The sequence below is a fragment of the Mixophyes fleayi genome, chromosome 1, assembly GCF_038048845.1.
Source record: "Mixophyes fleayi isolate aMixFle1 chromosome 1, aMixFle1.hap1, whole genome shotgun sequence".
NCBI classification, from domain to species: domain Eukaryota; kingdom Metazoa; phylum Chordata; class Amphibia; order Anura; family Limnodynastidae; genus Mixophyes; species Mixophyes fleayi.
This window is the reverse complement of record NC_134402.1, coordinates 99,251,507-99,395,685: the sequence shown is the minus strand read 5'-3', so window position 1 is coordinate 99,395,685 and position 144,179 is coordinate 99,251,507.

Here is a 144,179-nt window from a genome sequence, read left to right as displayed (position 1 = left end):
AGGGTTACACACATGTACAGCAGTGCACCAAGATTAAAGGTATACAGGAGAAAAACATATGTGGTGGACATGGTGGAGGTGGTTTGAATGTATTTTTCACTACAGCTGACTGGGTGTGTCTACCATGAGATGGATCAAACCGAGTCCCTGAAGAGACCTCTTCTCAAAGGACCTATTGGGAGTGTCAACTGGTAATTAAGCTAGGGGGTGGAGGACTGTAAATAATTTAAACCTATATTGCGTATATTGGCTTTTTTAGATGTTGTTTGCCAAACTTTAATCTGATCTTCCTGTTTTTGTGGCTCACCAATGGTTTACATCTTGTGGTGAACCCTCTATATATACTCTTGTGAAGTCTTTCTCTTGATTGTTGACTTTGACACATATACACCTACCTCCTGGAGAGTGTTCTTGATTTGGCCAACTGTTGTGAAGGAGTTTTTCTTCACCAGGGAAAAAATTCTTCTGTCATCCACCACAGTTGTTTTCCGTGATCTTCCGGGTCTTTTGGTGTTGCTGAGCTCTCCGCTGCGTTCTTTCTTTTTAAGAATGTTCCAAACAGTTGATAGGGCCACACCTAATGTTTTTGCTATCTCTCTGATGGGTTTGTTTTGATTTTTCAGCCTAATGATGGCTTGCTTCACTGATAGTGACAGCTCTTTGGATCTCATATTGAGAGTTGACAGCAACAGATTCCAAATGCAAATGTCACACCTAGAATCAACTCCAGACCTTTTACCTGCTTAATTGATGATGAAATAACGAGGGAATAGCCCACACATGTCCATGAAATAGGTTTTGAGTCGATTGTCCCATTACTTTTGGTCCCTTAAAAAGTGGGAGGCACATATAGAAACCGTTGTAATTCCTACACCGTTCACCTGATTTGGATGTAAATACCCTCAAATTAAAGCTGAAAGTCTGCGGTTAAAGCATATTTTGTTAGTTTAATTTCAAATCCATTGTGGTGCTGTATAGGGCCCAAAATATGAGAATTGTGTCGATATCCCAATATTTATGTACTTGACTGTATATGTGCAGGGCGACCAATGCTAGATAGTGGCCGGTGACTAGGCAGGAGGACTGTGTCCTAGCCAGAGTTAGGCTCTCCTGGTGTCATCCTGATGGAATTTGTGCTTTTTATCTGTGATGTGGACAATAAAAGCACTGTTTATTCGACAAGAAGTTGTTTGTGTCTGATATCTACTGGGTATCAGTGCCACATTTGATAAATGCATAAGGCTTCTGTGACTCCATTTTGTTCATTATAATTTAGCTTGCAGATAAAGTAGGTATTGAAACTGTATTTAATTCATAACATAACTCTACACAAAGGTTAATAGCATAATGTAATATTTTACAACATAGTACTGTTTATGCTAGTGTATAGAGGCATCAGGTGCCATACAACCTTAATCTGTTAATACATTTATAATCATTGAGTTATATTTTATTTGATATTCTAATATTTATATTATACAGTCATGTTTTTGATAGATAGCATAACACTGTATACTGTCAGATACAGTAGGTATAGATAAATCATCATACGCATAGCATAACACTATACTGTACTAGATAGATAGCATACTGTAATATTGTACTATATTGTATTGTGTGTGCAGAGCAATTATGCATAACAACACTACTCTTAGGTAGATCACATTAGGCTAGTCGGGTTTTATTCAGTTTTATGTCACTTAGTAACTAGGCACTTTAAGGGACCTTTGATTATGCTGTGGGAATTCCTTATGCACTACTGAAGGAAGTGGATTCCCTTTGGATTTAGATAAATAAAAGAAGAGAAGGACAAAGGGTGCCTAATAGTGTAATATTGTAGTTTAGGGATCAGTAAATAATTCCTTGATTCCTCAAGGATAGCCATGTTCATGATCGCCGATCATGTATGCCCAAAAAGACAGAAAGAAGGGATACCAAAGATAGAGTAGTATTTTTAGGTGTGAGGAGTGAGTGAAATATGTTACAACAGACTAGAGGTAAATGTGCATACCTAAAATAAATGAAATAGATGCTTATCTGTTATGATTCTTGTTGCAGCAGCAATACACCCGATCTACTCCGTTAAATCTCCAGGAAAGAAGAAAAGATGGAAATACCGTATGGTGTAGTAATTGTTAAAAGCAAGAATTTAATACAGATACACATATAGATTTTACACTCATACAGCATAAAAAGTTTAGAGATTATCTGTAGATCTGACAAGTTGTCACATAATGTCCCAACTCACAAACCCATATTTGCAGGATCAGGAATCACAGATATCCACAAGTACAATACAAATCCAATCAATTTGGAAACAAACCAATCCACTATATCAAGCAGTTTTGAGGGTGTTAAAGAGCAACCTTGATGCGTTTCATCTAAAAAGACTTCCTCAGGAGGGATTTACACAAAACTTTTCTGCTATTTATAATTATGGCGGAAATGCCATGATTTTGCCAGTACCTAAATATTTTAAGAGAAAAGCTGAAATTTATTTTATTGATATGGGTAGTGTTAAAGTGGCAAAAGATTGGACTGTAATATATATTCTTGCATTTTTAAGTTTAGAGGCATCTCTAGAAATGGAAGGTAAGCATAAAGCTAGATGTGTGCTCTGCTGCAAAACTGCCAGTGCACATTGGGTGATCTTTGGAAATGACCTCCTGTATGTGCATAATGATTATTGCACTAGTGTTTTCTTAAACTATAAACCTATGCATAATTCAATGTAATTATGAATGTGCTATATCTGTACCTACTGTGTATTTGGGTATTATTTAGTGTCCTTGTCTGAGGATCATAACATTTCAAGAAGATTGATAGTAGAGCTCACAGTGATGATAAAGGGATTATATGGAATAGAAGTCAAAAATGCATTCTCTTAAACTGGGAGTTCTGCAAGCAGACCTACTAGCACTATCACAGAAACGAGATACAGTTCTATAACATTTTTATTTTATACATCCATCACTTAATATTTAGATTAGAGGGAACACAGGAAAGATAGAATGCTGTTAAATTGGCTAAGACATTATAGAAGTACTGAAAGCTCTGTTTTATGTTTATGGGCACAAGTCTTTTTCTTGATTAAATTGGTGGTAGCCTGGTTGTTGTTAATCACCATATACTGTTACATGCCTTTTTTTTGCCAAATCTTACAAAGCAGAGACCTCTAATCCAATAACAACTACAATTGTCTCCTTTCTACTACAATTCGCAGTGACTGGTAACCATGACCTATACTTATAAGAAAAACAGTTTGTTGTTTTGCTTGTTTTTGCTAAACTGATTGTACAGTAAATTAATGCTAATACAAACCATAATTAGAAATAAAGTTGTCTGTTTTCAGATTTTGGAGGCTCATTTTAAAAGCTAAATGAATAAATAAACTTTCCTGAAGACTATAAAGGAGATTCAGTATATTTTTCCATGATATATAACCTCACTTAAGGACATTTTGTGGGTTGTTGCAAATATTTTGTTATGTTTTCTTTCTATTTTTCAGAAAATTCACAATCCATAGTCACTAGGGACTTTGTCTGCCTAGTGCATATAGAGGGAACAGCCTCCATTCAACCTTTGTTAACTTCCCAAAGAAAAAAATATTTGTGCAACTTTGTAAGGAAATGCACATGATGGAAAAAGTAGAACTGTCACTTCAAAGTCAGTTTATTTTTATCTTTTCATTTTGTCTTACTAATTGTTGTTCCACAATAATCCTTTTAGTAAATCCCTCCAAAGCAAATTTCATTATCTTTGTTTTTATTATTCATATAGCAATGAATGTTTTTTTTTTTTTATTATTATTTGTATTCCTCTCCACCTTACAATTTATTTTAACAATTGAAGGAAAAGATGAATCGCAATATTGTGTAAACAAATGTTAATTTAGAAAACAGGAGAGTGCTCATTTATAAGTGCCAAAGAGCCCACTTAAGTCATTTTATCAGGAGCCAATGGGTCCTATGGCAGTGGTTGAAAAGGAAATTTAGAAGTGGTGGCATGGAAATATATCAATGGTGGTATGGAAATTTATAAAAGGCATGGAAAATGTAATGGAAGATGTGAATGGAATTTGATAGTATTACAATTAAAGCAGCTGGAGAAGTGACGGTATGGCTTACAGTGGCGGATCCAGGGGGGGGGGCGATCGGGGCGATCCCCCCCCCTAGCAGACACTTGCTGCCGACGGCTGCACAGTATGTGCAGGTCCGTCCAGCCGTGACAGGCAGGGACAGTGTGCTGCCCGGCTGCTCTGACTGTGTTTAGAAAGGGACGGGGCCTAAATCACCCCAACCTATCTCGCCCCGGGTACAACATTTTTATAGATCCGCCCCTGATGGCTTACCATCATATTACAGCCAATTTCAACCACTGTCCTATGACAATCCACTAAACCAGCATTACTCAGGTAAATTCTAACTCTTTCTATCCAATAAAGTCCATTTAAAATTACATCCTGCAAAATCTGAGGGACATTCACATGGCAGCCCCATATTAGCTAAGATTAAAGAGTGGATATAACACTGTTGCACTGTGGGTGTAGCATGCTCTGCATATTTAAGTGTTTTCTTCCCATAAACACTGGGGGTCACGTATGTAACACAGTGTAGCTTTATGGGGTTTTGCTCATTGTCCGCAACTAGTCATCATTGACTTTGCTTGGGCCAATTGGCCAAACCAATCAATCACATGTTGTCAGTTGTAAGAGTGTATTCACATCCATCACCAGGCTCCTTCACAGTTCAGCAGTGTTTGGCTGCTGCAGCACCTCTTCACTGGTTACTTTAGCTAAATCCTTCCAGGCTATTTATTGAGAAGCAGAACTGCTGGGTTGCTAGCAGAATGCTGATTGTGCTCTTTAGTCTATTAGAGGAACAAAACAGGGAGAGGAACAAGTGAAATCTTAATAGTAATTATGGTTTTTTTTAAAGAGCTGTTTCATTATGTGAGCACACCCATTACACAAAAGATAGTGCTGTATTACAATTTACATGGGCTACTAGTTCTTATTTTATACCTTTTTTTTTTTTTTTTTTTTTAACACAGGCCTGGTGGTGAGTAAACCAGCCCACAGGCTCTGTCACCAATCCAGACTGACTCGTTTATCGCCACTCTAGTGGCAGAGGTGTGTGTCTGCTCCCCTTTCTACATGTGCCAGCTGCCAGGAGGCCCATCCCCCTCTTGGCACTGGCACCTCTAATTCTGGGCAGTGGGCTGCAATCTCTTTATCTCCCATTCAGACTTGTCTCCAGTGCTTTGTCCCCACAGTCTAATGGCACCTCTGAGCTAAATCTTGCTCCAGAAAATTTTGAGCCATATCCTGAGAGTGTAGTCTAACTGCACTAGATCACCGACCCCCTCTGTGGTGCTTGGCTTTCTGGGACTTTACTTCAACCCTTCCATAGCCTCTGGCACAGTTGTGCCCTGATCCATGGCAACTGACCAGCGCCAGGTCCATTTTTTATGTATAGTCAGTCACATGCATGACAAACAGTTAAAATATTTTCCACAACCTTTTCATCTAATGAGATTGATTTAAGATTTTCCTCAAAGCAAATATCTTGTACAGTAGGAATGTTATCACTCAGTATGGCCTACTTTTACATTTCACCAACCACTTGTTCTCTAAATATACTACTAATAATATAATAGTGTTTTCTTGACTCTCATATATTTCATTTAACTTTTAAAAGTAAAGGGGCATTTGGACCACCTTTTAGATTACATGACAAATATTTTAATTTTTTTCAAATACAACATACTTACAGATATTGTGCTTTATTTGCAGCATATGTAATTGTAACTAGATGGAGCAAAGGACTTCAATCTATTGGTAAGCTATTACTCCTACTAACCCCATAATACAAGTGCAAGTATCCCTGACGCATTGCTAATTGTTTCCTGCACTGCTACCTGGAATACAATAATGCTTAGACTGCACGTCATGTAGTTTGTGCTGCTACCTTACTCATTACACATTCTGTTGTTTCCATGAACCTTTCTGCAGTACAAGCACCAGACTTCATTATCCTATTGGGGATTCGGTATTACTTTTCTTACTTTGTACTCACTCAATAAATATACTATTGCAGTATGATGTGCATAGGGGTGAATGCCATTTGTTGAGAATAAATATTCTCCATCTGAATCTCATCATGTAAAGTAAAATCCTATTTGTGTCAGGGGAAAACACAGGATTTTTAAGGGGGGGTTTCCAAATAGTTGAATTCTGAACAACCGCACATCAAAATAGCATTGATAACACACATTAAAACTAGCAATGATACCGCACATCAAAATAGCATTGATAACACACATTAAAACTAACATTGCTAATGTACATGAAAAAAACATACAAACAAAAAAAAAACAAAAAACATTTAAAACATGACACAAGTTTGGAATATATATATATATATATATATATATATATATATATATATATATATATATATATATATATATATATATTATATTTATATTTATATAGATTTGTTATTGGGTTACAGGGTGAAATCAGATACTGCCCACAATCAATCTGATGCAGTTTTTTTTATTAATAGAACAAAGATTCAGAGCTGTGTGAGTATATATAAATATTGTATTATAGGATTAAAAAAGTAGAGGAATCCTCTACTTTTTTAATCCTATAATACAATATTTATATACAATAACACAGCTCTGCATACCCTGCAGGCTGCCCAGAAATAGAGTCTTTGGTCTTTTAATAAAACAGTAAATCAGATTGATTGTGGCCAGTATCTGACGATATTTTACTATATATTAATTAAAATATTGCTTGAAATATCAAGCCCTACCGTGCCCCAGGGAAGCCAGGATGGGTAATGCTGGGTATTCAAGGGAGGAGCTGCTGTGAGTTATACAGCAGCCGCAGCGCTGTGACAGAAGCGTTGCGACGGTGCTGTAATCGAAAAAATCTTTTGCATGTTTAAAAACATGCTTTTGCCCGACTACGATCCGCGGAGATCGTAGTGGAGACTCAGAAACCCCCCCTGCGTGCGCCCCTGTGTGTAAATGATGCACATTGTATGCCACCTATCCTGCACAGTGAGCAACACTGTTTCTCTCTCTGGGTCTACCCAGTATGTTATATAAAAGTTGCTCAATTCAAATGTTGCCATCAAATCCATGAGTAGCACTGTAAAAGTAGGTGCACTGTGCACAAATACATATTCATGATATGACAAGACACACTGTAAGGCTTTTGTGCTGTGCACTGGTTCGTAAATGACCCTCACATCAAGTAATCTAGTAAACCATGCACTGGACCTCACCATTCTTCCTTCTTTCATTTAAGAGTGCAATAAGTCACTATATTTTACTGTCCAACCAGAGGAGGGCTGGCATATTTTGACCCAGGGGCAAGATTCAATTCAACAGGCTATTTTAAAGGAGAAAAAATGCAGGTGGCCCAGTGACCTATCCAAGGTAGCACGTTATGGGACCGGCCCCTGCCCCCAAGCCCAGCCTGCCCCTGGTCACAACTGGGACTAGATGAGTCCAACATTAGATATTTTCATTTTGTTTTATTTTCCGTGTATCGCTTGGGCCTGTGAACCTTATGCCCTGGAGCTGGCCATAGATCCCTACAATTCATGGATCCCTACAATCCTGCTGAGTGTAACCCTTTACAGAGTTCTTTTTTGCAGAGAGTGAAGGAACTGTGGACACCAGCATGTTGGAAACTATTCGGTAGCTGTTCACATGTATTAAGGACACACTGCTTACTACACAAATAAAAAAAGTGTAATAAAATTTCCAGTTGCAAATGGACCTGTTACCTAGTAATAGAATAATGTTTATTGATATACTCATTGCAACAACTATTGTTCTGCATAGCAACAAATGTGAAAAATTGCCTCTTTAATCAATAATTGCTAATATTATATAACAATAATAGAGAGAGTGCTATGTAAGACCACCAGTAGAAATAAAAACAACCTCTGAAGCTGGGTACACACCTATGAAATCTTACAGGAGATGCAATTCCTGTAATGATTTCACCAACGACTGAAAGTCATGATGATCATGCAGACACATGTGTACACACCTACACAATTTACCTTCAGATCTGCTATCTTCATCTCTTCATTGGATGGACAGTGGTAGAATTAATACAGTCAGCGTCAGACTGGCCCAGTAGGCAACCGGTGAAATCACGGTAGGCCCGGCTACCTTACGGCCACATCCCCTTTTGTACGTGGGCGGAGCTTACCCGGAGGCCCGTTGTCCTCACCAGGGTTCTCTCCGGCGTCCCCGCTACTCAATTGCGATCGCAGCTGCGATCATGTGATCTGCCCCTCCCCCTGTCAGCTGGTTGTATTAAACGTAAATGCTATTAATTTATTGCTGGGGCTGTTTGGAGGGAGAGTAATAGGTTTATTTATTAAATGGGAATGCCATTAATTTAATGTTGGGGTTGGTTGGAGGGAAATAGATCTATTTATCAAATGTGAGCACTATTACTTTAATGTTGAGGCTGGAGAGAGGCCTAATTATTAAATGTGGGTGCTGTTGATTTAATGGCGGGGATGGTTGGCGTTTCTAAATGTACCCATTATTTTTTCCAAATAGGGCCCTCAACATTCCAGGATCCAGACAAGCCACAACTAAAGAAACAAGCAGCCACAGGTGGTAAAAGTGACAAGAACAGGTAGGACAGTCTGTCAAATGTTCTGAATCTAGTGCAGGCTTGACTAACCTGTGGCACTCCAGATGTTGTGAAACTACAAGCCCCAGCATACCCTTCCAGCAATAAGCTGCTATATATTGGCAAAGCATGCTGGGGCTTGTAGTTTCACAACACCGGGAGTGCCACAGGTTAGCCAAGCCTGGTCTAGTGGGACAATCCCGATTTTTGGTGACTGTACTGCCCAATCTAAGGGGCAGGTCAACACTGTGTACTCTTTATACACACACTGTATTCTTTACATACTACACTATTGTGCTAGCTTTCCTTCATGGGCTGACCACTCCCCCTTCTAGTGTCTGGTCTCGCCTCTATTATGGCTGGCCACACCCCCTCTGGTGGGCCCCTAGCGTTGCAGTCTCCTGGTGGGCCCTTCATGCCCCAGTCCGACTCTGAATACAGTTAATTAATACAGTTAATACAGACATTTATAAAACTAAATAGATGAAGGTGTCTTGCACCTTCATCGATTTATGTACTATACACTTATCACTTGGTAGATTATTCAGCGGGAGCCAAGAGTAGAGCTTTTAAACACCATGTTTTATTACTTTTACTAAAGTGCATTTTATGGTATGAGTAAGGTAGACCTGGCTGAAAAGCTCTTCCAAGCTAATTTTTTCTGCACTCTCTGCAAAATTAAATTGGACATTACTATGGGGTTATATCACTATATCTACTGGATAGTCCATATCAATGCTGTCAAAATGAATATCCTCCCCAGGCTTTTATATGCACTTTTCATTGGATAGAGTATTCACCAGGAGCCAAGAGTCGAGCTTTCAAACACCTTGTTTTACTATAAGTGCTTTTTATGGTTTGAGTAATGCTGCCCCTGTGAATCAAACAAGGGGACTCATCACTCATATATATTTGCAAGTATATAAATATGTTATGTGTAATATATGTCATTTATATGTCATTTATATCAATATGGAATGTACTGTATATATAAATATTTTTAGATATTTGTATAGCTTTAAAAGGATGAAACTGCTAGTCTAGGTAATATGTAAATCAGATAATTCAGATTGGGCAATAGTTGGTCTTCTCATAAAAAGTAAGTATGTATATCTTGCATTGATGCAGATTTGGTTGCCAAACATCTGTTCTTTACAAGGCAAAGGTTTTGAATTTGAAAGTCCACATTCTGAGACAGAATTTGGCATATTGGTCACCCAATCAGCAATCAGTTGGCAGCACTGGTAACATTCTGAAAACAGGCATTGCAATGTGTTACAAAAAGCCTCCCCAAAAAGGGAATTTTGCTGCAAGAATGTAATGAAGGCTTCAGAACATTCTTGGGGAAAAGTAGAGGAGCCAAAATTGTGCAAGATGGCACTGTCCTTGGGGCCACCCACCCACCCATATGTTGAAAACAACATGCACAAAGGTTAACAAACCAAGCACTCTTAGCGACGGTCTCTGCAACTTTTGTGGCTTAACAGCTTTATTTGTTTGGACCCCCACAAAAGCCAACATTTTGGTTGTTGCTTGTTCAATTGGATATTAGATAGGGATGTTAACAAATTAATCCTGGGCATTTGGATAACAGTGGTCACCTATCTCAATGATAACCAATCATCACCATCTTTGAAGATGTCTACACCAATTACATTTTCTTTGAATATAAAAGATACACCAAGTACGTTAGGCAGCATGTGTGACACATTGGAAAGGGTCAGCAGCAATACATGGAGAGGGCCAGCAGCAAAATCATTGGAGATGGTCAGCAGCAAATACATTGGAGAGGGTCAACACTGCAACATATATACATTGGAGAGGGTCAGCACTGCAGCAAATACATTGGAGAGGTCAGCAGCAAATACATTGGAGAGGGACAGCAGCAAATACATTGGAGAGGGACATCAGCGGCAGTATCAGAGCTCATTTGACGGACAGCGTCTGCATCAGTAGACATTATTTTACATATGATGAGATAATAAAGGCACAATGTTAAATGGTGCAAGATGTCATTGTACTTGGGGCCACCCATCTTGGTCTGATACATATATGTGCTCGACTGCTACAGGATTGAAATAATATGATTGGTAGGCAGCAGAATAGACAGTGTTATAAAGTCAACAATATAATGACATCAACAATATTATTAGGACACCAATTGAAATATAGACAGTATTTATTAGGTTGACAATTCAAATGTAGACAGTATTATTCCTAAATCTAACCCTGTCCCTAACCCTGTGCCTGTCCCTAGACCTGTCCCCAACCTTGTCGCTAGACCTGTCCCTAGACCTGAGTCCATGCCAGGTGAGCAGTGCAATGATTGGACATTCAGTTTATTATCATTATTTAGAGGGCACGACAAAGGGTCCGCAGCGCCGTACATGACATATACAGAAAGCAGTGATCCTTAACACATAACATGATACATGAAGAACAAAATACAAAGACCAGATATACTGAATGAATAAAAATACAGTTAACATGATAATGTAGATCAAATTATAGGAGGGACAGTGAGTGAGAGTGATGCTAGTAATCAGCGGGAAGTAGGCCTAAGCTTAAGAAAACAGGCTAGAGAAGCAAGCCAAGAGGTACAAAGGGTGATAGGATATTAGAAGGAGAACACAAGGAAAGAGGGCTAGTAAGAGCTTACATCCTAAAGGAAAGGGGGAGACACAAATAGGCTGGTACCAACTGGGGAAGTGGGGGAGAGAGCCAGGACAAGGGAGTGAGGAGGAAGGCTGATAGGCTTCAATAAAGAAATAAGTCCTAAGTGCATGCTTGAAGCCTTTGAGAGTAGAGGCTAACCTGATGGAGGGTGGGAGATCATTCCACAGCTGAGGCGCTGCCCGGGCAAAGTCCTGGAGGCGGGTGTGGGAAGCAGTGATCAGTGAAGTAGTGAGGTGGTGGTCTTTGGCAGAGTGCAGGGGGCAGTGAGGAGTGTAGGTAGAGATGAAGATAGAGACGTGGGAGGGGGGGATGATTGAGAGCTTTACCTAGCTTCTTCTCCAATAAGTGAAATAACTGCTGAGCGGTGTCCATTTCTATGAGTCAAAAATGTCATAATTCAACCACTACCTGTGCTGTGCCAGCAATCCCGATAATGTCTCTTTGTGTACTGTAGTGCTTGACCTTGTTGTATCTCACCTGTATTATGTGATTACCTAGCTTCAAGTACCATGTCATCTGTTACTTAAAACTATCTTCATCCCACTCCTTTTTTTTCCCTTCTCTCAACATGCCACCTTGCTTCCCTTCATTAATTAAAGCAGCACTCCTGGCCTGTAAACAAAAAACAGGCAATAACAATGTGCGAAGCATAATTGCATTTCATCTACTTCTCTACATCACTTGATACAACCCATGATTTCTTCTGTGAACCTGAGATACATTTACTGGCAACTGAGGCCTTAGTGCCCTCTGGATTCCATATTATTGGAGATCTAGTCAGTCTTGTCTGCTGATTTCTTAAGGTGATTTTACACCCTAGACCAGGATTTTCAGTGTCTTTTAATCTCTTTCCTGTTCCAGATCTGCTCATGTCTTGCTTTTTGTTTAATGGGCATCGGTTCTCAGCCCTCTTGAATTTTCTGCTAACCAAGTCCCTGATGTCTCACTGGATGCTGACATTCATTCTTATGGTCACCTTTTCCTATTTTCACTAAGCATCTTTTCCACTTTATCATCCCATACTTTTAACCCTAACTGATTCAAGGTACCTTTAAACAGTTTTAGGATCCCCTCCTCCACTAAAGCCATCAGTTAGCATTGGAAAATGACCCACTTTTGACCCACCCGACTCCCGCAGACCTCGCCATAGCTTATAAATCTCCCATGTACAGCCGTGATAGCAAGCACTTAAGACCATTCTCTTGGGTCTGGCTCTCAGAGCTTCCAAAGATGCCTTCCAGCCTATCTCAGTATTTGTCACCATGTTCTTTTTCCAGCATTAGCAAGCACAATAAATAAAGCAGCTACCAAAAACAAAGACCTATCTGCTGAAGGCTGTTGTTACTTCAATGTGTCTTCCTGCAAGAGAAAGAGGATGTGAGCATGCCTTTTACTTTTATGTGCCACAGAAGATCTGTACATGATGTTCCTCACTCTCCTCTCACCTTCTTTCCTTAACCCGACAATTCCTGACTTCTTAACCCCATATCTTGTTCTAGCTCCCCCTACAGGGGAATCTTGCCTTCCTCCACCTTAACCAATGAGATTTTCCCTGACCAGCGACAGGCTCCCCATATGCGGTCATGACCCATCAGCTGACTCCAATCGAGTGTTTTCTTTAACTTCAACATGCCTGTACTATGTCAGGAACTGTCTGCTGCTAACAGAAAGGAAAGGCGGGATCACTGCACATCATTTAGGAAACACACTGGGGGCCTTATTTAGAGTTAGGAGCAAAGCAAAAAAGGAGAAAATTTGCACCTTGTCAAAACCATGTTTCACTGCAGAGGAGGAAAATTTGAATGTGCAGACAGATTTTGGGTTGGGACAGGGTGTGTTCTAGCTCAGCTAGAAATTGTAGTGTAAAAATAAAGTAGTATTTGTGTGCTGCATGAAAAGTTGCCAATACTTTCTTTGCTAACAAAGAAAAACAAATGCATATACAACACTTGCATGGCAACAAATTTTGTTCAGGAGCAAATTTGCTTCTGATGAGTCATAAAAATCTGAAGAGGCTCATAAGTGTAAATGTCCAGCCTCCTAATCACTTTAGAACCACTACTTTAATTCAGTTCAGCATTTAAGTTTTTCTCCTAATACATTGCTCAATTTAGTCTAATTTATGGCTTAAAATAGTCATTAGAGTAGCTGTCTTTATTGCATGTGCCACTTTTGAGTGTTTATAGATTGTTTTGAAGTGCTCTTACGGATGCACTTTTCAACTGAAATGCAACTGCAGGTTGGAAAAAGTGTCTAATCTCCACTTTGGGCTGATGTAAAAGTCGAGTAATTTTGTTGAGTGAAAATGGCTTTGCAAAGAACGCCCATCAAAATGTGCTTCCTGCACCCCTTTATATAATTTCAACTATCTCACTCCACAAAATGAAATTTTGTTTAGCCATAATGTACCTACTTATACTTCAAACAAATAAAGGCAAATGACAATTAGTGACAGCGAATGTGGATGAGGCAAAGGGTATAGATAATACAAAACAATGAAAATATGATAGTTTTGATTAGAGATGGTCACAGACCCCCGTGTTTTGGTTTTGGTTTTGGATCTGGATTACCTTTGTGTTTTGGTTTTGCCAAAACCTCCCTTGCGTGTTTTGGTTTTTGTTTTGTTTGGTTTTGTTTTGCAATTTTGTTCAAAAATCTACTCTTTTTTGGGCTAAAATAACCTAATTTAGTGCTCCACCTTTTCTTGGATAAGTGAGGTAATTCTAAAGCTAATAAATTAGGAAAAAAACAGTTTAATCCCTGGTAGGCCGTCCTTAATTATACACACAAACCTGATTGTCTTCCTTTCCATCTTAGCCTATTGGCAATGTCGCTAATCGTCTTTGGGTGTATATTACACCCTCCACTTGAATTTAAATAGAAAAAAAGCCAGCCAGCATAGACTGTACATTAAATAGAAATAGACAAAGGCAGTTTGGTGTCTGTCTGTGTATAACACCTTACCCTTATCGCGAAATTGACAAAACAGTAGCCTTTCAAGATTGTACGTGAAATAGAAATGCCCCAAGTCCCTTTCCTGTTTGGGGGTAGATTACACCCTACACTTATATAGAAAGTTTTAAAAAGATGTTGTCGGCATTATCTTCAGCATCATCCTCACCCTCATCAGTGTATACATCATCACAGACTATTAATTCATCTCCGCTTCAATCCGCCATTAGAGAACTGTCAGTGCTTGGATGTCTTTGATGGTAAAGGCCTTCCTCGAGGAGTCCGGGCTGCCAGGTTCCCTAGGATGACCTCGTAGCAGGGAATGATGTTGTGCACCAACACACAATTCTCATCATGTGAGAAGCGCACATTCCTCCCTGTCTTGGTCTTCCTGCCCTGTCCTGTCTCCTCAACCTCTCCCTCTCCCTCCTCTGACCCCTCAACCTCCATCTCCCTCTCCTCAGCCTGTTCTCCCCTCCTATCTCTGGACATTTTTACCCAGAAGACAGAAAAACACAAAACACTGAAGGACTTACAAACACAAAGAACAAACTACACTACCTACAGACACACTCTCCACACAGTCACACACAAGTAACACAGACAGAGGACAAGTCAAATACAAAAAATACAAGACAGAAAATAAATGAGAAAATAAATGTACAAAACAGGAAAAAACCACAGGACTACTCACACTTCAATCAGATATCGCTCCACCAATCCACCAAACTCCAACTCTCACCAACTCTCAGCAAACCACTATCCTCCAAACTCCTCTCACAAAACTCCTCTAAACCCTATCAGAGAAAAAAGTGTCAGGCCAGTGGTTTATATAGGGCTTGTGATGTCAAATCTCCTGAGTTTGAAAATAGCCAATAGTAACAGGCCAGCAGACAGGTGTAATTTTCAAAAAAACCGCCTTTACACAAAAGCGCCGTCATTTAAAGCAAAAGCGCCATGTTCTATTCAAAGCCGGCGGCGGCTTTGAGCATTACATCTCGCCGTTACATCGCCGGCGGCTTCAAATTGAAGCTGAAATGCGCCCATTAGTAAATCCGGCTGTTTGCAATGCAAACACGCCGGAAAACCGCCGCGATGCATGGCGGTTTGAAGCCGCCATGCATCACGCCTGATAGTAAATCTAGCCCTTGGTGTGTGTGTCTGAGGGAACATAATTGAGAAATATGAGACATTTCAGTCTTGATATACCCCCTCTTGAAAATGCACAATGTAATGTCCAAAGCAGAAGATTTTAAACCCTCAGGCTCTTCATCCCCACCTTAGGAATTACATTTTCAATTAAGTCAGATTGATTCCCAAAATGACACAGAGCTTTCCGAAGTAAATTATCTATCACTAAGATATATGTTTGGGCGCCTCAGAGAATTTTTCACCTCTGCTCTGCTTGAGTGGCTAGATGGTTTACAACTTTGGGGCTTCAAATTCCTCCAAAATCCTTATCTATCCTGGGCCTGGCTAGTTTGAAATGATTATTGACACTTGCAAAGGTTCAGACTCATGTCATCTAGCAAAGCATACATTGAGATTACATTACAAGGTTACATACAATATACAGTGTCATACATGAATTCAACAGAAAATAACAATCAGTCATTAGATATACTACATAATCGTCACAAGGAGCTTTCTAAGTATTGAGCTCATTATGTTCTTCACCCTAGTTTCTGACTAATTGGATGTATTCATAGACTGTCTCCAGGACACATATGTACTTAAAGTGACTGAGCCAATTATGTAAACTGTGTCAAGGAAACAGAAGTACTTATCGTGATTAAGAAAATTTTACATTCAGTGTTACATCTACAAACCTTTTCCAGATGAACAGTTACTATCAGCTTCCTATGACATATGCCTATATGTCATAGGACATTTGTCTATGTTATAGAACTGTGCTATAGAGTATGCCACTAGAGACATTAATATAATAAGCTAAGGTATTGCAGAGCTTAATACAAGATGTATTAATATACTAAGAGTAGCTGTGCTACAGAATGTGGTATTAGTGACATTAATGTTTTATAATTTGATTGCATTGCTGAGTTTACTAATAGAGGTTACTAGAGCTATTAATTGATAAAAGAGACATAAAAATACTAGGGTTAACTGTAGTAAAGAGAATGTTACCAGAGTTATTAATGAGCTAAATCAATTGTGCTAGAAAGTATATTAATAGATTAGTACTATTTGTGATACAGAGTGGAGTGAACTCCATAAGAGAAAGCAACTGTTAAGTGCAATATGGCATATGATCCTCAACTACTAGAACCGCTTTGCGAGATGTTCACCTCCAGCAGCCCACTTTCTGAGGAACTATATATGTTCCATAGTACTCAGTTGCCCCCAGGACTTATGCTTGGATAGTAGTAGTTGTTGATCTCACTTTTTCCCAATGGAGTGGACACAACATAGTAGGAGGTAGAGAGCAACCTAGATGGTAACAACAATGGTAAGAGAAAAACCTAGATGGTAAACTGAGAATCAGACTGGCAAGGGCTATTGCAGAGTAATAGACAAGCCAAAGTCAGGAGCAGGTGAAGACAGCAGTTTCTTTAACAAGCATGGGGTCAGGCAGGCAGAGATATATGCAGATCCGTTTAACAAGCCAGGGTCGGGAGCATGAGAAGACAACAGGTCCTTTAAACAAGCCAGGGGTCAGGGCACGTAGAGATATATATGGAGATCCGATAACAGGTTAAGGTCAGGAGCAGGAAAAGATAGAGAATCCTTTAAACAATCCAGGTCAACAACTGAGAACAGAATAGATCAGGATACAAGGCACACTAAGCCAAGCAGGAACTATCACCAGCCCTGGTATGGTAACAGGAAGGGGTTTATACAGCCAGCAGAACCAATTAAATATTTGCAGGATGATTAGCTGTTAGTCCAGAGCGTAGCAGTGGACATCCTGCACATACACAAGACTTAGTACATTATATTGTTGCTTAATAAGGATAAATGCTGTTAACAGATCAGACATGCGGCGGTGACTTAGTAAAAATATCAGGGCACACTCTACTGCCGGTTGACAGGGAAATGATGCCGGTTACAGATCTGAAATGTAACAGTGATCATAAAACTCCTAAACACATGAGAGCGCAATCCACTGTCAAATGACAGGGAAAGGATACTGATTACAGATCTGGTGAGCAACATACACTTGGTACAACAGGGTGCAATCTGCTGTTGCCGGATAGAGAATGGACGCCGGCTACCGAAACTAGTCAACTGATCTGATGTGCTGCAGTGATCACCATATTTCTTAAAAGCAGCTGATTAGCAAATGCAAACCTTTTATGACAATAAGATTAAGAAAAGACAAGTGAGTATGGTTTATTGTCACTGGGCTCAAGTTTGTCTTGTGGTCTTGCCTCCCTTATTGTGTTGCTGTTTGCTTAGCCCCTTCCACTCAGCCATCGACCTAGAAGAACAACACTCATTTGTCAAGGAAGTTGAGGTCTTGGGGCCATTACAACTGTATACTTTGTGAGTTATTGTACTCTAGTAAATGGAAAAAGATGTAAGCTAAAGACAATAAAAAATAAGCCTTATGTATTATATAGAATTTCTGGTCAGTCTAGTGACCATGGGTGACTCAATAATTGGCTAGAGTAACATACAGTATATTGTACTATGTATTTTGAAATATGCAATCTCTAATATTTCTTTAACATTGACCTAATATAAAAAGCAATATTTTCTATTTGTATTGTTGTCACACCTCAGATACCCTCCCACCAATTTATAAGATTTATTTTAAGAAAGTACAACATATCTATTCCATATCCTACTTTTTAAAAGCTGACAGTATGGCTACTAATAAACATTGTTAAAACACCTTTCATCAGAGAGATTTTTTCTTTCGGGTGTAGATGACTAAAGACTTTTCGGCTAAACAGGCTGACTATTTCTTACAAAGGCAAAGAAAATGTTTAATTTTATGTGAATATTAGACGGCACACATACAGTACAATGCACTAAAGTAGATGCTTTTTAGCTGAATTTTAAGTGACGGCTTCCAACTAGGGCTGAAGCAGGGTGTATGTTGATGTTCCCTGAAAAAAATCTGACAGCTACACTGTTCTAAAATGGACTTGCTGTCAAGAAGCACAACCGAAACTGCATGGTTTTCACACAATAGAATTTGACCCAAAATAACCTTTATTCTAGGCTTGGGGCAGCCTTTATTTCCAATTTTCCCTTTAAATTAAACTCTAGGTTTACAGGCTAAAAGGACAGTCAAAATAGGGTTTTTGCTGTTTTAGTATTGTATTTCAGATACCAGCTAAATGAATAAAAGACTGTCTTCCAATAAGCTTTATGATGCTACAGTTTTATAAACTTAGAAATGAAGCAAAATTAATTCCGCATCTTGTTTTGTGTTATAATACTAAGAGCAAATGAACAAGAAACACAGGTACATCATCTCAAACAGTTGGACATGGTTTTGTCCCTCATGAATAATGGTGAGATTACTATATACAGGTCACTCTGATATCACACACATGATACACACTAATCACTATACATTGATCATACTGATAACACACACCTGGTAAACACTGATCTTTATATATATAGGTCACACTGGTATTACATACCTGGCCCACATGGGCTTGTTCCCTCGTGCCCACCAACTTTTCTCACACATGCCCCGCTGCCTAACAGCTTTTTCCTCACATGCCCCTCTGGACACCAGCATTTCTCTCTCACTATTCCTCACACATCCCTCCTTTCACCAATGTTCCCCATATTACACCTTCTTCTTACTTGATTCTCGTCCATTGCTTTCAGCTGCACAGGACCAGTAACATTTGCAGCAGTCCATCTGCACTGTGTACTAAATGACTGCAGCAGTCTCTTGATGTTGGAAGGTGATTTAGCTGAATGGGACTGAGTTACTAAAGGAAGGATCATCCCTGTGAATTGTCTTTATAGCTCCTGGGCTTGTGCCCTTTTATTTACCCTTCATGCGCCAGCCTGGTGGCACAATCATATTCCTGGAAGAGACCATTTAGAGGTCTGATGGCTCTTTCCTGCTCACTAACACAATTAGCTTTAGTGTTATCTAGCTGTATTACATTTAAACTGCTATTAGATCCAGACTCCACTAAACTTAATAGTGTTGGTGGAAGGGGAGGTCTAGTTTGGACCTTCCTACACTTCTAAAGGGTTCCCCAACACTAAAGGAATCCTGATAATGTCATAGTGAGGTCACAGTTTTTATAATGGTCTCTTAGCACTGGGGGGCAGAACTAAATCAATCAGGATGCAATTAATATCATGTTTATCTCTCAGGCACACACCCACCCTGACGTTCGTCACACTTAAAAAGGGCCAGATTTATTAAGGATCTAAAATGAAGAGGTATCTTATTTCAGATGTAGCCCTGTTTGGAAAAAGGAAAGATACATGAAATCTGGAAAGCTTAGCAATGAGTTAATGTTCTCAGCTTCCCTCCCTCTAACCAGCCTCTGCATTAAATAAAATATACCCACATTTAAATATTAGGGGTCTGATTCATTAAGGATCTTAACTTGAGAAACTTCTTATTTCAGTCTCCTGAACAAAACCATGTTACAATACAAGGGGTGCAAACTAGTTTTCTGTTTTGCACATAAGTTAAATACTGGCTGTTTTTTTTCATGCAGCACACAAATACTTGCTAGCTTATTTGTTCACTGAAATTTAAAGTTGATATTTGTGTGCTACATGAAAAAACAGTCAGTATTTTTGGAGACCCCTCTGACTCCTCCCTGTGTGAGCTTCCCTCGGGGAACAAATCCCCCATTTCATCACAGTCACGCTGTCCTTATTTGAAGTATAACTTTGTATTTTATCTTTACTTTATGAAATACCTGCAAAACATACTGTATATTTTGGAGTGATTATCATTTAAGTTACAAACTCTGTAAAATAAGCTCAAATAGTCCCTACCTATGTGAGTCAATATCTTAATGAGGGTACAAATATCTGTTGTCTGGAAAAAATTTGGAAAATTTTGATGTAATGAAGGGGATGTTAAAACAGCTGGCAGTGCTTTAATCTGACTTTTGTTTCTTTGAACTCTGTGCATATGAGAAATACAGCAAACAGAGAACAATCCTCCCCACTGTTTTTATACTATATACCCTTCTGGGATTACAACTGTTCATGAAAACGTTGATAATGATATTTCACTTATACCTTACATGATGAACAGCTATCCTTGCAATGCTTCCAGCTCTCACAGAGAGCTTCCAGTCTGTCTGACATATACTGTTCCTTCTGAGTAGAGACATCAGGTGTGGAGCATGATAACTTAACTGAGACATGATTTCAGCAAGGGCTATATCATCTTCTGACAGTAGCCAATAAAGTTTTGAATTAATCAGATGCACAAAAAAACTACAGTCCCAAGCCATGTATTTACCAAACCGATGTAAAGAACAGAATTTTAGAAGATAATTACACCCAAAACAAAACTCTTACTTCCTGAGTGGAATTGTGTGCGATGTTTTAAGTATGAATATTTCACTCTTCAAATCCAATAGTCCGAGCAGGGGAGATCCTATGTCCTGCGAAATTACTATTAGAGCACACTTGCCAACTTTTCGTCGTTGGCTTCAGGGAGATCCCGTGGGAGGTGGACGGGGCTTGATGAATCGCATCATTTCGGCCCCTCCCTCTAAACGATTGTCACAATTTTGGCCAATTACAGCTGGGGCTAAGATGAAGCGATAATTGCATCATTAAGCCCCCCCCCTCCCGTTACTTATCTATTGCGGGGGTGAGAACCAGGAGTTTGTCCCGCTCTCCCGGGAGCCCTCCCAGAAGTGCGGGAGTCTCCCGGGAGAGTAGGCAACTATGCCTTAAAGAAAAGCAGATAAAGAATCTCTAGAGGCTAAAGTGTCTTTTACATTTCTGTTTCCATTACTGAAGTCATGTTGTCTTACCTGTCAGTCCTTGATTAAATCTTGGTCTCCATGAAAATGGCCACCTCCATAGGCATCAATACATGAACATAGGACACAATTTCTGAACTGTGTCATCATGCCACAGATGGCGAAGCCAGCCACGTCTTGTACTGGCTCAGCATCAGGGAGAATGCAAGACTCTTCAGGGAGTGAGGGAGATTACCCCTATTTCAGGGAGTCTCCCTGACATTCAGGGAGAGTTGGCAAGTATGTATTAGAGGTATCTTGGTCTCCCCTTTATGAACTTCCTGTTTTTCCAAATGAGAACCTCACAGGTAAGAGACCTTGATGACACCACTAGCAGTTTAAAAAAAGGCAACTTGAATACAAGAGACAATCTCCTGCTTGGACCAATAGATGCATTGCAGAACCCAATGAAGTAGAAGTTCAGGGAAGCACATATTTAATGATTTATAATAATTTATTATAAATTAATATTATGCAGCACTGTACAGAGAATATTTAATCATTCACAATAGTCCTGCCCATTAGAGCTTACAATTTAAATGTGCTATCACAGTGCTATCTATGGTCCATTTATGTCAGCAACCAGTGAAGCTACCAGTGTGTTGATGTTTTTTTGGACTGTGGAAAGCTTCACAAGGAGAACATACAAACTTCACACAGATAGTGTCCTAGTTGGAATTTAACTCATGGTCCAACATATTGAGATAGTAATGCTAACCACCGGTCACCCTGCTGCCCAGATAAGTGATTAAGCATTTTTTTTACTTAACATATCTGACCTAATTCTGCCCATAAATATATTTTTAGGTGTTAGCTCCTGTCAATGTGTGTGATCCTGGGGTGCATCGGTTGGTAATGCACCTCCTCATCTGCATTCTTCTCTGCCCTGGCTAGCTCTTGGGGGTGGGCATAAGTGATCAAAGGGTACCTGCACATGTGGTTTTTACCGCAATATTTGTTTAGTGTGGACACAGGTGTTGTTGCGTGGTGGTGAAGTGCAGTAGTTGTTGCAGTAAGTTAGGGTGCAGACCATGTTTATATATGCCAAACATAAACTCTTTATTTACACTCCTTTACTCCAACACATTCTTAAATGGTTGAAATAATAAAGTAAATATGTACAGCTCTGGCCTCCTCCAGCACAGTTCTTAAACAGTTATCATGGATTGGTTACTAAAGTTTCGTCCCGGGTTCCTGGCAGTCACTTTCTCACCACACAGGTTCTGATCAGCTCATACCAGACCTATATTGCTAAGCACCCATTCCTAGGGGTAAATGTATTAAGCAGCAGATCCATCAATTTGCCGAAATACAGTGATTGTGAAAACCATATTTAAAACAACATTTTTATTAAAGGCAAAATGCGCGAGATTTTTCTTTAATAAAATTGCTGTTTAAAGTAGAGATGAGCGCACTCGGATTTCCTGAATCTGAGCCCACCCGAACGTTGCTGATCCGAGTCGGATCCGAGACAGATCCGGGTATTGGCGCCAAATGAAAAATTGAATCCGAGGCTCGGAGTCATAATCCCGCTGTCGGATCTCGCGATACTCGGAACCTATAAATTCCCCGCTAGTCGCCGCCATCTTTACTCGGGCATTGATCAGGGTAGAGGGAGGGTGTGTTAGGTGGTCCTCTGTTCTGGTAGATCTCGTGCTGTGCTGTTTAGTTCTGTGCTGTGCTGTGCTGTGTTCTGCAGTATCAGTCCAGTGGTGTTGTGTGCTGTGCTCTGTCAATTTTGAGTTCAGTGGTGCTGCTGGGTCCTGTGCTGTGTCCTGTTCAGTCCAGTGGTCCTGTGTCCCATGCTCTGTGCTTCTAAGGGCATAGTTATTTCCCCAATAATCCCAAGTGTTTAAAAAATAAAAAAAAAGTTAATAAAAAAAATATACAAAAAACTAATTACATTTTTTTTTAATTACAACAAAATTTGCCAAACCAATCCTGCAGTATAAGCCCATTGGTACTGCAATATTACCAAGTTCACACATTCAGCAGTAAAAGTCCAGTGGTACTGCTGCAATATTACAAAGTTCACACATTCTGCAGTATCAGTCCAGTGGTGCTGTGTGCTGTGCTCTGTCAATTTTGAGTTCAGTGGTGCTGCTGGGTCCTGTGTGCTGTGTCCTGTTCAGTCCAGTGGTCCTGTGTCCCGTGCTCTGTGCTTCTAAGGGCATAGTTATTTCCCCAATATTCCCAAGTGTTTAAAAATTTTAAAAAAAGTTATAAAAAAAAATACAAAAAAAAAATGTAAATTTTTTTTAATTACAACAAAATTTGCAAAACCAATCCTGCAGTATAAGCCCATTGGTACTGCAATATTACCAAGTTCACACATTCTGCAGTATCTTGTGCTACATATAATGGAGAGCAAAAATTTGGAGGATAAAGTCGGGAAAGATCAAGACCCACTTCCTCCTAATGCTGAAGCTGCTGCCACTAGTCATGACATAGACGATGAAATGCCATCAACGTCGTCTTCCAAGCCCGATGCCCAATTTCCTAGTACAGGGCATGTAAGATCCAAAAAGCCCAAGTTCTCAAAAAAAAGCAAAAAGAGAAACTTAAAATCATCTGAGGATAATGGTAAAGTTGGCAATATGCCATTTACGACACGTAGTGGCAAGGAACGGCTTAGGCCCTGGCCCGTGTTCATGACTAGTGGTCCATCTTCACCCAAGGATCTTAGCCCTCCTCCTCCTCCCCCCCCTACAAAAAATTGAAGAGAGTTATGCTGTCAGCAACAAAACAGCAAACACCTCGGCCTTCTAACAAGAAATTATCACAAATCCCCAAGGCGAGTCCAAGGGTGTTGGTGGTTGTCAAGCCTGACCTTCCCATCACTGTACGGGAAGAGGTGGCTCGGGAGGAAGCTATTGATGATGTAGCTGGCGCTGTGGAGGAACTTGATGATGAGGATGGTGAGATGGTTATTGTAAATGAGGCACCAGGGGGGGAAACAGCTGATGTCCATGGGATAAAAAAGCCCATCATCATGCCTGGTCAGAAGACCAAAAAATGCACCTCTTCGGTCTGGAGTTATTTTTATCCAAATCCGGACAACCAATGTATGGCCATATGTAGCTTGTGTAAAGCTCAAATAAGCAGGGGTAAGGATCTTGCCCACCTAGGGACATCCTCCCTTATACGTCACCTGAATAACCTTCATAGTTCAGTGGTTGTTTCAGGAACTGGGGCTAGGACCATCATCGGTACAGGGACACCTAAATCCCGTGGTCCAGTTGGATACACACCAGCAACACCCTCCTCGTCAACTTCCTCTAAGATCTCCATCAGATTCAGTCCTACAGCCCAAGTCAGCAGCCAGACTGAGTCCTCTCCAATACGGGATTCATCCGAGGAATCCTGCAGCGGTACGCCTACTACTGCCACTGCTGCTGTTGCTGCTGTTAGTCGGTCATCTTCCCAGAGGGGAAGTCGTAAGACCGCTAAGTCTTTCACAAAACAATTGACCGTCCAACAGTCGTTTGCCATGACCACAAAATACGATAGTAGTCACCCTATTGCAAAGCGTATAACTGCGGCTGTAACTGCAATGTTGGTGCTAGACATGCGCCCGGTGTCCGCCATCAGTGGAGTGGGATTTAGAGGATTGATGGAGGTGTTGTGTCCCCGGTACCAAATCCTATCGAGATTCCACTTCACTAGGCAGGCGATACCAAAAATGTACAGAGAAGTACGATCAAGTGTCCACAGTACTCTGAAAAATGCGGTTGTACCCACTGTCCACTTAACCACGGACATGTGGACAAGTGGTTCTGGGCAAACGAAGGACTATATGACTGTGACAGCCCACTGGGTAGATGCATCGCCTTCCGCAGCAACAGCAACAGCTGCTTCAGTAGCAGCATCTACAAAATGGCTGCTCGTGCAAAGGCAGGCAACATTGTGTATTACAGGCTTTAATAAGAGGCACAACGCTGACAACATATTAGAGAAACTGAGGGAAATTATCTCCCAGTGGCTTACCCCACTTAGACTCTCATGGGGATTTGTGGTGTCAGACAATGCCAGTAACATTGTGCGGGCATTAAATATGGGCAATTTCCAGCACGTCCCATGTTTTGCCCACACCATTAATTTGGTGGTGCAGCATTACCTCCAGAGTGACAGGGGTGTGCAGGAGATGCTTGCGGTGGCGCGCAAAATTGCTGGACACTTTCGGCATTCAGCCAGTGCCTACCGCAGACTAGAGGCACATCAAAAAAGCATGAACCTGCCCTGCCATCACCTCAAACAAGAGGTTGTGACGCGCTGGAACTCCACCCTCTATATGCTACAGAGGATGGAGGAGCAGCAAAAGGCCATTTAGGCCTACACAGCCACCTACGACATAGGCAAAGGAGTGGGGATGCGCCTGAGTCAAGCGCAGTGGAGACTGATTTCCGTGTTGTGCAAGGTTCTCCAGCCGTTTGAACTTGCCACACGAGAAGTCAGTTCCGACACTGCCAGCTTGAGTCAGGTCATTCCCCTGATCAGGGAGGGAGGAGCTGGTAAACCATTGCGATTACACCAAGCATGTAGCTCTTGTGGATGTAGCCCTTCGTACGCTTTGCCAGGATCCGAGGGTGGTCACTCTTTTAAAGTCAGAGGAATACATTCTGGCCACCGTGCTCGATCCTCGGTTTAAAGCGTATGTTGTGTCCCCACCCTCATTTTCTTCCACATCTATGGCTGCGAGGAAAAAGCTCAGTTTTCCAAAAGAGTCGCTGGCGGGGATGCTGATAACATCTGGTCCGGACTGCAGGACCTGCCAACCATTGCAGACATGTCTACTGTCGCTGCATTGGATGCTGTCACAATTGAAAAAATGGTGGAGGATTATTTTGCTGACACTGTCCAAATAGACATGTCAGACAGTCCATATTGTTACTGGCAGGAAAAAAGGCAGTTTGGAAGCCCCTGTACAAATTGGCTCTTTTTTACCTGAGTTGTCCCCCCTCCAGTGTGTACTCGGAAAGAGTTTTTAGTGCAGCGGGGAACCTGGTCAGTGAGCAGCGAAGGAGGTTGCTTCCTCACAACGTTGAAAAAATGATGTTTATAACAATGAATAATCAATTCCTCAATGAAGTACAGCACTGCCCTCCAGATAGTACAGAGGGACCTGTGGTTGTGGAGTCCAGCGGGGACGAATTGATAATGTGTGAGGAGGAGGAAGTACACACTGTAGGGGGAGAGGAATCAGAGGTTGAGGATGAGGACGACATCTTTCCTCAGTAGAGCCTGTTTAGTTTGTACAGGGAGAGATGAATTGTTTTTTTGGTGTGGGGGCCCAAACAAACCAATCATTTCAGCCACAGTTGTTTGGTAGGCCCTGTCGCTGAAATGATTGGTTTGTTAAAGTGTGCATGTCCTATTTCAACAACATAAGGGTGGGTGGGAGGGCCCAATGACAATTCCATCTTGCAACTATTTTTTTGGCATTATGTGACCATTCAACAGTCGTTTGCCATGTTCAAAAAGTAAAAGAAAATGTCAACAAATTCAAAATATTGAATCAAAAGTTAAATGCCCTGTCATTATTTAAAACAAGAGGGTTTGACGTGCTAGAATTAGTGTAGTGTTAATATGTTATAAACACTACACTTGGAACTTGGAGGAGGTATTGTGGCCCCGGTATCAAATTTAGTACTGGGGCCACCCCACTACGCAGTCCAGATACTTGTTTGGTGGACTTCTGACCAGTTGAGGGTGTAACTATTTATTATATTGTGGCCCCGGGATCAAATTTAGTACAGGGGCCATCCCACTACGCAGTCCAGATTTTTTTTTTGGGGAATTCAGAGCCGTGGAGGTTTTTTTTAATTATTATATTGTGGTGACCCACTCCTCTACGCAGTCCAGATACATTTATTGGTTCGAATCATACAAGTTCAGGGTTTTTAAATTATATTGTGGTGACCTACTCCTCTACGCAGTCCAATTACATTTATTGGTGCGAATCATACAAGTTCAGGGTTTTTAATTTATATTGTGGTGACCACTCCTCTATGCAGTCCAGGTACATTATTCGGTGCGATTCATACCAGTTGATGGTTTTCTTATTATATTGTGGTGACCCACTCCTCTACGCAGTCCAGATACATTTATTGGTGCGAATCATACAAGTTCAGGGTTTTTAATTTATATTGTGGTGACCACTCCTCTATGCAGTCCAGATACATTATTCGGTGCGATTCATACCAGTTGATGGTTTTCTTATTATATTGTGGTGACCCACTCCTCTACGCAGTCCAGATACATTTATTGGTGCGAATCATACAAGTTTAGGGTTTTTAATTTATATTGTGGTGACCACTCCTCTACGCAGTCCAGGTACATTATTCGGTGCGATTCATACCAGTTGATGGTTTTCTTATTATATTGTGGTGACCCACTCCTCTACGCAGTCCAGATACATTTATTGGTGGGAATCATACAAGTTCAGGGTTTTTAATTTATGTTGTGGTGACCACTCCTCTACGCAGTCCAGGTACATTATTCGGTACGATTCCTACCAGTTGATGGTTTTCTTATTATATTGTGGTGACCACTCCTCTACGCAGTCCAGATACATTTATTGGTGCGAATCATACAAGTGCAGGGTTTTTAAATATTATATTATGGGGACCCACTCCTCTTCGCAGTCCAGGTACATTTTTTGGTGCGATTCATACCAGTTGATGGTTTTCTTATTATATTGTGGTGACCCACTCCTCTACGCAGTCCAGATACATTTATTGGTGCGAATCATACAAGCTCAGGGTTTTTAAATTATATTGTGGTGACCCACTCCTCTACGCAGTCCAGGTAATTTTTTTGGTGCGATTAAGACCAGTTGATGGTTTTCTTATTATATTGTGGTGACCCACTCCTCTACGCAGTCCAGGTACATTTTTTGGTGCGATTAAGAGCAGTTGATGGTTTTCTTATTATATTGTGGGGACCACTTCACTACGCAGTCCAGAAAGATACCTCGTTGCAACGTTTTGGACTAATAACTATTAGGGATGTGCACCGGCGACTTTTGAGGTCTCGTGTTTTGTGTTTTGGATCCGGATTTTCGTTATTTTTGAGGTTCGGATTTGTCTCGCAAAACACTTGACGAAAGGTCTCGGTTCGGATTTAAGGTATTGGATTCGGATTTTTTTTGAAAAAAACATAAAAAGTTTAAAAATCAAGTTTTTGGGCTTATTTTCACTCCTAGGCTATTATTAACCTCAATAACATTCAATAACAAGCATTTCCACTAATTTACAGTGTATTCTGAACACCTCACAATATAGTTATTAGTCCAAAACGTTGCAACAAGGTATCTTTCTGGACTGCGTAGAGGAGTGGGTCACCACAATATATATTAAAAACCCTGAACTTTTATGATTCGCACCAATAATTGTACCTGGACTGCGTAGAGGAGTGGGTCACCACAATATATTAAAAACCCTGAACTTTTATGAATCGCACCAATAAATGTACCTGGACTGCGTAGAGGAGTGGGTCACCACAATATATATAATAAGAAAACCATCAACTGGTTTGATTCGCACCAATAAATGTACCTGGACTGCGTAGAGGAGTGGGTCACCACAATATATTAAAAACCCTGAACTTTTATGAATCGCACCAATAAATGTACCTGGACTGCGTAGAGGAGTGGGTCACCACAATATATATAATAAGAAAACCATCAACTTGTTTGATTCGCACCAATAAATGTACCTGGACTGCGTAGAGGAGTGGGTCACCACAATATCTTAAAAACCCTGAACTTTTATGAATCGCACCAATAAATGTACCTGGACTGCGTAGAGGAGTGGGTCACCACAATATATATAATAAGAAAACCATCAACTTGTTTGATTCGCACCAATAAATGTACCTGGACTGCGTAGAGGAGTGGGTCACCACAATATATTAAAAACCCTGAACTTTTATGAATCGCACCAATAAATGTACCTGGACTGCGTAGAGGAGTGGGTCACCACAATATATATAATAAGAAAACCATCAACTGGTTTGATTCGCACCAATAAATGTACCTGGACTGCGTAGAGGAGTGGGTCACCACAATATATTAAAAACCCTGAACTTTTATGAATCGCACCAATAAATGTACCTGGACTGCGTAGAGGAGTGGGTCACCACAATATATATAATAAGAAAACCATCAACTTGTTTGATTCGCACCAATAAATGTACCTGGACTGCGTAGAGGAGTGGGTCACCACAATATCTTAAAAACCCTGAACTTTTATGAATCGCACCAATAAATGTACCTGGACTGCGTAGAGGAGTGGGTCACCACAATATATATAATAAGAAAACCATCAACTGGTTTGATTCGCACCAATAAATGTACCTGGACTGCGTAGAGGAGTGGGTCACCACAATATATTAAAAACCCTGAACTTTTATGAATCGCACCAATAAATGTACCTGGACTGCGTAGAGGAGTGGGTCACCACAATATATATAATAAGAAAACCATCAACTTGTTTGATTCGCACCAATAAATGTACCTGGACTGCGTAGAGGAGTGGGTCACCACAATATCTTAAAAACCCTGAACTTTTATGAATCGCACCAATAAATGTACCTGGACTGCGTAGAGGAGTGGGTCACCACAATATATATAATAAGAAAACCATCAACTTGTTTGATTCGCACCAATAAATGTACCTGGACTGCGTAGAGGAGTGGGTCACCACAATATATTAAAAACCCTGAACTTTTATGAATCGCACCAATAAATGTACCTGGACTGCGTAGAGGAGTGGGTCACCACAATATCTTAAAAACCCTGAACTTTTATGAATCGCACCAATAAATGTACCTGGACTGCGTAGAGGAGTGGGTCACCACAATATATATAATAAGAAAACCATCAACTTGTTTGATTCGCACCAATAAATGTACCTGGACTGCGTAGAGGAGTGGGTCACCACAATATATATAATAAGAAAACCATCAACTTGTTTGATTCGCACCAATAAATGTACCTGGACTGCGTAGAGGAGTGGGCACTGGGCACCACAATAAAATATATAAAAAACCTTCAACAGGTCTGCATTACACTACACATACGGCTGCTCCTCCATCCTCTCCATCATATACATGTTGGAGTTTTAGCATGTGACAACCTCTTGTTTTTGATAATGTCAGTGCATTTTGAATATTTTTCAATTTGCCCCACACCACTGAATGTACTTTATCTATGATACGCATCTATCTATCTTGACTGCGTAGTGTGGTGGCCCCGGTACACAATTTGGTACCGGGGCCACAATAAAATAAATACACCCTCCACGTGTCAGAATTCCACCAAACAAGTATCTGGACTGCGTAGTGGGGTGGCCCCGGTACCCAACTTGATACCGGGGCCACAATAAAATAAATACACCCTCCACGTGTCAGAATTCCACCAAACAAGTATCTGGACTGCGTAGTGGGGTGGCCCCGGTACCCAACTTGATACCGGGGCCACAATAAAATAAATACACCCTCCACGTGTCAGAATTCCACCAAACAAGTATCTGGACTGCGTAGTGGGGTGGCCCCGGTACCCAACTTGATACCGGGGCCACAATAAAATAAATACACCCTCCACGTGTCAGAATTCCACCAAACAAGTATCTGGACTGCGTAGTGGGGTGGCCCCGGTACCCAACTTGATACCGGGGCCACAATAAAATAAATACACCCTCCACGTGTCAGAATTCCACCAAACAAGTATCTGGACTGCGTAGTGGGGTGGCCCCGGTACCCAACTTGATACCGGGGCCACAATAAAATAAATACACCCTCCACGTGTCAGAATTCCACCAAACAAGTATCTGGACTGCATAGTGGGGTGGCCCCGGTACCCAACTTGATACCGGGGCCACAATAAAATAAATACACCCTCCACGTGTCAGAATTCCACCAAACAAGTATCTGGACTGCGTAGTGGGGTGGCCCCGGTACCCAACTTGATACCGGGGCCACAATAAAATAAATACACCCTCCACGTGTCAGAATTCCACCAAACAAGTATCTGGACTGCATAGTGGGGTGGCCCCGGTACCCAATTTGATACCGGGGCCACAATACCTCCTCAAAACATGCTCCAGACAATTCGTCATTGACAGACCCCAGACAGACAGGGTCGTAGTGTTATTGTTTGACTTTGTAAACCCAAAAAAATGTCCCTGTTGCACTTGCACATAGTCGTGCAATCAAGACTGACTTTTTCATTTAAAGGCACGATCTTTCAAGTGTAGTGTTTGTAAGTCTAAGTCATATTATACTTTTGGTAAAATTGGTTTTTTTGGTTCCTCTTTATGGTAATTAATTAGTAATAGAATTAAAGTAGGAAATAGAATTAAATAGAATTAAAGTAGGAAATAGAGTGGTATAGAGTTGTAGTGTGGTATAGATAGAGTGGTCCACACAATATAATAATAAAACCCTCAACTGGTCTGAATTCCACCAAACAAGTATCTTGACTGCGTAGTGTGGTGGCCCCGGTACACAATTTGGTACCGAGGCCACAATATAATTTAAAAACCCTCCACGTGTCGGAATTCCACCAAACAAGTATCTGGACTGCATAGTGGGGTGGCCCCGGTACCCAATTTGATACCGGGGCCACATTACCTCCTCCAATTTCCAAGTGTAGTGTTTATAACATCTTAACACTACACTAATTCTAGCACGTCAAAACCTCTTGTTTTAAATAATGACAGGGCATTTAACTTTTGATTTAATTTATTGAATTTGTTGGCATTTTCTTTTACTTTTTGAACATGGCAAACGACTGTTGAATGGTCACATAATGCCAAAAAAAAAGGTGCAAGATGGAATTGTCCTTGGGCCCTCCCACCCACCCTTATGTTGTTGAAATAGGACATGCACACTTTAACAAACCAATCATTTCAGCGACAGGGCCTACCAAACAACTGTGGCTGAAATGATTGGTTTGTTTGGGCCCCCACACCAATAAAACAATTCATCTCTCCCTGTACAAACTAAACAGGCTCTACTGAGGAAAGATGTCGTCCTTATCCTCAACCTCTGATTCCTCTCCCCCTACAGTGTGTACTTCCTCCTCCTCACACATTATCAATTCGTCCCCGCTGGACTCCACAACCACAGTCCCTCTGTACTGTCTGGAGGGCAGTGCTGTACTTCATTGAGGAATTGATTATTCATTTTTATAAACATCATTTTTTCAACGTTGTGAGGAAGCAACCTCCTTCGCCGCTCACTGACCAGGTTCCCCGCTGCACTAAAAACTCTTTCCGAGTACACACTGGAGGGGGGACAACTCAGTTAAAAAATAGAGCCAGTTTGTACAGGGGCTTCCAAACTGCCTTTTGGAGTTCTACCACGTCACTACCTCTAGTTAATTTAGATTGCAAGGCTTGTAAATATAAATACTTTGAAGATAAAAAAAAGCAGGCTGCACAGACTGTGGAGCTAGAAAGTGAAATTAAATGGACCAAGTTACTTTGGTGGCTATCTATGCCCCCCCCCCGCCCTACACTTGTAGTTGAATATAAATAAAGCAGCCTGCATAGACTGTAGAACTAGCAATTCAAATATACAAAGAAATGGACAAAGGCAGTTTGGTATCTGTCTGCATCAGATCCCCTCTCCACTAGGAGTAAAACAGAAAACTTTTCAGCCGTTATATAATCTAGAATATAAATAGAAATTGAGAAATGCAATTTGGTATCTGTCTGCATCATAATCATCAACATCCTCCTCAGCGCCAGCTACATCAATATCCTCCTCCCAGTGCACAACATTCACACCTTCATTAGCCAAATCTGTAACTGGACTGTGGGTGATCCTTCCAGCATATGCAGAGGGCGTGCTGCAAATGCTGGATGGAGTCACCTCTTCCCGTACAGTGATGGGAAGGTCAGGGTTCACAACCAACAACACCCTTGGACTCGCCTTGGGGATTTGTGATGTCATCTGTTTAGAAGGCAGAGTTCTTTGCTGTTTTGTTGTTGTTGCTGACAGCATAACTCTCTTAAATTTTTTGTAGGGGGGGGGGGAGGAGGGCTTTGATCCTTGGGTGAAGTTGGACCACTAGTCATGAACACGGGACAGGGCCTAAGCCGTTCCTTGCCACTACTTGTCGTAATTGGCATATTGCCAACTTTACGTTTCTCCTCAGATGATTTTAAGTTTCTTTTTTTGCTGTTTTTTGAGAACTTGGGCTTTTTGGATTTTACATGCCCTGTACTAGGAGATTGGGCATCGTGCTTGCCAGACGACGTTGATGGCATTTCATCGTCTATGTCATGACTAGTGGCAGCAGCTTCAGCATTAGGAGGAAGTGGGTCTTGATCTTTCCCTACTTTATCCTCCAAATTTTTGCTCTCCATTATATGTAGCACAAGATACTGCAGAATGTGTGAACTTGGTAATATTGCAGTACCAATGGACTTATAATGCTGGATTGGTTTTGCAAATTTGGTTATAATTATTATATATTTTTTTTTTTTTTAATTTTTTATTATTTTTTACTTTTTTTTTATTTTTTAAAAACTTGGGAATAATGGGGAAATAACTATGCCCTTAGAAGCACAGAGCACAGGACACAGCACCACTGGACTGAACAGGACACGGCACAGGACCCAGCAGCACTACGGAACTCAGCAGGACAGAGCACAGGACACAGCACCACTGGACTGATACTGCAGAATGTGTAAACTTTGTAATATTGCAGTACCACTGGACTTTTACTGCTGAATGTGTGAACTTGGTAATATTGCAGTACCAATGGACTTATAATGCTGGATTGGTTTTGCAAATTTGGTTATAATTATTATATATTTTTTTTTTTTTTAATTTTTTTATTTTTTTTTACTTTTTTTTTATTTTTTACAAACTTGGGAATAATGGGGAAATAACTATGCCCTTAGAAGCACAGAGCACAGGACACAGCACCACTGGACTGAACAGGACACGGCACAGGACCCAGCAGCACTACGGAACTCAGCAGGACAGAGCACAGGACACAGCACCACTGGACTGATACTGCAGAATGTGTAAACTTTGTAATATTGCAGTACCACTGGACTTTTACTGCTGAATGTGTGAACTTGGTAATATTGCAGTACCAATGGGCTTATACTGCAGGATTGGTTGTGAAAATTTTGTGGTAATTAAAAAATATTAAAGTAGTTTTTGGTATTTTATAAAAAAAACTTTTTTTTATTTTTTTAAACACAGGGGAATATTGGGGAAATAACTATGCCCTTAGAAGCACAGAGCACAGGACACAGCACCACTGGACTGAACAGGACACAGCACAGGACCCAGCAGCACCACTGACCTCAGAAGGACAGAGCACAGCACACAGCACCACTGGACTGATACTGCAGAACACAGCACAGCACAGCACAGCACAGCACTAAACAGCACAGCACTAAACAGCACAGAACTAAACAGCACAGAACTAAACAGCACAGAGGACCACCTAACACACCCTCCCTCTACCCTGATCAATGCCCGAGTGAAGATGGCGGCGACTAGCGGGGAATTTATAGGATCCGAGTATCGCGAGATCCGACAACGGGATTATGAGTCAGAGCCTCAGTTTCACTTTTGAATTTGGCGCCAATACCCGGATCTGTCTCGGATCCGACTCGGATCCGCAACGTTCGGGTGGGCTCGGATTTCAGAAATCCGAGCGCGCTCATCCCTAATAACTATATTGTGAGGTGTTCAGAATACACTGTAAATTAGTGGAAATGCTTGTTATTGAATGTTATTGAGGTTAATAATAGCGTAGGAGTGAAAATAAGCCCAAAAACTTGATTTTTAAACTTTTTATGCTTTTTTCAAAAAAAATCTGAATCCAAAACCTTAAATCCGAACCAAAACCTTTCGGCAGGTGTTTTGCGAAACAAATCCGAACCCAAAACATCACGAAAATCCGAATCCAAAACACAAAACACAAGACACCAAAAGTCGCCGGTGCACATCCCTAGTTTAAAGATAGCTATCACAATCACCAAATATCGGCGACTTGACAGTTCCACTGCTTAGTACATTTACCCACTGGTGTGAATTCACTGGGTCCTAGTGCAACATAGTCAGTCACTGGAAGGTGTGAATAACAATGCAAGATGTGGCGTTACATACTCCCACAAATAGCTTGGGCATAGGCATGTGCCTGTGACGGCTAGTATCCAAAGAATGAACTGCTAGAACAAGCAGTAGATATCTTCATCTATAGCAGCCGCCTTTTTTGTAGAACTGATATTGCCTACAGGTACTTAGGTGCCACCAGGTCTTAACTCCAAGTAGTAGGAGCTTATGTTTGGAGACCTTTGCAAGAGTGGTAGGAGGAGTACCAGGACTAACTTGGAATGGTCCAAGATACAAGCCGAAGTACAAGACATCTGGTAAACAGATGAGGTCCGGTAATCAGGCAGAGGTCAGGACAAAACTGAATAAGCAAAGTCCAGTATTCAGGCAGAGGTCAGGGTAACAGGCAAACAGGCCATTTCCAGTGTTCAGGCAGAGGTCAGGGCAACAGGAAAACAGGCAAGGTCCAGTATTCAGGCATAGGTCAGGGCAACAAACAGGCAAGGTCCAGTATTCAGGCAGAGGTCAGGGCAACAGGCAAATAAGCATGGTCCAGTAATCAGGCAGAGGTCAGGGCAACAGGCAAACAGGCAAGGTCCACTATTCAGGCAAAGGTCAGGGCAACAGGGAAACAGGCAAGGTCCAATCTGCAGGCAAAGGTCACAAGAGGAATCAGTCAATGGGAGCAGAAAGTGCACAGGAACAACCTGGAGCTGGTCAGCAAAGTGGTGAACTGAAGCTATAACTTAAACAATGCTGTCAGACAATTGGAAGACAGCCAGAGAGGGCCTAGAATTCGCCACAGGCAGCAATTAATTAATTAACATGCTCCGCTTCCACGCACCCAGCACTCTGCCCTGATGCTGGGACGCAACGAGACTGACAGAAGTATGCCGGCTGTTTCCCAGGGATCACGAGTAGCACGGCGACTCGTGTCAGTGACACTAAAAGGTACATCACAATTCACATGTGATGTACTTGTGATTTCATCATTTATGTGATTTATGTGATTTCATCATTTGCATGTAAAATCACACAAGCAAGTATATACAGCTTGTCAGGACATTAATAGCATAAACACAGAATACTTTTCATGTTACATACTCAACACTCCACCCAATGGGTTTAAACATGTGAGTCATGAGTGTCCTTTAAACAATGCCCTCTATTTGTAAGCAAGCCTACAACACATAACATTTTTGCCAGATCAATGTAGCCCATGCCTGCCCTTGTCATCTGGGATGTGTGAACAACAACACCAGACAAGGCGTTGCATAATTTTTGCTGGAATTGTCTTTTAATGTTCATTAACCAACATAAGATGCACACATAAGGAATCTAAAAACTAAACATATCCCCCTTGGGAATTTGCTGGCTATTCCCTTAAACCTCATAGAGAGTTACAGGAAATCTAGCTTTTTTCTTGTTTTGCACACAACAGTATTGATACTTTTTTTTAATCATGAATTGCAAACAGAAGCCCAGCAAGACTGCCCAGTTAATAAAGGACTAAAGTCTTTTAAAAAATCTTGGAGATAATTATCATTCTGACAGTGTGACATCTAAATAATGATTATTACTGAGCTATATTTCAATGAAAATGACTGTGGCATATTTCAGACAGAGAAGGGGACTTGAAGTAAAGGTTGCCCTTTAAATAACGTGCAGTATAAATACTGCTGAACTTTCAGGCATGCCTTATGTTTTCAATCATTTTTATAATTTTTACATTTTAACCCCAGTTACAATGTTCATAAATCACCTAATTAGCACCCATCTTATGATATTATTCTTGACAGATTTTATTTTTATTTAATGGAATTGTGACCTATAAATTACTTTGTTCATTGCATTTAACAAAGATCTAGCCAAGAAGCATGAAACTGTGTGCTACATATCTTAATGGTGTATACTGAGCTCAGTGAAACAGCAGCATGCAATGTCCTCATTCTGGTGGATGAAGCAACCCCCAATCTGATGTCTAGCATCTAAAGCAAATCCTCAATCTGGAGGCTAGTATATTAATAACACCTCCAATCTATGGGGGTGGCTAGTGTGGATCAGACTTCCAATTTATGGTGGTGGCTAGTGTATATCAGACTTCCAATTTATGGTGGGGGCTAGTGTATATCAGACTTCCAATTTATGGTGGTGACTAGTGTATATCAGACTTCCAATTTATGGTGGTGACTAGTGTATATCAGACTTCCAATTTATGGTGGTGACTAGTGTATATCAGACTTCCAATTTATGGTGGTGGCTAGTGTATATCAGACTTCCAATTTATGGTGGTGGCTAGTGTATATCAGACAATCTATTGTAGTTAAAGCATAGTAAACCTCCAATCTCAGGTGGCTAGTATAGAGCAGACCACCAATCTCTGGTGGTAAGGAGACCTAGGAGTATATCTACTAAGTCTTCCAAAAAGAAAATGTGGAGGTGCTGCCCAAAGCAATTAGATTCTAGCTATCATTTTCTGTAATGTACTAGATAAATTATAGCTAGCAGCTGATTGGTTACTATGGGCAAAACCTCCACTTTTCCTTTTTAGGTTTTGTAAATCTACCGCATAGCCCAGTGCTGGACTACAGATAGCCCTAGGGCAACTTGCGGCCCTCTCCGAGCATTCACATGTGGCACCCAGCTGCTTCCTGCTTTATTGTCAGATGTCTTTGTTGTAGATTGTAACACTTAATTTCAATTGTCTGCTGATATGCTATAACAGCTAGTTGTCTCTTTATCTTATTTTTGACCTTTTGGAGGTTAGAGGGCTGCCCATGTAGCCTCTGCCAGCTTCATTGTACTGGGCCCCACGATTTCTGATGGCGGCCCTGCATCCCATACCTGATATATAAGGTTATCTCATATTTAATATTAACTTATTTAGTGTTTGCGCCTATACAGAACCTTGTCATTAAGCAGCTATTTTAGTTATAGTATTGAGTGAAGAAAAACGTATTTGTTTCAACAAAGTACTGCAAATGTTACCAATAACAAACTGTAATTAAAACAATTTTAGTTGTACATACTGCAGATTGTGCAAATGTCATGAGCAGGAAATACTGTATTATTATATTACATTATCTTGTCTGTTCCTTCTATGTATGTATACTAACTTTGTCTTTATTCCTTATAAATGTCACTTATTATGGGTTATCAATAGTAACATGATAATGAGATTGCCATAGTGTTCAACCAATGTCCAAAATTATGTATGGTCAATGGAATGTGAAACTAAAATGCAATTATTATTGACAAGGTAAACATGATTAAGTGAGAAACTATAGTTAGACCATGAATGTATAAAAGATTCTAAAAATCTACATACTAACAACTGTACATTAAAAAAATATCAAAATATATTGTACAGGATATATTTGTCAGTATTTATGTTTAAATTCTAGGATTCCATAAAAATAATTAACAGTTAAATCCACCCAAATCTAAAAATGTAGTTTTGGGTGTAATTAAAAGAAAACATAAAATACAAAACTTGTTTACTTGCACTCTGCAAATAACACAATGCATTGGTTTCCTCTCTCCTGCGACAGGAGGCTTTTGTTGACATCCCTCCCCTGTGACCTTTCTAATCACATGACCTGGTTATCCAATAGGCTGATGAGTTTGCAGCCCAGGGCGCAAGGTTTTTTTTAAGTGCAACATTATGAGCGAGAGAGGCATAAACTGAAATTAAAATATAATATATAAGAGACTATTGTTGTTCTCCATGGTAAAAAGAAAAAGAAAATAAAATAAAATGAAGTATGGGCTTCATCTTGATGTATTCCCATGGTGAAGGTTGAAGACAAATGATTCATCTTGGGGCTTGAGAATAAACAAGGAGGACAGACAAGGAGGACGACAGCCCCCCCACCTCCACCTTCATGTCTTACCCTCAGTATCGCTCGTTCACACCTTTGTTTGTTCTGATGTTAATGATGAGTGACATTGAGTTGTTGTTGAATATGGACATAAATATTGGTGGGGGGTGAAGCTGGATTTTAAATTAAAGACAAGTGTGCTTTTGTCTACTGTGCCTGGCGTGGAAGTTGAGGGGCCCTGCAAGCATATTAGCCTAGGGTGGCCTGAACCCTTAATAAGGCCCTGTCCATTCACATGAATATAAAGTTCATGCAAGAATGGCATCAACAACATTGTTGCTTATTTAAATCAGGTGAGCAAACGTAAGAGACAGGACTTACTGCATTGGACCAGTACAGTCATCAGTGGACCCGACGATCAGGTATTGCTGGGCTGAAGGTAAGAGTTTTTATTTTTAAAGTTATCTTACTTAATTATCCTTTAATTATTCATAACAAAATAATGATATGATATAATCATTAGATATAGACCTGATGAATACTGTACAATCAGGGGCACCAAGAGGGAGGAACAGGTACAAAGTATCAGGGAACTGGACTGCCTAGGGGCCCTGAACTGCCGGTGTAATGGGACTAAACTGTGTGGACCCTCAGTGGCTATAGAAGGGGCCCTAAAAAGCTGCTGTACTGGGGGCTGAAATTCCTCTTATCGACCCTGAATGAGTGATTAGGGTTACAAAGCCGAGTGTGGTGCATCCATCTCACTTCAGGGTTTACTGGTTAAGGCGCCGAATAACACAAAGCAATGAGCTCCTTCTGCATGTATAACACAGTGTTGTAATAAAGTACATACTGTAATAAGAACATTTGGGGCCCGAATCATTAAGGAACGTAAATGCAGATACATGCCGTATGTTGTGTAAAATTGCACTGCACATGCCCAGAACCAGAACATACGCCAGAAAATGCAGCAACATCAAATTTATCTTTGAGCGCAAAGGATCCATACTAGAGCCTATTATTTCAGGGGCGGATTGGGGAGGGGGATGGGTGTATGCACGTCATAAATGTAAAGTAAGTGCATGTTAATGTTGAGCACACACACAGCATCCGATTCAAGCTTTGAGCATCTCTGAGGTACGTGATGTTCAGTTATATCACTTGCAGCAACTGCAGGTCTGTACTAGTGATGACGGCTGTGTATACATGCTAGAACATGTGTTTGCAATCAGGACCCACTGTAAAAATGCATTTTATGTGCAGTAGGCATTAATAACAGTATAATAAATGTATTTTATGGGGGAAGATAAAAAAAAATATTGCTTGGTCATTAATGACTAGGGGCCTGATTCATTAAGGAACTTAGGCAAGAAATTTCTTACCTAAGTTTCCTGGACAAAACCATGTTACAATGCAAGGGGTGAAAATTAGTTTTCTATTTTGCACATAAGTTAAATACTGTCTATTTTTCATTGTAGCACATAAATATCAACTTTAAATTTCAGTGTACAAATAAGCTATCAAGTATGTGTGAGCTACATGAAAAAACAGCCAGTATTTAACTTATATGCAAAATAGAAAACTCATTTTCACCCCTTGCATTTAACATGGTTTTGTCCAGGAGACTTAAGTAAGAAATTTCTTGCCTAAGTTCCTTAATGAATCAGGCCCTATATTAATAACAAGTGACAATCAATGAATATTTTTTTGCTGTGCATTCTTTTGAACTTGATATTATATATATTTATATTATATACACATATGTATTGGATGTATCCTGCAGTGTATTGACTGTTAGAGCAGGGCAGTCCTACTGCCGAATTCATCAACAGACTTATATTCAGAGTTAGGCCATTCATATGTATCCCCTGCCAGAGCTTACCATGGTTTAATGGTTGCAATGCTTCATTTACAAGATTTTTTTATTTATTAATTTATTCATGAAGCAAAGAACAAAAATATACATATATTACAAGTATAGAAAACTGTCATCATATCATATCCTAAGTAGAGATGAGCGCACTCGGATTTATGAAATCCGAGCCCACCCGAACGTTGCCGATCCGAGTCGGATCCGAGACAGATCCGGGTATTGGCGCCAAATTCAAATCTGAAACTGAGGCTCTGGCTCATAATCCCGTTGTCGGATCTCGCGATACTCGGATCCTATAAATTCCCCGCTAGTCGCCGCCATCTTCACTCGGGCATTGATCAGGGTAGAGGGAGGGTGTGTTAGGTGGTCCTCTGTCCTGCTATAGCTCGTGCTGTTCAGTTCAGTGCTGTGCTGTGCTGTGCTGTGCTGTGCTGTGCTGTGCTCAGTCCAGTGGTGCTGTGTCCTGTGCTCTGTCCTTCTGAGGTCAGTGGTGCTGCTGGGTCCTGTGCTGTGTCCTGTTCAGTCCAGTGGTGCTGTGTCCTGTGCTCTGTGCTTCTAAGGGCATAGTTATTTCCCCAATATTCCCCTGTGTTTAAAAAAATTAAAAAAAGTTATTTAAAAAAATACCAAAAACTAATTTAATTTTTTTTTAATTACAACAAAATTTGCACAACCAATCCTGCAGTATAAGCCCATTGGTACTGCAATATTACCAAGTTCACACATTCAGCAGTAAAAGTCCAGTGGTACTGCAATATTACAAAGTTCACACATTCTGCAGTATCAGTCCAGTGGTGCTGTGTCCTGTGCTCTGTCCTGCTGAGTTCCGTAGTGCTGCTGGGTCCTGTGCTGTGTCCTGTTCAGTCCAGTGGTGCTGTGTCCTGTGCTCTGTGCTTCTAAGGGCATAGTTATTTCCCCATTATTCCCAAGTTTTTAAAAAATAAAAAAAAAGTTATAAAAAATATTAAAATAAAAAATTAAAAAAAAAAAGTAATTATAACCAAATTTGCAAAACCAATCCAGCAGTATAAGTCCATTGGTACTGCAATATTACCAAGCTCACACATTCTGCAGTATCTTGTGCTACATATAATGGAGAGCAAAAATTTGGAGGATAAAGTAGGGAAAGATCAAGACCCACTTCCTCCTAATGCTGAAGCTGCTGCCACTAGTCATGACATAGAGGATGAAATGCCATCAACGTCGTCTTCCAAGCCCGATGCCCAATCTCATAGTACCGGGCATGTAAAATCCAAAAAGCCCAAGTTAAGAAAAAGTAGCAAAAAGAGAAACTTAAAATCATCTGAGGAGAAACGTAAAGTTGCCAATATGCCATTTATGACACGGAGTGGCAAGGAACGGCTTAGGCCCTGGCCCGTGTTCATGACTAGTGGTTCAGTTTCACCCACGGATCTTATCCCTCCTCCTCCTCCCCCCCCTACAAAAAATTGAAGAGAGTTATGCTGTCAGCAACAAAACAGCAAACAACTCTGCCTTCTAAAGAGAAATTATCACAAATCCTCAAGGCGAGTCCAAGGGTGTTGGTGGTTGTCAAGCCTGACCTTCCCATCACTGTACGGGAAGAGGTGGCTCGGGAGGAGCCTATTGATGATGTAGCTGGCGCTGTGGAGGAACTTGATGATGAGGATGGTGATGTGGTTAATGTAAATGAGGCACCAGGGGGGGAAACAGCTGATGTCCATGGGATGAAAAAGCCCATCGTCATGACTGGTCAGAAGACCAAAAAATGCACCTCTTCGGTCTGGAGTTATTTTTATCCAAATCCAGACAACCAATGTATGGCCATATGTAGCTTATGTAAAGCTCAAATAAGCAGGGGTAAGGATCTTGCCCACCTAGGAACATCCTCACTTATACGTCACCTGAATAACCTTCATAGTTCAGTGGTTAGTTCAGGAACTGGGGCTAGGACCCTCATCGGTACAGGGACACCTAAATCCCGTGGTCCAGTTGGATACACACCAGCAACACCCTCCTCATCAACTTCCTTCACAATCTCCCTCAGATTCAGTCCTGCAGCCCAAGTCAGCAGCCAGACTGAGTCCTCCTCAATACGGGATTCATCCGAGGAATCCTGCAGCGGTACGCCTACTACTGCCACTGCTGCTGTTGCTGCTGTTAGTCGGTCATCTTCCCAGAGGGGAAGTCGTAAGACCACTAAGTCTTTCACAAAACAATTGACCATCCAACAGTCGTTTGCCATGACCACAAAATACAATAGTAGTCACCCTATTGCAAAGCGTATAACTGCGGCTGTAACTGCAATGTTGGTGTTAGACGTGCGCCCGATGTCCGCCATCAGTGGAGTGGGATTTAGAGGGTTGATGGAGGTATTGTGTCCCCGGTACCAAATCCCGTCGAGATTCCACTTCACTAGGCAGGCGATACCAAAAATGTACAGAGAAGTACGATCAAGTGTCCTCAGTGCTCTAAAAAATGCGGTTGTACCCACTGTCCACTTAACCACGGACATGTGGACAAGTGGTTCTGGGCAAACGAAGGACTATATGACTGTGACAGCCCACTGGGTAGATGCATCCCCTTCCGCAGCAACAGCAACAGCTGCATCAGTAGCAGCATCTACAAAATGGCTGCTCGTGCAAAGGCAGGCAACATTGTGTATTACAGGCTTTAATAAGAGGAACAACGCTGACAACATATTAGAGAAACTGAGGGAAATTATCTCCCAGTGGCTTACCCCACTTAGACTCTCATGGGGATTTGTGGTGTCAGACAATGCCAGTAACATTGTGCGGGCATTAAATATGGGCAATTTCCAGCACGTCCCATGTTTTGCCCACACCATTAATTTGGTGGTGCAGCATTACCTCAAGAGTGACAGGGGTGTGCAGGAGATGCTTGCGGTGGCGCGCAAAATTGCTGGACACTTTCGGCATTCAGCCAGTGCCTACCGCAGACTAGAGGCACATCAAAAAAGCATGAACCTGCCCTGCCATCACCTCAAACAAGAGGTTGTGACGCGCTGGAACTCCACCCTCTATATGCTGCAGAGGATGGAGGAGCAGCAAAAGGCCATTCAGGCCTACACAGCCACCTACGACATAGGCAAAGGAGTGGGAATGCGCCTCAGTCAAGCGCAGTGGAGACTGATTTCCGTGTTGTGCAAGGTTCTGCAGCCATTTGAACTTGCCACACGAGAAGTCAGTTCCGACACTGCCAGCTTGAGTCAGGTCATTCCCCTGATCAGGCTGTTGCAGAAGCAGCTGGAGAAAGTGAGGGAGGAGATGGTAAGCCATTGCGATTACACCAAGCATGTAGCTCTTGTGGATGTAGCCCTTCGTACGCTTTGCCAGGATCAGAGGGTGGTCACTCTTTTAAAGTCAGAGGAATACATTCTGGCCACCGTGCTCGATCCTCGGTTTAAAGCGTATGTTGTGTCTTTGTTTCCGGCGGACACAAGTCTACAGTGGTGCAAAGACCTGCTGGTCAGGAGATTGTCCTCTGAAGAGGACCGTGACATGCCAACAGCTCCACCCTCATTTTCTTCCACATCTATGGCTGCGAGGAAAAAGCTCAATTTTCCCAAAAGAGGCGCTGGCGGGGATGCTGATAACATCTGGTCCGGACTGAAGGACCTGCCAACCATTGCAGACATGTCTACTCTCGCTGCATTGGATGCTGTCACAATAGAAAAAATTGTGGATGATTACTTTGCTGACACCATCCAAGTAGACATGTCAGACAGTCCATATTGTTACTGGCAGGAAAAAAAGGCAGTTTGGAAGCCCCTGTACAAACTGGCTCTATTTTACCTGAGTTGTCCCCCCTCCAGTGTGTACTCGGAAAGAGTTTTTAGTGCAGCGGGGAACCTGGTCAGTGAGCGGCGAAGGAGGTTGCTTCCTCAGAACCTGGAAAAAATGATGTTTATAAAAATGAATAATCAATTCCTCAATGAAGTACAGCACTGTCCTCCAGATAGTACAGAGGGACCTGTGGTTGTGGAGTCCAGCGGGGACGAATTGATAATGTGTGATGAGGAGGAAGTACACACTGTAGGGGGAGAGGAATCAGAGGTTGAGGATGAGGACGACATCTTGCCTCAGTAGAGCCTGTTTAGTCTGTACAGGGAGAGATGAATAGCTTTTTTGGTGTGGGGGCCCAAACAAACCAATCATTTCAGCCAAAGTTGTTTGGTAGGCCCTGTCGCTGAAATGATTGGTTTGTTAAAGTGTGCATGTCCTATTTCAACAACATAAGGGTGGGTGTGAGGGCCCAAGGACAATTCCATCTTGGAACTTTTTTTTTTGCATTATATGACCAATCAACAGTCGTTTGCCATGTTCAAAAAGTAAAACCAAATTTAAACAAATTCAAGAAATTAAACCAAAAGTAAAATGCCCTGTCATAAATTAAAACAAGAGGTATTGACGTGCTCTAAAACTACTGTATTGTTGTTTATATTTTATAAACACTACACTTGAAAGCTTGAGTCTTTCAATGAAAAAGTAACTGTCCATTACACGAATATTTGCAACAGGGACAATTTTAGGGTTAAGAAAGTCAACTAATAACACTTCGACGCTGTCTGTCTTTATAAACACTACACTTAGAAGTTGGAGGAGGTATTGTGGACCCGGCACCAAATTTACTACCGGGGCCACTCCACTGTGCAGTCCTTATTTAGGTGTATCAGATATTAAACAACGGTGACAGTTGATGCCCAATTTTTTAATTATATTGTTGGCGCTGTAAAAAATTGTGTTCCGGGCACACCACACTACGCAGTCCATACCCTTTTTTGGTGGAATTCTGACCCGTGGAGGGTTTTTTAATTATATTGTGGCCTCGGTACCAAATTGTGTACCGGGGCCACCACACTACGCAGTCAAGATAGATAGGTGCGTATCATAGATAAAGTACATTTAGTGGTGTGGGGCAAATTGAAAAATATTCAAAATGCACTGACATTATCAAAAACAAGAGGTTTTCACACGCTGAAACTCCAACATGTATATGATGGAGAGGATGGAGGAGCAGCCGTATGTGAAGTGTAATGCAGACCTGTTGAAGTTTTTGTTATATATTTTTATTGTGGTGCCCAGTGCCCACTACTCTACGCAGTCCAGATACTATTTTTGGGTGTAATTCTGACCTGTTGAAGGTTTTCTATATATTATATTGTGGTGGCCAGTGGCCAGTCCTCTATGCAGTCCAGATACTTGTTTGGTGGAATTCAGACCAGTTGAGGGTGTATTTATTTTATTGTGGCCCCGGTATCAAATTGGGTATCGGGGCCACCCCACTACGCAGTCCAGATACTTGTTTGGTGGAATTCAGACCAGTTGAGGGTTTTATTATTATATTGTGGGGACCACTCTATACCACACTACCACTCTATACCACTCTATTTAATACTTTAATTCTATTTAATACTTTAATTCTATTACTAATTCCCATAAAGAGGAACTGCCGCTTCTATTTAATACTTTAATTCTATTAGTAGTTACCATAAAGAGGAACAAAATAAACCAATTTTACCAAAAGTATAATATGACTTACAAACACTACACTTGAAAGATGGTGCCTTTGAATGAAAAAGTCAGTCTTCATTGCACGACTATGTGCAACAGGGACAGTTTTTTGGTTTAAAAAGTCAACCAATAACACTTCGATCCTGTCTGTCTTTAACATACTTGATGAGATCTCAATGACGAATGGTCTGTACCATGTTTGGAGGAGGTATTGTGGCCCCGGTACCAAATTGGGTACCGGGGCCACTCCACTATGCAGTCCAGATAGAGGTGTATCAGATATTAAACAACGTTGACTGTTGCTGCAAAAATTTTAAATAATATTGTGGGGAACACTACACTACGCAGTCCATAAACTTTTTGGGTGGAATTCAGACCTGTGTAGGGTTTTTTAATAATATTGTGGTGACCCACTCCTCTACGCAGTCCAGGTACATTATTCGATGCGATTCATACCAGTTGATGGTTTTCTTATTATATATATTGTGGTGACCCACTCCTCTACGCAGTCCAGGTACATTATTCGGTGCGATTCATACCAGTTGATGGTTTTCTTATTATATATATTGTGGTGACCCACTCCTCTACGCAGTCCAGGTACATTATTGGTGCGAATCATGCAAGTACAGGGTTTTTAATTTATATTGTGGTGACCCACTCCTCTACGCAGTCCAGGTACATTATTGGTGTGAATCATACAAGTTCAGGGTTTTTAATTTATATTGTGGTGACCCACTCCTCTATGCAGTCCAGGTACATTATTCGGTGCGATTCATACCAGTTGATGGTTTTCTTATTATATATAGTGTGGTGACCCACTCCTCTACGCAGTCCAGGTACATTATTGGTGCGAATCATACAAGTTGATGGTTTTCTTATTATATATATTGTGGTGACCCACTCCTCTACGCAGTCCAGGTACATTATTGGTGCGAATCATACAAGTTCAGGGTTTTTAATATATATTGTGGTGACCCACTCCTCTACGCAGTCCAGATACATTTAATGGTGCGAATCATACAAGTTCAGGGTTTTTAATATATATTGTGGTGACCCACTCCTCTAAGCAGTCCAGGTACATTTATTGGTGCGAATCATACAAGTTCAGGGTTTTTAATATATATTGTGGTGACCCACTCCTCTACGCAGTCCAGGTATTTTATTCGGTGCGATTTATACCAGTTGATGGTTTTCTTTTTATATTGTGGGGACCACTCCACTACGCAGTCCAGAAAGATACCTCGTTGCAACGTTTTGGACTAATAACTATATTTTGAGGTGTTCAGAATACACTGTAAATTAGTGGAAATGCTTGTTATTGAATGTTATTGAGGTTAATAATAGCGTAGGAGTGAAAATAAGCCCAAAAACTTGATCTTTAAACTTTTTATGTTTTTTTCAAAAAAAATCCGAATCCAAAACCTTAAATCCGAACCGAGACCTTTCGTCAAGTGTTTTGCGAGACAAATCCGAACCCCAAAAATAATGAAAATCCGGATCCAAAACACAAAACACGAGTCCTCAAAAGTCGCCGGTGCACATCCCTAATCCTAAGCCATCATTAGATATTAGGCATTCTAATGGGCTCACACTATAAAAAATGTAAACACTTATGTTCAGTCTGTGCAAACCTGCAAAATTCATGCAAAATCTAAATAGTCCATAATGATTCATTCTTCTCTAGTTCAGTTCTTAAAAGTCTTTAAATCTGCAAAGAAAAACTACACTTTTTGTAGAACTTCAAGAAATATAATTAGGAGGTGTGAAAAGATAATGCAGGTGTTAGTTTTATTCTATTATTATTATAATTAGTAAAGATCCACATGAGAAAACAAGTTCATTTTGCAATATTGCTGCATAATTGCAAAAAAAACCCTATATATTTGATGTATTTTTGCAACCTCTGACACAGTGGTTATAGCGCATGAAAACCTATTTGACCCTCATACCAACATAATGTCATTGCGAAATATGATATGAAATGAATTATATTGCAAATCAGGTCTTTGCAGCTTATCACAGTGCTCCTAATGATTTAGTGAACTAACCCTAGAATAAGGGGTGAAGAGGATATCCAGCCAGCAATTAAAATGTCACTACCGCACACTGATATGTATAATGTTTATTAAAATGCTGCAGAACATTATATCATATTGGTTTATTACAAATATTTACTATTACATACAGAACGCAGCCTATATTCATGTATGTACCTAAAGCCTAAGATATTGCACAGCCTTATGATGTCACAGAGTAGTGTTTTTTCTCTGAGTAGCAGAGCCATTTCAACACATGGGCACGATGGACAGTTGCCCGGTGAACCCACGAGCATAGAGGTCCAATAGGCTTGCCAACTTTTCAGCATATTATTCTGTTAGATTTTTTCATGACCTTCAAACCCTCTTTATTGAAACGTTTAGGTGGACTAATCACCTCAGTAGCAGCTGTTATCTGTATGTGCAGTCTTGCTGTTGCGAATACATATCTTGACGTAAACAATGTACACGTACTAATTGTACATAAGCAATGTCACGCCTGAGGATCTGTTTGTACCCAGACTGGGTGGTGTCTCTGGAGTTAGGCTGGTGACTAGATACACAAAGCTGGGTGGCCAGATTATGTTCCTTAACATATAGATGAAAGGAAAGGTACAGGTGGTGATAGATTAGGAGAGGAAACCAGGCAGGAACTGGATTGCTGAACCGGAATGCTGGAAGTCGGAATGCTGGTAGCCGGAATGGAACCGGAATGCAGACTTCACTGTCCGAGCTGGAACAATAGAAAGTATAGCAGATTTCTCGGAACCAGGTTGGCATTTGCAATTACAACGTTGCACTGGCAACAAGTAAGGGCTCCAGGAAGTCCTTTTATAGTAGTTGTTGTTTCCTGATTGAACACTGCGGTCAGCTGATCTAAAGCAGCACTCTGAGTTGCTGAGATGGATCAGGTGACTCGATCCAAGATGGCAGTTTCGGGGGCCTATAATGCTGTTAAGATGGCCCTGCCGAGAAGCTCACAATTATGTATCTATTAGTGCAAGTGATGACCCAGTACTGGGAGCTGAGTAACTTTAACCCACAACAACTATATTAAACGCAGGGTGGAATATTGACTGATGCTGTGCAGATTTAATCACACATTTGTTAACATTTCAGCTCATCTAAAAAAATGCCAGAGTTGCCAGATTCAGTTACATGCACGCTAATGCGCTAAGTTTATGTGGGACATAAACACACTTATAAACACACATACATATATTCACTTATGTGTTTATTTTTTTTATATTCCTATAACGATATCACTTAGAATTTATTGCTATTTTCTTCCATGCTCATTATACCTATGTTCAAATTTTACAAACATCCTATTGTTAACACCCCTTCAAATTCTCACTTCTTTGCAATACTCTCCTTACTACCACACACATTTCAAACCAGGTATAAACTTCCTGCCTTCATCACTCTAAACACTTCCATTTATTCCCCCTATATACGCACACATAGAGATGTTTGCCAATATCTTCAACCTATTTCACACTATATAGTTCCCTAATATACTTTTAAACACTCTTTCACCTTATGTCCTTTTTTACTCTTTCTTTTTTTCCCCTTAACCTTTTGAGGATTTCTCCTATTCACACCCACCACACTACCACAACCACACCCCTTTCATGAACACACTTATAATTCATCACGTTCACTATAGTCCTATATCTTCCCTTATTTATGCACTCATTCATCTAATAATCCATAAATCCTTCCTACTCATACGTTTACGCCTACATTATTGACAGTCCTATTCCAATCATTCACCCAGGATCTATGTACTCATGTACAAAAATACCATAGTCATCCAGAACCAGTACTTGCAAGCAGCGCTCCAGTTCTGTCTACAGACAGCTAAGTTCCACAAGCATACCTAACAGTAACAAAAAATACAGACACAAATTATGTTTTATACTTTTTATTTGAATTAAATACCCAAGTCCCTTGTTATCCACTTACTAATCATCTAAATAGATATAAAATCTTATTTTCTTCCATCCTCAAGCAATCTGTTAGAAAAAAAACAAAAAACCCTTAACGAGTGATGAGAGCTTACTCCTGGCATACCTGTATGTGAATGAATAAGAAGGGGCCTCTGATCGGCTGATGCATGGGAAAGTCACTTTGATTGGTTGATCATGTATTGACCCCTCATGGTAAACTTCATTGTAAGTCAGGTCATGCATTTCTGGCTTCTCTAAAAAAATGTATTAGATTTTGTTTATATGATTCGTCGCAGTTTTGAAAAACCGCTTTGAAGAAACAGAAAAGCTTTAAAGCTTGAAGACCTATGTTTAATCAATATTTTTTTTTTTGCAGGGGTATTTTTTTGCTTATATAAAATAATATACTAAGAAAAACGAAGGAAAGATACGTGAACATGAAACTAGAATATCAATTTATTTAAATTTCTAACAGCAAGTAAAAAAATATCGTATTGCAATTACTTGGTTATTAAAATGTAGGCTATAATTGTCTACAAGTATATAAAACATTGCCATTTAAAATAAATAATATCGTTAAACAAAATAACTATAATGAAAATTCTTTCTAATTTTGTTTGCAGCTTTTAGAATAGACTTTGAAATATTTAGCAAAATACAATTACTCAATACAGATACTTTAAAATGCAATAAGGAAATGCGGGTTTATGAAGATAACCATTCATTTATAATTAACCCTATTAATGACAAGAAGAACTGAGCAAACAATTTATTTTCATAATAAGGGTTTTACAGTAGTAATAGGTCACAGCACATAATTATTGTTGCATAAACAAGCAAGGCGACCAGCAGATAGCGGAGAGTGAGTAAGTAATGTTTACTTGTTTTTCAGTAAAAGTTTTATAGGCATAATGTATATTTAGGTCATTTTAATGTTTCTATTGTCTCTTCTATTTCAAGAAGTGTGTCTTACTTACAGTGCAAAAGGATCAGTTTTTCTAATCTGCTTTCTTCACTGGAAACCAGCTACTTCCCAGCATGTTATTATAGAATTAAAATATATGTAGTGTTGAACAAATACAGAAAGTGTATAGAATAAATATTTTTTTAAGTTCAAATTCTGAAATGCTTAATAAAATAATGAGAGCTTATGTTATACTGATGTTGTAAATGTAAGAAAAAGGGAATTCTGCAGATAGAGTATATTACTCTGATACTGACAGGTCACTATAGAGAAACTAGTTAGATATACTGTATGTTGTCATACTCTGGGAGGGTACTGATTCAGTTATATATTTTACTGTGGAACACTTTCAAAAAGAATAATCTAAAAATGATCATTATCTATTTATATAATGCTACCAATTCCACAGTGTGATACACTCTGTATTTGTCATTCACATCCATCCCTGCCCCATTGGAGCTTACAGTCTAAATTCCCTAACAAACACAGGGTCTAGGGTAAAATTTGTTAGCAACCATTTAACCTACTAGTATGTTTTTGGAGTGAAACCCATGCAAACATAGGAAGAACATACCAACTCCACATAGATAAGGCCCTCCTACCGCCACTGTTATTGAGTGGCTACATCTGAGTTGCGCTGGGGAGCGTGGTGCAGTAAAGGAGGAAGTGCTCAGAGGCTCCATTAGAATGAATGGTTCTTTGATGTGTGTATGGTCCACCCCTGACTATTTCCTTTACTCCACGGTCGCCTGTCTGTCTTACCTTCTGTTTGTATCAACCCCCCCACGTTCCATCCTCAATTTGGTTTCTCTATCCCCACCTGTCTCCCCTTTGTTTCTCTAACAATGTCTTGATATGCTCTGTATAAGCAGCATTTATATAGAAATGTTCAAATGTGTCTTCTAATATATACACACAGGGTGCTGGGCATATATAGATCAGGCAGTGTTATTTTGGTATTTTATGCATTATAGTATGTCCACAACAGGTCAATTAACTGTTATAGAATACTCTTTATCCAACAATAAATATGGCTATATACCTGACAAATGTTTATATCTGTAAAGGACACTACACATGCACTGCTTCACTTTGAAATCTGCTGCATTTATAACTGCTTAGCTGCTTAAAGTCTCTCAGTTCCAGCAGTCAAATCCCTCCATGGTTGTCTGTCCTACCCTGTTTGTTTCTACACCTCTCTTTGTTTTGCTATGTGTGTCTCTGGCCCTCTCTCCACCTCTGTCTCCTTTCTATGTGCTCCATGTTTTTGTATGTGTACCAATGCCCGTCTGTCTGTGTCCCTATGTGTATTTCTCTCTTTGTGAGTTCTCGGTACAGCTCTGCGGAATTAGTGGCGCTATATAAATAAATGGTGATGATGATATATATATATATATATATATATATATATATATATATATATGTGTGTGTGTGTATGTATATATACATATATATGTGTATGTATATATACATATATATATATATATATATATATATATATATATATATATATATATATATATAAAAGAGGTAGATTCAAATAGTTATTTGCACTATGACAGTTGCCATCTTGTCAAGTGGAAAAATAATATTCCCAAATCTCAGTTTAATCGTATTAAACGTAATTGCTCAGATGAAATGATGTATAAAGAACAATCATGCATTTACATTGAAAGATTTAAAGACAGGTGTTACCCGGATCAGGTTATTTCAGAGGCTCTAAGTAAAACTGATGACAAGGAAAGGAAAGATATGCTAACTCATAAAAATAATAATAGGAAGGAAAGAAAAGATATTGTCCCATTTATCACTGAGTTTAGCAGGGACGAAAAAAAGGTAAAATCCGTCCTGAATAAGCATTGGAAACTTATCCTTATGGATTCAATTTTGGGATCGGTAGTTCCAAAAATACCTGATATTGTTTTTAAGAAAACAAAAAATCTGAAATCATTTTTAGCACCAAGCCTTCTTAAAAAGAATAAGGATACCAATGTAACTTTTTTAGATACTATGGGAAAAGGTTCTTTTAGATGCAATAATTGCAATATGTGTAGATTATTATCCCCTACAAATAGAACATTTATGGACTCCTCACATCAAAAGGAATTTAAAATTAAAGATAGAATTGATTGTAAAACAACCTCAGTTATATATCTATTAGAGTGCCCTTGTGGAAAGATGTATATAGGGGAAACTAAAAGGGCCCTTAAATTACGTCTCCAGGAGCATGTGAGGGCCATTAAAAATAAGTCTGAGTTGCATACTGTATCTAGACACTTTTTGTCGTGTCATAATGCCGATCCAGGTGGTCTAAGTTTTAAGGGTATTGAGCACGTGGTGTTGGGTGCACGAGGGGGAGATTTGGCTAAGAAACTCAGTAATAGAGAGATGTATTGGGTTTATCATCTTGACACTTTGGCCCTAAGAGGCCTAAATGAAGCTTTTGAAATGACTTCATTTCTGATTTAATCTGATGTATGATGTGTCATTAACTATATTTCCTTTTGTTGTAGGCCCCATTTGCAATCTAGTCAGTTGGTGCATTGTATGATTTCGCAATAAGTGTTCCATTCCAATCGAGCACCATTTGTATTAGGGAGGTGTCTCACCTTTGTGGTTAGGTGGTGAGATTTTGTTATGTAGGGAGTTGATCTCTGTATTAGTTAGAATGAGGATGTTTCATATATGGACTCTGCATTATCAAGATATTATGATGTTTCATGGTGTTCACTTATGCTCCTATGAGGAGTAATTAGAAGTTAGGTGGTGAGAATTTGACATTCTCTAGAGTCAATCCGTTCATGTGCTATATAGGGAGAAGATCTCTGTATTAGTTAGATTTATTCTATAAACTGTATGGATTTTAAGATATTATACGGAGCTCACCTGTGGATTCATGGGGTGGAGCTACTGTGACATATTTCTATATTCCATTTTCAGCTAGGTTCCAGTGTTTTTATATATTTATTTATCTATACTTTTGATGACATGCATGTACTTAAAAAAAAAATTTTCACGGCATTTCTGACTGGAAATGAGAAACCGGAAGTGAGGTATCGGAACTCCTGTTAGTCTCCGCCCACTTTCCGGAGATGCACCGAGTGAGATCTTTTCAGCTAGGTTTCAGTGCTTTTATATATCTACATTTCTGATGACATGTATGTACTTATAAATAAAACTCTTTCACGGCATTTCTGACCGGAAGTGAGGTATCGTAACTTCCGTTAGTCTCCGCCCACTTTCCGGAGATGCACCGAGCGGGACTGTATCTAAGACCTGAGCACTTGCACTTTAGATGTGACCCCTTGAGAAAGTCTTACATTGGAGGACGAAACGCGTTGGGGATTTGTGTGCTTGCTGTCTAGGACCTGTGTCATCAGTTTGGGCTTACTGGCCAGGATTGCCCCACCTGATGCTATCAACACACGAGGAAAAGGACAGATAAGCTGTTTTTTATTTGGATTAATGTACGAGCATTTTATATTTGGAGCTGCAGTGTGAGGCTTGTGCCTCTTCTTAATAAATATTCCTTTGTATGTAGTCCTGCTTAGCGGTATCACACTATTGTGCTTATTTATGAGTTCTAGCTACCCTGGAGTTACACTGTTGGGAAGATCCAAAATTGAATCATTGGTTCCAGATGTCCATCTTAGACGGTACCTAGAGGAGATCATCACATGTATTCATTGAAGCTGATATTATCTGGATCTCTGGTACGGGAATTATACACATGTGGAAAATTCACTAAGAGTCACATTTAATACACTATGTTTGGCGCCCTTTCTTGTGTTTTGGTCTAATAGGTTGACATCTGCAGATAGGTGTCGTATGTTGGGAGCTGCCATCCTATTCGAAATTAAGTATACACTTCCATTACTTTGGTGTGTTCGCACTGTTAAGCGCCTGTCAGCTTAAAATTTATTTGGGAATATATATTTATATATTTTTATATACACAGTATATAGGAAAAATATATAAGACAAAGGCTTTTCATTGTTTATTAAAACATATGCATATAAAACATTATATAATGAAAAGGGTACTCTACCAAAAGAACTTGGACAAAAATAAATCTGTAAACATTATGTCACAAAGTTGTGTTCAAGATCATATTATGCCTCAAAACTGGCCCCCCGGTTTATGCCTCATAGTCGTACCCCCAACTCACATTTTCCCTCATAGTTGTTCCCCCAATTCACATTTTCCCTTATAGTTGTTCCCACTGTTCATGTTATGCCTCATAGTTCTGGACACTGCCAAACATACTCTCAATCTCTTATCTCTGCTCAGGCTTCTAACCCCACTCACCTTTTTAATACATTTAAATGTCTTCTAACCCTCCCACCTCAAACCCTCTGATTACAATCCATGTCCAAGATCTTGCTTCATTCTTCAAGGACAAGATTTATAGGATCTCACATGAAATTGTTTCCTCTTCCTCACAGTTCAGTAGATTCCTGTTTTATTTAAGCACACAGAGCTAATGCCTATTTTAAAAAAACAAAATTGTGACCCAAACTCATATTACAGTCCTATCTCTCAGATCCCATTCCTCTTCAAGCTCCTTGAGAGAATTGACTACACTAGCCCCACAAGCTTTCTTTCCTCACACAACCTATTGGACTCTATTTGGTCAGGCTTTCATTCTCACCAACACTCCACAGAGACTGCACTGACTAAAGTGGTCAATGATTTGATCACAGTAAAATCTAAGGGTATTTAATCACCTCTTATTCTGCTGCATTGGACACTGTTGACCACTCTATTCTCATACAAATACTACAATCCTTAGGTCTTCAAGACACTGTTGTATCGTGGTTCTCAACCGACATATCTAATTGCTCTTTCAGGGATTGTTTCTCTGTATCCACTTTTTTTCAGTTGGAGTACCACAAGGCTCAGCCATAGGTCTTCTGCTCTTTTCCATCTATATCACTTCTATTGGAAATCTAATAAGCTCCTTTGAATTTTACTATCATCTCTATTAATTTTATCATCGTTTATTTATAGGTCATTACAAATGGCTTGCAGCACTGTACAGAGGGCAAACAACAAAACAGTACATGGTATTACAGGAGGATACAGTAAAAAATAATAACAATACAAATCTAAACACCACTTATAATAGCCAAAGTGGGCAATGGAGTGCAAGAGATTCATAGTAAGCTGAAATCTGTGCCCATGAGCGTGGGTGCTACTAACAAGATCAGGGCCACTTATAAAGGTGTGAAGACAATGGAGGAGTGGAGTCAAGGGACAGAGAGCCCAAGGAGCTGTTGCAAATGACAATAAGTGCAGGAGTGACAGCCCTTCCACATCTTCACCCTCAGTAATGCTCATTCATGCCTCTGTTTTTCTATACAGTTCTGATTTTCATGAAAATGTAAAGAGTGCCAAAGGTTAACATGACCCTTTTAAAAGCCAAGTTGAGTTGAGTTTCAAAAACACAGGTACAAAAACATTGACAGGGGGTGAAGGAAGAGGACAAGTTTGTTTTAGCCTACTAGCCTGGCTTTTAAGGCGAAGGGGGTGTTACAAGCTTATTATCCTAGGGTGGACTAAACCCTTAATCAGACGCTGCACATAGCCCTGTCTTAAGACATCTTATATCCGAACCCACATTTCACAACTTTATTTGAATAGAACCCCCCACTACATTGCACAGACTCCTTGTCACAATGCATAGATTCCTGACACATTGTGCAACCCCTTATAGCCTTACAAAGACCCCTTGTCACATTTAAAAATCTCCTGTGAACATTCTGAAATGGCTACAAGCAGAGAAGTGGCATAAAGGATCAAACCCTTAGAGCTTCCTAAATATCTAAGCTAAGCCCTAACTCTGAGACTTTTATATGCCTGACAATAATGTTTAAAGATCAAGAGCTGGATTTCAGTAGTTTAAACTCTTGGCACATCGTTCAGACTCCTAGGTATACGGCACAGATTTGGCATATAGCACAGGCATGGTTTTGTAAATCAAAAGATGTACAGTATTGCACATTTTGTATGCTTATATCAAAAGTATTTTAAAGTTTTTACCAGATACAACAACTGCACATAAATCACCATAGCCTGAATAGAATGAGAATGTGTGTAATAGATCTGACAATTAAACTTAATTTCTGCTAGCTGTATAGTTCATAATATTCTAGGAGGACACAATTTATAAATGTTAAGGTGCATAAATACATGGAAATAACATTCAGTAACCTTTGATTAATATTTGACAAGCCATGTTTCACAAAGATGAAGCAGTTAAATTGGCTATATCTATTATCATTCATTTTAAGTTCTTGAGAAATTTTACAGAGCAAGATAGCATCCATTTAACTTTCTTCTGTACTAATGATTAATCATAGTTACATAGTTAGTGGGGTTGAAATGGGGCACAAATCTGCCACTATTTGTAAGTTTACATTTCGACCACTGTGTCTACTGTTAATTATTAGTAATTATTGCTAAAATGTTTGATATAATTTAGGTTGTTATAAGTGGGTAATTACTAAACAGTCACCTTACAGTCAAGGAATATTTGTGCATGCATTCTATTCTATTTATTAACACCATATTAAACAGTTTTCTTAAATAATGAAATGATGTAGTGGCCGGAAGTGTATTATGTTTTTTTTGGTGTAGTGTACTGCAAATTAATATGTCATTAAGTTAGATGTTTTTCAGCAGATAATAAAATGTTATTAATTAAGTGCAATATATTATATAGTATATATCACTGTATGGATTTTGTAGTTGTGTTTTTAACATAGCAGGGATATTTTTATTTCTGACACTGTATATGATGACGTGAGGGAGAGTATTATAAATGGGACTTATCTTTCAAACATTAGGTGTATACATTTATACTATTCTTTTACTGTATAAGCAATAAAAAACAGCAGCAGTAACTTGAAAATGAGTCCAAACATTGGACACAGCACCTTGGAGAGCTGCCTACTGTTCTTTATGGCTGACAGAGTTTCAGTGTATTTATGCATGCTTCCAGCTGCCCTAAAGGGAAGAGTATATAAATAATCAGTTTATTTTGGTTATATTTTATTTTTTTCTCCTTTCCCTTAATTTAAGGTTTTGTCTCTGGGTATATTTTTTATAGACTTATATAATAATCTTTCTATATAAAGGATATCCTGTGTGTGAAGCCTTTTGAACAGTGGATCTTAAAGTATCAGGGAGGGAATTGATGCTCTGAAGTATGACATGCAAGGTTTTGCCTCAATAGTTACTGCATGTGAAAACTACAGCATGTCCTTTATTCAGTGTGCATTATGATTGATGTAGGTTGACTGCTACATAAACAGTCATCATATAAAAACATTTATACATTGCTTAATAAACTATCAAAATTGACTCTTCAAATGACCAAGTTCTCAGTGAGCTTTATCTGTGGTTTCTTGCAGGATCACTAAAGAGTCCGAAGAGTATCTTCTGCTTATCACTAAAATGAGTTCTAAACCATTCAATGGCAAATTCTAATTTAATGGAGTCTTGACTTGAAATTAACATTAAATCATAAGAATAAAGGCAAAACTTTTTCCTTGAACTGACATAATTCACATGGTAAACAAAGCAAAAACATATAAAAACCTCCATAAAAATGATTCTCCCTAACTTATTAGAGCCAACCAGTCCTATATCAGTAATGTCGGGAGTGCCCCTAAATGCCTGTAACTAATTATAAGGGGAACAGAGGTATGGGGATTCTCAACTTTGGCCATTTGAACTACATTAGATCAAGAAAGAAGTTGTTATTCATTTCATACATGTGAGTGTGAGTACCTGCATTTTCATGTTATTCAGATTCTGGTACTGTAATATCTTCAATATTTTTAATGCTACTGTCAGTCCCGAAATTACCCTCTACTCAGTGGTCAAAGTTGAAGTTTGGAAGTGACAGTATGAAAAATGTAATGGGAATGTAGGTGAATGGAATTTCATAGTTTTACAATGAAGGCAGTAGAAGATATGGTGGTATGGCATACCACTGTATACACCCCCACTTTGACCACTGCCTCTACTACTATATGAGTACGATCTGGGGGCAAACAAGTATTGTTGACCCCAACCAACTCAAATGGAAAGGGAGCTGCTACAAACCAAGACCACAACTGACCTATATCTAAAGGTTCATTCTGGGAATTTAGCATTTGGTATCACATTAACATAATAAACATATCATACTGAACAGCATAAATCAAATAGCCATATAATAGTCTTATGAAGCTGAACAAAATGGAATCAGTAGTTCAAGAGAAAGGCCATATTAACTATACAATCTGGGGTCCTAGACCACATAAAATATGTATGATAAACCTTTTGATGTGGCAAAGCTATTACACATTTTGTTTAAGGGTGTCTGCACACCAGCATTTTGTAAATTGGTCTTAATTGCTTTCCAATTTTGACACAATAACAGAAAAGAGATGGAAGCTGTAAAAAATGTGCTAATTGAATTTTATAGCTAGTACCGAGGCAAATACGATAATGACCATTTAATAACTGATCTCATTAATTACCCACTCATAATAGGCTATTAACAGGGCAGACGGAATGCAGGGAAAGCAAGGCGGGGGTGGGTGCCATGCCGTAGAAAGGCACTTCCCCCGCCTGCCTTCCCCACTGTCCACTGGTCCTTCTACAAAAAAAATAAAAAAATTAATTCCCTTGCTGCCGTGTCCGGCACCCTCCTCTGTGCTCCCTGCTCACTGGTGATGCTGCAGGGGTGAAACAGTGTGGGGGAGTGAAACAGTGACGGGGGGATGATACTGCAGGGGTGAAACAGTGAGTGAGGGTGATGCCGCATGGGTGAAACCAGGGGCGGATTGGCCATAGACCTTACAGGGAATTTTCCTGGTGGCCGATGGCCTAATGAGGCCGTCCATAGGCTGCTTCTTTTTTTTTTTTTTTTTGTCCATTAATTTTTTTTCTTTGAATCACTAGGCACCCGGATCTGCTTAGTCCTGGCAACCGGAAACTATGCCAAATGGGGTGGGGGACAGGGGAGGGAGCAACCCCAACCAGTCCGAGATGCTGACCCCGTAGTATAGTTGGTGGCTGATCCTTCCCTGGGACCAGCCACCTTCCCCCTAGTAGCTGTGAATGCCCACTCCTCTATGTGTGGCTGCAGAGGTCACATGGGACGCGCAATACATGACAGGTGCCGTACCATGTGTGCTGAGAAGCGCGGCTGGAAGTTAAGTGTGTGTGTGTGTGTGTGTAAATGTAATTCATTTTTGTGTGTAGGGGCCTCTAAATGTAATATAATGTGTAAATGTAATGTAATGTGTTTGTAGGGGCACTCTAAATGTAATGTAATATTTGTCTAGAGGGGCCTCTAAAAGTAATGTAATGTTTGTGTAGGGGGGCCTATAAATGTAATGTGTGAGCGCAGGGGGGCATATGGCTATATAATGTGTGTGTGTGTGTGTGTGTGTGTGTGTGTGTGTGTGTGATGGCAGGGGGAAATATGGCTATGTAATGTGTGGATTCGATGGCAGGGGGGCATGTGGCTATGTAATGTGTGGATGTGACGGCATTGGGGCGGGGAGATCGGGAGGTATGTCCCACTTCACATGAAGGCAGAGCTGCGTGCAACTAACAGTAGTGCACACAGCTTTGCTTGCATATTTGTCTAAAATGTATCCAATATGATAACCCCCCTGTTTTAAGTGCCCCAGGCCCCCCCAAGAGCCTTATTCTAGCTTGGTCATACTTTAGTGGTTTCCATTCCTGCCTTTTACCTTGCACTGATCCCATTCACAGATCACATGAACATATGGCCAGCCCCCATTGCACTGCTAATATCATTAATCCTGCCTCCTTTGCATTTAGTATATCACCAGATTTTACTGGTAGTTTGCAGCTCATGATGTCAGGTGAAGATGCATCAGCGTGTGAGGTGCTCATATGCTACTCTTGCAAACTGATCAGATATGATTGTGCCAACATGTTTCATAATAGATAAACTTATTAAACAAAGTAAAATATGTTTCTATGAAAGGAATATTGGAAGGATGTGTTGGTAGGCAATAAACAAGTTTGAACACAGAGGTATAAACCAGTCGCAGATAATGCAAAAGGATTCATGTATTTGTATAACACAGGACAGGCAGTCTTTCCCCTGCATTGCCTTAGTAATGACCCAATGTTTATTAAATCATCACATCTATTTTTTCCTAAATGTAACTACAACCATATTCTAGTAATTCTAAATCCCGCCTACCTTTGTGTTGGCCCACCTACAGTTGATTTGGTCCCGCCCACACAAGGCCACTTCAAGAATTTTTTCCAGGGCCACTTTAAGTTCCCAATCCGCCCCTGGGTTAACAGTGGGGGGGAAGTATTGCTGGAGGACACAGTGGGGAGGGGGTGATGCTGGAGGGTACAATGGGGAGGGGGTGATGCTGCAGGGGTGAAACACTGAGCAGTAGGGGATGCTGCAAAGGTGAAACAGTTTGGAGGGGGTGATGCTGCAGGGGTGAAACAGTGAGCAGTAGGGGATGTTGCAAAGGTGAAACAGTGAGGAGGGGGGATGCTGCAGGGGTAAAACAGTGAGGGGGTGATGCTGGAAGGTACATTGGGGGGTATGCTGGAGGGCACAGTGGGGAGGGATGCTGCAGGGGTGAAACAGTGTGGGGGTGATGCTGGAGGGCACATTGGGTGGGCAATGGAGGAGGGCACAGTGGGGGTAGGGGTGATGGTGGAGGGCACAGTGGGGTGATGAAGGAGGTCACAGTGTCTCTACTATACTTCTCACCAAATTAATTTGCTAAAAATGGAAAATTTTATTGCAAAGAATACATATTCTTCATTTAGATTATTCATAGAACAATAAATGTTTAATGTACTTTCTTGTATTACTCTCTTTATGGAAGTTTATAATATGATTTGCATTAAAAGAAGAAAAGCATTGTTGAATGAACAAATAATTTATAAAAGAGGAAGGCGCAAATTTATTGTTTGCAGGGAGCGCCAGACATGCTAGCACCGGCCCTGGCTATTATCCCAAAAATACTATTCCTTTTCTGCTGTAAATAAACTCTGTTTTAGGCAATTATATTATTATGTATCATTGAAACACATAACTTAGCAGATAACTTAGACGTGTAACTTCAATCAATATTTAAATCCTATTTCACACAGCACTACCACAATTACTCTGTGCAACGGTTTCAGCGGTAGGATTCTTTGGGTTAACCTAGATTGGCGCTTGCCGACCAAAGGTGCGGAATTCACGGATTCCCCAGTTTTCACCAAGAACCGCTGCCAGGCGGGATGGACTTAGCTGCCGAAAACCCGCAAGTCGCGGTTCCCTGACATGCCACAAGGTGTGCCACACAATACTAAATACAGTAGGAGAGGGCAGAAGCAACTGTCAGCAATCAGAGAAACTGATTATGAATAGGTACATGAATGGTTAATAATAGGTTCTGATGGCAGATGGAGTACCAGAACAAGCCGAGGTCTGGTACACACGAGGGCAATGTGGAAGCAGAATCAGGAGGCAGATAGAGTGTCAGAATGGAACCAGGGTCTGGTTTACAAGCGGTCAATGAACAGGATAGAACTCGGGGTGCGAGAACACAGGAACCAAACAAGCACTGGGAGTCAGACAAGCTGAGACACTTGTTGCTCTGACACTGCTACAGTCTCAGAGTGAGGTTTATATACTCTGCAGAAAGACTATGCCACCTTCAAGCCACAATCACGTGACCGTCCGAACCAGGAAGTGTTGAGTTATACGCAGAGGGAGAGTAAATCAGCAACACAGGAGTGTGGAGCTGGTAAGTTTGTGACACTGTGATTTTAATACAATTCTCATTCCAATTAACTACAACTCACAACATAAACCATATGCTTTCACAAGTATCTCACAAACGCCATATACTATATGCTCCAAGTACATCACTATTATTTTATGCACAAGACCATTACAGTTCTAATTACTAATAACTGCACTAATTACAACTGCTACTTTCATGCATAATAGTAACTGCTCAGATTCATTACACAAATATAAATATCTATATCATTAGAAATATCACTCCTGTATATAAACAGTCTCCAAATCACAATATGCATCAGTGTCCTATATATAGCAGTCATCACAGTGTCCAATATGTATATCTCATATCCTCCCTAAAGTAAACTTCTGTTGCTTAAGGAGACAGTTGGCTGCACAGGGAGCTGCCATTCTGTGTGCATTTAAATCATCTTAGGATCAATTCTGTCATCCATTCTGTCATTTTATAAGTACTGACAAACTATTCAATCATCCTTTCTCTCAGTGATCATGAAATAACTATCAGATAAATTCGAGATCATGCAAAAGTACAGCAATGGAGATGAGTATGTCCCTGACCCTTCAGATCAGAGTGGTTCAGACAACAGCAATGGCAATATTGATGCACTAGTGCTAGGTAGCGAAACAAAATGAAGAAACACAGAGACTCGTCCTACGCTTAATGGTTCTTAACCTGATGGTAGCAGTGTTGTAAACACAGAAAGCCAAAAAGCTGATATGGTTTTCATCAAAATACTTTCCAAAAAAAGTGAGGGCACCAGGGAGTATAACAAAAATAAATCTCTCTAAAAAATAGCAAGGAATATCAAGCATGTTCACCATAGTGAGACTGAAATTTCCTGGGCTGTGAAATTTCCCAAGCATTCGAAGGAAAGGCGCATGGAATTTGAACATTTTCAGGATAGAAGCAACTTTACATACAACTCTGAGGTAATAAGGACGTGGTGTTCTGACTCCATGCAAACTACCAGACAAAGACATGGTTCCCAAAGGTTTCATGCACTGTGCTGTGTGCAAAGGCCTGTTTGAAAGAAAATACATGTGGCGACACATGAAGACATGTAAGCTAAACCAGAGGAGTGTGACAAACCCAGTCACTGTGTGCCTTTTCTCAGCCTGTTTGACCTGATATCAATGGTGTCTTTTGGAAGCACATGACCCAATCCTTTTGACATTAGATATTCAAAGAGCAATGGAATTTCTTGCAGTGAAGCAAGAAGAATGTGGATTAACTGGAAAATTTCTGCAAAATATCTACAAAATACTCTCCCTCCCGCCCTATTAGTTCTATCTCTGACCTGCATTTTGTCTCGTGTCTGGTAACCACTTCTCACTCCCGCGCTGCTCCCCACTTATGGAATTCCTACCATGCTCAATCAGTGCCAGACGCCATCCCCACACGTCCAATATGTGCTAGGAACGGCCGCCTTTTCCTACTGCGCAGTCATGTCCCATTAGCGAGGCAACGGGACTCTTCTTCCTTTCCGGGCCCGGAATCCAGTGGGCGCATGTGCAGATCACTCGCGTCTCAGTTACTAGGCAATGGGACACCTTCTCTTGTTGGCAATCGACAAGCTGTTTCCTGACTGCCGATTCCACTGCCACCAATCAGGGGCTTCCATACGCTACTTAAGTGAGGCTCTGGCACCATTAGGGTGCCAGAGTATCAGGGTCCACTTAGGCTAGTTCTTCTGCCTGTTTTGCTGCATTCTGTCTGACCTCCTGGCTTCTGACCTGGCTTTACCTGACCCTACATCTGGATTCTCTTTTGGCTTGTTTAGATCTCCTGGTTTGACCCATGGCTTCCTGACACTGCAATTGTCTGATCCTTTTGTACTTTGTTTGCTTGCACGGTCTGATTTTGGATTGCATGATTATGCCTGTTCAACAGCTGCTTCGCTGGAGGCTAACTTGGAGGGCCGCGACCTGTGCATCTCCTGCAGCAAACTCCAAACTCCCTTGTAGGAGTCCCTAGCTTAGCAGCGTCAATACCAGCAAGTAGACTTCAGTTCAAGCAAATCCATGACAATCAGACTTTCCTACAGCCTTCAAATCTTTAGAAGCTCTTTGAAAACTCATCTCTTTTTTAGAGGTGACCTTATCCCAATAACATTATTCACACTAATGCACCCTCATAATTGTCTCCACTCTGAGCCATATTTGCTTCTCTTGTTTCAGCTGTGCCCTCTTACACTTAGAATGTAACCTCTCTGATGAATAGGGTCTTTCATACCCTTTGTTTTCATGTCTGAATTTATTTTATCTACTTTGTATGTCATCTTTTTTTTTTTTCATAACTTTATTTATATAGCAACAACACACAATGTACAAATACAATGTAGAAAGCCAAAGTAGGCCAAAATAGTTGATAAAATATACATCTGGAGGTGGCAATTTAACAGCCCCAACCTTAACACTGAGAAACGTACAAAAAAGGTAACAAAAAGGCAAATAATGTACACGTTTCATTTGAAGGCCTGAACTATAACAAAATATTCAATACCAAACGATTAAATGATCCAAGTGTGAGATCTTTTTTCTGTAATCTAATAAGGGAGGGAGGGAGAGGTGGGGGGAAGGGGGGTAGACTGAAACAAGACACAGGGCCCCTGTGGCCAGTATTCCTCTATTTGAGGAAAACAGAGTCAACATAAAACATCAAATTAGACAGATTATAAAAAGAGGGATGAAGTATCCCAAGTGTGAGCAATGGTGTCGTGTAAACTGGAGGGGTTATTATACATAAACCAATCGCACCAGATTTGGGAGAATTTGTGGGATTTAGTGCTTAGGCAGGCGCGGGCTAGGAGAGGGAAGCCCGGGGGGCACACAAGCGGCCGCATCACATTGATGATGCGGCCGCATCCCCTGTCATGTGATGCGGCCATCTGTGCGCTGACGCGGCCGCATCTCATGTCATCAGATGCGGCCTACCCCCCGGCCCTAATAGCAGTCAGACTGAGCGGCCCGGGGGTGCGCTGCCCCCTTGCCCCCCGGGCCAGCCCGTCCCTGTGCTTAAGTATGCTGAATTTGTTTCCATTGATGCCAGGAACCAAATTTTATTTATGAGGTGCTGCCCATATGGGGGGGGGGGTCTGATTTTTCCAGTACTTAGTCACTAAGCATATGGATGCGTTAAGGATTTGTGTGGACAGCTTCTCTGTATACTTATCAAAGCCTCTAATGGGGAGCTCAAGATGGAGGACCAGGGACATTTGAGTCTTTGTAACATCATTTAGTAGAGCAGCCACATCATCCCAAAACAGAGCAATCTATGGGCAGGACCACCAGATGTGAAGGAACGATCCCCATTCGCCACATCCCCGCCAACATAGATCAGATGTGGTCCCGTACATTGTTTTCTACCTAGTCGGGAAAAGGTATCCCCCTGAAATATATTTTATAAGCATTTTCTTTCACAAGAGAGGATATAGAGATTTTCGAGACCTGCTCTCTAATTGTTGTTGACCAGGTGTCCTCATCTGGTGACCTGCCCAAGTCAGCTTCCCACTTAAGTTTGTGGATTGGGCAGTTGGTCTGTTTAGAGGTAACAAGTTGATTATATACATTTTAAACAATACCTCTCTGAAGGGGATCTCTGACCCAAATAGATTCCAGAGGGATCAGCCTTCTTGCAATGTCAGGTTTTGAGAGGGATTCAACATAGTGTTTTTCCTGAAGATACCCAAAAGGGTTGATCAACGGGAAATTGAACTTTTCTTTTAAGGACGCCAGTGGAATACAATGACCAGACTCAAGTGCATCACTAATCAACTTTATGCCTTTCACGTGCCAGGTTTGCAAACTAGAGTGGCATTGCCCTGGTGAGAAAGCAGGATTATAACAGAGAACCTCTACGGGGTAGGGTATTGTGGTGGTCTTAAAATGCAGTTTACAATAGTCCCAATTGTGAGACATAAAGGAAATAACAGAATGAGCTTTCATAGTTCTAGATCTATCGCTCGCTGGCATCCCCAATGTCAATTCCAGATCTATCCACCATGGGCCAAGACCCTCTGAGAACCATACCACAGCCTGGCCCAGGTGGGTAGCATTATAATAAAGGTTAACATCTGGAAATCCTCTGCCTCCATTGTGTGCAACACTACACAGAGACGCAAATCTGGTATGTGGGGGTTTGTGACGCCAGATAAATTGTGAGAACCAGCAGTGCAGCTATAGCAGGGTAGATTTGGGTACCTTCACTGGGAGTGTTTGAAATAGGTAGAGTAAACAGAGAGTTATGTTAATTTTAAGTGAGAATCCTACCCAGCCAGGAAATAATATTTTTTTTCCATCTGAGTAGATCCAGCTTAATTATGTTAATAACACATGGGAAGTTCGTTGAGTACAAGGTCTCATAGTTGAAAGTAATATAGACTCCTAAGTATTCGCCAGTGCCTTTGCGTATATTTTAACGACTGTGTTCAAGAGTGAGATGGGTCTGTAGTTGGCACAGTCTGATGGATCGTTTGTAGAGTAATAATTACGGATTGCATTAGCTATTTGTGATTTTAAGTGGGGATTAAGCAGGCTCCTGTCATTTAGGCGCTAGGTGAATTGCCATTGCCCAGACTGAGGGCCCGCAACGTCCACCAAAGGCGGGCCATGGTCCAACCAAGTGCTCAGGAATATATCAACACTGAGAATATGTTGAGTTAGTTCAACACACAGAAAAACCATGTCCAGGCGGGTGTACATCCTGTGAACTGGGGAAAAAAGATGTAATTCCTAGCAGTAGGTTCTTTAATCCTCCATGCATCAAACAAGAGCTGCTGGGAGAGAAGAGCTCTCAAAGCTTTTGAGTTGGTGGCCACATTTTGATTGGTGGATCTAGGAGGTGGCTGAGATCTGTTCAGATGATTATCTAGTGTGGTATTAAAATCTCCTGATAATCTCTGCGATGAAAAGATAGGAGGTCACCTAAAGTTTAAAAAAAGTGGGACTGGTTTGAGTTGGGGGCATACATATTAAGGAAAGTAAGAGGGACATTATCAAGTTCTCCTACGAGAAATAGGTAGCACCCCCTCCCCCCTGGGTCCCTTATCTCCGTGGATGGTTTAAATAGAAGTTGTTTTGCAAAGAGTATTGCCACGGGATAACAAGCGTGATAAGAACATGGGATGTACTTAGATTTGACTTCAGGGTGGCGTGAGCCAGAGAAGTGAGTTTCCTGTAAGGCCACTATGTCACCCTTTACTTGTCGAATAGTATGAAACAGGGTAGTTATTTTACGGGGACAGTTCAGTCCCTTTACATTTAAGGTCATAATTTGAATTGCCATAAGAGGTAGATGGAGATAATATGCAGAAGCAAGGTAGATATGTAGGTTTTGGATCACCGGGCGCCCATGAGGTTGGTCTCAGAGGGAGGGGGGTAGGCTATTGTGGGGTTGGAAACAGAGAGCAGAGTCTGGTCAGCAGGATGTACACCGCCCTTCTGTGTCGAACCGGGCCTCCATGAATAAAGCTGCCCATAAGGTGGTCTACGAAATCAGCTGCTCTCTGTTGTGTACTCTGCCACATTCCTCCGCTGTGTTGGTGATCCCAGGATGCCAGGAGAGCTTCGGAGACACAGTGCCTCTGTCTAATGATGAGTTATGGACCCCAGCGTTTTCGCACCAAAAGCACGGAGGAAGCCCCAGTCAGAGGGTATCTCAGATCCGGCACCAGGTATCTTGGAAATTTTACCCTCAGTATGTAGCTGAGCTGTTCAACAGCCCGGGGTTTTGTTTGATATGGAATACCAGTAAATATAAGTGTGAAAGCAGCATGGATAGCAAAATCTCTGATGGAGCTCTTGTAGAACTAAACCAGCAATCTTGACCACCAAACCACGCCCCCAGGGGGCACCTCTTTAATTATTCTTCCTTCTGTGGTTGATTACAGGGCTGCTGCCCTGACAGTTATAGCTTCTGTGCACCACACTTGCTGTGCAACTCCAGGTTTTTCTGTGGATAGTCTGCCCAAATTATTTTTACTGATCTCTGTTCTGACCCCTGGCTAGTTTTGGACCCTGCTTGTTTTCTGATTTCTGATTGCCCCTGACCTCTGCCTGTTTACTGGATTCTCCTTTCTTGCAACCTGCCCTGACCTTTGGCCTGTCTCTGTTATCCTGTTCATTACTGGCCCACAACCTTTAAACTGTTCCTGGTATTGACTTCTGTTTTCTGGTTGATCCTAAACCACTGCGCTACGGTTGCCATAGATAAACTTAACTATGCTAGAGTGAAGTCATGGGGCCATACGAGTACCTGTGAGCATTACAAGCTTTACGGGAAAGGTGGCTGCTATAGGTAAAGACCTCTATCCATCTGTTCTAGAAGTTTATCTCGGTAGCCCTCTGCCATAATACTACCACAATTACTCCATTTTTTTTTTTTTATAAATTCTTTATTTATTAGAAAGAGGATGTACAACAATGCACAATATCGATGAAGCAGTGTAAATATGCATAGAGTTACATATAATACAATGACATATTGTCAGAGAAAAATATGCAAGGTCTATATGGTAGAAGACTATCGGTTGTTAATTAAAATAAAGCAAACAAACCAACTTACTGTTTCCTCTATCTCTTTTTTTGTTTTTTTTAAATCACAATGATTACAATTTGTCACAGGTGTGGGGAAGAGAAAAAAAAAAGGAAAAAGGGGGCTGACAAACGATAGGAATAAGGAAAAAAACAAGAGGAAAGAAGGTAAGGAGCAGGAAAGGGGGGAAGAATGTAAGAAGCTCTTCATACAATCTTAAATTATTCCCATAGTGAATGTTGGTAATTGTCAAATCATATAACTAGTTAGGAGAAAGGTGTACCTATTTAAATTACCTTATGTAGGAATTAAAAGGGTAATTTTTAAATGTGTAGCCCTCAATCGATCGAAGCTGGAGTGCAAAGAAGGGTCTTAAATTCTTCTGTTTCTTTCAACTCCAACCAGCTAAACCAGATGGCCGTGAAATGTCAGTATTTGTCGTTTACAGAAGAAATAATATCATCCATTGACATGTAAAACTCCACTCTGGCGAACCAATCCTTAATTGAGGGGGGGGATCGAGATCTCCAGTGCATTGGAATAACCGCTCTAGCTGCATTGTTTAAATGTTTTAAAAGTGAATTCTTATATTTAGATGAGGGAATTTTAGAAAGAGATAGTAGCCAAAAACCCGGGTCTTCAGGGACCTCATGACCAACAATGATCTTAGAGAGCCTAATAACTTCATCCCAAAAGGGAGTAATTCGAGGACATTCCCACCATATATGCACCAAAGAGCCAAAAGCCCCATTACATCTCCAGCATAATGAGGACATCTGAGGGTGGAATTTATGTAGTGTGGAGGGGCATCTATACCATTTTGTCAGAAGTTTATAATGAGTTTCCACAACCGAGGCACTCAAAGAACAACTGTGTGTATTTTGATAGATCTTGGGCCATGAGGTTTGTGATATATAAGGTGCTAGGTCTCGCTCCCATGGACCTGTATAGGATGGAACCGCTTGAAATATATCTATCATTCATTAGGATTTTGTAGATCCCTGATATGGTATGAGAGGGTGTATTTTTGGATAGACACAAAGTCTCAAGCCAGAGATATGCAACCTCCCACTGACTTGACATAGTGCAACACCTGAAAGTATCTACAATACTCATTTGAGGGTATCGAGTATATAGACTGGAATTCCCGAAAGGAGCAGAGTTTCCCATTGACCACCAGCTGGCCGAAGCTGACAATCCCAGCTTTAGACCATCTATCAAATGAAATTCTGGACAAGCCAGGAGGAAAATCTGGATTGTACAGGATAGGGGTGAGAGGAAAGGGGAAGGCCGCCACACTACTCCAGGTACAAAGTTTATTCCACACCGACAGGGTGGGCCCGACTGTAGGGTGATTTATCTTAGGGATCTTAGACAACCAGGGTAAAGCACTCAGGCATTTTTCATTGGAACTACCCTCCAACTCTACCTATTGCTTATCATTTCCCCCTCTGGTCAACTCCAGGATTCTATTCAAATATACTGCCTGGAGATAGCTTTGAAACATAGGCAACTGAACTCCTCCTTGGTGCTTCCGTCTATATTAAAGTTTGAATCTAGGTTTCCTGCTCCCCCAGACAAATCTACTAATTAGTTTTTGGAGATTATCATTAAATACCTTCGGAATCTTAATCGGTAGTGCTTGCATAATATATAATACCTTGGGTAATATGTTCATTTTTACGATACTCATTTTGCCAAACCAAGAAAACTTTGGAAGAGACCATGATCCTAGTTCTTTTTTAACTTTATACAATAACGGAGAGTAATTCAGGTGGAAAAGATGTTCATTATTTTTTGCAATGGAAACCCCTAGGAAGCGTATATGTGATGCTTGCCATTTAAATGGGAACGCCCCCTTGAGACCTGCAATCATTTGTTCTGGAGCGGAAATGTTGAGTGCGTTTGATTTGGAATAACTAATTTTAAAGTTAGAAAGATGGCCAAACTTTAAAAATTCAGACATCAAATTCGGGGGAGAAATAACTGGATTGGTGACTATTGCTAATAAATCATCAGCAAATAGAGCTAAACGATATTCCTCCATGCATAAAACAAAAATTAGAGGTGATAATGGGCAGCCCTGACAAGTTCCATTAGAAATAGAAAAGGAGTCAGATAACATAACGTTTATTCTCACTTTAGCTGAGGGAGAGCTGTATAAAGCCAGAATTCTACTTAGACAAGAGGGACCTATTCCCATGTGTTCCAGAATCCCCCTCATAAAACACCAATCCACCCTGTCAAATGCTTTTTCGGCATCTGTTGACAGTAGGACCGTTGGGACTGAGGAGATGGAGACTGCGTGTATAAGATCAATTATTTTGGTTGTATTATCTCTCGCCTCTCTTACAGGAATAAATCCCACCTGGTCGTTAGAAATCAGATTAGGTAGTAGTGTTTTTAACCTATTAGAGATTAATTTGGCAAACAGTTTGACATCTATGTTGGGCGATAACTGGGGCATAAAGCTGGATTTTCCCCTTCCTTAGGCATGACCGTGATGTGAATTACTCCATTTTTAATGGAACTTTCATTCTGACTAACTACATCTCATAAAATAAACTAATATACTCTCGCATGTATCTTACAAACACCACCAACTAAACACTCCAAGTACACTACTACCATTAAAGCACAGTACTACTATCAATTATCATTATTACTAATAGTACTAATTACACTTCCATTACCACTCACAGCATTACATATACTGACTCACTATTCAAACACCACTTCTGTTCCTGTATTCAAACACACACTATATGCTACAATACCCTTATATACCTACTGTCCTCTATAAACATGCACATCACATAACTCATTTAACCCAATGTGCAGCCAAGGGACTTCTTGTACTGCCATGTGTCACCTTGTGCAGTCAAGTGTCCCCTTATGCAGCCAAGAATCCCCTTATGCAATATGCAGTGAGGGAGAGAGGAGAAATGGGGGGAGAGAAAGAACTTAGACAATCACACCTTAAAGCTGGCTGCTTGGTTGTTTGAGCACAAAGAATGATGTCTGTCTCAGTTCCTTGATTTAAATTCTCATGGCTTTTGGTTGGTAAATGTGACAGGCATGGGTTATGCTCTGATGCATTGTACTAATTCCCAATATATCTTGGGCTCATCTTCATTCTTTTAGACTGTAAGCCCCAATGATGATGTGAGCTCTCTGTATAGTGCTGTAGAATTAGTGGCGCTATATAAATAGCTGCTGCTGCTGATTGTATGCATTTACCATGTAGCAACATCATACATGTCTTTATAGTATGAAATGATATCCCATCAAATAGATGGCCTTATTACTCATAAAATAAAATGTGACATTTATTAAGCCAATGCCTTGTTAGCATGTACTTTTCACAAAACATGTATATTCTGGTTACGTGCACACATTGACTTTGATATGTGCACCTCTGACATTGGTGATTTTGTAGGTTTTTTAATTGATCTTTCAAAACTATTGTTAGACTTTCCATTTTGGTTTTCCATATGCTGCATAACATACAGTATTAGGTGCCCTTGTACGACAGCATTGTGAGCTAGCAATATTAATTATTAATAACACGGCACACTAATTTGTTTCTCTGTGAGAATATACATCTGTGTCAAATGTGTTACACAGCATATATCTATAAAGCAAGGTTCATCCGTGGTACACAATAGTGGTATGACAGATGTATAAGGAGACCATTAGGGTGATGGTGGCCAACATATTGCATTAAACTTTGGAAAGAAATATAGCCTGAAACAATGGACTTTTCCACTGAGGTTCTGCTAATAAACAGGACCATTTGTGATCAGATGTTGTTGCTCTTAAATGAGAAAGTTATTTTGTACTTGAGTCATCATGCAAAGTTTATACACTGTATCAGCTGTAGCTACTGTTTTCCTCATGTAAATGTTTCATGCTAACTCACACAGTACAATCAAATTAATCACCATTTTTCTTTTATTTTTCTTTTAAATTTTTATGAGATCCTATCATAAATGAATTGGATTTGTTCAAAAGACAACCCCACAAATATTTTTCTGTTTACCTTGACAAAACGTGCAATGCAGTGATGAATTGTATAACATGCAAATATAATGCCTGCGGCGAACAGGACAGATGCACACAGATGAACTTATCTTACAAACAACGGTCACCTCCGGTCCGCTTCCGATGCACCCCAGCCGCTGTCCTATGCCAGCAGACCAGCAACCAGACCTCTGTCACCTCCAATGGCTTCCCTCTGAGGAAGAAACAGAATGTAAGGCCGTGCCTACCAGGAAAGGGCTGTCCGAGACCACAGCAATGAGCAGAGACACTCTAGTCAATCTCACTTGCCGCCACCTCGTTTTACTCTTGCCAAGGGCGCCAGACTACGAGTACTTGAGACCAGGAACAGTCCCGCCTCAAGTACCCCACTCACCTCTCGGTGAGGGCCTAACCGAAAGAAGGAACAGAGCGTTATACTCACCGGGCACTCCAACTTCCAGTCCCTGCTCTCCTGCTCTTTTCCGTCACCTGTGGACAACAGGCACAACACAGGCTCTACTCTACCAGTGAGGCTAGTATGTACACCCACGGAATCTGCACTAACAAAAGGCGACCCGACCCTAACAACTAACTAATGGTTGGGAACGCAACTTGACTATAAACTGGGTGTAGCGTACTGCCTAAACCTCCTCCCTTTACTTTACGGGGAACACCAGCCAGTGTTCACGGTTTACACCGGAGGGCTGTTCCTAACACCCTCACCCAGGTCGTACTGAGAAGACTATCTTCTCGCTATGGGGTCACCCACGGAATCCTAAGGACCAGTCGCACAGGGCACAAAAGAGGCTCACTGGAGCAACGCCCCACTGGAGTGTCAACTAATGCACGGAACTGTCAGTCGTCACTACCATAATGCGAAACAACTGCCTCCACTCAAGCGGAACACCTGTCCCAGTACGGAACTGCCAGAGAACCTGCCATAACTGAGGACTGGAACACCCAAATAGAACCACGGGCCGCCCCTGAAACACAAATGAGCTGTGCTGCACTGCCAGTGAGATACTGCCAGTCAGTCACCACCTCTGGAAACCAACGTAACCCCAGGGACCTACGGGAAAGGAAAACTACTGTGTGTTCTTCCCTAGCTATGTGTATGCTCTTAATTACACCTTGTCCCCACAGTACAGGTTATTGCAGGAAAACAGCAAGGAACAAGAGCCTACCTTTAATGGGGGCCTGACGGCTTGCACCTGTAAACACACACAGCACACCAAAATACAAAGCACAGTTCAGTATTCGCCACACAGGCGGAATAAGAACCTGCTTCTGTACCTGGAAGCTGGCACGTAGTACACACACCTGCTATCCAACCAGACGGTTTGGTATAGCACTAACAGGAGCCGTCTGCTCTACTGTTGCCTAGGCCTCTCACCTAGAATACTCACCACACACGGGACCGCACCCTACTCTCTCAGGGCTCTCATGCCACTGCATACAGGGTCTTATGCCCTTCGTACCATGGGCCTTATGCACTACACCAGGGGCCTCTCTGCCGAGCTGACTACAGGGCCTTGTGCCCTGACTATGGGCCTTAGCCCCCTCTCTGCTTTGGGCTCTGAGCCCACTAACTAGGGCCTTGCGCCCTTCTAACTATGGGCTTTGAGCCCCTACCTAGGGCCTTATGCCCTTATACCCTATGGGTACTATGCTCCCTGAATAGGCCCTGTGGCCTCTCCTGACTATGGCCTTTAGGCCACTAACTAGGGCCTTGCGCCCTTAACTGTGGCCACGGGCCTTGTGCCCGACTTTGCCCACGGGCCTTGTGCCTGACCTAAGTTAAGTATACTTACCTGCTCTGCGCAGGATACTGAACTTGCCCCGTAGTCTTCTTTCTCCGGGTCTTCCAGACCCTCCAGCCGGCGGCGCCTCTTCTCCGCTTCGGCATGGCGTTTTTGGCGATATTCTGGGCGGGGGCACTCTTATCCCTTACAAGGGCTCCCAGCCGATGTCTCCACTGGTGATTTTCAGTGGCAGGGTAGCTCCTTGCCCTGACAAGGGCACCCTGCCACTTCCGCCGTCTTGATCTTGATCCGGCGCACCGGACGTCACACAATGTCCTCTCTTCTCTAACTGTTCTCTCATCACTGGGCGCCACCGCGAGTGCTCATTGGCTCGCCATGGCGCCACTCCTTTGAGCAGCCGGAGGTGAGCCAGCATTGGCTCACTCATCCGGCCGCCGATTGTTTAGCGGGGGAAAACGAGCCCTGATTGGCACATCCTCCCTCCGCTGTCAACCCCTGCAGGAAGGAAAAAATACTCATCGCTGGAGCGCTGGATCGGTGAGTAGATTTTATTAAGTTCTTTCTTCACCCTCTTCGTGGGCACAGCGGCAGCCTCCATCTTCGCCCTCTTCAGGGGCCCAGCGGCAGCCTCCGGATCCATCTTCGCCCTCTTTACGGGCACAGCATCCGGAGCCAGGGGGCACATCTCTACACAATTACAACATGAAACAATTTGATTGTATTAACAACAACAACAAAATGCAGTAAATCCATTCTGAACTATAGCTAAACTGAATGTATACTGTTAATGTTATTGATTTACATATCTTCTACATTGAAAGATTTGGGCACAATTCATTGAACCTGTATGACCAAATTGTATTGTTTGTGGGAATGTGTTCACTACACGTGCACTTTGCAAGGTAGTCACTCCCTGTCATGATTGGTAATCAGGATAAAAAGTTGGCAATTAGGCAGATAACTAGTAAATCTAGTGATCAATTTGCAGTATCAGTCTATTTGGATTTACATTTGTGCTGTTCATCATTTTCTCAAACTAACACACACACACACCCTCATACACATGCACACATCTAATATAATGATTAAACAGATACAAATCACAATTCTATTTCTCTGGCATTAGCATCTGAAAAGCAATTATGTGCTTGTAACTCTGTTAATTAGAATGTGCATTCCATTAAAGGAAATTAAAAACACATTATCAATGTGCTGTTTACATTATTCATAAATTCATTTATCAGTTTTGCAAAACAGGTGTCAAGGCAATACGCTGTCCTTTTTATGTGCAGATATGAAACACTAATACGTCTTTGCTAGTTTTAGGCCTTGGCTGCGTTAACAACTCACCATTACAATTTGAGCTAAAATTAATAAAACTTGTAAACTATTATAAATGGCTCAAATGGATTTTAATTGAATGAAACCAATATAAATGTACCAGAAAAAGTGCCTGTATTGGAAATTGCTTTAATAAAGCAATATTGAAGTTCCAATGAATTCAATTTCTATTGCTAATCATTTTGTTTGCAATACTCAGACATTCATTCAACACAGGATTTAAGCTAAGTATTAAAAATGTATTTCTGCCTGGAGTGTAATGTTAGGATCATTGCACATCTTAGTGACTTTGATGTTTGGGAAGTTAATGGAGCGTAACGCTACAGAACTGCAAATTGTAGGATGGTCAGCAAAGCCTTAAATAATCAATAATCCAACCTGTCAAATTGAAAAAGGTATTTTTATTTTATTATAAGTTACATAAGTTCCATTATTGTTACATTAGTGATTATTCTGTAACAATGACTTCAGTACAAAAAAAGATCACTTTTCCTTAAATGTTATGAATGCCAGGATTGCTTAGTTTTCTTTTTTAAAGAAAGCCAAATAGTGTAATCAACAAGTCTTTTTGTTTGAAAGCCTGTAATTTTAGACTTCCCACCAGATGCCTGCTTTCCAATAGCTCCTCAAGTAAACCTGTCACTTCTTTATAGACATGTTTGCATTATGTGCATTGCATTTAAGATACTAATGGCAGAATTTAGGCAGTTTGGGATCCTGCATCTCGACACATATCTCTGCTGAAAATAAATGCTGTCAGTCTTTACGGAAGCTGAAATAAATTATGACATGACTAAACACATCACAGAATCTAATGTCTGTTGAAACCACAGAAAATCCAGATCCTGGGATCCCTACTGCAGTAAAGGATCAAGGAAAATTTCCTTTTTGGTCCGCATGAGGCTTTCGTGTTTTTGGCATAACTGAGACCACATAAAATATAGAGTTTTTTATGTATTTGTTTAGGTAATAAAGTCCCATCAGAAGTATAGAAATATAGCTGAAATCCACTGTTATCTCTGCTATTTCTTATGATAGACTGAATCCTAATCATCTCTGGTTTCCTTTGCAAGGCTATAGATATGTACGACTAAGCAACCTCAGCTACCTGACTATATATTAGTAATTTCAGGAAGTTCTTCTCTTTGGATAAACCTAATATACCATTATCATACAAACTCTTAACCCCCAAAAAATATTTTGTGTAATATTACACACAGTTAACTTTCTGAGCTTCTTGGATTGTTTGTAAGCAAAGTATGAAACCGAGAAATTCTATTAAAAACAAGGCTGTTATATGAAAATTGGTATCCATTGTATCATTCCTACGTGTAACTGCCAGAACCCACTCTTTATTCTGTCAGCCAATCAGGAGCTGTCTCTTAATCATGATTGACTGAGTGGTGTAAGCAGGGGCGGATTGGCCATTGGGCTTACCGGGAATTTTACCGGTAGGTCGGGGACATGATGAGGCCGACTGTCGGCTGCTTGAAGTTCTTGTTTTATTACATCTTACTTTTTTATCTGTTTTTTTTGTTTTTTTTTTATTATGGATGCCGGCCGACAATCAGTGCCAGCCTAATATGGGGACGGATTGGGGGGGAGAGAGGGGGCAGCGGAGGCCCCCTGAGTCAGAGGTGCCAGCAGGGGGAACATTGTTGTGGTCGCGGAACTCATCATAAACCCCGCCCCCATGCGTGGCCGCGTCCTTGTCCTATCCATTAATAGACAAAGGTCACATGGGACGCGCACCATGTGACTGGTGCTGTCCCATGTGTACTGTGCAGGAAGCGCCACTGGAATAAGGTAAGTGTGAGGGTGTTTTATGTCAATGTAGCGTGTGCTAGTGTTATGGAAATGTAATGAGGGTCAGAACAGGAGACGTTATGTCAATGTAGTGTGTGTTAATGTAGTGTGTGTGGGCAGGGGGCTAATGTCAGTATATTGTGTGTGGGCAGGGGGGCTAATGTAAGAATATTGTGTGTGGGCAGGGGGGCTAATGTCAGTATATTGTGTGTGGGCAGGGGGCTAATGTCAGTATATTGTGTGTGGGCAGGGGGGCTAATGTCAGTATATTGTGTGTGGGCAGGGGGGCTAATGTCAGTATATTGTGTGTGGGCAGGGGGGCTAATGTCAGTATAGTGTGTGTAGGCAGGGAGGCTTATGTCACTGTAATGGGGGTGAGGGGGGCTTATGTCACTGTAGTGTGTGGGCAGGGGTTCTTATGGCAATGAAATGGGGGTGAGGACTGGGGTCATACGACAATGAAAAGGGGTGAGGGCAGGAGGGCATATGACAATGAAATGGGTGTGAGGGCATATGACAATGAAATGGGGGTGAGGGCAGGAGGGCATATGACAATGAAATGGGGGTGAGGGCAGGGGGTCTTATGGCAATGAAATGGGGGTGTGAGTTAGGTGGTGACTAATGGGTGATGGTGGGCCAATTTAGTTTAATCTAGTTTAACAATTTAAGATGAGTAGGCAGGACTTTTAATTTAATGCTAGTTTGGGGCTATTAATTCAATGTGGGGCTGATTTTGGGGAGGAGGGCTATTTATTAAATGTGAATATGAATAAATTAAGGCAAGGGATGATTTTGGGAAATGGTTATATTTATTAAACGTAAATGCTATTTATTGCTGGTCCTGTTTGGACGTAGGGAAATAGGTTAATTTATTAAATGCGGATACTATTAATTTAATGTTTGGGTTGGTTGGAGGGAAATAGATCTATTGATTAAATGTGAATACTTTTATTTTAATGGAGCTAGAGGGAGGCCTAATTATTAAACGTGTGTGCTATTGATTTAACGCCGGGGCTCATTGGAGTTTTCTTAATTTAATGTACCCATTTTTTTTCCAGATATTACTCTCAACATTCCAGGATCCAGATGAGCAACAACTAAGCTAAAGACACCAGCAGCCACAGGTAGGGAAAGCCACAAGAACAGGACACATATACTCTGGTACATACAGTAGGCGCACAGACACAGTGAGCGCACACACATACGGGGACAGACACAGTGGGTACACACGCATACTGGGCCCCGCCTACCATTTATTTGACCCCGCCCGCATGAGGCCACTTTCAGACTTTTTTCCAGGGCCACTTTAAGTTCCCAATCCGCCCCTGGGTGTAAGAGACCACTCCTGATGGGCTGCCCAGCTAGTTAGTAGGCGGGCTTAATGGAACTTAATTAAATTTACAGCGGAAGAGATTGTGACCAGTTCATCGATCAAATAGGGTTTTCTATGGTATTCTACATACGGATTACATTAGCTCAAAAACAGAAGTCGATTATAGGTAAGTATTTATTAGGGAAACATCGTCTTTTTTGTTAATGACGGCAGCAATAATAATTTATTTATTTACACAAGGGGGCACTACAATTTGTTACAAGAATAATAGGGCACAATACATTTATTTATATAATTGGAGAACTATATATTATTTCTTTATGTAAGAGAGGCTCTATACATTATTTATGTACCTAAAAGGGGTTATATTATTTATTTATTCAATAAGAGTGGGAATACATGTAATGGCTGCTCTTGTGGCCACTATATTTGAACATTTTTACCCTATTACCCACTGACCATAGGCTCCAAGAAGGGCCCAGTGCTATTCTGCATTGGGACAGGCCTCTCTGTGTGTTTATCAATTGCATGAATATTGACCATTTGCACAATGACTGCGAATTGATAGAAACCAAGTTAGCAATTCTTTTGAAACTCTTTCCAAACTCATATGCATTGACAAGTCTTTTTTTACCGGCCGTTAGTTAACTGTTTTGATCAATCCATGACAAGTAGACTATGGTGGTGACAGTAAAATTTTACTTTTGATCAACATCTCATTGATTATAATATCTGACTCAAATTGTCCCCTTAATCGTAATCTTTTACCTAGAGACTGTAGTTGTCGGCCAAATTCATCCAATGAAAACATGAAATTATGACAAAAGGGTGGTTATTTGTTTAATTCGATCCTCTTTATAGACCAATCTAGGGCTGCTTGTTGGTCACATTTTAGCCTGTGGGTCAAGCACGCAGCAATGGCTCATGAGCAGTGGCCCATCCTTAAAAGGTGGTTTTAGGAATATCACAAAGTGGACGATTTACCAAAGGAACAAAGCCCTTTGCTGGAGAAAATTTGTGTTTTCTCCAGCAAATGGGTTTCTTTTCACCTCGTCCTATACATTATTGGAGTTACTGCCAGAAGTAACTCTACATTTGGAGAGACTATATATTAAGCATCTAGGCATTATTCCCTGCTCTTAGTAATTAGAACAGAAGCATTTGAAATGCTTTATTCTTGGAATAAATAATTTTATTTAAAGCGGTACTGTTTAAATAATTTTATTTAATTATAAAAGTAGAAAGGTTCTTGTTTAATTATATGGACAAGTCTAGCTCACCAGCCAATGCAGATTCTTACACCTGATCTGCTATGTTAAAAACTCCCACTGCTTGACTGAAGTCAGTGAAGAAATCACCACATCAGATAGGTGGCAGAAGATTTGAAAAGAGCGGTGAGCTAGAATAGCGTCCGAATATTTAAGTACCAAAAGAAGAAAATAAACTTTATTCATTCTAGTAAGTTTAAATTTTTTATTGATAATAACTTAAAAAATAAGTTAATAAGTTTATTATATGGGTATTTTAAATTTTCTGCAGCTGAAAGCTATCAGCCACCATAACAATATTGGTCTTAAAGGACTCCTGTAGGCTACTGGAGCCCCACAGGACCAAAACTGTGTCAATGAATGATGAGGCTTGTTAGGCGGTACATAGTCTGCGCACACCAATACCATCCCTCGCCCAGACTGCTCCTGCTTGTACTAGGACTGAAGATCAGATAATTCCTTAGGGCAGATTAGAGCATGAAAATAAATGATTCTAAAGGGTTTGTAAACTATCTCTTACCACAATTTTTTCTTTTATAGTAACCTTAATGGGATCGTTAATTTATAGTCCGCTTTCAAGCATCCCACTTGAGCTTCTCATAAGAACTTATTTAATGTTTTCTTTCTTTGGGACTCACAGTCTCACAGTTACCATTCCTTGTATAAGATACCATTATGAAATGTAAAGGAACTAGGAGCCTGATTCATAAAGGCACGCATACTGGGTGCAACCTGCGTTTAGTATTAAACGCACGTATTTTGGCTTTGCGCACCCCCAAATTCATCAAGGCACAGATCTTAAGATATGTGTGTGTTGAAATCGGGTGTAGGTCTGCTGTGCGGTACTACATAAGACGCTGCCAGATACCTATGTGGATTATAAATTCGCTAAAGAACGCACAGAAAAAAAAAAAATTGAATTAATGTCACCTGATAATAATATAGGCATTCATGGCAAAACAGTTATTAAACTTAATTTTTTTTTTCCATGAAATAAATTTATTAAGATGTTTTCAATGTCTACTGAGCATAAAATAAATTTTTACAGTTGCTGGTAATTTCTAACACATATTATACGAGACTGTCATCATTACTGATCAGGGGGTAAATGTATCAAGGTCCGATTTTTTCAGAGTGTTAAAATTGCGGCAAAGATTTTAGTCCAAAATTTCTCAAATCTATTAAGCTGCGATTTTTACCCTGATCTTCAAAATCGCTGGTCATCTCTGGCGCGTTGCTGCGATGTCAAACACTCCCGTGTTTAGCTAACTCTCCTGTGTTGTAGCAGCGTGATTACTAAAACATCACTGTTACACTGTTCTGCTATACAACCGAAGGTCCCGGCAGCTGTCAAAACTGTAAAAAATAGATCAAAGTTAAAAAAAAAAAGCGTGGGGTCCCCCATCTATTCACTATTAACCCTAGTGTTGGCAGGGGTGTAGAAAGAGCCCTAGTGCTTTCAGCACTGGGCTGATTGTCCCTAGAGGGGGGGGCTGGCTCATTTTTTCAGCGGACTCCACTCCCTAGGGAATACAGCCCAGTGCTGAACAGCCTGGGGTTGGTTTGTCATTATGGCAGGGAGACCCCTGCCGCATGTCCCCCTGCTATAGAGCCACCAACCCTGTCTGGTTTGCCTAGTGCTGGTTCAGTGAAAATGGGGGGGGACCCCACGCAAATTTTTTCCCCGATTTTAACAGAAGCAGCAGTAGTCTAGCAGCACTAGGGTTAGTAGTGAATAGAGGGGGGGCCCCATGATTTTTTTTAACGCTGATCGATTTTTTACAGTTTTGACAGCTGCCGGGACCTCTGGCTATATGACAGGCAGTGGAACAGTGATGTGTTTACTAAACACGCTGCTAGGATGCAGCGTGTTGTATCTAGCGTGTTTTAAAGCAAACTCTCCTAAGTTTGCTTAATAGCAGCTTCATACATTTACCCCGAGGACTAAGATTAGCCCTGTAGTTGGAGCAAGATATACGGCAGGAAAACAAGTAAACTTGAGAATGGCCAGAGCTGGATTTGAATGTGGCTGCATGTGCTTGAGTTTCGCATGCCCTTACAGGGCTGTGTTCCTGGCCATATGTCCCGGATCTGGGCATGTGCAGTGTGATTTAGCGTACGATATGTGCAAAATCGGCACATATCGATACATGTTGTGATGAATCAGGCCTTACATGTTTAATAATGTGGGTCAGTATTAACACTATGGACTTATTCACAGGTGTGGTTTCATAGACAGTGGAAGATTAGTGCTGCCCACATGACCATCTAATGATATGCTGAGAAATCAAAACACCTAGTGTATACCTCTTGTATGGTTGTATGGTCTGCCCAACGCACATCCAGGTACGTGTAGATGCACATTACTTTGAGGATAGAAATAAATGAAATTGTGGCATATTTTGCAGTAATAGAGTTATGTGGTGAATTGGGTTGCTTTGTGTGAAGCTCAGACGATACTCTTAATTTTGCTGTTTACTATTCCGCTGAATGCTGCTCCACATTGTATTTGTAATGGCAAAATTTGTGGCATTTATTCTCTATTGTCCAGATAAGAACCTTCTTTTAAATAATCTTTAATGATAGTTTACCTCTTTTGCAAATTGATAATATGGTTTGTATTAGCAATTTCTCTTTTGTCATGAAACTGTTTATACAACATTATTCTACATAAAGTATGGTCTTAAAAGACATAAGACAATAACACGTTGAACTATCCAAACCAAATACTTAAATATTGCACAATCATGCTTTTATTTATTATGAACTTTGTATTTAATTATTGCTGTCTGTGAAATACGTAAGAAAAGACATGAACTACAATACAGAAAAACATGTTGTGAAATTAGGTTCTTGGTGATTATGTTGTAATAGAGAGATTTTATTGTAGTCTATCAACAATAGCTGGGAATGATGATAATGGTCAATTCCTTCTGCTGTGTGTTGGATAGGAGTAGGACTGGAAACACTTAAGGACAATGTATGCACGAGAAACATGCAACATTTTCTGTCCAAGGTGTAGATTTACTTAAAATCATGTTTGGTGGTGGTTTTAAACAGCCATCCATCGCCATCAAAAGCCGCCAGAAAAAAACCCAGTTTTTTTCTATACCTGCTTGTGATTGGCTTGATAGCTCAAACATGTTGTTTTGAGCTACTTTGTCATTCAGAACATAATAGGAGGCACTACTGACATATAAATTATGGGGGCATTCACTATTTATTGATTAATTGGAGGAAATAATTTATAATTAACTTGTTTGTGCTTATTTTAGTTTTCATTATATTACGGGGACAATATTATTCTATTTTTATATCATGTGGGCACTATGTAGTGCTACATGTGTGCACCATAAATAATATTAGCCCCCATTATCAATCAAATAGTATTAACATGTTAATATAATTAGATACACAATGATTCTAAGCCAAAAAGCGCTTCAGTGCAAGTGAAGATAGTGATAACAAGTTTTATACTTATATCAAATAGGCAGCACCCCAGTCATTCGACACCTGTCTGCAAGTGTCAGACCTGATAGAAGAAAAACAAAAGACAGGGGGCGCCAAACATAGTGCAATTAAACGTGATATACAATAATATTCTCCAGAATATTATTGTATATCACGTTTAATTGCACTATGTTTGGCGCCCCCTGTCTTTTGTTTTTCTAATATAATTAGATATTCATATTTCCCCCATAACAGAATACAATAATAAATGCATCAATAGCGTTTTAAGATATGACTATTCCAGTGGTCCCTTCATAACATCTGATAGTAGGGGATGAAGGAACAGTCTGAAGCAATAATAAAGTATTCAACTGAAAGCTTACTTTAATGTAATTTTGCTTATCCCGAATTGGCATGGGGATAGACTTGAAAACTAAAACCATCGTTAATGCTTGAAGCCATTAACCCACTGTTGTTCAAATACTGCAGCTGACTAGTAGAAGTACAGATTCAATTGGCCGCGATGTTCTTAAGGAACAGAACAATCAATCCCGTGCCGTGCATTTTTTACTGGCAGTACGGTAAAAATCAACACTCATTGCTGCTCGCACCTCTATGGTGCGCAAGCAAAAATGAGTGAGATTTCTGCGGAAAAAATTAGCGTGCAGTGTCTCGTGGCCATTCCGGAGATACCTTGCATGGATTTTTTTCTCAATTGAAGGCAACTATATAATGGCTAGCATGGGAAAATGCTGGTGATTGGCTGAGTAGCTAAATGGAGTTACAATCAATTGATTCTTCTTTCATTCTGAGGCAGGGTTTTTAACAGAGCACATTGCTTTGTCTTAATTTTTTTTTTTCTTCTTTGCAGTGGATTACAAAAAAAACATTTTGGGCCTGAGTCTTTAAGGAGAGCAAGGCAAAACAAGGAGTATATTTGATCCTGGACAAACCATGTTACAATGCAAGGGGTGCAAATTAGTAGATTATTTTGCATATAAATTAAATACTGTCTGTTTTATCATGTAGCACACAAATATTTCATAGCTTTATCTTTACCCTGAAATTTATAGTTGATCTAGGACTTGACCTTCCCTAACTATAAATCTGTCCACACATTTTAAATTTACCTCCCCTCTCCAATGCAACACTGTTTTGCCAAAATGCAAAGTTACTCCTTTTATTTGCTTTACTCTTCTTAATGACTCAGGCCCATTGTGTGACTTTTCGATTAAAAGAAGACAATCTTGGATTTGCTTTTAAATTACAAGGACAATTTCCATTGCATTACACAATTGCCATAGGAATAAAAGACTATGGGGCATATTCAATTGTTTACTTTTTCCGCCGTGGAAAAAGTAAACAGGTTATTGCGGTAATTCTACTCAATCCAGCAAGAAAACTACCGTAATAACGGTATTTACGCGCACTATTACCGTAATGATGGTAATAGTGCGCGCGCCGTGAGATCTTTGCCGTTTTCGCCAACAATTGGATATGCCCCTATATGCCTTGTATTTCAGTTGGATTACCAATTAAGGACATGTACTACATAATTTTCCTTTGGATTGCGTGAAGTTCTGTTTTAGATTTTCCCCTAAACTGCAATTTAGGACATTTTCATTTGGATTAAAAATGCAAGAATTGTATCAGGTTAAAATCTCCAAGAATTCCAATTAGATTACTGTGGGACAAGAAGTAACATAGAAGATTTTTTTGGGTAATGAACAAAGGTATCAAGGAGGGTTTTATTTAATCAGTAACATTTACTTGTATTTTTACAAGTAAATGTTAGTGTGTTACTTACTGTATTTTTATAGTATATTTGCCTAACAAATAGGGATCTTTTGTGTCCTTTACTATTATAGTGAAACCCCTTGGGGTGCAAAGGTTGTCATTCCAGTTTTCCCAATATTCCTCACTACCTAGGTACCCACAGCCCAGAGGTCTCGGGAAAATTCCCAGAATGTTTTAGTACAAGGCTGGTAGTCTCTGGGAGGGATGGAGGAAGCTGCACTAATTTCTGCACTCACCCTAGAGAGAGACTCCAGCTCTGTGATAACCAACTTGGATCTGGTTCTACTCCTAAATGCATAGGCAAATGCATAGCGTTTATATGCATTTGCACATGCTGCTTGCACTTAATTTAACTGATATTATTATTATTATTATTTATTTATTTATTTATTTATTTATATATATATAGAGCCATTCTACTCTGCAGTGGGTTTTTTTGCAATCTTGTAATCTAATCTCCTACTTTATTTTTAGTATTTCGAATGAACACATCTAAAATATGCTTTGTTGCTTTGAGCAACAAAATAGAGCATGTAGTGGATTGTAAAGGTTTTCTATTGTATTACTATGTATGAATTTCATGTTGTTCCTCATTAGTATGTCATATAATCTGTAAGGTCCTGCTACCAATGTCTGACATTGTATAAATAAAGTTATAATCATTGTTTCTATTTCCCATATAAGAACATACTTCTAAATAATCTCTTTATTTTTTGTAAGTTGATAATATGATTTAGATTAACAATTTCTCTTTTAATATCAAGCTGTTTATACAACATTGTTTTACATAAAACAGGGCTCTAGAAAGTTATAAAAATAGTGACAACTTTTAGGCAACTATCCAAACTAAATGCTTAAGTATTTCACAACGATGCAATTGTCTATTGTCAAATCTATATTTAAATATTGATGTCCAGGGCCAGACTGGCTATCTGGCACTTCTGGCAAATGCCAGAAGGGCCGATGGTCAGATGGGCTGGGTCCCAAGCAGTCAGTGCACGGTGAGTTCTCTGACAGCGACAGCTTGTCAGTGACAGGCTTCCTGGTGGCCGGCTTCTCCCCAGGAACCAGCCACCAGAACACATGTGCCACACGCAGCACTGCGTCACACCCTCTCCAGCTGCTATTAGCTGGGCTCCTTACATTGGTTCTGACCCTGATTGCAGCGATTATTGATTTTCTATCTCTGCGATAAACGACAACAGAAAATCAACCTTATTGCCGCAGAATGATAAAGGCTATATATGAGGCCATTTGTCTTTGCTCAAATTGTATCAAACAATTGCTCCTTATCTGCTAATTTGCTGGTGTTATGTGGTCTCATCCCGCTTGATATTACTGTTATTGCCTAGAATGTGTTATAATTGTACTAGAAAAAAAAAACGCACTAGGTGATCATACATCCCGTGTTATATGGACATGTTAATCAATTCACATTCAGGATAATGATGTTATTCACTGCCTGAAGGGTGCACCTAAACAGGGGCAAACGCAGGATTTGTAGAGGGTTTTCTATGCCACACTGCAAGTGGGCGTGGCCAGTATGCTTTGGGGTGTGGCTATAATTTTAGACAGTGCTTGCCTGCTCTCCAACTCTTCCTATCCCCATCATATACACGGGCAATGCTGCGTGCACTACTGTTAGGGGCTCACATCTCTCTCTTTTCGAGCAGACGCGAGATATACCTCCAAACTGTCCCTACAATTAGGACAAAGTCCTGATTGAGTGTGTTAGAACAGTTGACAGTCTCTCCTCCTCTCTCCTACGTGTTCTTACTGCTTTCAATACTTGTTGGGGAGAGATGGCTGTGAACAGTGCAGACAGAAACGATCTGCACACAATCTGCAAAGTGACTGTTCCCAGGGCAGGGTACAGCCACCTCAAGCATACAGTACCCCAGGCTGGGAGGGGGGTTTCCAGGCACTAGGAACCCCACCCCCCTCAGTTTGCCTATGCTAAACACATATAAATTGCAGAGTAATATTGCAATTTTAAATCACTTTTTGTATACACTACACACAGACATTTTGTTAGATCCATTGCCTAGAATGTGCCAAGGCATGCAAAATGGAGGCACAAAAAGGTTCCCATTAAAAGTATAGGACAAGACCCAAAGACTACCAGTGGAGATGAAATGCTGTGTGCCCCTCTACACAGCAAAGACACCTGCCCAAAATGCGCAGCATTGGGCACATTGGTACACCTACTCTGTAAGGAATGCCCTCACTCAGCCCAACTCCTCTCCCCGGCCAGTGCAAACTTCTGCTGCTCCGACAATAATTGTGATGATAATTCATATTAGCAATTTCTATTTTTGTAGCAACCATTTTATGCAACATTATTTTATTTAAAGCAAGGATCTCAAAATACTGACAACCTTTAGGCAGTTATCCAAACTGAATACTCAAGTATTGCACAGTTATGCATTTGTCTATTGTGAACTTTATACATTGCTCTCTGTGAAATATGTAACAAAGGACATCCATGACAAAAAAGAAAAACATGACATGTAATTAGGTTCCTGGTGATTAGAATGTAATAAAGAAAGGTTTTATTAGGAAGTATTATGCTTGTTACAAAAAATTTAATTATAGTCATTTCCAATGAGATTATATTACAATTATTCCTCTATTTGACTTCAAATCAAGTCTTTATTCCAAAGTAGATGTTCACAGATAAAGATGTTTTAGATTTCCTAAATGGATCTCACATTAAATCGTAACTTAAACAATTTCTAACTGGTATTGACATTGTTACAGGAAAAAACTGCAATATGAAAACATTGTTCTCTCATTTTAATAATATTCTATATCTGTAATACAAAGTCGCCTTACAGAACTGTATCCCATCTGCTCTGTTTCAGTAATTCGTAACCATTACGGGGTTTGTTATATCCTGAAGTCTATGAAAATCTCTGTGGAACTGCAAGAAAATATATATATTTTTTAAAATAAGGAATAAAAAAAAATAAAGAGATAAAACAATATTACAAGGCATTATACTATTAGATCTTCAGAGCCTTGGAATACAACATACAGTAAATGTACAGCTATGGGCATAAACTAGTGAATCACTTTCTTGCGGTTTCCTCTTAGTCGCGCACTTAGTTTCCAGCTGCTTAGAAACCCCCCTCCAGGCCCGACAATGCAGTGTTTGAGGACCCAGTTTGGAGCATAATATAATTCCTGGGGGGAGGTAGCAGTCACCTTACAGCAGGCAACTGCTATTATCCAAATCCTTTCCTCCACTCTCTCCACCTATGTGTGTGCTCGCCCATCTCTCCCCGCTAACAGCATGTGTGAAGAATGCACTGACAGCAAAATTCAGCCTTCGCAGCAAGACTCAGTGCCACAAGAAAGAAGGGAAGTGTGGGGGGAATGGGCTTCTAATGCATTGAGGTTGGGGGCCTGAGCTATTACTTTAATGATAGGCTGAGGGTGGGAATTAATCTTTTAATGGTGGGTAGGAGCTGTTGGTGGGGACTTTATTTTTGATGATGGGGATTATTTAATTTAATTTAATACTGGCGTTATGACATGGTGATGGAACTATTAATCTAATGCTGGGGTTGTTTGGGGGCTATTAACTGAACATGAGGCTGTGTGGTGAAGGAGGGGCATTTATTAAAAAGTGAATGACAATTATTTAAATTCTGGGCTGTTTGGGAGGAAATAGGTTTCTTTATTACATGTGATTACTGTTTATATAATATTAAGGCAGCCCCGGAGAAATAAGTATACCTATTAAATGTGAATATTCATAGTTTAATGTTGGGGTTGGTTGGGGTGATATAGGCTCACTTATTAAATGTGAATGCTATTGATTTAATATTGGGGCTGGGATGGAGACCTAATTATTGAATGTGGGCATATTTTGTTTAATGCAGAGGCTGGTTAGAGGGAGGGAGGCTGAGAACATTAACTCATTGCTAAGCTTTCCAGATTTCATGTATCTTTCCTTTTTCCAAACAGAGCTACATCATTGTAGGATCTAGAGAAGCAGCTGAGTTTAAGAAGTGCAACATTTAGTGAAAACTTCATGAATGTTCAGCAGAGAGCAGGACAGTCTGCCTACTGTCCATCTACTGTCCATCTATCAGCTATTGTTATGCTCATGGGGGTTCTTCCAGTCAGTGTTGACAGGCTTAGCAAGGCACAAAGTCTAACGGACCCCTTGGTCTTCACCAAGAACTTCCGCAAGGCGGAATGGACTTAGTGGCCGGGAGCCCGCAGGTCACTGCTCTTGGAACAGCCCACTGACATGAAAGACTGGAAAGAGGAAGCGGCCACAGGGGGCCAATGTACATTATGGCTGAGCCTGTATGAAGTTCAGGAAAATGAGCCAGAGAAAGAGGCAAGCCAGGATCTGGTACACATATCTGGTAAGCACAGTACACAGGGATGATCCTCGAGCGTAGTCAAAGTGCAAGGCTGAGGTCTGGTTCATGTATCTGAAAAACTAAGTACACATGGAAGATCCGGAGGCACAGTCAAGATACATGCCAAGGTCTGGTACACTCATCTGGTATGAAAAAGTTCACAGAGATGATCTGGAAGCATAGTCAGAAGCAAGTTGGGTTGGTAACATAGGAAAGAAAACTGGCAGACTAGAGAACTCACTGGTAGTTAGACGCGGAGTCAGATGCGCAGTGTAACCTGTAACACTTGCCTAGTGTCAGAGCAGATCTTAAACAGACAGGGGAAGTTCAAATTCCCCACTAGTGATCACATGACCGCACAGGGAAAGGAGACCACATACCTGGAAGTAACCGCGCGGCATAAAGCACCAGAGCAGGAGGATGGACAGATAAGTTTCTTTCAACTATGAACTGAAAATCAACTATGATATGTAAAATGAGCCCAATAGATTTAGCCTTATTCAAGCCATTACCCCCTAAATGAATCACTATATGGAGCTTGACCTCTGGCAATCATATTAAGCACTAAATCTATGAAACTGGACCAACACATCCACCTCCTACCATACCACTTGATGTCCCCCGGGACGATAAACATGGACAAGTCCCATGCTAAGGAATATCTGGCAGCCCAGAAGATAAAAGATGACCAACCACCCAAACTTGAAGGGGTTTTGTTAAACAATCTATAATTCAGAATACAGTCCAGAGTGTCATTTGTATAAATAGTGGAAAATTCAACACCATGAAACAATCACAAGAACATGAATAAAACTTGAGAAGCATCCAGTGGTCGAAGTGGGCTGGTATACAGAGATATGTCACACTGCCACTTCTCCTACTGCTTTGATCATAAGACTTTCAAATCCCGTTCACTTACATTTTCCATACCGCCACTTCTAAATTTCCACTTCGACCACATGATGCAACCATGTAAGCAAGGCAGGCCTTAACTAGCATGTAAGCAGTGGGAGGGGATAGGCAACATATGTGGGTAAAAACCTATAAAACCACGAAGGTGCACAGTGGCCTAGTGGTTAGCACTTCTGCCTCACATCACTGTCCTTATCTGTGTGCAATTTGTATGTTCTCCGTGTGTTTGCGTGGGTTTCCTCCGGGTGCTCCGAATTCCTCCCACACGCCTGGTAGGTTAAATGGCTGCTATCAAAATTGACCCTAGTCTCTCTCTGTCTATCTGTCTCCCTCTCTGTCTGTCTGTGTCTGTGAGTGTGTGTCTATATTAGGGAATTTAGACTGTAAGCTCCAATGGGGCAGGGACTGATGTGAGTTCTCTGTACAGTGCTGTGGAATTAGTGGCGCTATATAAATAGCTGATGATGATGATGATGATGATGATGAAGGTGCTTATGCTATGAGGTCCATTTCTCACACTCACTAGACCTTCTGTTTGTTATTCTTTGCGGACATGTGCCAGCTCCGTGCATCAGCACAGTGTTCTCATCGGGTGGCCACCGAAATGCTGATAGGGAGCCAGCGCCTGTCCACAAGGGCAGGTGTAAGTGCTGAATGATAATGGGGACGTTGCATATGCATTCTAGAACAAACGCATTTGCATTGAAGCACAATTGTAAAAATGCATTTTTTGTACAGTAGGCATTAATATCATCCAGATACATGTAGTTGTATTTTTTATTAATGATTATATTAAGAAGTAGGGGTGTGCACCGGCCCCTTTTGGTGTTTTGGGTTTTGGGTTCTGATTAGCTTGAGGTTTTGGGTTCTGATTTGTTTTGCCAAAACACCCCACGAAAGGTTTTGGTTCTGATTTTGGGTTTTGGGTTCTGATTTTTTTTTAAAAAAGCATAAAAAGTGCTAAAATCCATATTTTTATTTTTTTTTACTCCTACACTATTATTAACCTCAATAACATTCATTTCCACTAATTTCCAGTCTATTCTGAACACCTCACAATATTGTTTTTAGTCCAAAAGGTTGCACTGAGGTAGCTGGATGTCTAAGCTAAGTGACACAAGTGGGCGGCACAAACACGTGGCCCATCTAGGAGTGGCACTGCAGTGGCAGACAGGATGGCAGTTTGCAAGAGTTTGCTAGAGGTGCAAGATGGAATTGTCCTTGGGCCCTCCCACCCACCCTGATGTTGTTGAAATAGGACATTCGCACTTTAACAAACCAATCAGGAACAGTGAACGTAGTTTAATCTCTGGTACTAATATTTCTGGACTGCAGGAACAGTGAACGTATTTATATATTGCAGTACTAATATTTCTTGACTGCAGGAACGGTGAACGTATTTATATATTGCAGTACTAGTATTTCTTGACTGCAGGAACAGTGAACGTATTTAGATATTGCAGTACTAATATTTCTTGACTGCAGCAACAGTGAACGTAGTAAAATATTGCAGTACTAATATTTCTTGACTGCAGGAACAGTGAACGTATTTAGATCATGCAGTACTAATATTTCTGGACTGCAGGAACAGTGAACGTAGTAAAATATTGCAGTACTAATATTTCTTGACTGCAGGAACAGTGAACGTATTTAGATATTGCAGTACTAATATTTCTGGACTGCAGGAACAGTGAACGTAGTAAAATATTGCAGTAGACATTTTTATAGACTTTTTTAAAAAAATATATATATTTTTTAAAATTATTTTTGTATACTTTTTTTAAAAAATTTTTTTAATTATTTTTGTATAATTTTTGTATAATTTTTTTTTATTTTTTTTATAACTTTTTAATAATTTTAAAATAACAATGGCCTTAGCAGAACAGAGCACAGGACACAGGCAGCACCACTGGACTCAGCAGGACAGAGCACAGGACACAGCACCACTGGACTCAGCAGGACAGAGCACTGGACAAAGCACCACTGGACTCAGCAGGACAGAGCACTGGACAAAGCACCACTAAACTGATCAGCAGGACAGAGCACAGGACTAAGTAACCACTTCAATAAGCAGGACAGAGTGACAGGGGCTCCCAAACTACAACCTCCCTCTTCAGTGATCTGAGCCCGAATGAAGATGGCGGCCGCGAGCGGGGAATTTATGACATCCGAGTCTCACGAGATCCGACGCGAGACTTGGATGTCATAGCCTCGTTTTCGATTCATTTCGCCGCCGGAAGTACCCGAACAGTGCTCGGATCCCGTCGGATCCGCACTGTTCGGGTGGGCTCGGATTAGCGCAATCCGAGCCCGCTCATCTATATTAAGAAGAGGAGTTAATGTTTTACTTTTTTTTTTTAATCTGTTCTAATGGGACTTTAAATTTACGTATATATTGTGTGTATCCTGCAGCGTGTTTTGTCTGTCTGCATGTGACAAGTGGCGTATAGGCAGAGCGTACTTAAACCTGATTCAACTAGAAACATTTCTTGAGATCCTCTTGTTGACTATGGGTGTACTTGCGTGCAATTTCCGTCTAATTTAAAACAATTGCAAATTGCAATCTGTGATGAATTATGCACTTAGGGAGGAATTTAATTGGCCACATTACTGTAAAAAGTAACGCGGCATGCGCACTGTTACCGGTATTACGGTAATAGTGCGCTTGGATACCGTTATTACAGTAGTTTCTTTTTGCTCGCAGCTCCCTGATAACGGTAATAGATTTAACCCTGCGCTACTTCGGGTGAATTGAATTCCCCCCTTAATGTACAATAATAATAATAATAATAATAATAATAATAATAATAGTAATAATAATAATAAGAATGAAAAAATTATGAAAAAAAATTATGAAAATGATCTGTAAAACTGGAGTAGATGGATAAAAACAATAAAGGATATGAGAACAAATATCATAATATAAAATTACAACATTAAAACCTTAAGCTTACAATAGTTAAACAAATATAGTATGTAGGAAAAAGGACCCAAAAAAGCACACCTCTCTATATAAGTCCTTCCCAGAATCTCTTTAAGTTGCAGCTTTAGTCCGTAGAATCCAACTATCTAAATCATTACATAAAACACAAATAAGACCATAGAGCGCACACCTAACACATTTTTAATAAGAAAACGACAAAACTACCGTATATACTCGAGTATAAGTCGACCCGAATATAAGCCGAGGCACCTAATTTTACTACATAAAACTGGGAAAACTTATTGACTCGAGTATAAGCCTAGGGTGGAAAAGAGCGCTAATTTAAAAACCTAAATAAAAATGATAGGTTCAATCTATGAAATCATTTTTAGCTAGATGACAAGGAACATTCATAAATGATTATAAAATCATTGGGTACAACCTAACCTAAATAAAGGGGTATATAAGGGGTAGGGATATAAATGTATGAACATGGTGGCTGTATTGTTTGTTTCTTTATGTAATTGCACTGTAAATTAAACAAAACAAAAAGGGGAGAGAGAGAGAGAGAGAGAGTGCGAGGATGAGAGAGAGAGAGGGACAGAAAAAGAAAGGGGTAAAAAGGGAGGGGGAGAGAGAGCGCATGGGGGTGAGAAAATAGAGATGGTGTAAGGAATGAGGGAGTGAGAGAGAAAAAAATGAAGAAAGAGAATGGGGTGGAGGGTTGTATTTGTAACTTGAAAGTCTTATCCTAACTCAGCCCACAGTTTTATTTCAATGTCAATCAAACTGACTTAAGAAATGAACATATTTTAAGTATGGTACTTTTTTTTACTGAACACAGAAATTGCTATTTGCATTTGAAAACCTTTTGAAACCTGACAACCTATATATCTTTCAGGAACTTGCCTTACAGTTTCCCTTTCAGAGCAGGTACTGTAGATCTTCATTGTACTGACATATCTAGAACTATCGAACCAACCCGAGTAAGATACTGAGTGAGATCATCAGACCTATGTTGAGAGGTGATAGAACTTCTTACGCACATATTAATAGCTAACACGATAGGAAATAAACGTCACCATGTTCTGGTAGAAGATGGGAGATGGCTGGGTGGGTCCTTCCGGGAAGCACAGATATTGATTCTGGAAGACGCTAATGCTGGAGTCTGTGACAGTGACAGGTTCAAGAGTGGCATCCAACAACAGCTGATTCAAATAACTTTCCTCCTGAGCTTCATAGACTGGAAACTATCTGGTCTGTTGGTAGCTGGGTACAGATGGTGCAGGTTCACATGCTCTATACATTTCTAAGGATTAAGAAAAGGCCACTTACCCAGCAGTGGAACGCATATGCGTTCCAACAACAGGAAGTTCGGCATTTGGAACGCAAGTTTGCGTTCCAAATGCCGAACTTCCTGTTGTTGCAACGCATATGCAGAGGTTGACAGCCGACGGACTGGACACCAGGTAAGTTCACCCGTGTATAAGCCGAGTGCCCTTTTTCAGCATACAAAAGTATGCTGAAAAACTCGGCTTATACACGAGTATATACGGTAAATCTGGTTTCCTAAAAATGAATCATGTACAATTTCAAGCAGTGTGTTCTACTGGCTTATAGTGACATGAGGGAAAGTTAAGATTAATGATCTCATTAGTTGCAATTCACAGATAATACTATGATTACTGAAATGCAACAGTGGAACTCCATACTAGAATAAAACCATGAAGGAGATGTATGAAATGATTAAAGTTATTCAAATCAGAGCTTTTAATACATTCCCCTTGTTAATTTTAGAAAGAAACCAGATTAAACTGTTGGAATTTTACATTAACAGCAGGTGATACTTTAGTGAATGCACTGTGGGTGTTCCCAAAGAAATGTCATCGGGTCTAAATACTAAAAGAATTGCATGAAAGGTAGAAAGCTGCATCAATATGCTCATTGGTACATGCTTTGCACCTAATTTGATACCATGTAGTGTGTATTGTGCTATTATATGTGCAAAAAACATGTCCAATTGGCATTCAGGGAATCACTGTTGCCATCATACGCCACACAATCTTGTGCCATTTTCTGTACAAATTGACCCTGCTGATTTTCCCATGTCTATTAACAGCATCCAAATGTGATATTTGTTTTCAGCTAGACTTTCCTAATTTTTTTAAATTATATAACAGCTATGTCATTTTAAAATAAGTAGAGGAGACTAAGGGAACAATCATGAAAATCTAATTATTTTCCTAATTTTCCTGCTTTTTCTTAGGTAACTGTTATAAAGATGTTGCAGTTTGTTAACAAAAACCCTGTTTATCCCAGAAAATAAGCCATATTAAATGTATGTGGGAAGAACAAAAAGTTAAATTCCCGTTTAAACTGGCAAGTACCAAAAAGTAAAATTTGGTGTGGTCATGAAGGGGTAAAAATCTCTAATCATTAATTGGCTAATCGGAAAAGGAGGATACGTCATCTAGGAGGGGGCAGCAGCAATGCCCAAGAGCCGGTGGGGGGCATTGGAGGGCAGGGCAAGGGACCAGGGGAGAGGTAGTCGAAGGCCCCATGGACCAGGGTCATGGGGAGTGGGAGGCTGGAGGCTGTGACCAGCGACAGTGGGGAGTAACACCAAAGGGGGCCGGAGAGCACCTGCAAAAGGGTGGGGGGATAGTGGCCAACTGGGCAGCTTGTAATGAAAGTGGGGGCAGGGTGGGGAAATGGGGGGTTGGGAGAGCAAGGTCTGCTTTGAAGGGAGGGAAGTGATATAAGGAGGACCAACAGCTTCTGTCATATGGATATTGCCTGCAGGGGTCAGCTGCTCTGACAGTGGGGGGAGGGGGGCATATGAAGGAAAGGACAGAGGGGAGGGGAAACAACTTTATTAAGATTTGGGGGAAGAGTGGGGGGTACTGAGCGGTGGGAGGGATAGAAGATCCCACCATGGGCGATCTGACAGGGCAGGCAGGGCAGCAGGGGTGAAAGGTCGCAGGGCTGCGATCATGTAGCCAAGCTGGAGGGGGTTAGGAAAGGGCAACTATATGGTGGGCGTTGGTCATGTCAATGGGATGAAAGTGGAGAAAGGATGCACTGGTGAAAAGGGGAGGAGTGGGGGGGAGAGGCTATAGGGGAGAGTTGAGTAAAGAAAAGGTGGAAAGAAAAGCAGACGAAAAAAGCACAGGACAAAGAGATGTAAAGGAGAGGATTTGAATGAAGACAAGAAGACAGAAATTAGTCAAAGTAAGAGACAGGAATAGCGTCAGGAAAACAACAAAATACAGTAGCTATCACAGAGACAGATACTTAGCCTTGGATTCCTGAATCAAAAAGGGAGAACTTCCTGTTCTTGGATGCTATATAAGTCTATTTTACTACTCCCCTTGGAGCCTATAAAATTCAAAATAAGCGGGAGAAAACTTTAACCCCTTAAGGTAAGTGGAATGTAAACCTACAAGCCTGGCATTTAAGTGCATTCCTCAATATGCAGGTCTTCATTTATCATACAGCTCCTTAACTCACTCCTATTATCTCATGGAATATCTATATTGATTTAGAAAAAAACACTGAGCTACAGCAAATATTAGGGTTTAGCCAAGAATCAAATGGATGCTGAGGAGCTTCTGGTGTGACAGGTGAACCACACCTTCCAGATGTCCTGATTTGGTGGGAAATTTCCGATCTCATGGGGCTGACCTGCTGTACTAAGTGTGAAGGCCATTGTGCTTACTGATGGTAATGTTGGGAAGTATATCCGGACCATTCCAACAACATCTAGTGACCATGCCCTATTTTTGTATGCAGAAAGGCGGCTCGCACTTTTTTCAATGTCGACAGGTATAGGCAAAATGAGATTTGCTTTCACTGCTGAGTGCTACAGTGGAAACTTCAGAACATGCGGTGTTCTAAAATATCTTCCTGACACTACTCTTAATTAATTTGTATGCTGTTTCTGGGAGAGTTACCAAAGGCAAATTCGCATCATCCAAAAGTCCAATGTTCCTCTTTTGAACAGTGTCTCATTTATTTGTTATGCCACATTACGCTAGAATAATTATGTATATTTCCAGATTACACTCCTTAGGAATATTATGCAAATAATACTCTCCAAAATGCAATTTCTGTATATGGCTGCCCTTCCAGTTAATGCCACTATGGTGGTCGAGTACTGATGGGAAATCCTTCCCTTACCTTGTCCTCCAGACACGAGTCAGGTTCTTTTCTGTTCGGATATCCGGTGGTCAGGAGATAAATACTTCAATGAAAGGGACAAGGATTGGTCAAACAACTTGGGTTTATTGAGAATGCGGTAAGGATAGTTTTGGTAAGCCACCGCACCACTGACCCCTTCAGCTCAATAGTAATGACAAAATAATGCGTCTGATCAGCATAGAGCACAATAGCATTTAACATATAACATACACCTGGTGAGTATAAGGCACAATAGCGATAACATCTTCAATGCACATTGTCTAATAAGGCACACTGGTAATCACAGTTACTACTTTCAAGTTAACAATATCTGACTGGTGATGATGCATGAACCATCAATAATAACCCATCAAGACTCTTACGGTCACTACCGCGCCCACTAGAGGGCTCCTTCTTATTCAGGTGTTTGCGGTTCCGTGCTATACTGGGTTAACTTGAATCGCAGCGGTATCGCTAACGCTGAATGTCACACCTTCAACATCAATAAATCAACTCTTAGGTAAATCACATAACACTAACATCATCTAAAACATTTGGTGCACCAATATTATCCCCGGTAACGTTACCATATTTTACACTCAGCCCTGGGCTGACCTGTGCACAGGAATTTGGTAGTGTTCCAATGTCCTGCAGAGGTTTCCAGAAGGGTTAAGTATTATAGTAGAAAGCAGGGCTGTTGCTAAGTTCAGCCACAAGATGGCGCTGTTCTCTCAACAGTCAATGAATCTTTATTAGCACATTTGCTCTGCAACAGGGGATAGTGTCCAGATATCAGCAACACATAGGATATAGCTGAAATGACAGTCTTAATTGTTCCCTGCAGCCTGTGTAAAGGTATGATCTGGGGGAAAAACTCACAATCCTTCCTTGTACAAGAATGCAATGGCACTTTTGGGTAGATTCTCTCATCACTCTTCCCTCTGACACTGGGGTGTGTGCAATAAACTGCAGGCTAGGGTTTTACCTTGGGAGGGTTCTGCAGTTAGTGGAGACTGTCTTTGGCGCCCCACTGCGTGTCCCCAGCTGTTCTCCGTCCGCTTTGCTGTCACCAGTTCTGGCAGCAGCTCAGTCTTCTCTCTGCTCGGCTGCACGTCCTCCCCCTTGTTCCTTCTACCATGCTGCTCTCTCTTTCTCCTCCTTCCTGCACATCCTCTTCCTGTTACTCCCCCAGCCAATCAGGGCCTTCATCCTCCTCCTGTCAATCACTCCTGGGCACAAGTTTTCAGGAGCACAATTAACCCCTTGTAGCCCTGCGTTTTAAAAGCGTTTATGCACTCCTCTGTGCTGTTCAACAGGGCTTTGGGGCACCACACCACAACCATTGGGGTTTTAAATAATGAAACAGGCTTGTGCTAACACAGAACATCCACCTACAGAAAGTTTCAGCCTTTTTCAGCCTCATCAGTGCATGTAGGTTGTTTTGGTCAGTATGTGATTAGCAGCCATTTCCTACAAACAAGAAAAATAATTACATTGACAATAAATTATAGCGACAAAAAAAAGAGACAAAAACATGGGAAAAATGCAAAAGAGGCCTGTGAATGGAAAGTCTTTCCTTTGTAGGCACTATGATTATAGATAATATTAAAAGTTTACTAGTATGTCATTAATATAATTGAACAGATTTTCAATATGCATTATAATGATTCACAGTCATCAATTTGTTACTCACTTAAATATCTCCAAATCTCTATTAATGGGATTAAATGTCAATGAAGCACTGCTGTCGACTCCAGGCACACAGAAACCCATCCATCCCATCAATTTTCACCAGCGACGTTTAAATATCTCGGAGAAGATCCCATTAGTGTCAATGGAGTTTATACATGTAGCACATAGATTGAAATGAATGGTAGCTTCTCCAAGATATTTAAAAGTCACTGGTAAACATTGATAGGAATCACTAGAACTCACAGCTTCAAATATTAAAGAGTTGGGACAAATAATTCTCATTTATTCGTTTATTCTTAGTTTAATAAATTTTGAAAATAATGGAAATTGACCTTAAGTAAATTCCCCCCAAATTTTATATGTATCAGACACTTACTTATACTAACATCTGAAGCCATACCAGATAAACAGAGTTTTCATGAAAGATACAGTTCCTCTTGACACATGCTAAATGACTTTCAAGATGGTGAGAAAATACAACTATAGAAAACTGCTCAGCAGTAATTGCTGGACACAATAGTTGTAATATTTTTTTATATAAACTGAATGTTTGGAAATTATAAAAGTAAAGAGCAAAACTGAAATGAAATATAAAGAATAAGTGATTCTGCGGTTGTATTTCTTTACAGACTGGGACTGATAAATACAGAGCACATAATCTCACCAATCTTATTGCACAGGGATAAATTGTGTGCTTGGTAATGGCAAATGTCAAGAGAAAATCTGGTTGAAAGCAATCTGATTACTGCAGTTAAAATTGCACTATTTTTCAAAATGATTGTGATTGAACTATATTGGACTCTAGCATTGACCCTTGGACCACTGGAGTCCTTGAAAGGCTATCAGTTTTATGTTATGCAAATTAGGTTTAAATTTACAATGAGTGATAATACAATTCACAGTATTTATGCATTCTGTGCTAAAACATAGTAATCTTATCTAAGGCTATAGCATGAATGAAAAGCATATATGTGCTAAGTCATATGTTTCATGTGTTGCTATATACGTATGTATTGTCTCAAAGTCTATCTATCTATTTATCTATAGATGGTTTGGGGACGTAAGTAAGCATATCATAGGAAACTTACAAAACTGATATTGCAGATGTGTATGTTTAAATGAACAAAAATGGGAGTTGTCCAAACAAACAAGCAGGTAAAGGAGTGACAGAGCTTTTCAGAAACGGAAGGGGTTCACTTTTTCAGCTTATTCAACTCTGAGCTGACATGAAATCGTGACCTTTGGCACAGAGCAAAAGCTTTGCATCAATAAGAGCTAGCGAATTCAGTCTCCACCACTTGCAGTTTATTTTCATCTATTGCATAAATAGACAAAATCAAGTGTTATGATTTAGAGTTAGTTCTATAGTAGCGGTATGGAAATTTAGAGGTGGGGATGTGTAAAATGTTAGTGAATGGAATTTGATAGTTTTACAATGAAGGCAGTAGGGGCACTGAACTAGATCTTTGTACATACAGAACACCCCAATCTCTCTATCATCCAGACCAATCTTGTGAGCACGGCCAGACTTTAAAAAAATGTGAGGCCTGGTGTGATATCAACTGCGCACCCCCCAATCCCATGGGAGGAGTTGTGGCTATGATCACATATGTAGGGTTAGAGCATACTTGCCAACTCTCCCGGATTGTCCGGGAGACTCCCGCATTTTGCGAGAGTCTCCCGGACGAGTGTGGAAATCTCCCTGATAGGAAGTGGGAAAAATTCAGTTTAAACGCCGCGATTCACCCCTGGTAACTAAAGGAAAATAGCGCTGCGCATGCGCATGCGCGTCCTAAGCTCGCGCACGTACATTAAAGACCCAGGGTTAGTTATTGTAAAAGTAAAGTCATCGTCCGGACAGCCTCTTATAGAATGCACTGTCCTGGGATGATTTTTGAATAAATGGCCGCTTTTAACATCCCTTATCGTTGTGATGAGGGATGATAATTGACGGGGGAAAATGCAGCCGTTAATAAATTGGCCCTTTATAGTTTATTTTTTTTATTATTATATTTATTTTGGTTATTACTAACATATCATAACAATAATAATAGGCTAAATTAAGATTGTAATTAATTAATTTATACAGATAGACTGTAGGTGGGATTAGGCCATGAGAGTTGTGGCACTGGAAACAAGAGCCGTTTGGCCATAAAACCTACCGGACAATGCCCACAGGAGTCCGGCAAATGTTTTTTTGTGGGGTTTAAAAAAATATAAAATTAATGTTGGCTCGATTAAGGGGCCAGGGTAGGTGCTGGGCGCAGGCCACTTCCTCCCCGGACCAGGTCCGGCGGGGGATCAGTGTGGCAGTGAGGGCTGGCCCTCCTCAGGGACCAGCCACCTACCCTAATGTGGCCACAGATCCATTGATCCGTCCCTCCTTCCTTCCCTCCCTCATTCCTCAGCCCAATTTGGCTTCCCACGTGACAGGTGCCATCTCATGTGTGCACGGTGCGGCGAAAAGAGGAGGCTCCAGCGCTGCAGTAACGGGTTGGTAACGTTTTCCCGAATTAGAAAACCCAGACAACCAGGATCCCTATAAAAAAAATGGTTACAACAAAAGCGACAGGAAAATAACACAAGCTTACCTAAAAACTGAAGCAGCACATTTCCGATTAGAGCGGCATGCTGACAGGTACAAAATTCCGAGCACACAGCTTTCCGGCACTTCACTTTGACATAACTTAACACAGCGACATAGATAAATGTGAGTTTTAAGTGGCAATGTTGTAAGGGCTAACTGTATTAGTAAGGTTAAGTGTTTGATTAAAGTGTGTAGTTGCGGGGTCAAGACATTGCTGCTTTAAATTCACATTTATCTATGTCACTGTGTTAAGTTACGTCAAAGCTGTGTGCTTGGAATTAGTTCCTGCTGCAATATTGTGTGAGGAACGGGGGATATATGTTTTTATAATGTGTGAGGAAAGGGGGAATATGTTTACTGCTATAATGTGTGAGGAAAGTGGGGGCATGATACTATAATGTGCTAGAGAAGAGAGGGGTATGTTGCTATATTATGTGAGGAAAGGGGGGCTGTATGCTGCTTATGTGTGAGGAAAGGGGGGAGTATGCTGGTATATTGTGTGAGGAAAGGGGGGGAGTATGCTGGTATAATGTGTGAGGGAAAGGAGGCGAGTTGGACTGCTGTAATTTGTGAAGGAAAGGAGGGGGTGTATGTTGCTATAATGTGTGAAGAAATGGTGGGGTTCTTAATATAATGTGAGGGGGCTGTCTTAGTATATGGGTGGAAGGTAGGCTATTAATTTAATGGTGAAGTTTAGGTGGGGGCTAATTATTTAATGGGTGCTATTTTATTTGTGGGGTGATGATAAGGCAATTTAATTTTAATACACAGTGGACTATTTAATTTAAGTGGGGGGCTTATTTAACTAAGATCAGGTGATGGGACCTTTAATTTAATGGTGGGGTGGTTTGGGGGTTGTTAATTTAATGCGGGGCTGAGTTTGGAGAGGTGGGCTATTTAATAAATGTGAATATGAATTATTTAATGCTAGGATGGTTGTGGGAAATGGTAATGTTCATCATCAATCATCATCATCAACATGTTAAACGTAAATGCGATTAATTGTTTTCTGGGGATAGTTAGAGTGAAATAGGTCTGTTTATTAAATGTGTACACTATTAATTTAATGTCAGGGCTGGTTGGAGGGAAATAGATCTATTTATCAAATGTGAGTACTATTATTTTAATGTTGGGCTGGAGTGAGGGCTAATTATTAAACGTGGGTGCTATTGATTTAATGCCAGGGCTGGTTAGCGTTTTTTAAATTTCATGTACCCATTATTTTTTCCAAATAGGGCCTCCAACATTCCAGGATCCAGACAGACACCAGCAGCCACAGGTGGTGAAAGTGACAAGAACAGGTAGGAGAGAGCAGGACAGTCTACCAACTGTACTGAACCTGGTGACTGTTTCGCTTAGTCAGGATTTGGTCCGACTACAAGGACAGTTGGGAAGTTTGTCCCACTGCACACAGTTCTGCTCATGATGTCAGGGCTGTGTGCACCTAACAGTAGTGCACATATTTTTTCCCCAGGCCCCCCAGCACCTTATTCCAGCTCTGATGATACTTTAGTGGTTCTTGCATTGATTCCATTGCGTTGCCTTCTACCTTACACTAGTTCCATTCTCAGATCACTTTGTTGAACATATGGCCCCCTATTGCACTGACAACATCATTAATGCTCCCTCCTTTACACTTTCTATATTACCAACAACCCCTTGAAATAGCTCCCTGCACTGTTATTAATTCAAATCATCCCAGTCACGGGGCACATTTAGGGCTCATACCCAATTGTTACAAAAATGTTTTCTTGCAGATCCTTGAAGCATTTCACCTTTGCGGTGCTTGCACCTGGACAACCATTAATTATAAGAATTATTTTTAATGCATTTTGTGAAACACACAGTACACATATTTATATATTATATATATAGAGAGAGAGAGAGAGATTTGACTTGTAGTTTGCACCTCATGACATCAGGGAAAGATGCAACACTGCGTTAGGTGCTCATATGCTGCTCTGCCAGACTGATCAAATACGATTGTGCCAACATGTTTCATAATAGTTAAACTTATTAAACAAAGTCAGATATGTTTCTATGAAGGGAATTTTGTACGAATGTGTTAGTAGACAATAGTTAGAGCATAGAGGCATAAACCAGTTGCAGATAATGCAAAAGGATTCGTGTAATTTTATAACACAGGAATGCAGCGTTTGCCCTGCATTGCGTTAGAGACGACCCATTGTGTCTTAAGTCATCACATCTAGGCTTTCCTAAATGTTACTACAACCAAATTCTAGAAGTTCTAAGCCTGCTTTTGTGTTTGCCACACCTACAGTTGATTTGGTCCTGCCCACATGAGACCACTTCAATAGTTTATTCTAGGCCACTTTAAGTTCCCAATCTGCCCCTGATTGGAGGGAAAGGGATAAAGGGCAAAGTGGTATGGAGGTGGGGTGGAAAAAACAGGTCTGGCTATGCAAAGGTCAAAACAGGGGGGTTGCAACTGCTTAAAGCAGCAACACTAAGCTGGATGTTTTATTTTCACTGCACTATACTCCTTTCTGGCAGTTTAACAAAATGATACAAACAAATGCTTATTTGATGTTTTAAGGATATAAACATGGATTTTTGCAGGGTTGACAGGTCCACTTTAATCAGAGATAAGCATACATGTTTGCATAGAATTTCTTTAAAACTTTAAATATTACAGACAACAAAATTATGTTTATTACATTTGGGCATCATGAGTTTCAGAAACATGCTTTAAAAACTAATGAAAATAATAAGCTACCAACAGATTTAAAATCATGTTTACAACAAAGGAAATAACAAGTCAACCAAAGCACAAAATAAATAAATAAGATAAATAAATTTGTGGAATTAGTGGCAGAACTACTGCCACTACAGGAGCGTGGCCGCAACAGGGCCCGGCCCGGTAATGCTGGTACACCCTCACAAGGCCCCATTTTTGCTCTTCTGAGTGTGGTGCCCCAAAGCCCAGTTGAACAGCACAGAGGAGTGCATAAGCGCTCTTAAAATGCAGGGCTACAAGGGGTTAATTTTGCTCCTGGAGACTTGTGACCAGGAGTGATTGACAGGAGGAGGATGAAGGCCCTGATTGGCTGGGGGAGTAACAGGAAGAGGATGTGCAGGAAGGAGGAGTGTGTGGCATTGTAGAAGAAAGGGGAAGCTGACATGCAGCTGGGCAGAGAGACTGATCTGCTGCTGAAACAGGTGACATTGCCAGCACACACGGCTGGAGAACGGCTGGGGACACGCAGTGGGACGTTCCAAGACAGTCTCCAAGAACTGCAGAACCTTCTCAAGGTAAAATCCTAGCCTGCAGTGTACTGCACACACCCCAGCGTCAGAGGGAAGAGTGATGAGGGAATCTGTCCAAACTGACATTGCATTCCTGTACAAGGAAGAATATTGTGCCCTCCTTGAGAGCTTTTCCCTCAGATCATACCCTCACACAGGCTGCAGGGAACCATTAAGACTGTCGTTTGAGCTAAATCCTGTGTGGGCTGATATCTGAACTCTATTCCCCGTGCACAGTACATGTGCTATTTGAAACGCATTGATTTATGAGAGAACAGCGCCATCTTGTGACTGAATTGAGCAACAGTCCTGTGTTTTGCTATAATCTTTACCCAGCCTACAGTTTAACATCTACCCTTTTGAGAGAAAGTACAGGGACTTAATCGGGATTGTTAACTCTTCTGGAAACCTCTGCAGGACATTTGAACACTACAAAATTCCTGTGCACAGGTCAGCCCAGGACTGAGTGGAAAATATGGTAACGTTACCGGGGATAATATTGGTGCACCAAATGTTTTAGATGGATGTTAATGTTATGTGATTTACCTAAGAATTGATTTATTAATATTGAAGGTGTGACATTCCGTGTTAGTGGTACCGCTGCGATTCAAGTTAACTCAGCAGTAGATTCTAAAAGTGGGGCGCCTGACCCATAGGGAATAGCACGGTACCTCAAACACCTGAATAAGAAGGAGCCCTCTAGTGGGCGCGGTAATGACCGTAAGAGTCTTGATGGGTTATTATTGATGGTTCTTGCATCATCACCAGTCAGATAGTGTTAACTTGAAAGTAGTAACTGTGATTACCAGTGTGCCTTATTAGACCATGTGCATGGAAGATGTTATCGCTATTGTGCCTTATACTCACCAGGTGTATGTGATATGTTAAATGCTATTGTGCTCTATGCTGATCAGACGCATTATTTTGTCATTACTATTGAGCTGAAGGGGTCAGTGGTGCGGTGGCTTACCAAAACTATCCTTACCGCATTCTCAATAAACCCAAATTGTTTGACCAATCCTTGTCCCTTTCATTGAAGTATTTATCTCCTGACCACTGGATATCCGAACAGAAAAGAACCTGACTCGTGTCTGGAGGACAAGGTAAGGGAAGGATTTCCCATCAGTACTCGACCACCACATAAACTTTGTCGTCAAACCGAACAGGATCCGAGTGCATCAGGAGAGTAATACTCTCAGTGAAAAATGGATCAGCAACAAGGCGGGGGAGCAGCGCAACCGGCAGGGCCACAAAACCCAGAACAGGACGCCCCAGCAGCAACACCAAATGGGCCCATAACCCTATGGTACTATTTTGGGGCCCCATGGCTCCCGAAGTACAGCGGAGACGACGACAAGCTACAGGCGACTTCATTCACAGAATTTAAGAACAAACTGGAATCCATGTTCCGGCTATACACATTGAATGAACAGCAGAAAGTGGAGATCTTAATAGAGCAACTCACAGGGTCGGCGCTCTGAGAAGTAATCTCATGGCCAAGTATTTATCTCCTGACCACCGGATATCCGAACAGAAAAGAACCTGACTCGTGTCTGGAGGACAAGGTAAGGGAAGGATTTCCCATCAGTACTCGACCACCACATGAGTCTATGCAGGGATTGGTGCATGAGCATGGAAGACCTGAAGTACGCTCCCCAAAATGTTGCCATGTGGTCCAGTGATGCCATGTTCTGATCCTGGGTGCAATCAATTGAAAATCCCCAGAGGTTTACAGAGAAAATTGTGAAATGGTAATACACCTAAGAAAAAGAAAGATAGAAGAAACATAATTCAATACTGTATGTGCTAGCATAATTTCAAACAATTTCATACTTGAGATGCACTTTACAAGAGCTTATGTTTTGTATACAGGAACACACTGGTAATACACTGAGCAGAAAAGAAGGTAGCCAGACTTAGCAATAGTAGCACTGTAAGCACACTGTAGTCACAGGAGCTTAAGGATTGCACACAGGAACACAATGGGAATACTTGCAAATACAATGTGCAGAGTAGGAAAGACAAATGTAATAGCTGGCTTGCACACCAAAGTCCAAATGACAAACCAAGGTTAGGGATAATGGAAGTCCATAACATCAGGGGTTTTACCAGCCAAATTAGATATCCAGATATAAGTCAGGGTGTGCAGCAGCAAGGCTCAGAGTTTGCAAACAAGGCCTCTATTTAAAGGGCAACAATCATCAATGGCAGCTGGAGAGTAGTGAAAACCAGGAATACCTACTGAGCACGCCATAGAGAATTTATTTCTACTTCACACAAATGCAGCTTAGTGACAGTAAGTATTGCCATTGTAAAACCTTTGATTCTCTGATCATAATTTGTTCTTCAGCAGATATCCACACAATAACCATCGGAGCCCAGGAGTATAAAGCAGTAGTGTTTAATGATAACATGCCTTTCCTCGTTACACAGCTAGTATTTTTTCCATGTGATGTGTTACCTCTCAAAACACACGCTCTGGGAACCTTCCTTCCCCCTTGTGGAGGCAACTAGGAGTTGTGGAACTTCATTGTTACAAGGAGCACATCTATTCATTCACACTGTGCCCTCCCTCTCTTTCTCCTTCTTTGAAGTTCATTCTATCCGTCTCTTCCCAGGGCCATCTTAACAACATTATGGGCCCCTGGGCAAAGCAGTGCACCGGGGCCCCTAGATATAGATATATAGATGTATACAGATACAGATATAGATATAGATATAGAGAGATAGAGATAGATAGATGTACTTGCTCCTTGTAGGTTTTTTTTGCAGGTTTTTTTTCTTTTGCAGGATTATTTATTCTCATTAAGAGCCGTGCCTATGGGGCCCCCTTGCCCGTGGGGCCCCCGGGCAGCTGCTAATCGTGCCCAATGGAAAAGATGGCCCTGTCTCTTCCCCGGTAAGAGGAGACTGTATTGAGTAGGTTTGAAGAGGACACTGAAAGATTACAATCCTTAAGAGGGCTCCTTTCACGGATGTAGCTGCAGCTTGCCGCGAGAAGGACTGGTATAGATATAGGGAAAGAGCAGGGTAAGAATTTATTTTACTGCTGAGTGACTGATGCCCTACATCTATTTGCAAAGGAGTATAAACATTACCTTTCCAGGTAACCCACTATTTATATATATACACACAGAAGTATCCTGTGGCTGAATTTTAGCTTTGTTTCGGTCTCTTCTCCCCTATCCACCTTCGGGTCTCAGTCATTTACCACCCTCATGGCCCCACCTCCCTCATTCTCAATAACTTTGCAGCCTGGCTTCCGCATTACCTTTCCTCTGACCTCCCCTCCATCATACTTGGTGACTTTAATATCCCCATTGACAAGCCCACTGACCCCGCCTCGATCAAACTACTCACTCTTTCTTCCCTCTCTGGACTCAATCAGTGGACCTCTTCCCCCACCCACTGTCTTGGTCACTCTCTTGACCTTGTTTTTTGTCATCGCTGTGATCTCTCTGACTTCTCTAACTCTCCCTTCCCACTCTCTGACCATCATCTCCTCTCCTCCCTCTCCTTCTCCCCTACAACACACCCACCTAAAACCACCCTCACCAGGTGCAATCTTGATGCTCTTGACCCTGTTTCATTCTCCTCCTCCCTTGAATCCCTCCTCTCCCCTCTTTCCTCCCTGGCCTGCCCTGACCAAGCTACCTCCCTCTACAACCATTCCCTCACCACTGCCCTGGATGCTGTAGATCCTGCCTCTTCTGTCTGCCGCTGCCTCTTGATACCCCAACCCTGTCACTCCAAATTCACCCGCTTCCTCCAGAAGTGTACTCGTGTTGCTGAGCACCTCTGGAGGAAATCACGCTCCCTAGCCGACTTTCTTCACTTCAAATTGATCCTCTCCTCTTACAGCTCTGTCCTCTCCCTCACTAAACAATCTTTCTTTAAGTCTCTCATTTCTTCTCAGTCCTCTAATCCCCGCCGCTTCTTCGCCATGTTCAATTGTCTCCTCTCTCCCCCACACCCCCCTATCCCGCTCTCCCTCTCTGCCTCCAACTTTGCCTCCTTTATCTCCTCTAAACTTGATGCTATCAGACTTGACATCTCCCCCTTGCACCATCTTCCTGTCCCCCTTATTGCTCCACCTTCCTCTATCAACCATCTCTGGTGCTCCTTCCTCCCTACCTTGGGCGAAGAAATCCACTCCCCCATCCTTTCCTCTCCTCCTTGTACATGTAACCTTGATCCCATCCCCTCTCACCTCCTTCACTCCCTCTTACTGCCTGCTCCTACATTGCACACCTCTTCAATCTGTCACTCTCCACTGGCATCGTCCCCTCTTCCTTTAAACATGCCCTTATCTCTCCCATCCTCAAAAAACCCAATCTTGACACCTCTTCTCTTGCTAATTACTGCCCTATCTCACTTATTAACCTTCTCTCAGCCAAACCTAAGGGTCACCTTTCCTTGCTCATCCTCTTGGACCTCTCCGCAGCCTTTGACACTGACGAACACCCCCTTCTTTTGCAAACCCTCCTCCCTCTCGATGTCTCTGGCTCTGTCCTTGCTTGATTCTCCTCTTACCTCACCAACCGCTCCTTCTCTGTATTCATTTCTGGTTCATCCTTTCCTCCTGCCGCCCTCCCTGTAGGAGTTCCTCAGGGCTCGGTTCTTGGCCCTCTACTCTTTTCGCTGTACGCTACCTCCCTGGGTGATCTCATCACCTCCTTCGGTTCCCAATACCATCTGTATGCTGACGACATTCAACTCTACATTTCCTCTACGAATCTCTCCCCCTTCTCTCTCGTGTATCTGACTGCCTTTCTGTCATATACTCTTGGATGTTTTCACGTTTTCTCAAAATCAACATTGCCAAAACTGAACTCATTGTCTTCCCTCCTTTTAGATCTTTATCCCATCTCGACCTCTCTATCACTGTAAACAACACCACCATCTCATCTGTTCCCCAACTCCACTGTCTGGGCGTCACCCTTGACTCGTCCCTCTCTTTAACCCCCCACATTCAGTCTATCGTTCAATCCTTCCTTTCCCATGATGCCACCAAAACCATCATCAATCCTCTCATCATCTCCCGTATTGACTACTGTAACCTTCTTCTCACTGGTCTTCCCCCTTCCCACCTCGCCCCCCCTCAGATCTATACTCAACGCGGCTGTGAGACTCATCTTTATCTCCCATTGCTCCTTATCTGCCTCTCAGCTTTGCCTCGCCCTTCACTGGCGCCCCTTCCCCTACAGAATCCTTTTCAAACTCCTCACACTCACCTACAAGGCCCTCTCCCACTCCACTGCCCCTTACATTTCTAACCTCCTCTCCATTCGCAATCCTTCCCATTCCCTGAGGTCGGCCAATTACCGTAGCCTCTCCTCCACCCTGATCACCTCATCCCACTCCAGAATCCAAGACTTCTCCCGGGCTGCCCCTCTTCATCGGAATAACCTCCCTCGCTCTATCCAACTGTCCCCTAATTTGGGCTCCTTTAAATGGGCACTCAAAACTCATCTTTTCCTTAAAGCCTACCAGCAATTCACATAATCTTCTATCCATACATGATTACCTTACCCTCTCTCTCCCCTCTCTTGCTCTTGATCCCCTCCTCCAACTCCCTTTGGGCCTCCTGTCTGTTTACCCTCCCTCTAGAATTTAAGCTCTTATGTGGAGGGCCCACCTCCTTCTTGTTTCTCTCCCTATTCTTCTGCTCTTATGTCCCTATGTAAGCTATGTTTAGAGTGTTTGAATTCCTGGTAGTATTTGTTTAATGTCCGGTACTGTATCTACCCTGTTTGGTCTTATGTCTGTCTTTGTGGCGCCCTATAAATAAAGGCTAATACTAATAATAATAATAATTCATTGACACTGGTTAAAAAGCAATATAATTTAAAAGATACTGCACTACTATGGAATTTTAGTATGTTCCTTTTGTACCTGAAGATCATTTATATATGTCTCCATGGGGTCCATGCATCAAGCATATTTGACACATGAAAGATGAGGAAACTACGGTTTCCGCATGTTTTATGTATGTTTGCTATGCATTACATGCCTAAAGGAGACTTCACAGAAATCTCTTCCGTTAAGGCAAATATCGTGCAGCATCGCAGTCCCCATAGATTACTATGGGGACTGCGATGTTCTGCAATGCATCAAGCTTTGATAAGCTTTGCATTGCACAGACAGGATGGCGTAACCTGTCAGTTTCTATGGGATTCTGCTGAAGCCTCTCTGGCTTCGCAGAATCCGATACAGTGTTAGTGCAGTGCGCACTGTTAGTGCTGTTTACCGGCAGCTTAGCACTGTCGGTAAACAGGAAATAAAGTTTGCAGCACTGGGGTCGCTTCGCCGGGGCTCCATGAGAGAAGCCTTTCCATCTGGGATTGACTATCTGACAAAGTTTAGCACTATGTTGAAATATTGTGTTTCCCTGACAGATGTATATTCCACCTAGGACAGGGAAGACCCTCTACATTTGGCAATTTGATAGGCTAATATTAAGCACCTAATATGGTATGTGCTATGGCTGCAATTAATCTATTTATCTATTTCACTGTTGAGTGCCTCCAATCTCTCTATTTCTCTACATGTTGAATAAAGTCTGACTAGCAACAGGGTCTTGAAAGGCTGCCACCCGCTCCAATTTCTGATGTAGTGAATAATATGGACATTTATTACTGAATTGTCATTTACAATTTTACACAAAGTTAATCTCCCTGATGTGTTTGTGACAGCTTAAGTGATTTACTATTTTCTTGTGGCTCTGCTTTGAGCAAATAAAAAACAGCACCTATTAATCCCTAACCTCAAACTCTATATACATGAGTAAAAAAAGTTAAAATAAAATTGTATATATATATATATATATATATATATATATATATATATATATACACACACACATATATAGATATATACACAAATATATATTATATACATACACACACACACACACACACACACAGACACACACAGGTTTTTTTTCCTATTGGTATATACTTGTGTGCACTCTGAACATATCAATAATGTCAATATCATGTATGTGGTATGAAAGAGGAATGCCATCCATGAAGATTCCATTTGCCCTGTGATATCCTCCATTTACCAATGACTGTTTGTGTCAGTACTGTTAGGAAGAGAGAATTTCCATCAGGCCAGATCTGATCTTTATTAGAAAATATGTATGCATTAATTCCATTTGCTTTGATTTCATTATATTCAATTTATTTAGATTTAGGTCACAATTTATGGATTACGTCTTCTTATTCTCATGGATTATTGCAGGGCATACTATGTTACAATACTATATATCTTGCTGATAAATGTTTTTCTTACGTATTGCAAATAAATGTAATGTAAAGCAAATAGACTACCTGTCTCCTTTTTTACACCTGTGTTTGGAAACAGTAAATGTAAAACTGTGCTGCTGGCAAATAAAGCTATAAAAAATGAACCAGCCATTGATGTTTTTATGATTTCGTCTATGGCCAGGCTGATGCATAGGGTATTCATCTAAATGTTTTTGTTTAAAATACTAGATGCAGCTCTCTATTCAAGTCAATAGATTTGTCTAGGTAAAGTAGTGTACAATGCAACTGTAGGAATCCTTACTTCACTTTTACCTAATAAGTAGCATTGTGTTATTTTATAGGCAGCATGAAAGCTTAGGAGTCTATTTATGAAAAGGCGTCAAGCCAGGGCTTCTCCCTATACATCAAGGGTTACCACCGGCGACAGCAGTTCTAGCGGTGATCCCCGGCAGCCTCTCCAGTGATTTTCCCCTCGCAGAATCATTGTCCTGTTATCTCAGGATGGCAATAGCAGCTTTTGATAAAGCAGGTTTTCAGGATTCTGCGATCCTTCCTTCAGCAGTTACTATATTGTGTATTCCGGCAGGTCAGGAGTTAAAGCACTTTCAACACTTCTGCTACTGGTCTGCAATCAAGGACACTATACTGTATAATCAGGCTGAGCATGACACTCCGGGTCAGATCATTTCGCTTAGCCTGCCTGGAAAGTGCTTCATCCTCATTTCCCCCCCTTCCAGGTTAGTCCCAGCATTTGTAGTGGATTTACTGATCTTGTCCCTTGCATCTTGGATTTTTGCCTAGCACTGTTGTTAATCTCTTGCATGTATTATTGTTTTGGTCTGGCTTATTTTTTTAGTTTCTACTTGCTCCTATATTTTTCAGCAAGTACAGTCATTAGTTCATTTATTTTTTGCACACTTCTCTTGCCTTGTCTTTTGCTGCATGCTCCCTCCCTCCTTTGCATTTTGACTCCTTTATTTTTGTGTTTGTTTTGTCACATTTAATAAACATCTTAAATCACATGTTGCAGTGACAGACAGTTACACATTTCTTTTATGTGTAAACATTTAAAATTTATTTTTGTTTGTGAAATTACAATATAGCAAGTTTATTACCGGAAAGTGAAGGGATAATATATCGGGTATCATTTGGGCTTCAAATAAAGCGGGTAATAGTAAAAAATAAATTGTTTGGTATGGGAACAGGATAAACATGTACAAAGTTCAGGGTAATGTTAATTCTCACAATCTATTGTGCAAATTATGAAACAAATAATCCTCTACTTTAGTATATGTGTGTCACGGGCACTAGGAGTCTTTACCCAGGGATCACCAGGTGGTAAGCTTACCAGAGCAATGTAGATGGTAATAGTGTACTCTGGTAGCAGGGTGATCACGGAACAGGCAATAGTAGATGATGAGATGCTCAGGAAAGTCTATGACTAGCAGCACTGGTAATATGGAGGTAATAATACACGAGGAACTGTATGGACAAGGGCAAGTGGAGGTAGGCAGTGGTCTGCGTTAGCAAGTTGTACCACTGCTATAGTGAGAAGGAATGTCCAACAGAAACGAGGAGGTGATGAGAGTCAGCGGTCTGCGGATAGCAAGTGGTACCGCTGTCTGAGTGAAGGAATGGAATCCAAGTGGAGGTATCCGGGAAGTCAGTGGTCTGCGGTAGCAAGTTGTACCACTGCTATGTGAGAGGAATGGAACAGGTGATACCGGAACAGGAATCAGTGGTCTGCCTTCAGCAAGTTGTACCACTGAAAATATATGTGAGGAGGTGTACGGGGAGAGACTGCAACACAGGATGTACACGGGCACATTAAACACGATCCACAGTAATATGCACAATATATATAAATGACTGAACAGGTCTGCAAATGTAGGAAGTCTCTGAAGTAATCCAGCACAAGGTAACACAGTCAATGATGGCAAAAGACTCAGCGGATTGCAGACTCCAGAGGAGAACCAACACAGTCCAGCAAGATATGCAATACACCAGCACAGTCAATGAGAAGTATGCATACCGTGGTTCAGAAGGCAGTCAGACAGGAGTGCAGTGATACCTGGGCGGCAGGAGGCCGACAGGATGAGAAGTCCCTGGATGTAAGAAGCAGGAGTCTAGTAGGTGCAGCGCACAGGTAAGTAGACCAACAGGGACACGAATCCAATGCTGACAGGAGGGTAGCGACCAGGGGAACCAGGAAGGCGTGGAGAGCGGATCAGCAGTAGATGGACGATAGGACTGGCAGCGGCAGCAGGACTCTGCGGACCCACGGGAGAGATGAGATGAGGCTGAGGTGCACAGGAGCAGCGGATAGGAATCAGCTAGCAGTCACGATGATGAACACAGGCGAGTTGCCAGCTGGAGGCTGTAGTGCACGGAGGCAGCGGATAGAAATCAGCTAACAGTCACTATGGAATATAATAGCGTTGAAGTGGTATAGCAGACTGTAGTGCACGGAGGCAGCGGATAGGAATCAGCAAACAGTCACAATGGAATATAATAGCGTTGAAGTGGTATAGGAGACTGTAGTGCACGGAGGCAGCGGATAGGAATCAGCAAACAGTCACGATGATACAGTTGATGGTAGAAGTGGTATAGGAGACTGTAGTGCACGGAGGCAGCGGATAGGAATCAGCAAACAGTCACGATGATACAGTTGATGGTAGAAGTGGTATAGGAGACTGTAGTGCACGGAGGCAGCGGATAGGAATCAGCAAACAGTCACAATGGAATATAATAGCGTTGAAGTGGTATAGGAGACTGTAGTGCACGGAGGCAGCGGATAGGAATCAGCAAACAGTCACGATGATACAGTTGATGGTAGAAGTGGTATAGGAGACTGTAGTGCACGGAGGCAGCGGATAGGAATCAGCAAACAGTCACGATGATACAGTTGATGGTAGAAGTGGTATAGGAGACTGTAGTGCACGGAGGCAGCGGATAGGAATCAGCAAACAGTCACGATGATACAGTTGATGGTAGAAGTGGTATGGGAACCACAGTAGGAGAAGTGGTTAGGAAACCACAGAGGTAGAAGTGGTTTGGAAACCACAGGAATCAGCAGCGCTGAATACACGAGGAAACACAGGAACACCTTCAGAGGCTCATGGGGAATGAGACTCCAAGATCAGGCCACGTGGTGTTGACCACAGGTGCTTAATATAGGGAGTGTTGCCTGATCTGCCAATTGAGTTAAAGGGACATACACTAAAGTATAGGAGAGGGCTGCGCATGCGCAGACCCTCAGGATGGAGGACGGCCACGGTTCCTAAATGTCCGGGAAGAGGCACTCACGGTCCGGTGAGTGACAGTACCCCCCCTTTTAAAGGTGGGCACAGAACGCCTGGAACCGGGCTTGTCCGGATTTTTGAAATAAAACTTCTTCAAAAGGGCAGGAGCATTAAGATCTTCAGCTTTGATCCAAGAGCGCTCCTCAGGACCAAAGCCCTTCCAATGAACGAGGAAACGGAGTACTCCTCGCGAAATTTTTGCGTCTAATACCTCAGTAATTTCAAAATCTTCCTCCTGATGAACTTGAACTGGCTGCGGAGCTGAGGGAGGTTTTGAAAAACGGTTGATAATAAGAGGCTTGAGTAAGGACACATGGAAGGCATTAGAAATCCGAAGATTCTTAGGAAGAAGAAGTTTCACACATACTGGATTGATTACTTGAATGATCCTATATGGACCAATAAAACGAGGAGCGAATTTCATAGATGGGACCTTCAAACGAATGTTTTTAGTAGATAACCAGACACGATCTCCAATTTTTAGTGGTGGAATAGCCCGCCTCTTCTTATCTGCGAAAGATTTATATTTGATAGATGTTTTCTTCAAACAGGTTTTGACCTGAGACCAGATATTTTTAAAGGTCTGACAGGCCGTCTCCACCGCTGGAACTTGGGTGGGCGGGAGGGCAGGAAATTCCGGGAAAGACGGATGGTGACCGTAGACCACAAAAAATGGAGTTTTGGATGATGACTCATGGTACATGTTGTTATGGGCGAATTCGGCCCAAGGAAGCAACTCTACCCAGTTGTCTTGATTGGCTGAAGAGAACATCCTTATAAAAGTCTCAAGATCTTGATTGACACGCTCAGTCTGTCCGTTAGATTGCGGATGGTAAGAAGATGAGAGTGCTAATCGTATGCCCAAGGTTTTACAAAGGGCTCGCCAGAATCTGGAAACGAATTGTACTCCTCTATCTGACACAATCTCAGACGGACATCCATGGATGCGGAAGATCTCTTTAATGAAATGTTCGGCCAGGATAGACGAGGAAGGCAAACCAGACAGAGGGACGAAATGAGCCATCTTCGAAAATCTGTCCACCACCACCCAAATAGTGTTATGATTCTTACTAGGTGGTAAGTCAGTAACGAAATCCATACTAATATGGGTCCACGGCTTGGACGGAATGGGTAGTGGTCGCAGCAACCCTGCTGGAGTTCTGCGGGAAGATTTGAATTGGGAACATAATTCACAGGAAGCAATGAACTCTTTGACGTCTCTCCTCATTGAAGGCCACCAGTAACTTCGAGAGAGCATCTCAAAGGTCTTGTGTTCACCGGCGTGTCCAGAAAAACGAGAGGCATGGAACCACGAAAGGATTTTCCTCCTTAGAGTAGGAGGCACGAGAGTCTTCCCAAATGGTAGCGTTTTGATGGATGAAACAGCCAGTGAGACACATTTGGGGTCTAGAATGGTATGGTTGGAAACCTCTTCTATATCAGAGGACGTCACAAAAGCTCTAGATAAAGCGTCAGCTTTTTTGTTCTTGGCAGCTGGTTTGAAGGTTATTATTAATTCGAAACGGGAAAAGAAAAGAGACCATCTTGCTTGGCGAGGGTTCAAGCATTGGGCAGACTGAAGATATGACAAGTTCTTATGATCCGTGAAGATCGTCACCGGATGGCGAGCTCCTTCCAATAGGTATCTCCACTCCTCTAATGCAGCTTTGATAGCTAGTAACTCCTTGTCCCCGATAGTATAATTCTTCTCTGCGGGCAGAAGACCCCGAGAATAGAAGGCACAAGGATGGAATTTTTGCTGTTCAGAGCGTTGGGAGAGAATAGCTCCCAAGCCCACATTAGAGGCATCTACTTCTAGAAAGAAGGGGAGTGTCACATCAGGCTGTCGAAGGATTGGAGCCGAAGAGAAGGACTCTTTGAGTGTTTGAAAGGCTTGAAAAGCCTCAGGCAACCATTGCTTAGGATTAGCCCCTTTTCGAGTCAGGGCCACAATAGGAGATGCAATGGAAGAAAAGTCTTGAATGAAGCGTCTATAGTAATTGGCAAAACCTAAAAAACGCTGAATAGCACGAAGAGTAGTTGGCTGGGGCCAATGTAGTACAGCATTCACCTTGTCTGGATCCATCTTCAGGCCAACTCCGGAAACTATATACCCCAAGAATGGAATCTGGGGCAATTCGAATGAACATTTTTCTAATTTACAGAACAATGAATTTTTTCGTAGCCTGGAGAGGACTTCTGCCACATGTTGGTGGTGAGAAGGCAGGTCCTGAGAAAAGATCAATATGTCGTCCAGATAGACGACGACACATACATATAATAAGTCCCGAAAGATCTCATTGATGAAGCCTTGAAAAACAGCGGGGGCATTACACAGCCCGAAAGGCATTACCAGATATTCGTAATGCCCGTCTCTGGTGTTAAACGCTGTCTTCCATTCGTCACTAGAACGGATTCTGATTAAATTGTAGGCACCACGAGGATCCAGCTTAGTAAAAATACGGGCTCCCTTGATGCGATCGAATAGCTCAGTAATCAGCGGAATGGGGTACCGATTCTTGATAGTAATGGCATTGAGTCCACGAAAATCTATGCAAGGGCGTAATGATCCATCCTTCTTTTTGACGAAGAAGAACCCAGCTCCAGCGGGAGAGGTGGAAGGTCTAATAAACCCACGCTGGAGGTTCTCCTGTATGTACTCAGATGTGGCTTGAATTTCAGGTAACGAAAGTGGATAGACCCGGCCCCTGGGGGGAGTCTTGCCAGGTAGAAGGTCGATCGGACAATCCCAAGAACGATGAGGAGGAAGACGTTCAGACTGAGCTTTATCAAACACATCAGTAAATGAAGCATATTGAGGAGGGAGTCCCGGTGAGGTAGATGAGATGGAAGATTGCTGTACTTTAAGAGGAATAACTTGGGAAAGGCAACGATGGTGACATTCAGGCCCCCAAGACGTGACTTGAGGGGTGCGCCAGTCAATCTGGGGAGAGTGACACTGAAGCCATGGAAGGCCTAAGACAATCGGACTTGTCGTAACAGGAAGGATTAAAAACGATATTACTTCATGATGCAGGGCACCAATCTGAAGTGTTACTGGAGACGTACTCTGAGTGATGAGACCGATGATGAGACGTGATCCATCTATAGCCGTCACAGTAATGGGTGTTTTTAAGGTAATCACTGGTAGAGACCATTGATTTACTAATGATTTGGAACTAAAATTTCCTGCTGCTCCGGAATCAATTAATGCCTGTGACTCAAAGGTTTTGGTAGCAGAGGAAATCGTAACATCAAAAGCGCAGACTTTAGATTTCATGGAAGATGGAGAGGACTCCAGGGACCCTAACTTCACCTCTCCAGAACTAGTTAGGGCCTGGCATTTCCCGATCTCTTAGGGCAGGAGCTGAGAATATGAGTGGAATCAGCACAATAGATACAGAGTCTATTCTTTACTCTTCGTTTTCTCTCCTCGGAAGATAATTTGGAACGTCCTATCTCCATGGGAATCACAGAGGGTGAAACTGGACGAAATTGAGGGTTAGAACGAAGAGGTGCTTTAGCAGAAGTTGTTCTCTCAGCCTCCCTTTCACGAAATCTCATATCAACACGATGGCAAAGAGAGATCAAATCTTCAAGTGACGAAGGAAGCTCTTGAGTAGTCAGTGCATCTTTAATTTTATCGGAGAGCCCCTGCCAGAAGGCGGCAACTAGGGCTTCAGTGTTCCACTGAAGTTCAGAGGCTAAGATCCTAAATTGAATGACGTACTGGCCTACTGTATGAGGTCCTTGTCGTAGGCGGAGGATGCTGGAAGCAGCGGAGGTCACACGACCTGGTTCATCGAACACACTTCGAAATGTAGAAATGAATTTGGCACTATCTTGCAATATAGGGTCATTTCTCTCCCACAGAGGGGAGGCCCAAGCCAGGGCTTGTCCTGAAAACAAAGAGATAAGATAGGCCACTCTGGAACGATGGGTAGAAAAATTTTGAGGTTGGAGCTCAAAATGGACTGAACATTGGTTAAGGAAACCCCTACAAGTTTTGGGGTCTCCATCGTACTTTGACGGAGTAGGCAGGTGAAGCGTGGAAGCTGTAGACACCTGGGATGGCACTGGGGAAACGGAGGAAAGCACAGAAGCCTCAGGAGTAGCTGTCACAGTCTGTCCAGATGTTCCTTGGGAGGTTAATGACTGATAACACTGAAGTAACAGCTGTTGGCGGGCATCCTGTTGCTCCACACGGCTGACCAGATGCTGCAGCATCTCTTTGGCGGTAGGTTCCGTATCTGGGTCTGTCATGGCCTGATCTTACTGTCACGGGCACTAGGAGTCTTTACCCAGGGATCACCAGGTGGTAAGCTTACCAGAGCAATGTAGATGGTAATAGTGTACTCTGGTAGCAGGGTGATCACGGAACAGGCAATAGTAGATGATGAGATGCTCAGGAAAGTCTATGACTAGCAGCACTGGTAATATGGAGGTAATAATACACGAGGAACTGTATGGACAAGGGCAAGTGGAGGTAGGCAGTGGTCTGCGTTAGCAAGTTGTACCACTGCTATAGTGAGAAGGAATGTCCAACAGAAACGAGGAGGTGATGAGAGTCAGCGGTCTGCGGATAGCAAGTGGTACCGCTGTCTGAGTGAAGGAATGGAATCCAAGTGGAGGTATCCGGGAAGTCAGTGGTCTGCGGTAGCAAGTTGTACCACTGCTATGTGAGAGGAATGGAACAGGTGATACCGGAACAGGAATCAGTGGTCTGCCTTCAGCAAGTTGTACCACTGAAAATATATGTGAGGAGGTGTACGGGGAGAGACTGCAACACAGGATGTACACGGGCACATTAAACACGATCCACAGTAATATGCACAATATATATAAATGACTGAACAGGTCTGCAAATGTAGGAAGTCTCTGAAGTAATCCAGCACAAGGTAACACAGTCAATGATGGCAAAAGACTCAGCGGATTGCAGACTCCAGAGGAGAACCAACACAGTCCAGCAAGATATGCAATACACCAGCACAGTCAATGAGAAGTATGCATACCGTGGTTCAGAAGGCAGTCAGACAGGAGTGCAGTGATACCTGGGCGGCAGGAGGCCGACAGGATGAGAAGTCCCTGGATGTAAGAAGCAGGAGTCTAGTAGGTGCAGCGCACAGGTAAGTAGACCAACAGGGACACGAATCCAATGCTGACAGGAGGGTAGCGACCAGGGGAACCAGGAAGGCGTGGAGAGCGGATCAGCAGTAGATGGACGATAGGACTGGCAGCGGCAGCAGGACTCTGCGGACCCACGGGAGAGATGAGATGAGGCTGAGGTGCACAGGAGCAGCGGATAGGAATCAGCTAGCAGTCACGATGATGAACACAGGCGAGTTGCCAGCTGGAGGCTGTAGTGCACGGAGGCAGCGGATAGAAATCAGCTAACAGTCACTATGGAATATAATAGCGTTGAAGTGGTATAGCAGACTGTAGTGCACGGAGGCAGCGGATAGGAATCAGCAAACAGTCACAATGGAATATAATAGCGTTGAAGTGGTATAGGAGACTGTAGTGCACGGAGGCAGCGGATAGGAATCAGCAAACAGTCACGATGATACAGTTGATGGTAGAAGTGGTATAGGAGACTGTAGTGCACGGAGGCAGCGGATAGGAATCAGCAAACAGTCACGATGATACAGTTGATGGTAGAAGTGGTATAGGAGACTGTAGTGCACGGAGGCAGCGGATAGGAATCAGCAAACAGTCACAATGGAATATAATAGCGTTGAAGTGGTATAGGAGACTGTAGTGCACGGAGGCAGCGGATAGGAATCAGCAAACAGTCACGATGATACAGTTGATGGTAGAAGTGGTATAGGAGACTGTAGTGCACGGAGGCAGCGGATAGGAATCAGCAAACAGTCACGATGATACAGTTGATGGTAGAAGTGGTATGGGAACCACAGTAGGAGAAGTGGTTAGGAAACCACAGAGGTAGAAGTGGTTTGGAAACCACAGGAATCAGCAGCGCTGAATACACGAGGAAACACAGGAACACCTTCAGAGGCTCATGGGGAATGAGACTCCAAGATCAGGCCACGTGGTGTTGACCACAGGTGCTTAATATAGGGAGTGTTGCCTGATCTGCCAATTGAGTTAAAGGGACATACACTGAAGTATAGGAGAGGGCTGCGCATGCGCAGACCCTCAGGATGGAGGACGGCCATGGTTCCTAAATGTCCGGGAAGAGGCACTCACGGTCCGGTGAGTGACAATGTGATTATATGTAATGTTACTGGTGTTAGGGACTTACCTGGATGGGAGACATCCGGGTGGTGCCTCGCGGCGTTCCTACAGCACATTCGGGGATGGCTGGGACGTTGATTCAATCAGGGCTCGCAATGTCGTCATGGTGCCGTCACCTTTCATTAGAGAGTCCGCGGCTATTTAAGCCAGCGCCATTTTGTTCAGTCGGCGTCGGAGACAGACGTCGTGGATCACCGGGAAGGAAGAAAGAAAGACGACGGCTCGCGCAACAGGAAGACGAGAAGACGCCGAAGAGAGAAGACAAAAGACTGCAGACAAGTGAGTGAGCGGAGGACAGACTGTGGAGGCAGGGGCGAGCTACTCTGCCTCCTGAAGAATCGTCGGGGTCCAGCCCCGAAGGGCCGTCCTCAATGTGGTGCATTGAGGACGGCGGCCGATTAGGGGTGTCCTTGGAGAAGACCCCCGAAGATGCTGAAAGAAGGTAGGGTCCTGTTGGGCAACACATCTACCGGGCCCATGCCCGCATTTCTATTCACCCCCCCTCTAATAAAGTATTCCTTCCTTTTCTCCTTCACTGGGCAATAGGCCCGAGCGCAATTTCAGGCAGTATGCCTGATCCACAGGTAATGGGGGCCTCAGTAGGAACCACAAGGCCCTATAGAGAAAGGGGCACAAGGCCTCTGAGTTAGTAAAGGGCACTAGGCCTTATAGGGTAAGGCGGCACTAGTCCCAATAGTTTGTTGAGTTGGGCATTTAGCCCTGTTAGGAGGGACAGACAGTAGGTCCCTGTTGTTAGGAGGGACAGACAGTAGGTCCCTGTTGTGAGGAGGGACAGACAGTAGGTCCCTGTTGTTAGAAGGGACAGACAGTAGGTCCCTGTTGTTAGGAGGGAAAGTAGGTCCCTGTTGTTAGAAGGGACAGGCAGTAGGTCCCTGTTGTTAGGAGGGACAGTAGGTCCTGTTGGAAAGGGTAGTAGGCCTTTACAGTTTATGGTAGGGCAATAAACCCTTGTGGTTAGAAGGGTATTGGGCCCTTGGTAGTGAAGAGGACATTAGGTCCTGGTAGTCTTCAGGAGGGCCCTTGATGTAGAGAGGCACTTGGCACCCTCTGAGGTGTAGTGTAAGGCTAAGAGTGGCATACAGTGTCCCTCCATCCAGTCTGAAAGGTCACCTAAAGTCCTGAGCCCCAAGACAAGGAGGGCTTATCAGCCAGGGTTCAGGCCACAGGTGGAGGCCTGTGGAGTGGCTGAGTAACGGAGGAGATGGGTGGCCCAGAGCAGGTAAGTAGGAGCGATATCAGTCCGTTCCAAGGTAAGTAGCTGGTGCCCATTGGTGAGGTGGTCACTGGTAGGTCACAAACGAATGGTTCATTGTTTGCAGATAGCCTGTGTCTTTCAACTTTCCTCCCCCCTGTAGGTACCCAAGTCCCAGTTCAGTAAAGGAGGTTGCACAGGAGAGAGTGGAGGTGAGGTTTTACTTATGGTTTGGTGAGGTTTGAAGAGTGGTGTGTTCCATAGTGGTCCCTTGGGATCGGGTGAGTACCTGGGGTGTCGGCAATGGGATTGTAGTTTGTGTGACTTTGTTTCCCCCTGCCCCAGTTACACTGGTGCTAAGAATCAGAGTGCTTAAGTATATATTGTTCTGACTTACACTTACACTTCTTTAAACTGCAAATTCTCACTAACAGTGCTTTATTTCTGTATCTGAATTAGCTCAGTTCTAGGGGTTACACCTACATACCAAAAAGAAAATCCATCAAATAAAAATACACAGATTGCTCATAGATACCATAAGTGTATATGCTTACATACGTGTGTGTGCATAGAAAAATGTGAGAAATGTGAATGGCATGTATAGGTGCTCTCCAGTAACCTAGAGACAGTCTCTCAGAGCAGTGTCATTGCATTATAGTTAGTATTGTTTGTTATGAGGTGTTCATTGTATATGGTAGGGTGGAATTGGGAAGTTGGGATTAGCAGAAAGATTACTTCATTGCTTCGTGGGAAAGTTATGATATTTGGTACCAGTCTTTGATGTTTTGAACACCTTTCAGATTATGATGGTAACAATAATTGCTACTAGGGAATTGGTCATTATTTATATGTTTATTATTTTTCACACTTAAAATTAATTTCCTGCTGTCACCCACGTCCAATATACTGGTTATTACTAATCTTTAATATTGGTAGATTGCTGCTGCTATGTGAAAGCTGCACATCTGTTTCCAGCTTTCCCTTACAGAAACTACTCAGATCTTAGGGGAAAACTCTCATACCTATTTCATAGTTGCCTACTATACCGGAATTTCCTGAAATTCTGCCCGCTTTGTTGGCGAAGCGGGGGCGGGGCTAATTGTGTCATCTGCCCCAGCGCCCTGCTACAATAGGCCAAAATTAGCATTGTATAGAAGGGATGGGCCTAATAATGCGATTAGTGTGGTCATGTCCCCAAGACACGGCCAACTTGGAGATCTCCTGGAGGGGTGATATCCAAAGTTGGCAAGTATGATCTATTTTCTAATGTTGCTATAAACTACATAGTAACTGGTGATTTAGAGATCGCAGGGAGGGGGATTGGAATTATTGTATAGTGCTGGCAGAGATAGGAGAGACCGTCTGTGGTACTCAGGAATGCAGGGTGGCATTCGGAATACAGCGATGTAATAGCCCCAGGACAGTATGACATTGCAGACTCAGACTTGTAGCAGGCTTTTTCTCTGGTTCAGTGCAGGCTGCTGCAGAGTCTCACCATCACAGAGAGGCAAGGGTCACCCTGACAGAAACAGGACACAGGCAAAAGTGGTGATTTATACCAAGCAACAATTTACTTGTCAGATTGTGACCTTTGCAAATTACTTGCATAAATACAATTGAAGGCCGTGAATTGATTTAGATAACATTTACATTGATCACATAAACAGCAATACAAGGTGGTGGAGTCACTTACTTTAAAGACAGCGGCAAACCAATAATCTAAGAACAAAATCTCTCCAACTATTAACAAACGCTGCCAGACTTAACTGTAAGCCCCTGTCAAGGATAGTATTCCCTTTGGCTCTTTTTTATATTTCTCTTTTTTATTTTTTCTCCGGCGCCAATTCATATCACACTGCTGCATCTTCCACGCCACACTCCTCCTTTTTTAACAAGATAGCTAATGACCTGGGGCTATCACACGATTCTCACCTTAAACATACATGCCCTCACACTTGGAATGTTCATTGCATAATATCACCAATTAATATAACCTTATCACTCTAAAGGGTACAGGTTCATATCTAAATATCAATTTAACCTGTCATATTATGACATATATCTGTACATATTTGCTGTTGGTGCGTCTTTCAGACCTCCTTACGGGTTGTTTGTCAATGAGATTTACCCCTTCATATACTGGCAGTGAGGCTCTGTCTGATTCTAGGTTCAGGGGATATTGCAAAACCCCAACTCCCCAGCCAGTTTGGGGCAATGTATTCTTGTCAATAGGGTGCAGCAGGGCCTTTAGATGATGCTCATTGAACAGGCTGTACATTTCCGTCACCGTCTCTTAATGACTTCTCTTATACTGACCCAAAAGAACCTCCGCCTGATGCTCGCCTCAGTCTTCTGATGCTCAAAGTTACTGGTTTGGTCATGATATGCCTCTTTACAATGCTGACAACTTGTCTCAGGGTTACAATTTGGACAACCCTACAACAAGTATTGGGACCCATGCTGCATAAGATCAATTGTCCTTTTTCTATAAACAGCCACTCTCTTTGTCTTAACAAATTCACAAGCTCTAGCTTGGCTTCCTACTTTGCCACCTGATCAGACTTCATCCAGTCTTCAGTAGCGCCTTCAGATGTCTTAAAGTCTGAATCTCATGCTATAAGTCCACATCTGCAACCTGGTTCTGAAGAGGAAGTTGTGTCTATCACCAACTCATTGTGCCTGATGGTTGGTGTATGGAAAACGTGCACCTCTACAGCTTCCTGGATGGTTGAATCTTGTTCATCTTCCCCTCTGGTGTCTAGTAGGAACAATGTGTCTGCATTCTCATTGGCTTTCCAGTGTTGAAGGGCTTGTTTCTCCAGGAGTGGGTCTTTCTCTAATTCTCCCTTGAGCACAGCACATTTATGCTGACTATTATCGGAGGCAATCCATCATCTTGTACAATGGTGATTATAAAGCCTTGCTAAGGCAGCACTGTTTTCCCTATCCTTATGCCAACCTCCCAGTACCCTTTGCAAAGGCCATGCTGTCAATTGCTGACAATTGGATTAATCAAAGGGGGAGATAGCAGAACCTTATGTTCCTCGGTCAGTGGGTTTAGGGGATAAATGTCTAGTAGAGAGACAGACCTGTTCTCCAGCCACAAATTGTGAATGATGATGACAAACGACGGTTAGCAAATTATTCCTACATAGAGGCTGAATCCGCAAGAGTACTTCACAACTGTCTGTGCAAGGTTTGAAGATGCTAAATGTAAGCATCAACATATGCAACGTTGGAGGCAACTTCCTGGCTTGGAATAATATGAAGATGAAACCCGTAAGATTTATAGAATGAAAATAAACATATACATTGGCGCTGAGCATTATTGTGGGTAAATTCAGCTAATTGCAATAAAAAAAAACTTATCTTGCTGATAAGCAATGCAGATACTGTTCTAAAGCTGAATTAACTTCGTTTTTCGTGGCTATTGGACTGTGTATAACAAAAGGAGGTTAAGTGAAGCTGTATCCTGAGGAACTTACAGAATACTGCCTAGAAATGTGATGTAAATTGGGAACCTCTGTATGAGGTGACAAAATCAGGGCATCCATGTAGCTTAAATACAGAAGAAAGAAAAACAGAGGTAGTTTTTTGGGCAGTGGGAATTGCATAAAGTATCATGTGCAGTTTTCATAAATTGATGGCCAGTGAATAGGGTGACCGTTTTTCCTTCAGATGGAGGTAATTCAACAATAAAATCCATAGATATTGTCATATTATTGTACTAGAGTCAGGAAGTGGTAGATTCTTAGCGTCAACCAAGATTGGCGCTGCCAGACTAATGAACCCCCTGGCAAGGAAGTTTGGCTTAACTGCAGGAGTCGACAGTTCCAGCCCTGCCTCTTGTGTTGAGCTGCTAATAGCAGGCTGGATGGTAAAGGAAGCATGAGACTAAATCTAATAGCAGAAAAATGTTCAATCTAGTCGAATTCAATAACAAATCAAAAACCATAACGCTGGCGCAAAGATGAAGTCTTAAACTCTGGTACTGAAAAATGCTCACTGTGCTTATAAAATACAAGTGCCTGGTTTGCATTTTGGTGTGCAGATGAAGTCAGTGGTCACCACACCAAAACTACAGGGAAATAAAACTCAACTGAGTTTGATAACAGTGCTAAAGAACTAAATGATTGAACAAGTATAATACTAAAGTATGCATAATGTATAATAAAATACATAGAAAATTAACTGTAGCTCAAGGATCACCAGATGTATTAATAATAACCAAATTTAATAAGCAGCACACATAAGTAACATGATCTCGGCTAAAACAGTAAATGATATGCAAACATGATATATTGCCCAATGAGAAAGAACAGCCTATGAATATTTTATAATAGCAATAACTGCTTAGTTCTCATGAACCTGCTTGTAATCCAAAGGGCCTGGTATGGTTGGTATCTCTAGAGCTCTTCGTTCTGTGCATATTCAACCTACAAGCTTGTGTATTTAGTTATATTTTGGTGGGCTGTGTGCTGTCTGTTCAGATTACTATCTCATTATTCCATCACAGAATTAGTTATTGTTCACAGCTATCAATCTAAAAGAAATATCTTCCATTGATATCTATATATACTGTTTTTAGAGGACCAATCTTCCTACAAAAAGGCCCTTTGGATTACAAGCAGGTTCATGAGAACTAAGCAGTTATTACTATTATAAAATATTCATAGGGTCTTCTATCTCACTGGGCAATATATCATGTTTGCATTTTATTTACTGTTTTTAGCAAAGATCATGTTAGTTATGTGTATTTGTTATTAAATTTGGTTATTATTAATACATCTGGTGATCTGTGAGCTACGGTTATTTTTATATATATTTTATTATACATTATGCATATTTTAGTATTATACTTGTTCAATCATTTAGGTCTTTAGTGCTGTTATCAAACTTAGGTTTGAGTTTTATTTCCTTTTGTATCAAACTCGCTGTTTCAGCAGCTTGACAGCTGTGTTTTTTACAGATTGAAGCGATTGTGACTATTTTTAAGCGCCATTATCAAAGGTTTTTGTTTTTTCTTGTGTACAGGAAAATAATAAAATGAAGGGAATAAAAAGTGAAAGAGATGCGCACCTGCACCCACATAGGAGCAGCGGCACCGCTGTGTCAGGTGAGTGAGAGATATAGACTCTCCTGTTCGATTGTTTGATTAGTTTCTTTGTTCATTAAAACAATTCATAACCCTCATGCCATGAGTCATGATGAGACTGCATGATTTGCAATCATAATTCCTCATGGTAAACATATCATTTATTAAGTTTAAACAGGCAGTCATTACTACTCAAATAGGTATATTTATATTTGGTAAGGACGAATGCAACAGCTGGGTCTGTGGAAGAGGCCTCTTGAATACGAACCAATAAATGAGAAAGCTTTAGGCAAGTAAAATATTGTCAGGAAGAAGTATCGTGGAACAGGCTTCTCATTGAAACTTGGCTTTAATGAGAAACAAGCTGAAAGGAGATTTTGGAACAGTATCCATTTTTTATTACAACACTATCATGCTTTTAGGCAATTGTAAGTGCATAACTTTACCAGATATGCAATTCATGCATTGTATTCATGGTATTGCTCCATTTTTTAAAAAAAAAGTATTGCAGAATTAAAAAAGAACCTTTATTTGAAACAGGGACCTCTGAAGCTGCATGATTAAGTAAGGCAGTTTAGACACCATTGTTTGGTAAGTGTAACAAGTTTTTAGTACATGATTCACATTTGATCACAGATTGCACTATGCAATTTTATTTTTATTTTCTATTGAGCACTACAAGATCCCAACCACATTGGATTGCTGAAATTTGACACATACCGTATGTAGTTTACATTCCTAATTCACCTTTTAAAATGAAAGGTTAGTGCAATCCTTTTATTTATTTGTAGTTTGCAAACCCACATTACACTATTGTATTTTCCTTATTTTATTTCCGCATGATAATTGTTATATCGTACCAGCTGGTCATTTTAGGGTTAATGTGATATCTGTTTTTCACACATGCCTAATAAATGTTATTTTATCATTAAATCCATGTGTTATTGGTGAGGGGTTGCCGAATCACACTCAGCGCTGAATATTTATTCTAGTTTGCATTGTACCTTTGAGACTCCACGGGTCTTTTCAGCAGCGGGTGTGTTTTGGCTGTTTCCTCATCAAGTGTTAATTGGTTGGTTGTTGGAGATCATTTCCATTGCGCCAGGACAATTTGTGAGATAACTAGCTTAAACTATTTTTTGTTCTTCGTGGAAATAACCTTACATAGGATTATGCTTCTAGAAAAATTCCCTTCTTGTTGCTAAATAAGAGAAGCTCCTTAAGATAAAGTCTGTTCATAGGAGAAGAATGTAGAAGTTAAATTATTTCAGAGTTCCTCACAATGTCTTCTGTTTCAGTCCTGAGACACTGAGACATTTAGGTCCTGCCCAATGCTCAAACCACACCAACAGGCTGTTACACAAATGTCACAAGGGAGTCACTCTTTCCCCCTAGCAATCAATGGGGTGTCACATAGAAAAGCTGCTATTTTGCCTTGTTTGTCATTGTTTTCATTTTTTACATTTTATTTATTTGTATATTATTTTTGTAATACTTTTTTGTAAACTTGTATTTTTTGCGTTATCTTGCTATATCATAGGCTGGGATGTCATGTAAAACATGTTTTAAAACTATGTGTGCTGTGGCTGAGTGTAACTCAGTGGTTCCCTCACTGTGATGGACCCCTAAAAGGAAATAACAGCTGAATATTTGCCCAGTTTAGAGGTGATATCTCGCACTGAAATTGTTAAGCAATACTGAATTTAATAACACTCAAAATACTTGGTATCCGCGACTTGGACCTTCGGAACTCTGTCAAAAGTCCTTCTGATATGGCCTTCTTTCAACATCGCTGTACTGTGGCAAGTAGTAGGTCACAGAACCTACAACTTAGATGGGTTGATCATGGATATATTAACATTCTGTCATGGTGTAACTGCCAACAATGCTACTGGTACTGGAGGAATGTCCACAACCTTACCAGGAAAATGATCCTTGGATGGTGGGGATATGGGTAGGGAATAAGCTGAGTGACCTTTTATAAATCAAATTCTCCAATAACCTAATCAGTGTAGGACAATTTGCTGAGGGAGTTTGTACAACCTGATTACATAATAACATTATCAGTTTTAGCGCTTGATAGAATAACATCAATATTTCCTTGCGGGGAAGATCTCAAAGTAGAGGGGTCAAGCACATGGCATGTCTGCATAACCTAATTAAGCAGACGGTGCTTAGTGGAAAAGAGGAAACCAGGTAGTTGTGACCATTATTACATATCCCAGGAAGCCTTTTTGTCTCTTTTCAGTGTTGCTATTCAAATTAATGAATGGATATACACAATATTTTTTGTAGCTTTCAATTATTGACATTAAGCCGCTAACAGAAAATGAGAATGAAGCAGTGATAAAACAAGTATATTATCTGTTAATTAGGTTTGTGGTTATCTTCTTATCCAGGTAAATGGTAATAATCTAGGATTTCTCCTGAACAATATACTTTCATCAAAGAATGTCAGCAATGAAGCATTCATTATAAATAAGTTTATAATGCAGCAATGGCAGAAGAGTGTATTGCTAGGTGAGTGTGGGCCTCAGAGGAGGGGAACAAACATTGCCGGGCCCCCCTTACCTTCGGGCCCCCCTTACCTCCGGGCCCCTTGCCGCCACATTTCTGACACCCCGCATTGTTAAGCTCCTATTCTCCAGTTTCAGCATCTTACAAACCTAAGACAACTGAACAGCAAATAATTTAGTATTATTTATAGATAAAATCACTAGAAATATGTTATTTTATATGAGACAAATAATTATGAGTTTAATATGTCTAATGAAAGATAGTCATTCCCTTTCTTTGATATACACTACTAATAATCAAGGCAGGTTTTTATTTATGTTGTATGTAGCCACTTTGTCACTGGAATTTGCCATGTAGGTGTCTGTAACATTTACACTTACCTCTTGCTCCAGATTTCTCCAGCTAGTTCATTTCCAGGAACAGGTGTAAACTAGGGAATGATGATGATGACACACTAGTGAACTGCTTGTGATTGGCTGTTTGCAATTGCACTACTGAAGCTGATTGGTGCTTTCTTTGTTTCTTAGGCATATTTTCTACTTTTCTGTGAATGTTTAAGCAAAAAAAAAAATGTTTGTCATACACAAGACAGGGATCTGGTTTTGATTAGATTTTGGGATGCTTAATAGCGAATGTGTTTGTTGCACATAATACAAATGGATAAGAATTTAGTAGCAAGTACGAAATAAGTACCTGTTAAATGTTAAATATGCCTGGGCACATGTGCTACTGATGTCGAAGGATAAAGATGTATAGAGTGTAGCAAGTGTGCGTAAACCTCTATTTTTAGGTTTGGTTATTTTAGCGTAACTTAAAGTCTGCATCAGGCCCAATGTCTGTAAAGCTTTGCATGGCTCATCTTACCTCTGGGCTAAGGTTAAGTCTTTCACAATGGGCTAGAACTTGGGCCCAGCCTTATGATCTCTTTTGATCAACCTTTAAAAAGAAGAAACTTGCTGTATTAAAGAGGGCCTTTTGATATCCTCCAATTCTGACATTTACTTACCAGGGACATTGCCATCAATACATCTCAGTGGGTCTACTAAATCCTGTCGACTAAAAGTTGCTTAGCCTAAGTGGTGTTACATGTATTTAATATTCTATCTAGAGTTAAAGATTGAAGTCATCCTGCATCTCAGTGTGTCATAAATTGGCACTGATTTGGGATGATATCTCTTTCTGTAATTAAAATAATGGACCTGATTCAAGTTCAGATGTAAGTCTTCTTGCGTGCCGTATAATGCATGAAATAGCTCTGTGCGTCTCAAACAGACCTTATGTCAATTAACGCAATTGCATGCAATTCATGTCTCAATGCAAATGACACTTACGACAATCTACAACTTGAAGAGGGGAATGGGAGTGAAAAGGTGCGGATGGGCGTACGCAATATTCAGTAAGGCGTAACGATGCAGATGCAGCCGATTCAAGACCTGAGTTAATCTTAAATACTCTTGTTTTCAGTCATTTCATTTTCACCAACAACCAGACAGGTGTCAGTACCAACTGATAGGGATGACTGGCACGGCATAGTCTTACTAGACATTTAGACACCTAACTGGACACTGGATACTTGTTGGCACCAGTCTTCCCACCCACAGTACAAACCAGCTATTTAAGCATCATTCAAAGTATTGTACTAGCTGTTCCTCTAAATAATTACACCCAGGTGCTCCACCTGTTCCCCTGTGCTGTGTGTGTGTGTGTGTGTGTGGGGTAGAGTGTGCAGACTTAACCCTGTCTGTATCCTCAACCTACAGACTCTCAGGGAAACTATTAGTCTTTCCTTTACTAGTGTGTGGCAAACTGCCTCTATTGCCACAATATATATATATATATATATATATATATATATATATATATATATATAGATAGATAGATAGATATACACATAGTGGGGTATGGGTATTAAAATGTTGCGTTTCGCCGAGCTCAGCTCCCACATGCCCCCCTCCTCCCCGGATCTCCTGGAAGCTAGTTTTATGAAGTTGGTAAGTATGCCTTTAATCTGTAAACTCAATTTCTTCCCACAAGTGCAAGGTTAGTTCTTTAATATTGATAGCATTATGTCTTGTGAAACACACTTGTCATATCACATTATAGGCATGCAATTATAGATGAGTCATGCATTCTGATTTATTTACAACAGTAAAATATTGTTATCAAGTATACTTGGAGGCAAGCAATAGGATGTGACAGTTTGGTTATGCACTCATGTCAATTACTGTGCTCTTCCTTGCTTTTGAAAGGGCCTTATTATCTTCTTACTACAAGCAGCAGAATCAGTTAATTAACTATATATTACTATTTGACAAATGTAACATGCAAAGATATGCAAATTCTTTGCTGAATGCCATCAAAGACACCTCAGGGCTAGGTAGGATATTCTAACTGACATTACATGCACACAATACAAAAAAACAACTTATTTTCAAAGCAGCAAGATAAGCTTTACGCAAAGCTCTCTCACACACTCTACAACACAATCACTACATGAATACAAAATCAGAGATAGGCATTTTACAAATGTATTAACCGTATTTATTATTTATTACCCATTATTTATATAACACCTACATATTATGCAGCACTTTACAGAGACTATTTAATCATTCACATCAGTTCCTGCCCCACACACGGGTTAATTTGGTCAGAAGTCATTAACCTACCTATACATTTGGAGTGTGGAAGGAAATCATAATTTCAGGTAGTTCCTGTGACTAACTGGAATTATGATACACCTATAACTGGGAGAAGACTGGACCCAGGTAATCAATTACATCTCACTGTATATGTTTCATATCATTTTTCCATGGTACGCACATAGGAGGACTAAAGTTCCTGTTTTTATCTGTTTTATTTATGTCTGTATATTAAATGGAATTATGCTATGCGATTTTTGTTTCCGGTATTTTATGTTTTATGCTGGAGCGCCTTTGGAGAAGAAAGATCATCTCAACTAACAGATGTTAATAGATGTGCTGAATACAAGAGTTCATTCTGTAAGCAGATCCCCTAGGGGGACCCCTTTACGTGGTTCATATTCACATCTGGCTATATGAATTTTAATACACCTGGAGAAGGGCACATCCTTATGGAATATAATATTTAAAGTTCAATATTGTAGGGACAATACTACTCTATGTGTGTTTCTTTGTTTGTTACAGTATTCCATATGAATGTGGTACTGATGAATTCTGATCTATGTTGATCCACTTAGCGCTGGAAGGTATACAAATATTTGTTCTCTTACTGTACATTGCCTACATACAAATGCCCCTTCTCCTCCCAGTTCCACCCATTAAATAATACCCTGTCTAAATTGTCCTTTGCGCCCAAAGATGAATTGCGCACACGTTTCCAACTGAGCGAGACAAGATTTGAATATTTTTGTTAACACCTGGATGACCTGCCAGTTTATTTTCATGAGACTCTCTGAGAACTGCTTGTGTGAGATGCTTGGGTATGAATAATATATTAGAAGGAGTATCAGAAGGGGCTTGTCTTTGAGTTGCTTTTAGTTGTATAGAGAGATCCAGAGTCAGGACAGCAACTATCTTAGTAGGTGGTGCAATCAGAGTAGAATGTATAGGTTCTGAGTCTTGCTTTAAAAAACTTCTGGAGAGAGCACCTGCCTTTAAATTGATGAAACCCCGGTTGGAATGTGATAGTGAAATTAAACCAAGAAAAGAACTGAGCTCACTGGGTTTATCTTGGTTTAAGTCTCTTAGTGGACTCTTTATTAGAGATGCTCACTGACCCCCGTGTTTAGGTTTTGGTTTTGGTTTTGGATCTGGATTATCGTCGTGTTTTGGTTTTGCCAAACCGCCATTGCGTGTTTTGGTTTTGGTTTTGTTTGGTTTTGTTTGGCTATTTGTTAAAAAAATTACTTTTTTTTGGCCTAAAATAACAGAATTGAGGTATTATTTTGTACCTACATTATTATTAACCTAACTAACACTAATTTCCAGTCATTTCCATTCAATTTTGCCCACCTCCTAGGTCACAATATGATTTTCACACACTTTCAAAGAAAAATTGCTGCATTTCTTGGCAGTGATAAGAATAAGGCCATTGTCATGCCTGGGCATAAGACCAAAAATCCACCTCTTAAGTGTGGAATTATTTTTACAGAAATCCTGACAACAGTTGTCTAGCCATTTGTAGTGTTTTTAAAGTCACACTCAGTAGAGGTAGGGACCTTAACCATCTGGGATCCTCATCCATGTTACGTCATATTGAGGTATTATTTTGTACCTACATTATTATTAACCTCACTAACACTAATTTCCAGTCATTTCCATTCAATTTTGCCCACCTCCTAGGTCACAATATGATTTTCACACACTTTCAAAGAAAAATTGCTGCATTTCTTGGCAGTGATAAGAATAAGGCCATTGTCATTCCTGGGCATAAGACCAAAAATCCACCTCTTAAGTGTGGAATTATTTTTACAGAAATCCTGACAACAGTTGTCTAGCCATTTGTAGCGTTTTTAAAGTCACACTCAGTAGAGGTAGGGACCTTAACCATCTGGGATCCTCATCCATGTTACGTCATTTTTCAGTGAGTTCTTGGAAAGCTGTTGGGAAAATCAGAAACTTCGGTTAAAAAAAATAACAACAAGCAGTCCAGTATTGCCTGCCTCCCTTCTCTCATCTACATCCAACACCTTCATCAGCAAGTATGAAATCTGCCTTCAGTCGCAAAGCGGATCACAGGCGCCATAAGGACTATGCTAGTATTAGATCTGCGTCCAATGCCCATTATTAATGCAGCTGGTTTTAGACAGTTACTTGAGGTGTTCTGTCCCTATTACCAAATTCCATGACGACCCCATTTTACTCGAAAAGCTATTCCTCACCTCTACCAGACAGTTCTTAAAAATGTAATCATTGGGCTACAAAATGACATTCTACCCACTGTACACTTAACCACAGATATGTGGGCAAGCGAAACTGGGCAAAGTATAGATTATATGACTGGGACAGGCCACTGGGTTGGTCATTCGCCTTCACCAGCAGGGACAGCAGCAGCATGTACCCAAGTACGTCACATTTTTCAGAAGTAGGTTACTTTGCGTATCAGCAGCTTCACTAAGAGGCATACAGCTGACAATCTATTCCAAAAACTAAGGGATGTCATTGAAAGATGGCTAATCCTGCTTGGACTCTCCTGAGGATATGTCATTTTTGATGACGACTCCAATATTGTTCAAGCATTACAGCGGGGTTGAATTCCATCACATTTCCTGTTTTGCTCACACAATCAACTTGGTGTTACAGAACTTTTAAAAAATGACATGCAGGAGATGCTGTTTGTGTCCGGAAAAATTTAGGGGCAATTTCAGTTTTCTGCAACAACATGTAGGAGTATGCAGCAGCTGCAAAAAGACTAGCATTTGAGGGGAATGTACTTTAGTCAAGCGAAGTAGTCACCTGTGAAGAGAGTGCAGACACGGTTAGCTTGAGTCAAGTGATTGCCTTAATAATACATTTTCACAAGGAGCTACACAAATTTAACGTGTGACATAAACAAAGTAAATGTGCTAACTATATTTTAATGTGAACGAAATACTTAATTTTCTTTGCAAGGATCCAAGACCTATCGACATCTTGTTGAGACGTCTTCTCCTTCAGTTTCTCAGGCAACTGCTTGTTGTACAAAAAATTGCTTTCCCAAGACACCCAGTGGTGATGCAGATGATTCCGCACAACATTTAGATATTTGCTCGGCTGTAAAAGAATTGGCCAAAAATCGTGACAGCTGTGCCCGAAAATGAACTACTAATTACATTTTGAAGGACATTATTGGCAATTACATCATACTACACAGACTTATATGATGGTGGGATGAATTAGTATTGTTTGAGGAAGATTAGCACTAAACCCTGCCACCTCTCCTGTTTGTGAGTGAACTATGGTACAATAAAATGTAACAGCAGATTTACACAAAGTGTCATCCCTATTATTTCTATTTCAGCAATTACAATTAGCAATGAAGCTCTTCTCTTTGGGTGTTACCTGTATAACGCAGTAGAATTTGCCTGCAAATTCTACAGACAAGCCTGCTTGTCTTCCTCTTCATCAGTGACTCTTAGCAATTGAGCACTCGACTTTGGGTGTATATTACACCCAAACCGTATTAGTCCAAATTAGGAAAAATACAGTTTAATCCCTGGTAGGCGCTCCACCATCCTTTGCATGTTAATAGTAGGATTGGTTGCAGTTATGGGCAAGGTCACACATTTTTTTGTCAAATCCTTCAAACCAGCCCAGATGTCAAACTGTTGTGGTCTGCCACCTGCGTCATCTCTGCTTGTGTTTGGAAAGTGCAAATTGGTGCCAGAACCTCACGTGCCAGAACTGCAGTCACTGGTGCCACCCTGCTGCCACTGGCGCAGGACTTACATAATCAATCGCATCCTCATCAGCGCCCTCGTCGGCTACCCAAATCCCCCCCTCATCTAATTACAAAGTGTCGTCCTCACTTGTTGTATCACCGGCTACACTCGGGCTGTTCAGGCACACATCAGCAGAACTGCTGAAAGGGTCCCTCTTTATGGGTACACTAACAGAATGCTCCCGATTAGACATCCCACTGTTGGATGGACTCTCCACGGGGATTGGTGTCATTTGTGATTCAGAGCAAACATTATCCTCTACTGCCTTACTGTTATCTTGCAGCTCGGCTTTGACGTGTAACAGTAGTTGTGCACCACTTGTAGGCTCGGTAACATTTTTTGATCTGCCACTAATAGACAAAGGTGAAGGCCTCATTCTCTCTTTGCCACTGCATGTGTAGAATGGCATGTTGGCAATTTTTTTTTTATCGCCACTTAACTTTTCCTCAGTTACACTTCTTTTTCACTTCAACATGGTAAAAAATTTTTGGGAGTGTGTTTTTTTGACTGATTTCAAAAGACTGGGTAGTTTGACATCACCTTTCCCAGATGACGTACTGGGAACACTACCATCAGGACAGAACCTGGTTGCTGATTCTGCTCATATGTGGACTGCTTTGAATCCCTTTTGAGCCCAAAGCACTTGTAGTGCTACAAATTGTTTTAGATACTGCTGACAAATATGACTTTTGACAGCCAGAAAAATGAATGCAAAAGAATGGGGGACACCCCAAAAGCACTTGGTAGTGCTAAATATTATTTTTTTATACTGCTGACAAACAGAACTTTTGACAGCCAGAAATATTAATGCAAAAGAATGGGGGACAGCCCAAAAGCACTTGGAGTGCTAAATATTATTTTTTTAGACTGCTGACAAATCTCGCAAGAACCGAGTTCAGGAATACGAATACGATGACGTTTTGCCTCGATTTCGATTCCGAATGGGCAGGAGAGTACCGAGTACTCGGATAGGCTAAATTCGGTTGAATTCGGATCGCCCATCTCTACTCTATATATTGTAAATTTTTGTGGTCAGTATATACAGTGATGGTGTATTTGGCCTCTGCCAACCAATGAAAGTGAGTCTGCTGCCTCCTTGCAGAAGACACCTGAAAAGTCCTAATATGCAGCAGGAAAGGACAAGACTGTGGACAAACTTCTCCTCAACAAATAATTTGACTGCTGTTCCAATCAATATATGGATTGTGTTGGAGCACAATCCACATATTGGATCTATGTAGCATAGATTCTACATATTAGAACTCACATAACCAGAAAACAAACCTTACGCCTTATGCTACACTTGCAGCTCCTCCAGTTAGAGTTGACTGTTACCTAACATGACTACTTAGAAAAAAAAGATCTTGATGGTTTTTATTATGCTTATAAATAACCTTTTTTTTTTTATAATTTAAAGATCTATAAAATTCAAACTTTTAATTTTTTCCTCAAGTTCTTATATTGTAATAACATGTTTTGCCTATAAGTCCCAGGTAATCTTGCATGAATCCTTTCACCAAAAATGGTATATCTGACATATTTTATCTTGAAAAATAGATGTATGTTAAGCAAATTGATGCAATAGACAGTGACTCGGATTACATCAGTTTTGCATTTCATCTTTTGGCTGTCTCCAAGTGACTCGATTAACCAATGAAGACCTGGGTATTATTCAATTTTATTAATGGAAAAAAACAATATCTACTAGCATTTTTACTTATTGTTGTTTAATTTTAATCTTTAATATTTGTTGATTAAAAAACCTTGTTTGAGTCATATTCTGAAATGGCAGTAGACAGGTAAAAAAAAAAGAGATCATCCTTGCTTCATTACATTAAAGCTGTGAGTTACATTAAGATTAATGGCTAGATTTACTAAGCTGCGGGTTTGAAAAAGTGGGGATGTTGCCTATAGCAACCAATCAGATTCTATCTTTCATTTATTTAGTGCTTTCTACAAAATGACAGCTAGAATCTGATTGGTTGCTATTGGCAACATCCCTACTTTTTCAAACCCGCAGCTTAGTAAATCTAGCCCTAAGGGTGTAACAATAACTGCTGTAAATTATAGTTCATAAATTTTATCTGGTATTATATGCATTTTTTCTCCTTATTTGTACAGTATACTTGTGTGTCTATTTAAAGTATCACATATATTATATGATTACAGCAATTATTTTGAATACCTGGTGCAGAGTTAGACATTTGTGTGCCAAAAATTCCGAAAGTTTGCACAAAGAGAGCGCACATATATGCGAGCATGCAGAGTTGTGTGCATCTGACAGTTGTGCCTCCTTACGACGGGAGAGGCAGAACGGAGGAGGGAAGGGGCAACCCAACATATCCCGAATACAGTAGAGGTGTTCACGCAAATGTAGTTGAGACAAACCAACACGGAGATGCATATACGCCTGTCAGGAACCTTATCTTGAAATAGCCACACAGACTTTCCCCACCAATAGCTGCGATTGATCATCTGCTATCTTATGTATTAAGTGTTCCCTATACCTCTTAAATTGTAAGCTCATTAGGGCAGGACTATCTGTTACCGCCTGTTTCATCTCACTTTATAAAATTTGTATAAGTCATGATCCCTCAATGTGCAGTGCTGGATAATATGATGGTGCTTTATAAACAAATATATTTATAATATATGATAATATGCCCTCTTTTCATTATCTCCCAACCTACTCGTCCAATTTATTTATGTTAATTCCTGTCCTTTCTCAATTATTGATCAGCAATCCCCTGCTGATAATTACATGATGTAAGCAGTCTCTATTTGATGAAGACACTACATTATATAGGGTTTTTTACACAGAACAGGTTAGTAACTTGATACACAAACATTTAGACAAAATGGCAAATTGGACTAGTACATAGCAGATTAAATTTTATGTAAATGTAGGATTATGCAGTTAGGTTGTGGTAATAACTATGCTTATTACACATTAATTTAAATACCATTGTGGGAAAACTGAGATGGAACAGAGCTTAGGAATAGAAGTTGACAGAAAGCTAATTCTCAACACACAGTGTCAGCAATGTGTAATGTTGAATAGAATCCTGGGATACATAAAAACTGGATAAAGTCATGTGATCTAAGCATAGTATTACCATTGTATAAGTCACTAAATGGACTGAAGCTTGAATTTAGGGTATACAATTGAGAAACAAACTATAAGAAAGACAGGAGAACTCAAGAGGTTTCAGAGAAGAGCAACCTCATTAAAAAAAGTGAATGGAAGAGTTAAATTAGAAACATAGCTTAGAAAATATTGGTTTGTTAACTGTGCAGAAATTATGCCTTAGAGGTTATCTAACTAATATGTATAATTATATCCAACTAACATTTACTACCAAGGACCATATAGAAGAAATACAAAAGAAGATTTCACCCACAGCATAGATGGTGGTTCTTTACTGTAAGGGTGGTGAAGCTGTGCAATCACTTAGCATATTCAGTGGTGATGGCAAGTTCAGTAATATAATTTACAAGAGTTGTTACCTGTAGCTGATCCAGAGAATTTATCTGATTGGCATTCTTGGGAACAAAGAGGAACTACCTGATCCCCATCCCCTGCTCATTAGAATAAATTAGCAATTGTTACAGAAGATATTTTGTTTTCCTTTCCTGTAGAACAGAGGAGCCAAACGGTAGATTGTGATCTACCAGTAGATCGCGGCCGGTTAGCTGGTAGATCACAGAATTCGTTTTGCGTCCCTCCCCCTTTTTAAGTGCACCTTGTAGAAATCATTTGTTGAGATTAAAATGTGTAGCGTAAGTGATGTCATGCACTTCTCCTGCTCTCTGTTTATTTGTACCAGACCTGTTGAGCCTGTGTTCTGCCAGTGGAGTACATTTCACCCTCCTGTATCATTTAGCTAAACCCACTTATGACCCAGAGATGACTATTTTGTGTCCCAGCCACTTACTGCCAGAGATCCAGGACCCGGCAATCTCTCCCCCTCTATACCTGTCCTGGCTGTGAGGCACCCTGCACAGCTGTACTGGAATAGCTCCTGGGTTTTTGCTGCCTCCATTTATCATCTTCCTTGTAGCACGGAACAACTGGAGAAGGGCAGGTGATGCTTCATGTTGCCGCAAGAACCATCAGTGGAACTGCTTCACCTGATATCTACACTCCACCTACTCTCCGAGCAACCGGCCAACACTAGTTGTGCAGCATTTGGATCCTCATGCATTGTAAGTCCCTTCAAGGAACAAGCTTATAACAATACAGAGGTACCCACTTCATCTGTAACACCCCTCTGGACCCCCAGCCTCCTGATGTCTGGCACTACAAGTTTGTAGCCTGCACCACCAGCCAAGTGCTATATCTACTGAACACCACTAAACCACAGCTCTGAGGTGTTTCCCAGCAATTTCCAAGGTAAGCCACACTCTCAGATAGAATATGAACTTTTAACCTGTGCCCTCCCCTGACTTGCGCACTCACACACCTGTGCCCTCCCCTGACCTGTGCACCTATACGTCTGTAGGAAAATGCAGTGAAGTTTCACTTAAACTACATGTCCTTGGCACACAGAGATTTTTTTATTTGCTGCTTTGGACCCTCAGAGGTATCGTATTAATGAAGCAGTGTTTCACTGCACACACACCTGTCTGCTTAATATCATACTGATGAAGACTGCAAGATTGAGTGTAACATAGTCTGTTTAAAGGTAAGATTTAAAAGATTTTGTATGCGATTTACTAGCATCGACTTATTGGATAATGCTTATCTTTTTACCTTTCCTATCATTAATAAAATATAATTTAAAACTTAACAAGGAGATCATTAAATCTAGTAAGGGCATATTATATGAATTGTATACATATATTTTTAATCAACTAATTAGCCATCTGTCTCAAAGTGTTCCTTATACTATGTGAAAGGTAAGCCAACACTGTGATCGCAAAATATTTTCCATTTTTAGAGTAGATCATGAGTCAAAAGTCTAGCCCCTCCATCTCTAGAAAAACACAATTAGAATTTATGAAATGTGAAATATTCTGTACCTGTGGGTTTTTCAATGTTGCTATCTATAAAACTACGTAACAAAGCATTTAAATGCTGTAAGTTGTGTCCATCTTTATATTCACTCACAAAGCATAAAAACAACATAACAGGAAAGCCAACACTATAACTGATGTAGATTAGCTAAAATCATTTACTTAGAACTGACTGGTTGACACAGAAAACGGGAGTAGTGGAACATATACTGAATAATTAAGAAAATATTCTATCAAGTTAATATTATATCAAGCTACTAAATACACAGGTATTCAGATACACATGCAATACAATAACAACAAATGAAAACTTGTGGGAATAACCATTTGTTCATTTTCACATATCAAGAAATTTGAATTTTATGCTTCTTAACATTCTTCATATTCTGGCCACTGTATGATGGTAAAAACAGGATCTAAATTTACATGGTCTATTTATTGCGACATTTATTTCGACATAATAGGATTCTGCCTGCAAGACAGGACTCCTGTGCTGTTGAGCTGCTTTAGCACATTTCATTAGGGGACATAAAATATCCAGATTACA